This window comes from Pseudochaenichthys georgianus, chromosome 11, assembly GCF_902827115.2.
Source record: "Pseudochaenichthys georgianus chromosome 11, fPseGeo1.2, whole genome shotgun sequence".
Classification (NCBI taxonomy): Eukaryota; Metazoa; Chordata; class Actinopteri; order Perciformes; family Channichthyidae; genus Pseudochaenichthys; species Pseudochaenichthys georgianus.
Window position 1 is genome coordinate 6289203 of NC_047513.1, and position 143823 is coordinate 6433025.

The 143823-nt window shown below is 41.9% G+C and overlaps 6 protein-coding genes, 2 long non-coding RNA genes and 1 pseudogene across 22 annotated transcripts; 4 read left to right on the plus strand and 5 right to left on the minus strand.

Annotated features, from left to right (window-relative positions):
* Positions 1 to 9680: 9680 nt before the first annotated feature.
* tekt2 (tektin 2 (testicular)) lies at positions 9681 to 15619 on the minus strand. 2 transcript variants are annotated; one of them, XM_034094211.2, is made up of 10 exons: positions 15395 to 15619; positions 13137 to 13296; positions 12871 to 12996; positions 11666 to 11871; positions 11438 to 11581; positions 11179 to 11293; positions 10842 to 10949; positions 10574 to 10717; positions 10348 to 10427; positions 9681 to 10010 (listed from the first exon to the last, which is right to left on the minus strand). In XM_034094211.2, exons 2-10 carry the CDS (start codon positions 13290 to 13292, stop codon positions 9809 to 9811), a joined length of 1281 nt encoding a protein of 426 aa, XP_033950102.1. In that variant the 5' UTR covers positions 13293 to 13296; positions 15395 to 15619; the 3' UTR covers positions 9681 to 9808. The 2 variants fall into 2 exon arrangements, with proteins under 2 accessions (XP_033950102.1, XP_033950101.1); XM_034094210.2 differs by having other exon boundaries at positions 13137 to 13299.
* Positions 15620 to 15920: 301 nt separating this feature from the next.
* On the minus strand, positions 15921 to 26117 carry usf2 (upstream transcription factor 2, c-fos interacting). 4 transcript variants are annotated; one of them, XM_034094215.2, is made up of 11 exons: positions 24830 to 26117; positions 24105 to 24148; positions 23851 to 23966; positions 20709 to 20828; positions 20131 to 20287; positions 19466 to 19550; positions 19185 to 19229; positions 18428 to 18486; positions 18210 to 18301; positions 17621 to 17749; positions 15921 to 17337 (listed from the first exon to the last, which is right to left on the minus strand). In XM_034094215.2, the coding sequence occupies exons 1-11, from the start codon at positions 24865 to 24867 to the stop codon at positions 17248 to 17250; spliced, it is 975 nt and encodes a 324-aa protein (XP_033950106.1). In that variant the 5' UTR covers positions 24868 to 26117; the 3' UTR covers positions 15921 to 17247. The 4 variants fall into 4 exon arrangements, with proteins under 4 accessions (XP_033950106.1, XP_033950105.1, XP_033950104.1 ...); XM_034094214.2 differs by having other exon boundaries at positions 18198 to 18301; XM_034094213.2 differs by having other exon boundaries at positions 23851 to 23999.
* Positions 20207 to 23869, plus strand: LOC117454930 (uncharacterized). The gene is made up of 3 exons (XR_004553039.2): positions 20207 to 20297; positions 20696 to 20819; positions 23793 to 23869. It is a non-coding gene; the product is annotated as an uncharacterized lncRNA (long non-coding RNA).
* On the plus strand, positions 23946 to 37039 carry LOC117454925 (lamin-A-like). 3 transcript variants are annotated; one of them, XR_011644124.1, is made up of 15 exons: positions 23946 to 24026; positions 27334 to 27469; positions 27900 to 28250; positions 31103 to 31259; positions 32538 to 32663; positions 32788 to 32958; positions 33155 to 33280; positions 33829 to 34049; positions 34622 to 34895; positions 34998 to 35105; positions 35190 to 35309; positions 35476 to 35532; positions 36145 to 36342; positions 36508 to 36627; positions 36939 to 37008. XR_011644124.1 is itself a non-coding variant. In XM_034094209.1 (15 exons), the coding sequence occupies exons 3-15, from the start codon at positions 27913 to 27915 to the stop codon at positions 37009 to 37011; spliced, it is 2001 nt and encodes a 666-aa protein (XP_033950100.1). In that variant the 5' UTR covers positions 23946 to 24026; positions 27334 to 27469; positions 27900 to 27912; the 3' UTR covers positions 37012 to 37039. The 3 variants fall into 3 exon arrangements, 2 of the variants coding, with proteins under 2 accessions (XP_033950100.1, XP_071060887.1); XM_034094209.1 differs by having other exon boundaries at positions 36508 to 36539; positions 36939 to 37039; XM_071204786.1 differs by having other exon boundaries at positions 36148 to 36342; positions 36508 to 36539; positions 36939 to 37039.
* On the minus strand, positions 33210 to 34616 carry LOC117454929 (uncharacterized). Its single transcript, XR_004553038.1, has 3 exons — positions 34530 to 34616; positions 33717 to 33903; positions 33210 to 33268 (listed from the first exon to the last, which is right to left on the minus strand). It is a non-coding gene; the product is annotated as an uncharacterized lncRNA (long non-coding RNA).
* Positions 37040 to 37445: 406 nt separating the features above from the next.
* On the plus strand, positions 37446 to 48889 carry naxe (NAD(P)HX epimerase). 4 transcript variants are annotated; one of them, XM_034094513.2, is made up of 7 exons: positions 37446 to 37546; positions 40871 to 41051; positions 41121 to 41229; positions 42119 to 42229; positions 42705 to 42815; positions 43146 to 43293; positions 48181 to 48889. In XM_034094513.2, the coding sequence occupies exons 2-7, from the start codon at positions 40885 to 40887 to the stop codon at positions 48378 to 48380; spliced, it is 846 nt and encodes a 281-aa protein (XP_033950404.1). In that variant the 5' UTR covers positions 37446 to 37546; positions 40871 to 40884; the 3' UTR covers positions 48381 to 48889. The 4 variants fall into 4 exon arrangements, with proteins under 4 accessions (XP_033950404.1, XP_033950406.1, XP_033950407.1 ...); XM_034094515.2 differs by having other exon boundaries at positions 37457 to 37546; positions 40874 to 41051; XM_034094516.2 differs by having other exon boundaries at positions 37530 to 37620; positions 40874 to 41051.
* Positions 48890 to 51830: 2941 nt separating this feature from the next.
* On the minus strand, positions 51831 to 75000 carry LOC117455647 (sodium channel regulatory subunit beta-1-like). Of its 2 annotated transcripts, XM_034095231.2 has the most exons (7): positions 74676 to 75000; positions 69915 to 70029; positions 60876 to 61045; positions 58285 to 58522; positions 56271 to 56412; positions 54642 to 54716; positions 51831 to 52351 (listed from the first exon to the last, which is right to left on the minus strand). In XM_034095231.2, exons 2-6 carry the CDS (start codon positions 69994 to 69996, stop codon positions 54647 to 54649), a joined length of 702 nt encoding a protein of 233 aa, XP_033951122.1. In that variant the 5' UTR covers positions 69997 to 70029; positions 74676 to 75000; the 3' UTR covers positions 51831 to 52351; positions 54642 to 54646. The 2 variants fall into 2 exon arrangements, with proteins under 2 accessions (XP_033951122.1, XP_033951123.1); XM_034095232.2 differs by lacking the exons at positions 69915 to 70029; positions 74676 to 75000 and adding an exon at positions 61131 to 62235.
* Positions 75001 to 90150: 15150 nt separating this feature from the next.
* On the plus strand, positions 90151 to 96313 carry LOC117454755 (zinc finger and BTB domain-containing protein 43-like; annotated as a pseudogene).
* A 14062-nt stretch (positions 96314 to 110375) lies between these two features.
* Positions 110376 to 118073, minus strand: mbpa (myelin basic protein a). Of its 5 annotated transcripts, none has more exons than XM_071204788.1 (6): positions 115572 to 115640; positions 115141 to 115167; positions 113663 to 113683; positions 112011 to 112094; positions 111877 to 111897; positions 110376 to 111505 (listed from the first exon to the last, which is right to left on the minus strand). In XM_071204788.1, the coding sequence occupies exons 1-6, from the start codon at positions 115598 to 115600 to the stop codon at positions 111331 to 111333; spliced, it is 357 nt and encodes a 118-aa protein (XP_071060889.1). In that variant the 5' UTR covers positions 115601 to 115640; the 3' UTR covers positions 110376 to 111330. The 5 variants fall into 5 exon arrangements, with proteins under 5 accessions (XP_071060889.1, XP_033949810.1, XP_033949811.1 ...); XM_034093919.2 differs by lacking the exon at positions 111877 to 111897 and adding an exon at positions 117733 to 118073 and having other exon boundaries at positions 111339 to 111505; positions 115572 to 115667; XM_034093920.2 differs by lacking the exon at positions 111877 to 111897 and adding an exon at positions 117772 to 118070 and having other exon boundaries at positions 111339 to 111505; positions 115572 to 115667.
* Between the last annotated feature and the right edge of the window lie 25750 nt (positions 118074 to 143823).

A 143823-nucleotide genomic window follows, 5' to 3' on the forward strand; every position in this document is an offset into this window, starting at 1 on the left:
TCTGATACTTGTAAATTAATGACTATATTTACCTAATTTATAACTTGAAGTGAAAGTAAATTAACACAGCCTTCACTCACTTCAAATACTGTTTTTCAGGCTGCAGTGGGTTAGGGGTATTTCCAACATGAGTCCATTAAGAGGAAAACAAGGGGTAGTTAAATCAAAGTTTTTGGTAAAAATAAAATCGAGACTTTTTGGACATAAATTATAAATTGAATGTTTTCTCATATGATTAAGAAAATAATGATGATCAAAATAATGATTCAATAAATGCATTTATACGGACCACACATCAGTCAGACCCTCATTTTGAAAAGCAGCAGCTTGAATCTGCTGCCGAAATATGAGCACACGATTACAAAATATAAATGTTTTAAAAATGTATATCAAATCTTTGAGACAAAAAAACAAACTTCATCAAAGATCAACTTTTTATAATGAGAGACAAAGAAAATAAAGGAAGCTCAGACTAAGGTTTTGTGAGCTTGCATTCAACATGTTCACAAAGCACACACATTTGCTGTGTCCTAGCAACCTGGAGGGAATTTCTCATTGGCTGAAGAAGAGTGTTTCAGTAGAATGGTAAACATGTCCTCCGCCTGCCTTTCCTCTTCCCTTACCTGGAGCCGCCCGGAGGTAAAGGGGCCTTGCACTGGAGGTGAACGATAATAACCTTGTCTTGTGTTGTTATCTCAGAGGCCGTGTTAAGTGCCTGTTTACCAGATTTTGAATCTAAACCCAGCAAACTGTTGAGTCATTATCGCCATCCTCATCCTCCACACAGCATCAGTTGATCAAACAATATAACGAGGCAAAACAAAGCCATTACAGCTAATGGTCAGTTAAAGCTGTGACCTACAGTAACACGAACACGAACGCTTGTGGGTTTTAGTAAACAATCACAGACGAGGAAACCAGACGCACAGATACAGCGCTGTCAGGCTGCATTTATTCAGCAATACTATATTTAATTAAGAGGGAAAAAGCGTGTCATGCAGTTTTTTCTGGAAAACTCAATTACACAGAGAAAGTACATAATTGAACTCAAAGCAAGTTACACACAATCAGGAAAATATATATTTGTGTTCAAATAAATAAATAGAAACATTAGAGGCTATTCAAAGAGCTGCTGACCGGGTAAGATCATTCATGTAAATGATGATTGTACATATACGCACACCTTGGTGCAATTGTGGTTTATTAGGCGTTAATCGCAATTCAGCTTAAACGGATGAAATGTTATGTGAAAAAAAAGGAATGAATGTATTTTATGTGGATAAATTGTTATGTTATAAATTGTTATGCTATAATATATAGATGAACTCAGACGATTGCTAAAAAACATCAGGTAGGATTTTCTGTGAAATGGCAAGATGGGTGGAAGAGGGGGGACGGGTGGCATGGGAAAGGGATTCCCTATAGGCCTACTGTATATATATCTTTTTTCTATCTTTTTTTTTTTCTTTCTTTTTCTTTTTGTATTGTCTATATCAGTGGTTCTCAACCTTTTTACACCAAGTACCACCTGAGAAAATAGTTGGCTCTCCAAGTACCACCATATGACCAATGTTAAAATACAGTCTATGTACAGTTCATGCAGGACTCGGAGGCAAATGTATTCATAACAACATTATTTATTGTCAGCAACAGCTACATGTACAAAGGGCAGTCCCTCTCCCCCTCCCCCTCCCCCTCACTCACACACACACTCTCACACACACACACACACACACACACACACACACACACACACACACACACACACACACACACACACACACACCACAAGTGAGAACATAAAGAACAAAATAATAACTTATTCTCACACAACAAATGACAACTGTACAGTACTTCAATCATACACACACACACTCAATGAAATGCAATAGCTTTCATAGCATGACCATAGTGACATATATTTCCAAAGCTCTATGTTGCAACATCTATACAGAAATACACACAAATAAACACATAAACAGTTATAAACAAACTGCTTAGAAGTTGGTGTGTCAGCTCAGTGTGATTCCCTCAGGCAGGCAGAGACTAACTGTCCCGCAACAACTCCGCTCTCTTTATATTCCCAGAGTCGTATTTTTAGCTTTTCATTTTGAAATATTTGAGGCCACACAAACACATCTGCCCCCCCCCACACACACACACACACACACACACACACACACACACACACACACACACCCACACACACACACACACACACACACACACACACACACACACACACACACACACACACACACACACACACACACAAACACATTGATGGAGAGTCCCTGTAGTCCCAAATTCAGGTCGTTTAAACGGGAGAAAATGTCTGACAAGTATGCCAACTGGCTGAGCCACACTGTATCATCAAACATATCTGATAAGGGGACGTTTTTGTCCTGTAAGAAGACTTTGACTTCTCTGTGCAATTCAAAACGCCTTGAAAGCAGTGGCGTAGCCAGGAATTATTGTGTGGGTGGGCCTGGAGAAATGTAGGTGGGCCAGGGGGAGACATATTAAGCGTGGGGTCTGAGCTGAAACTTCATTAATGATTTTTTAATGCACTAATAGAACATAAGCATAAATTAGCAGTGAAAACAAAAAACATAGGCACGGCGGCCTCAGAATGTGTAAAACTGACATCCACATAGGGATGGGTATCGTTAAGGCTTTAACGGTACTATTACTTTTATCGGGACAAAACGAACAGGCCTACAGGGAGGAGGTGAAACATCTGACAGACTGGTGTAACACCAACAACCTGATCCTGAATGTCGATAAAACAAAAGAGATCATTGTCGACTTCAGGAACAAAAAGCACCTGTCACCCACCACTCCACATCAACGGCACCGCAGTGAAGACTACAGACAGCACCAAGTTCCTGGGGGTGCATATCACAAGCAGTCTGACCTGGTCCACTCACACTACATCACTATTTAAGATGGCACAGCAGCGCCTACACTTCCTGCACAGCTCCCCCCTCCCATCCTCACCACGTTCTACAGAGGAACCACAGAGAGCGTGCGGACCAGCGGCATCTCCATCTGGTCGAGAGACTGCAACGCCAAAGACTGGAAGTGTCTGCAGAGAGTGGTCAGGACAGCAGAGAAGATCATCGGAGTTTCTCTCCCTCCCATCAGAGACACCGCTCAGAAACGCTGCCTGACAAAAGCCCAGAACATTTTAAAGACCCCACTCGTCCTCACTATGCTCTGTTCTCCCTGCTGCCCTCCGGCAAGAGGTTCCGCAGCATTAAGAGCAGAACAGCCAGATTCTGCAATAGCTTTTTCCCCAAGCCATCAGACTGCTGAACAGCAAGCAGACCAGTAACATAAAGATTACATTACGCTGTGGAAAGGGCACATATTTGTTATATAGTATGTCTATTTTATTTATATGTATAGTAAGTCTTTATATTTTAAACGCACACTTTATCTTTAATTGTATCTGCACCACGTCACTATTATCTATTTATATGTACAATTTTAGCAAGTTGTTATATTGTCCTGTTCCTGTAAGCCAGTACAACGACATTTCGTTTTAATAGTACACTCTGTGTCTCGTTGAAATGACAATAAAGTATGTCTATGTCTATGTCTTATCGATCCGGTCCTTTAACATTACTTTTATCGGTTCTTTTGGAGAAAAAAATAAGGTAAACTAACTTAACAAATTGTGAACAAAACTAACATTGCTTTTTATTTCAATTAAATACATAATATTTCACATCAAAAGAAACAACAATGTTTTAACAAATCGTATTAAATAATGTGATGACAGAACTGTAAACAGAATAGCTGAAACTTTAACAAACTAAATAACTCAGTTACCTCTAATCATAAACCCATGTTTGTATAATGTAGTTAACTCGGTGTGTCGCTGCTAGCATACAGAACACCTGACGTGGAAACGTTACTCGTGGACGGGGCTACAGAGCTGCTAGAAAGACAGTGGAACCCGGTGCATTCCTCTGTCTGGATGTGGAGCACTTTTGCTAAATGTTTAGACACATTGCTCGTGTTACCGCCCTTACATGCTAAACTCTTATTCCACTTTTGGTAACGAGCATTGTCCCCATCGACACGGCTATAGTTGAACCACACCTCGGAGCGCGTTCTCTCCGCCATCTCCTCCGTGTGTGTGTGTGTAAACTTCCCCGCCCCCTCGCACACAGACGGGGGATAGATCTCTTAAACGGAGTTGGCGACACTTAAACTGCAATGTAATGTTTGTGTAGCAATAATACATACAACATATATCGGGGGCACAGGTTGTTTATCCTTGACAGTCGCACAGTGGGCACACACTGAGTGTTTTCATATTCAGCCAATGTGAACACGCTAAACTGCAGACCTCAAGAAGAAATAATACTTTCATTCACTCACGGCAAAAGTTACTTTACTTACTATAACTCACGGTAAAAAAATGCACTCCCTATTCCATTGTCATGAAGGTGGAATCTAACTATATCCAGAATACGTTTTATTGGATCCAGGCTAGAAACATGTTTATTTCTGCTGTAAAGTTAGTTGGGCATTTTAACATGGGGGTCTATGGGAATTGCTCCTTTTTGCATCCATCCCCTGTCGGCCACTAGATGAACTGCAGTTTGTGGCACTTCCTTCTGGGCTTCCCGGCTCTGCGCTATGAAGCGCTGATTGGCTGTGGGTGGGCCAGACGTGCATGTGGGTGGGCCTGGGCCCACCCACATGCAGCTACGCCGCTGCTTGAAAGCACTTTCCCTCTTGATAGCCATCTTACTGCATCGGGCGGGCCTTTATGAAGTTCACACTCTTCACAGCAGAGTCCAGCACAGACTTCAAGCCATCGGGCATCTTCTTCACCGCCAGCGCCTCCCGGTGGATGCTGCAGTGTGTCCATCGCATATCCGGTGCGACCTCTTTGATCCGAGCTGCTACTCCGCTGTGGCGGCCAGTCATAGCCCTCGCGCCGTCTGTGCAGACTCCAACACACTTTTTCCATTCAAGTCCATTCTCTTGCACAAACGCGTCTCGGAGCTGGAATATGTGCTCAGCTGTTGTTCTGGTCTCCAGTGGTTGACAGAACAGAAAGTCTTCCTGAGCTGCACCATCATGTTCATATCTGACATAAACCATCACATTGGCCAAATCTGCAACATCAGTAGTCTCGTCCAGCTGGATGGAATAATAGCTACTACTTTTAATGCGCTCAATCAATGTATTTTTAACATCGTCTGCCATCTCTACTATTCTCCGTGACACAGTGTCATTTGAAAGTGACACCAAATGTAACTGTTTGGCAGCCTTCTCGCCACACATGATTTCTGTCATTTCTTTTGCGAGTGGGAGACAAAGTTTTTCGCCAATTGTGTGTGGTTTACCGGCTTTTGCAATGCGGAGGCTGGCACGATACGAGGCTTCCTGGGCCTTGACTATGGGTGTACAGCTGGATTGGATCGTTGACTTGCACTTATTCAGTAGATCACATTTTCTTGTAAAGAATTCCGCTGGCTTGTCTTGCAGGTGGGCGTGTTTAGTTGTAAGGTGCCGTTGGAGGTGCGATGGTTTCATAGAATTGTTACTTAACACTTCACCACAAATCACGCACTGTGGTCTGGGCTCATTATCTGTCCCACTGCAGCTGAATCCAAATTTAATGTAACCCTGGTTGTATTTCCGAACTGGTTTGTGTCTCTTTTTTATGGACTCACTTGCGCTGCTGCTGATGGAGTCACTCGCAGCTACGTTAGCAGCGTTAGCACTGGGCGGCGTTGTGGCTGCGCATATCACTGTTGCGTTGCTGGTGGAGCCTGCGCTTGCGCTCGCTTGACTGTCCTCCTCCTCATTCACTTGTTCCCTTTCGCCGGTAATGTTCTCCTCTGTACCTCTCTTCCGTATACCTCCCGTTTTGAGCCACGTTTTTAGCATAATTCAGCTTTCTTTCATAGCTTGCTTGCAACGTTCTAATCTTTCGCGGGTAGTATGGTAGTCATAGCCAGGGCCGCCTTAATGCACGGGCTGACCTGGGCTGAAGCCCAGGGGCCTACGGAGATCAGGGGCCTATCATGAGCCAATAAAAAAGTTTTAAAAAAAAATGTAATTTAAAAAAATTTTTTATTTCGGATGTTTTTAAAAAACATTTAAATAAACAAAGTCTTGGCTTTCAGAATATGAAACTTTTATATCCAAAATCACACGATAAATACATTTGTGAAGCTTGTAAAGGGAAGATGACAGCTCTCACTCGCCACACACTCCTCCCTCCGGCTGACATTATGAATGTAAGGCGTTTAGTAATCATAGATAACACGGCAGGGTCCGTTACAGTTTGTTTTCATCTGGTTTCAAATAAACAAAGTCTTGGCTTTCAGAATATTGAAATTGTTTCGGGCAAATTCAGATGATAAATACAACTTTGAAGCTTGTAACGGCATAATTACAAGCGGAGAACGGAGTAACTTGACGTCACAGCAGGCACAACAACAGCCGGTGTTTCTCGTGAGTGTTTTCCCCGGGAAACAAACACAATACACACAAACGCAAAAATACACAAACACACACACTCGCGAGCTTCCCCCAGCTTCCCTCCGTAGTATTTTGATCATTTGCTCTGCTAATCAATCAGATCGATGGATTCCAGAGATTTTTCTCAAACATGATGACTCCGAAACAGTCAGTGGGCACCACTTAACAGCAGTGTTGGGCAAGTTACTTCCAAAATGTAATATATTACATATTACTCTCTTTTGAAAGTAATAAATTACATTACAAAATTACTGTCTCTGAAATGTAATGAGTTACACTACTTTAGTTACTTTTCTAGTTACTTTCACCAAAATAACCGCAAAAGAATGGCTAGGTATTTTAAATGCTAAAATGTAGTTTAGTGCAGCTCATTATACATCCAATGAAGGGCAATGTGGTATAGCATAACAACTGTGTAGGCCCTTAAGGCTACTAACAACTTGTATTACACGGCTTAGTTGAATACTCGATTCTGATTGTAAATTCTTAACATGTGACACGTTGTTAATACAGTAGTACAGACCACTGTCAAGGACTCTAATGAAGGTTGCTAAGGAGGATCAAGAAAGAGAAAGGAAAAGAGGTTAAAAGACGGAGCGCTGGACGTCAGATAAATCACCAGAAGAAGGCAGAGAGGAAGTGAATAATAACAGGACACGGAATGGTCTCTGTATTTTGTTTAGTATATGGCCGTGTACAGGCCCGGCTCCAGAACAAAATGACTCAGGGTGTAGTAGGTTTACATGAGCAATAGTGGCCGGCAACAGCAATGAAAAATAGCATTGATGGTCCCCAATGAACAGATTATGGCATTTGTTATGTTTTGAAACCAAGCCAGTGAGAACATTTCAAGTGAGTTAAAAGTGCAATCCTGAAATATTTCATACAGTCCAAAGTGGACTGTGGCAAAGAAAAGCACGAAAGCTTCAAAGCTGTACTGATAAATCAAATGAGAACATATTGTAAATCAAGGCAAATATTATTTGAACCAGCTCATGGTTTGAAATGGCAAACATTGAAAAGCAAAAGTATTATTAAAACCATGTAGCCTACTAAATCATCACTTTGGTCCCATCATATACTCTGGGAAGAGAATATTTACTGTGCTTGAAAACTGGATCACATCATCATGTGAGGTTGACTTTGTGACCTGGAGATCATTTCAGCTGCAACATTAGCTCGTTGATAAGCTTGGGATATGAGATCTTTTTGTAGCCATTCGTGGTGAAGGCATCTGTGCTATTGTATGCATTATTTTTGACCCAACATTTCTACAGGCATGGCAGAATATGGCACTATTTTCACATATTCTAGCCCTTGTCTATTTGTATACCACGAGCTGCAAAATGACCACCTAACCCCACTGTACAGGCGGGTACTTGTTTAGATATACCTGGGCAGGCTCTGTTTTGCCGTGGTATCCTGGCTGGCACCTGCGGGCCGCAGAGGGGCGGCGGTGTTTCGGGCAACGAAGAGTGCTGCTCCGGGGTTGAGGGCGGCGAGTCAGGCGGGAGTAAGCTAGTGTCCACAGCGGAGGGTCACGTGATGTCCCCATCTGACCTGTTGCTGCAGTCTGCAGTAGATGCAGTGTTGCTGGCGTTTAGTGATGGTTGCTTTAACCAAGCCTGAAGAGTAAACACCAGGTTTACTAATCTCCCCGCACAATTTGTCTGGTGTCGGGAATGTCTCGCTATGTTAGTACATTGTTAAAAAACAAAACACCATTTAATTTCGGGTTAAAATGTGTTGTAACTGCGTTACTGAGCATTGTAACGGGTAATATATTACCCACATTTCATTAGTAATGCGTTACATTACTTCGTTACAGCAAAAAGTAATATATTACTGTAACTCCGTTACTTTTGTAACGTGTTACACCCAACACTGCTTAACAGCCAATCAGAATGAGAATATGTTTCACATGTGACTTATTCAAATTGCGAGTGATTGAGTGACAGATGAAGGTTGTTTAGGAGAAAAAGTTTGAGAAGAGAAAGTTTGAGTGTGGCGCTCGGGAAAGGAAATTGTTGAGGGAAAAGGAGTTTCGAGACAAGCAGCTATTACAAAAAATGCCGAAGCTTACAGGTTATTTTAAACCTGTAGGCCGGGATGAGGAGGAAGGACGGATGAGTTCTGTACCGAGTGGAAGCGGTGCCGGCCTCGGAGCCAAGTAGGCCGCCTGGTTCTGATAGCGATGGAGTAGCGGGAGAGGAAAAACAGACAGGAGGGACATTATCTGTTGGAGGAGATGGAGAGGACGACGAGGACTTGCTACGTGGAGGGGAGCCAATGGCAACCGGACAAATACATGAGGGAGGCCCGCTACGTCACTCATCTGGAGGAGAGGACCAGGCGCGCGTAGAGCAGAGTGGAGAAGTGCCATCACCCCCACCCTGATCCACCTCCACTGGCTCCCAGTCAAGCACCGTATCACCTATAAACTCCTTCTTCTGACTTACAAATCCCTCCATGCCCTCGCCCCCCAATACCTGTCTGACCTTCTCCGCTACCACACTCCATCCCGGAAGCTAAGATCATCTGGACAGGATCTCCTCTCCACCCCCCGCACCAGGTTGCGGACTTTTGGTGACAGAGCCTTCAGTGTGGCATCCCCCACCCTCTGGAACTCTCTCCCCCCGAAATCCGCAGCGCCCCAACCCTGGACATTTTCAAAAAAGCCCTCAAAACGCACCTTTTTACCAAGGCTTTCCCCACTGTATAGTTAGTTTAATAGGTTTATTTTTCCACTACTTCCCCCCCCACCCCCTTAACCTGTCTGCCTTTTTTTTTTTTTTTTTTTCCCTACTATTACGCAAAAACTGCGGCATTTGTACAGATCCTTATGGGTACTACAATTAGTGAAGTGCTTTCCTCCGTGGTGAAACGAATCAGCACCACGGAGGAAAGCGGCAGAAAGTCACCTGGAGTTAAGGGAACGGGGCTGCGTTGCGTGCATGGCTTCCTTCTGCAGGTAACGGGGAGACATTACCTGCAGAAGGAATAATAATAATAAAAATATATATAATTTTTTTTTTTTTTTTTTTTAATATTTCAGATTCCTTCGCGTACCACCTAGCGGGAGCTCGCGTACCACCAGTGGTAAAAAAAATAGCATTAGCATTAGTTCTTTAGCAGCTAATGATAAATGAAGGATAATGAACTAGTGCTTGGATTGTAAGATCATTTTAATTGTCCCTATTTCTGACAGAATACTATCTGCAGGGTTAAAAACATGATGAAAAAGGTAATGTGTTATGTCCCTGTGCTTTCAAATAGGATACATTATGTCATGTGACTAAGCCAACAGCTGCAGGTTGCTCCTGCCGCTGGAGTTGGTGAGAGGAACCAGCAGCACGGGGGTCTTATCAGAGCAGGAGGGGGATGCGAGGCGGGTGCGGGTCGTCATGCTTCGTTGTTCCAGTGACAGGGCTTCCTGTTTCCTGGAGAGATCCTGCAGCATGCGGGAGTGATGGAGCTTCATCTTCTGCAGAGAGTGCCTGGTGAGCATGGTATGGGAGACACAAGTAGTTTAACGTGATTTATTTCCTTTCTGGCATCCAAAACAGTCCCACTATTATTTGTTAGACGTGTATTTTTCTATTTAGCTTCTGTGGTTTATTATCGGTTTGATATGCTGGGTTTAAAACATGTAGAGTACAAACTTAGGAGTCCATTCTCAGAAGGACTGCATCTGTATCATTGTGTGTGCTAAGATGTGTTTGACTCCCCGTTATGTGAAATCTTGCACGGAAAATATGTATTTTTTTTGCTCATGAAATTGGAGATAGCCTATTAGTTCCAATTGTTGATCATACAGACAAAATGCTGACTCACTGGGCTTCTGAGAGCTTCTGCTTCAAAGCCATTATTGTGGCCTCCAGCTGATGGACTTCATTAACAAGGCCATACTGCACCTGGACAAGGTAACAGAAAGGAAAATATGAAAGTAATATTAGTCCCAATAACTAAAACTGACCTGAACAATACTGTTGCTTTCACTGCTTCTGTTAAGCTGTTGCATTCTACATTGGGCACGCAACAGTGTGTGTTTTATAGAAACCTCGTCTCTGCAGAGGTCCATGCCAGGTCTGTTGGTCCTGTTCTCCAGACGGGTGTGAGCCAGTTTCAGGGAGGCAGTCTTCGCCTGCAGATCTGCATCCAGACCATGGATGTCGCTCTCCATTTCTGCAATTTCATCTTCAGTCTGCCGGCAGAACAAACACATATTTGACCTACTAGACACATGGCTGTTAAAGTGTGCGAAATGCCTGGATGCTTCATCTAAAATGCAGAACACAAAAACCTTTTGAAACGATTGGTTCACCCACATTTTTGATTTGCCACTCCAGCTCATCGCGGGCCTGCTCTTCATGGTGGTTACGCTTACGGAGAGCAAACTCTGTGGCACGGCGCTGAGAGTCCAACTCGTTCTGCAGCTGAAGGAAACAAGACAGGAAATAATGGATTGCAAAAGAGCCATATTTCACACTGTTGACCAATATCAACCAATTGTTCATTTAAAAGTTACTAAATGCAAAAATAATTGTTGTAAATGCTTTGTATTAAACGAGATACCACAATTTAAAAGTAACTAATCGGAACATAAGGCACTGTATATTTGCACTACAAATACTAAACTAGCAGGTGTAATTATAGTGCACACACCTGGGCTCTGGTGAGACTCGTGTCCTCCCTCATTTGCTGGGACACTTGCATGGCCTCCTGAGCACAGGCCACATTATACTGGCTGAACTGGAGCCATTCCTGGGGGGTGGAGGAACTAATAACAAAAGACAAACTTATGTCAGCATTTAAGCTTATCAGGCCAGAGAAAGTTAAAAAGAGGCATCATTAGCTTAAATCTAAGAGTTGTTGGCTGTTGACTACAGTTTTAGTAAAATGTAGAAATGGCACTACGCATTACCCTGGTGGTATGCGAATTGGGTTGGGTTTCAAGGAGATCTGAGGAGACTTTATAGTAAGTGACAGGCAGGACATATCAATGTCCAGGGCGTCCGTCTTGTTCTGGATATCACCAGTCAGCTTGTGGCGATTCTCCTGCAAAACACTGGGGGAAAAAACAATTGGTTAGTCGGGCCAAAAGTGAAAAGATCCTCCTGTTAATGTTGCATCCAATCATTCACACTCCTACCACAGGTGCTCGAAGGCCTTTTCTATGCGCTGCTGCAGAACTTGCTGCACTCTTTCAATCAGCTCCACTTCCTTTTTCAGCTGTACGTCCACGGGGTCATGGGCGAGCTCGAACCCTCGCCGGCTGTCCCTCAGCGTCAGGCACTCACTGCTGACCTCCAGGGGGACGGAGGTCGCAGCCAGCGCCTGCTCCGTCTGCTCCTTACACTGTCCCAACACACACCACACTGACACTGTCACCGCACTGCACTGCCAGACTCAAGGAACACCTCAACGCATCATTTAAGGCAGGGATGTCAAACTCAATTTCATCGCGGGCCACATTAGCATTATAGTTGCACTCAAAGGGCCGGTTGTAACTTTCAATCTCAATCTTTATTTATGTATATAGCACATTCAAAACCACCTCAGTTGACCAAAGTGCAGGGAACAAATATAAAATAACACAATAGGAGTAAAATAATAAAACAATAATTAACAACAAGATAAAAAGCACAATAACTATTATTGAACTTCATAATTAACTACGTCTGAAAGCAGAAGTCGAGGGCAATGCTCAGTGTGCATTTCACAAAATGAGATGCATTGTGGGACATGTAGTTTATGTACAACGTGTTACGTGCTTCTGTGAAGCGGCATTCAACCGTGTAATAAACACATTATATTATTTGCAAGCACTTGCGGGCCACATACAATGAAGTTGAGGGCCGGATTTGGCCCCCGGGCCTTGAGTTTGACACCCCTGATTTAAGGGTTTCTCTTTAGAATTTCAAATGTAATGATTCTAAGAATATGTCTAATTACTCCAAGGGAATAACACATATATATATATATATATATATATATACATTAGTCAAACAATTAAAGTGACACCCAAAAGCAAAGATAACTACTGTTCCTCTTTCATTAATACATCTGTGTGTTTTGATGGGAGATACTGAGCGTTTGAGATATCATAGAAATGTCTGTTTTCTCTCCACTTTAATGGAATTAGATGGCATTTCGTAATTGAGGTGCTTAAAGCGCCCCAAAAATACATTTGAAAAACTCAACACCAAACTTTGTTTTACCACGTTGCACTGTTGGAGCATTAGCACTACATAGAAGAGAAGCACAATAGGATTTACTGTGGGCATCAACTGTCCATCTGAAACATAATGACATATTTGTACTATTATGAACATAAAATGAGATACACTTGATTACCAGGGTCAGAGCATCCATCTCTTCATCCACTTTCTGTGCACAGGTTTCCAGCGTTTCCTTCCAGCGGGCAACATTCCACGCCCTGTCACTCAGCCTGCGAGAGGTATCGGTGTCATCACAGGTTGTCTGCAGAGAAAAGGGGAGAACGTGACTGGAGGGGGGTTGATTCAAAGTGGAATGTTTGGAGTTATAGTATATTCTTCATCTGGTGTAGTGACCCTGACTGTCTGGATTTCTGGTAAGCACCATCTCCAACGTGAACCCACCTTACAGTTGGTCTCGTTGCGTAGTGACCTCCCTTCCTGCCGGATCACATTGGAAACATACCGCTCATGCTCCGCTGTGGCAGACAGCTGCTGGTTGTTGCTGTTCCACTCTGACACACTGTGGCGCAGGCTGGGCTTTGCAAGGAGTGCAGACATCCTACTGCTGCAACATACAACACACTTAATAATAATAATATTACAGCAATACTGTAAATATTGCTGTAATGTTACAGTAACTTTTGTTGTTACTGTACAATATTTCGGGGTGAAAATATCAGGAGCAAGAGAAGAGAACCGCTGTGACATTTAACGGATTATTTAGGTTTATAAACGTTATTATTGCCGTTTTGTTTCCCCTAAAAGTTCGTATTTTATTTTGAGATTGAGTTGCAGTATTATATGGCTAATCAGCTTCAACAGTCAGCGGACCAAATGGAGGAGAAAGATTCTGAATGTCCTCAACCACCCAAATCGAGGACCAAGGATGTGTAAACAAGGATGTGTAACCAAGGATGAAATTGAGGCTCAACTGACCCTACCAGGCACACCAAGGCTCATCATGTTAGGTAAGGATTTGCTTTGACACTTTACTTTTGACGTGTAAAGCTGAACATGTATTTTAATTCCACATGTTTTGTGTGTGTGCTTCATACATGTATGATCTCTGTAGCATTTCATTGTTCAGTTTTGAAGTAGAAAACATTTTCAATGATATGCTGCCTTTTCCATTTTGTCCACTTCTCTTGCAGGGGACCCTTTTACTTTCACACAATTACAGAAGATGTACTGTAGTGATTTGATGTTGTGACCTCACTACTTGTGATTTTGTATTTTGATTGGTCTGTTGTATTTGAATCTGTCATGAACTGTTGTATTTATATCAGTTATGAACTGTTGTATTTATATCCGTTATGAACTGTTGTATTTATATCAGATATGAACTGTTGTATTTATATCAGTCATGAACTGTTGTATTTATATCAGATATGAACTGTTGTATTTATATCAGTTATGAACTGTTGTATTTATATCCGTTATGAACGGTTGTATTTATATCAGTCATGAACTGTTTTATTTATATCAGTTATGAACTGTTGTATTTATATCAGTTATGAACTGTCCCATTTTACTATGTTTTTCATTATTGAACTTAATATTGAAATGAAATCAATAAACATATTTTATTTAAATTGTATCCCAGTTTTTGTTTATCGTTTCAGGTAGCACCTATTGGAAATGAGACAAGGATCTAAAATTGGTTAAAGAGAAAACTGCAGTAATATACTGTTTTAATGCATACACTACTGTAAAATTATACTGTATACAGAACAGTAATGTATTGTTATTTCACAATACCAGTATTGTATAATCACAGTAAAATATTGTTTTTGAGATTACAGCAACATACACTATTACAGTAATATACAGGATCGCTACTGTAAAGTAAAAATACAGTAACTTGTTGGCAACTTTGCTGCCAGTAATTTACTGTAAAATCCCATGTATTTTTTTTTTACAGTGTGTAGTTAGTTATAAAGAGAGAGAGAGAGAGAGAGAGAATCCATATATATTTTATATACATTTAACAGAGCCATAATTAACAACTAAGTTACTTAATACATATTTACCTTTTTAGAGGAAAGTAATTAACTTGGAGACTCCATTTTGTAAGATTACATATTTGTACTTCAGTTCTTCAAATGTAAATAGCCTATTCTGCTACATTTGGTGGCTGGTTAATTTCTTAATTAATGATATAAATATGACTAAAAAAATCAATTTCAGCTTCTTAAAACTACCCAACATTGTATTTAGCACATCTTCAGTATCACTTTGAATATTACAATTGTATTGAATACGTTAACTTTTAACTGTGACAATGTTAACTCACTTGGAGATAGGCCTACTTGCTGCTACCATACAGGCACAGTTCATATAACGAAGTCTAGTATGGAATGCAGGACACGTATGGGCCGTTAGACATTCGGTTGTAGGACAATGACAACTTTTGACAGATAGATGAAGATGACGCGGTAGAATCACGTTAAAGTAAAAGGGACGACAAATAAATGAAACCAACAAATAACACTGTTGCCATAAAACTGCTCCTTAAGTGCCATTATTTTTCACAGGGCCATAAAGTGTAGTTACTCCTACAACTACCACCATTAGCTACTACTGCTCTTAGCAAACTTGAAACACCGCGAGAAACTTTCAAATCTCATTCTAATGTACATTTTTAGATCAAATTAACTCACCGATATTCTAGAATGTTCAGATAGTCAGCGCGTGCTGATGCTTCAGGACGAAGTTTCTGTAGCAACGTCTCCAGGCAACGGGCCGATACAACGCTCGAGTAAAAGCTTTAATAATTGAAATGCTGAGGCAACGTTAATAACGCCATTATTTTACACCTTCAGCAAACTAAGTACTCTACGTAAAAGGTAAGTTACAAATATATCTTATTTATCTACTGTTGAATGTTTAAAATGAACAACAATAGTGAAAAAGATATACAGGAAATGTCGTCATAAGTAAAAATGTGCTTCAAATTTGCTAGTTGGTATATTTTTAATATTTAGCTTATTATCCTGACTTTGTGACATAATGTGGTGTCGAAAAAAACGTTATATATAAAATTGTAAACATGTTTATATGTAAAAACCAAAAACATAAGCCAGAAAATATTCCAAGTAAGGTATCTTGATAGCTGTTCAAAGGTAACTAGAAATACATAAAACATAGACATCTGCAATAAACAACACTCATTATATGGCTCTGCACTCAGGTATAAACACTTCTGTTTTATTGTATCAGAATTAGTCATGCCAGTGGTTATATTTCCATGCTGTGGTGACTTTCAGTGTAGACAAAAGCTGGTTAGTTACAACTATCACCACTCACATCCAAACTACTCTCCACATTCCTGACCATGGTGGTTTTCTGGTCTTTCTGTCAGCAGCAAAGGTCCCCAACGTTTAGAGAATTGCAAAAAAAAAAGCCACCTTGGGTGTGTCCACTAAAATGCAGCATGACTAGTGGTCCAAACAGAGACTGAACCTCTATTTCAGTGCATTACACCAGTAGCCTATTAAGCAGATATACAAACCAACTATTATTTTAATGCCGTTAAGAAATGACTCCCACCTCATCTCCTTATGTGTACATTGCACCCAATAGGGACACATAAGAGATCCAAACTCCATATGTAAAGACTTCATGGAGTCTGGGAACCACTTGCAGTGCACTATCCTAATTACCTGAGCTATGTTAACACCATGGTTAACACCCATACTCTCCAGCAGGCTTCAATTAAGGCTTAGCACTAAAAATAAAACCTCCTTGACTCGAAGTTGCTTTGACTTTCAGAAAAGTAATATATATTTTTCTTTTTTAATATTCACCGACATTAGGTTTATAAAGTTTTATGATCTGTGCCCGGTGCTTGGAGTGTCAGTGTAAAGAGGCAGAAATTGTAAAAAGTTACCTCAAATTGCACACAGATCAACTATTTATATACACATGTGATCCACTGACAGTAGAACTATATTTAGTAACAGTTTATGAGCATTATCCAAAAATGTGTTTGTTGTTTTTGAATCACTTCTGGAACCAGCTGACTTTTTTTGTTCCGTGTACACATTCCTTAAACACTAATAAATTAAAAGTAAATGGGAGCTATCATTCCTGTCACATTTAGTAGTTCCATCACAGTAAATGTCAACACAAAAGGGAAGAAGTAGAGGTTGCGGTTCCATTAAAAAAGGTGAAATAATTAAAAGTAAAATTTCCTGTGGCAGTTTTTATAATTTAAAGTAAAAGAAAAAGAAAATATGCTGGAGCTGTGCAAAGGTTCCTTGAAGCAGAGGTGAGAGGTTCAGTGAGCTACACAGTTAACGGATTTCAGAGCGTTCAGCCTTCAACAGCTGGAGGTGGAGGAGGCGTTTGCAGTCCTTCAGTGTTTCTTTTCTCCAAACCCTGTGTGTGTCGCTTTGTGTGGTCCAATTACAGCTGGAAATTGTCTCTAGTTGTACTTCCTTCCATGGTATTGTTCAGGTGGGTGGGAGGATGCAACATTGTGTTTGTGAGGTTACAAGTGTCCAGTTCACAATTACTGAGGTGTCACATCTCCATTCACTTCTACGCCGTGCTGCTGTAGCTGCGCTCGAAGCAGTGCATTATCATTCTTCAGATCCTCAATCTAGGGGAAAATAGGTCATTAGACACAAAGAAAAATGTCACCTTATTTTGTCCTTTAAAAAAGGTTGAATTGAATTGTTACAGGCACATTGTGTTTTCCTATATTTTCCAAGACTCTTTGAGATATACTGTGCATTTCATACGTCAAAATAGGCGGCCTTGTGCTCACAGTCCCTGTATCGCAAATGTTTTTCTTTCCATTGCAACATAATGAAGGGTTAGACATGTACATTAATTTAGGCTGAGTGATCACGATTATGTACAGGGTTAAATGGGGAGCGAACCTGTTGTCTAAGCAGCTCGTTGTCCATCTCCACCCGCTCCACCTCTTTGTAACTCTCCTGCAGTCGCTGGTTACTCTGACGCAGCTCTCTGATGTAGTCGCAGGCTTTGGACAGGATGCCTCCTTTACTCTAGATGATAAAAGACAGAATTGGTAAAACATGACTCATCTTTTTTTCCTCCCATTGTGTCACTAAGAAACATCTGTCCTGAACTTTTCACTAGTGGCTGACTACCAAATAATAGAGCCTAATTTCCTTTGAACTGTGAGCATTGGATGTGGTTACACCTTTGGCGTCAGTAATTCAAGCAAGAATTAGGTGAAAAGACGTGAAAAGTGCAAAAAATATGCTCAGTCTGGATGTAATCCAGCTTCAAAATCCATAGAGATGCTGATTAAACCAAAAGATCACAGACTAAGCTGACACCTTCAGGCCACATTAGTCCATAAAAACCCAGATTTTTAGAACCAGATTTCATTAATAAAAAGATTAATAAACAGGTGAGCCATTTGTTAAAATTGTACACGTTTTAATAATATATGAGCTTTTAGAAAATATTATTTGGAAGGCTGTTTACTTTTAAACTCACCGCTCCAGTCCTGCTGTCTAAGCTACAGTCGGGGATGATTTTTGAAAGCGTGACAATCCAGTTGTTAATCTTGTCTCTTCTTCTTCTCTCCACTGCAAAGGACAACAGTTAAAGAAATGTCATCATAAGGCCGTTATGTACAAACAAAGCTCACGCCCTAAATCTACATCAAGATGCAACTACGAGCTGTGTAGCATTGACAAAACCCAAGTGCATGCCTTCATTGTGTTGTGCTCTTCGCCTCTCATCTCTGGGCGCCCGTGGACCCTCCACCTTCCTGTAACGACACAGCAGAGCAAACAGACAACGTTTTTATACACATTTTATTATTATAAAAAAAGTAGATTTCGACATTAACCAAATCTCTGACTCTTGAACTAGAATCCCGTTAAAGGGGAACAAATATCTATTGAAAGATGCAAATACATAACATGTATTTTAGCTGATGTCTTTATCCAAAGTTTCATATACAGTTGACATGCCCATGGTAACAACTGTGGTTGTTAACAAACATGTGGACTGCAAACCACCGACCCTACGACTGGTAGCATCCGTCACCATCTGAGCTGCAGCCGCACATCTAAACAAATGTTTTGACTTTAGCTTCATATCTTTGGCTGGTTAACGAGCGGTGCCCAAATGCACCATTCGTCTTTAGTAGCTTTTGGGAAGGAAGACGCAGATCTCCTCTTAAGACTCACTTCTTCTCCCTGGCCTTCTGTCAGAGCGGAGCACGACTCCTGACTTTTCATATATCTGTTGTCTTTTATTGTGATTGTAGTAATGTGTTTTTATTACACGTACAGCACTTTGGCTCGACCAAAAATCGCTTTTAAGTGTGCTTTATAAATAAACCCTTGATTTGATTTGATATAATTCACAAAACAAGGATGCTACTGATGGATCATTGAGCCACCAGGTCTCTAACACATGATGGGGGCACTGGGGGGGGGCGTATGTGAAAGTTCTTCTCACCAGTTAGAACTGCCATGCTGCAGCATCTCGCTTTCACCGAGGTCTCTGGGGATGGCAGGTAAGTAGGACACAGTGTGCTTTTCAGACTTTGGACGTTTTAATTTGTTTGGTGGTTCAGTTGTACACAATTACAAAACTAATCATTCAGAAAGGGAAGGAAGGAAGAGGTAGAGATCCCCCGTGAAGAATCAGGGTAAGGGGGGGTGAGAAGTCGGCCAAACACGAGGGGAGAGAGTTATGGTGATTCTGATGAATGCTGGGAAGTGTTTAGTTATACTCACGCAGTGTAGGTGTGTGTGCGGGGTGCGAGGATACGAGGGGCCGCCTGTAGTACCTCAGTGGGGCTCATCATCACGTAAAACTGGCCTGGATTTTAAGAGACAAAAAAGGAAAATTAAGTTCTCCTTAAATAATAATTGATTTTCCTTTTTTTTTTACTGACCATGTAATGCATGCTGGTGTATTAGGGCTATTGTAAGTACAATATTTTAAGTAAATACAATACCTGGGAAATATTCCAAGAAAAACATAATTCTAATTTAAAAGCCAAAATGTGTGCTTCCTTTTAGAAGGTTGGATCCACCTCATCACATCACAAATGTAAAAACAAGGAATTCCTCTTGTTCATGTGAGGAAGTGCAAAAGTTCCTAATTGATGTTGTTTTCTTACAAACAGGCTTAATCTAAGGCAATGTCTCTTTAAAATATTTACGCTTATGACAGTACGCTGATTCTGGGCTAAAACACCTATTATCTCCTTATGCTACATCCCAGAAAGTAAATATGATTAGTTGATCCACTGGACGCATAATGCACGGCCATGCGTGTGATGCGATGAGGAGAAGAAAGATGATCATCATTAGAAGCCTCTTATTTAATATCTATTCGTCTGTCCTTATTTTGTAAAACAAGGTGTCCCATTAGGAGGGCGGCTGCTGTTCCCCACCTCCTGCCTGAGCTATCGTGGGGTCGGAGGTGGTCTGCACGGACACGGCGGTTCCATCGCTGACGGTGGTGGCAGGGAAATAAGCGAAACGCGTCTCTCCTCCCACCGTCTCCCCCCCAGGACTGCCCCCATTACTGAAAGGGTTCTGGATGACAGCCTGGCAAAAGGTAGATTCACACAGTAAACAACCAGTACATCATATGCGCTAATGCTATGTATGTCTTTTTAATAATCATGATCTGTACAGTATAGCACCTTTCAAGAAATGCAGCACACATTTCTTTACAACAAGCAAAACAATGGATATTGAATTAACGTTAAACCAGGGATAATTTCAAATTAATGAAAAAGAAACTTCATAAAAGTAAAATCAAGAAATAATAATAATCAAGATAAAACAATATGGAAAATATACTGACGGATTATCAAAAAAGAAATAGATTTTTTTTTTTTTTAAATCAGTTCCCATACTTGCAGCCTGCTTATATAAATGGTGCGGCATTTACTCTGTACACCATATGCATGAGACGACAACCCCCCCTTTACACCTGCTTCCGCCTCTCAGAGCGTTCACCCACCTGTGCCACTGCCTGGGGGGCTCCAGCAAACGCTGCAGCAGAGACCACACTGACGGCCCCTGACCCATCAGCTGAGGCTTCCAAATGATCGTCTGTCACCTGAACCACACGGTACGTCACCTGCAGGCAGAGCACAGGAAACAAAGTAATCACACTTTAGACATGTCGTAGATTTAACTGCACACATTTAATATGACAAACGCTTGTTAGCAAAAAGCAGCCAACTTCACTCCTAGTTTTTCCAGAAATCCAAAGGTTCAACAATCCTTTAGATTTCCTACGGTTTGTTTTGTTTTTAAGTGTGAATAAGTATCAGGGGTCTCATCTGTTTTCTAACGACACAGTGGGGAGTTGTGGTTATTTCTAGCGTGCAAATTAATCAGTGTGTGTGAACACGTTTTAACCTGGGAGCATTTCTAACATACTAACCAAAGGGCTGTTATCATCCATCAGCACTCTGAACATTAACCGTTAGCTAAACCTCTCAAGGGAACATGGTTATCTAATCTTAGTATCTGTAACTTGGCGTGGCAGACTTGCAAAGCTCTGAATTTCCCAACATGTGGGAGTGGTGTGTGAACGGGCTGAGGAGAGAACTACAATCTGCGTTACAATAAATGAATGGGTTGTGTGTTTTTTTTAGCTTGACCAAACTGCTCCAATGCTAACTGCAATGGTTAGCATGCCTTTGTAACTATAGCAACACAGCCAGAATCTGAATACTCCTGTTCTGTCTTCGTTAAGTGTATTAGTTATGTTAATATGAATATACTTTATTTATAATACACTTTTCAAAACAAACTTACTGCATTACATGACTAAAACAGGAGCAACACACTTCAACTGTAGAGCTAAGCTCAGAGATGCATGACTGCTAAGCATCCATTTTGCAACAATACAAATTAAATGGAAATAAAACCCCCAAAGCATTTATTTTTAAGTTAAAAACACATAAATGTGCCTTGCATTATTAAATAGCTCCTTAGTAAAAAAACATACATTTTAAGAATGTATGTACAAACTATGCTATAGGCTACTTACTGACAGTGTTGGGTGTAACGCGTTACAAAAGTAACGTAGTTACAGTAATATATTACTTTTTGCTGTAACGAAGTAATGTAACGCATTACTAATGAAATGTGGGTAATATATTACCCACAATGCTCAGTAACGCAGTTACAACACATTTTAACCCGAAATTAAATGGTGTTTTGTTTTTTAACAATGTACTAACATAGCGAGACATTCCGACACCAGACACATTGTGCGGGTAGATTAGTAAACCTGGTGTTTACCCTTCAGGCTTCGCGCCGGGATCTTCGGGCAGTTGAATGTTATGCACCCTCTATTCCACAAAGAGAACGGAGCGAAAAATACTAACAACAAATTATGTCAGCTGCGCGTGACCTGCTCCGCTGCGCGTGCATCATCTCCAAAGTGCTTCCACCGCAGTGACACACATCTGTGGATAATCATTTATACGAAAATGGTTAAAGCAACCATCACTAAACGCCAGCAACACTGCATCTACTGCAGACTGCAGCAACAGGTCAGATGGGGACATCACGTGACCCTCCGCTGTGGACACTAGCTTACTCCCGCCTGACTCGCCGCCCTCAACCCCGGAGCAGCACTCTTCGTTGCCCGAAACACCGCCGCCCCTCTGCGGCCCGCAGGTGCCAGGATACCACGGCAAAACAGAGCCTGCCCAGGTATATCTAAACAAGTACCCGCCTGTACAGTGGGGTTAGGTGGTCATTTTGCAGCTCGTGGTATACAAATAGACAAGGGCTAGAATATGTGAAAATAGGGCCATATTCTGCCATGCCTGTAGAAATGTTGGGTCAAAAATAATGCATACAATAGCACAGATGCCTTCACCACGAATGGCTACAAAAAGATCTCATATCCCAAGCTTATCAACGAGCTGATGTTGCAGCTGAAATGATCTCCAGGTCACAAAGTCAACCTCACATGATGATGTGATCCAGTTTTCAAGCACAGTAAATATTCTCTTCCCAGAGTATATGATGGGACCAAGGTGATGTTTAGTAGGCTACATGGTTTTAATAATACTTTTGCTTTTCAATGTTTGCCATTTCAAACCATGAGCTGGTTCAAATAATATTTGCCTTGATTTACAATATGTTCTCATTTGATTTATCAGTACAGTTTTGAAGCTGTTTTGCCACAGTCCACTTTGGACTATATGAAATATTTCAGGATTGCACTTTTAACTCACTTGAAATGTTCTCACTTGCTTGGTTTCAAAACATAACAAAGGCCATAATCTGTTCATTGGGACCATCAATGCTATTTTTCATTGCTGTTGCCGGCCACTATTGCTCATGTAAACCTGCTACTGCTGCGCCCCCTGTGATCTCAGAGGCACCCTGAGTCATGTTGTTCTGGAACCAGGCCTGTACACGGCCACATACTGAACACACTACAGAGCCCGTTCCGTGTCCTGTTAGTGTTTACTTCCTGTCTGCCTTCTTCTGGTGATTTATCTGACGTCCAGCGCTCCGTCTTTTAACCTCTTTTCCTTTCTCTTTCTTGATCCTCCTTAGCAACCTTCATTAGAGTCCTTGACAGTGGTCTGTACTGCTGTATTAACAACGTGTCACATGTTAAGAATTTACAATCAGAATCGAGTATTCAACTAAGCCGTGTAATACAAGTTGTTAGTAGCCTTAAGGGCCCACACAGTTGTTATGCTATACCACATTGCCCTTCATTGGATGTATAATGAGCTGCACTAAACTACATTTTAGCATTTAAAATACCTAGCCATTCTTTTGCGGTTATTTTGGTGAAAGTAACTAGAAAAGTAACTAAAGTAGTGTAACTCATTACATTTCAGAGACAGTAATTTTGTAATGTAACTTATTACTTTCAAAAGAGAGTAATAAGTAATAAGTAATATATTACATTTTGGAAGTAACTTGCCCAACACTGCTTACTGATGTTTTGTTTCTTAAATGACTTATTAACGATTATATCAGAGTGATAACTGCTTTATGTGTGACGTAATTCTCTTGTTGTGTTGTTTATTAATGTGAAGTACCGGTTTCTCTTGTAAAGGAAAATATCTGGATCATAGTGAGACACGTTTATCTCTCCACACATCCTCCATGCTCACCTGTCCGCCGCTGTTCTCTGTGCGGAACTGGTACTGCACATTGTGGTCAGTGAACGCAGCCTGCGGGACGCCGGTGATGGTCACTGCGGTCTGCTCCACCGTGCCCACCGACTCTCCTGCAACACAGAACAGGTTTCCAATCTGTGAGGCTGCACAGGCACAACCACGACAGACAAGTAAGTGGATGAATATGCATTACACATTGTATTTCCAGAAAATGAGCAGGTTACACTTTAGAATGAGAAGAACCCCACCTTCCTGAAGCTGCACCACCTCTTCTGTTTCCCGTTTGTCGTGACTAGAAACAAACAGAGAACAGAGAGTCAATTATTGATCATAAATGAATATGTGATGCAGCTCTCAAAGCAAGGCGAATGGCGACCCCTGGTGGTCCCAGGAGGAGATGATGGAGAAAACATAAATAAAGTCACACATCACTGGCGGGCAAAGCGTGACAGAAGTCATGTTTTATGCAACTTTCAGGAGAAAACTATGTATTATTTAATGATTAAAACTCAACTGTAAGTGATTATATTAAGTGCACAAGCAAGGTAAAAACTTCAGAAATAACTATAACACTATTAACACCGCCCTTCTTAGTTTAATTTAAGCATTTCAATGCTAAAAGAGTTGCATTAGCTATAGTGAAACAACAACGTTAAACTAAGTGTGATGTCTGGAAAATAAACCCAAATCGCTGATGTGCATTTGCTTTTCTTATCCTGTAAATAAAGCAGTAATCGTGATGTTACACATTTGCAAAAGGGCGCACACTTTCTGCTGAAAATGTGAAAATGACGGATGCAAAGAACGCCTCATCCAGGAAGGCTGCACCCAGATTCAGCAGGAGGTCAAACATAAACAATGCACACATTTTACAAGTATCTGTGGCATGCAGGTTATTAACAGCTAGAATAAAAAGCTTTTAGGCCGTGGAGGGAGCCATGTCTGAGCAGGAAGCGGGGCAGCAGCCTCTCACCTCCCCGAGCTGTCCAGACTCTGCTCCAGCATATCCATGAAGCTTTTTGCGGGGTAAAAACGCCGATATTCAACGACACTGATTTACGGAGATGGAAGCGCTGATCACGGGGACAAACACACGGGTCATGTGAGGAAGACAGTCCAGGACACGTGAGGCACCGACCGGGCAAGGAGCTAAAATGGAGGCCGCTGCTGAGCAGGAGGGAGTCGTCTGCGTCTGTGCGGAAAACCGAAAAAAAACACACACTCCGGGGGCTTACGCAGCTGCACGGCGGCGGCGGTGCTCCGGGGAGATCGTTAGAGTCTTTCAGATGAACCTGCTGGGTGTACGGCTGGAGGATTATTTCATGTTAACGGTTCGATGGAAGTGTTTTTGTCCTTGGGTTTCCTTGTTGTTGCTCGCGACGCACAGCTGCTGTTTGTCCGCGCAAAGCTGTGGACTGCGCCATGCGGCCAATAAGATGCGGAGTGGATTGATTTCTGCCTTTTTATATTGTGTTTATATGTGTGTTTTGATCAGTGTAAATGTTCCTTTGCCTTTTAATATTTCACATAGTGTAACCTAGCATTCACGTGACTCCTCTGGGGCAAGTAGTTTTCTAGTTAGTGCATTATCGCGTTTTATTCTCGGTTTATTCCTGCATTTAAAAGTCAGTCACGCTGGGATTATTTGCTTATAATTTCTTAAACTTTGTGTTATATTTGTCAAGGCAATCATATACATGTGTTGTGTACAGTGTTCATCTGACACACACATGCAGACTATCAGCTCCTCAGCTCCTTCAGGTTTTTTGCCCAGGTGACCACGGGGATCCAATACGGGTTTTCACACAGACCACATGACACAAACTGTCCAACGCGCAGAGCACTCCGCTTCTCGTAACCCACTGTTCTTATGTCGTGTTTGACAGCGAGAAGCTATTTTAACTCAAAAACCGGAAAAAACATGTTGTTCCGTTTGATTGGATCATGGTGTTTTGAGTGCAGCCAGTTTCAACCATTAGCCACAGTCTGCTGATTAACACAACTCTCCTGAAGGCACCGTATCATATTAAACAAACCGCATTTATGGAAACCCCTCTTACTTTTATCACTTTTTATATAAAGAATTGTGCCTACAATGTAAGTGCATGAGCTCAACAGCTCCAAATCACTGCTCATTGATTTGAGTTTGCAGAATAAGCTGGAATTGAAATCAAATACCATTTTAGATTTATATATTATGTTATTTATTCACATTAGTTATGCAATTATTTGTATTTATATTGTATTTGTTGATTGCACAGACACGTAAAGCTGTATTGTATTTTGGTTTGTTCAATAAAGGAAAGATACAACGAAAAGATAATTCGAATGCACTATTTTGGTTTCGTAACTTTACATATTGTTTTGTCTATTTTATGCTCTTTTGATGTTTATTTTTGATGTATTTTACTGGTGACTGTATGTGAAAGACACAATGGAACTCATATGTGCATTTAAATTATAATGTAGTTTATATATATAGTGCTTCTCACAAAATAGTCACAGAAGATTCAGATTTATCTTTGAATCTTGAATCGTGATATCAATTTCCTGTGAAGCACTTGGGACTGCAATTATTGTATGAAAGGTGCTGTACAAAGAATGCTTATTATTGTTAGTATTGGGTTTAATGTAAATGTAATAATACATGTAAATACATTTCATTTTTGAATTAACAGTACCATTGTGTTACCATGGCAACCGTTAGAGTGGCACTCTAGCTTTAAAATGATGAATTATTCACTCGTGTGGAAGGGAATGGGTTAAAATAATAAGAGGTTGCAAAATTGTAAAGGAGGTACCATGCCTATCAACACTTAGTTCATTTAAAAATAACAATCTAATGTAGATTTGAGAACAATAGTGGGTTTAACACCATGAAATTAAAACCAGACAGACATGGCATACACATTATAAAATGACTGTTAGTGCAGTATAATGCCTTAAAGAAAGTATTAAACCACATTGACATCTTGTGTTTTGTTGTTTTTACACTAAATCCATATCGATTTGTAAATGCTAAATACAACATTCTGTTTCTTATAAAAGTTCGTCATCTGAAGCATAAGCACTGGTTCGAGTCAAACGCCATGAATGAACAGAAGTGAACTCTCAGGCAACAGATCTTAAAATGATCCCCTAGCATTTATATGAGTAGCGGGTGACTCATTCATTCAGACTGCACACCCATAGTGTGTGTGTGTGTGTGTGTGTGTGTGTGTGTGTGTGTGTGTGTGTGTGTGTGTGTGTGTGTGTGTGTGTGTGTGTGTGTGTGTGTGTGTGTGTGTGTGTGTGTGTGTGTGTGTGTGTGTGTGTGTGTGTGTGTGTGTGTGTGTGTGAGTGTGTGAGAGAGAGAGAGAGAGAGAAAAAAAAGACACAACCAAACAACCACCTATGAAGTGCCAAACTTGAGTCCAACCTCTCTCCTCTCCTCCCATCTCATTCCTTCCTACCCGGCACCCACCGATGGATTTGCAGACATCGCTCTAACAGACTGAAGAGTGCAGGAGGACTTAGAGGAAAGCTCTCATCCCAAGATACCAAAGCAAACCAACAGAGAAGTCTCCGAAAACCCTAAGTTGATCTACTTCTACCCTCTACGCAGCTATAAAAGGTAAATCTTTAGTCTTTACTTTGAGCTGTGGGTGGAGTCGACAACCCTCCATGTCCTTTGATCAACTTTTCTTTTGAATGTTTTATCTCAATGCACTCAAAAGACTTTCTGTGCACCTGATGCGGTAAATTATGTTTTATTCTTAATTCTAACCTTTCTATTCTAACTTTGTTTTACTTGTGTGGGAAGCGACAGATTATTACAGTAGAAGTCCACTTTTATACCTCAATGAGGCGATTGTGTTCTGGATTGGTTTTGATTATAAAGTAGGTGAATGTAGATTTGTAACAGAACTGCATGGTCAGCTGTCTCATCATCCTCTGTAAAGGCCTGTTTTATTGTACTAAGCTCCTGATGCCAGCATGTAGACATGTTGTGCATGGAAACAACTGTACAGAATGATTCATTTGATAATCATGTCTGTTTCCAGAAAGACAAGTGCCATGGCGACACCCAAAAGTACTCCCCGAGGCTCCAGCATACCTCTGTCCCCCAACCGTATCACCCGGCTCCAGGAGAAGGATGACCTGTGCAACCTCAACGACCGGCTGGCCGTCTACATCGACAAGGTGCGCTCACTGGAGTTTGAGAATGCCAGCCTGCGTGTGCGCATCACCGAGTCAGAGACTGAGGTCAGCCGGGAGCTGACGGGCCTGAAGGCCGCCTACGAGACGGAGCTGGCCGATGCCCGGAAGACTCTGGACTCTGTGGCCAAGGAGAGGGCCCGGCTGCAGCTGGAGCTGGCCAAACTGAGGGAGGACTTCAAGGAGCTGAAGGCAAGGTGAGCTGCAGCACAAGACAAACTCAACCTTTTTGTGCGGTTATGTGGTCGTGACAAATAATATCTTCAATCAGTGAAAATACATTGCGGGAGGATAGGGGGGCTTAGGGGTGACCCCGCACGTTTGAGGCCCTGGATTCGTTAAAAGCACCCCTGTGTGTTCATGAGATGTAGTTTATTCACAGTTCAACAGACTGTCAAACTGATTAAAGAGTTCAGCAAGTTCAAATCATTAATAAACCTAGAGAGTGGATTTAATCATCATGACGTCACCTTGGGGTTTGGCATTTTGGACGTTACCATTTTTTTGTTTTTTTGAACCATTTTTTACGAGGGTGGAGCTAGAAAGGGATACTCCTCCTTCTAAGCCTCTGTCCTTATTGAGAGGTCACCATAGCAACTTGCCCATAGAAACGTAGCCACGCCCTGTTACCAGGTTTACCTAGTACTACATTGCTCTATTGTCTACCTTAGTTTAAATGGGACCCTAAATGACATTAGTAACATCATGCTGTATTAAAGGAAACATAAAACTAGCGATTGAGCCCATTCACTTATCAGGAGGTAGGAAATCAAGTGAGGAGTAAGGTATAGTTTTCTTTTAGACTTCCTTACAACTGGACACACTTTCACTCAATGCATTAGACTCTGGGCTTTTCTGTTACAGCCTCTCGTGGTCTGGGTAGGCCCAATAGATAACGGTGGCTAATGTTAGCACACTTTGGATTGGAATTGCTTTGTAACTTCAGAGATAGTTGGCTCTCATTATGACTATTTTCTGCATTACTGTTCACACATTTACTATAATCCCATAATTAGCACATGTGGTAACAGAGGCTGCTGTCACACTTAAGTAACATTAAACTTCACCCTCAAAATACTTAACTTTAAAGATCTTGCAGTATAACAGTAGACGTTATGTAACACGAGCTGAAGAGCACACACCGTGTCACTGGTTGCCTTTTCTTCCAAGAAGATTTAAAAAGTCTTCCTGGTATGCCCGAAAATAAAATGGAAACACACTACTGAACAAGATATGATGTTTATTGGAGGATCATGAGAGGAAGCAGCTGCCTCAAGGCTTATGAAAGCCCCACTTTCAACATCTTTCTATGTTTGTCAAATATGTGATATGCTTCCATGTAAAGAGTAGCAAAGGGATTGAGTAAATGAAGCATTAGCCCATTAGAACATACTAGAGTGTGATTACAGTGATAATATCTGCATGTGAGCCACAGCAGCAGATCAGAGTTACTCATTAGCTTTTAGTAGCTGATGCTTTATATGTGACGGTGTGAGAGCTGCCCTGGTTCAGGGGCCACTCCCTGCCCGGAGCATACCCTCCTCATTGCTCACTGCTGCCTGACGTTTCTCCTCTTCCCATGCTGCCACATCCAGAGCCTGATGACTAACTCTTTCCCCGTCTCTCCTCCTACCAAGGCAATTATTATGCACACAGTACGTGGCAGTGTTTAGAGGGCTGTACTCTTGCCTCCATTATTTTTCCATAAATGTTGAGACGACGGACGTTGTATGTTTGGCAAAGTCGAGCCGTCGCCATGGCAGTGTGTCAGCCAAACATAAACGGCTGTGGTTTGTGGCTACCGCAAACATGGGACTGAACGTTGATCGTTGTGGCCTATGAGTCATATGCACCAAGGTCTTTCCCGTCTCTATCTGGACGACATCCTTGATCTAAAATAGCTCATATTTGTTTCATTAGACTCCGTAAAGGAAACTGTAGTAGTTCAGTTTCCACTTAAAGGGGACCTATCATGCAAAATGCACTTTTTGATGTCTTTTATACATAAATGTGTCCCCGGTGTGTCGGGGAACTCACGCAGCGTCAGAAAATAAAACCCTCTCTCTTTCCCTCCGTACCCAAATCTCTAAAAACGGAGGTACAACGGAGCTGATCCAGATTTGCGGCTGATATGACGTCAAATCGGCGGTGGACCCACGGCCCTATCAGAAACGTTGCTATCAGAAACAATGCCCGACTGTTTTGGACGTAATATGGTCGGTGTTGACATTAGCATCGCTAACACTCAGAGCTAACCTGTACTGGAGAGCATGTGTGTGAAGAAGCAGGAAGTAGAAAGGAACTCACCTTGTGGTGTAACCGGCAAGAGAGAAAGCCTTTGAGCTCCAGACTGTTTCAGAGAGAATCCTTGATCTAATAATCCTTGTGTTTCATCACCGCAGCAGGTCCCGCATGAGCCGGCATAAGCTCCGCCCCCTCAGTTTTTTATTTTGTAGCCTTTTTTTATACAGGTGAAAATCTCATTGAGACACAGGGTCTCATTCTCAAGAGAGACCTGTTTATACCCAGAATCAGCACTTTTGAAACAGGAAGTGAAATAGAGGGATATGAGGCATGGCTAGAATGGGGGATCTGTTTGGTATCTTGACCAAAACACTTCATAGACATGTTTTTTATATATATGAGCCCTTTGCTATTGCCTACAAATAGCCTGATAGGTGACCTTTAAAGTAAACTCCACCTAAAAAACGTATCCATCCTTCTAGTTGTAGTGCAATCTATCGGTGTAGATACCTCTGGAGCGAGTTGGAGCGCTTGGAGCACCACAAGTCAGGTTCCATCTCCTTTCATTATTATGGAAAGAAGGCAGACAACCTCTGCAGGCCGTGTCTCCAGACGTTGGCAACTCAAACTACACTTTGAGTATCAGGAAGAAATAATGTTTGGATTTTTTTGGATAAATATCCCATGAATTTCAACTCAAAATGTATCTTTACTCATAATCCATTCACTGGAATATTCGCTATCAATTTCATAACACATCCACGAAGATTCTATTCGACATCTGAGACTCTGTGCGTCTTTGCAGGAACACCAAAAAGGAGTCAGACCTGGCTGCAGCGCTGCTGAGGCTCAAAGACCTGGAGGCTATGATGAACTTGAAGGATGCGTCCCTGTCTACGGCTCTGGGAGAGAAGCGTAACCTGGAGGCTGAAAACAGGGACCTGAAAGAGCAGGTTGCCAAGGTAACTGACACCCCCGCTCAGTTTGTACCTCAGTGGAAACACATCTGGGGTCAATCTTTCTGCAGTAAGCCTCCACGCTCATAAACCCTCATTTTGTCCCTCATACTTCTCTGCGTCTTCCACTTTAGTAAATGTCAGCTGTCACAGCTACAGCCATGTTTTTGCATTCACCACTGGATACTAGCTTTTTCCAGTGTCTTTAGTGGAGTTTGGAAATATCCTCAAGTTAAAAAAGTATAATATGATGTATAGGTGAGTGCCTATTACATTACATTGCATTTAGCTGACGCTTTTATCCAAAGCGACAATAAGTGCATTCGACCAAGAAGATACAAACTTGAAGAAAACAGAATCATCAGGTTTCATAGAGCAAAAACAGTTCAAGTGCTACTCAACTGGCTTTAGATAAGCCAGCCCTTTATTAGTATATAAGTGCTTTGTTAATAGTTCTATCGCTCGAAGTGGAGTCGAAAGAGATGAGTTTTCAGTCTGCGCCGGAAGGTGTGTAAGCTTTCTGCCGTCCTGATGTCAATGGGGAGCTCATTCCACCATTTAGGAGCCAGGATAGCAAACCCACGTGTTTTTGCTGATGGGAACTTGGGTCCCCCTCGCAGCGAGGGTGCAGCGAGCTGTTTGGCTGATGCAGAGCGTAGAGCACATGCTGGGGTGTACGGTTTAACCATGTCCTGGATGTAGGAAGGGCCAGATCCATTCGCAGCATGGTACGCAAGTACCAGTGTCTTGAAGTGGATTCTAGAAGTTACCGGAAGCCAGTGGAGGGAGCGGAGGAGCGGAGTGGTGTGGGAACATTTAGGAAGGTTGAAGACCAGACGAGCCGCTGCATTCTGGATGAGCTGCAGAGGTCGGATGGCACATGCAGGTAGACCAGCCAGGAGGGAGTTGCAGTAGTCTAGGCGTGAGATGACGAGAGCCTGGACCAGAACCTGCTTCGCTTTCTGGGTCAGCTGGGGACGTATCCTCCTGATGTTGCAAAGCGTGTATCTGCAGCAGCGGGTTGTAGCAGCGATGTTTGCAGTGAAGGACAGGTTGTTATCTAGGATCACACCCAGATTCCTTGCAGTCTGAGTCGGGGAAACAACAGAGGTGCCGATGTTGATTGTCAGGTCAAGAGTGGGACAATCTTTTCCCGGAAGGTATTTTGCTGGTAAAGCTCAGAACTCTTTTGCCCTTTCATTGTATTTAATGCATATTCCTGCATTCTGCTGCCTCGTTATGTGAACAGCAGCTTGGTACTAATGTTCAGTTCCTGTTTCTCAGCTGGACACCAGTTTGGCCGACGCCAAGAAGCAGCTGCAGGATGAGATGCTGAGGAGGGTGGACGGAGAGAACCGCATCCAGACCCTCAAAGAGGAGCTGGAGTTCTGCAGGAACCTCCACTCTGAGGTCAGACCCTGAGAACAAAAGCACTTATATTGAAGGAATTATTTGAAAAATATATGAAACCTTTTTCATATAATCTCCTCAGCCACCACCTGAAAATGATTTTGTGTTTGTAATCGTCCAACAGGAGCTACGGGAGACAAAGCGGCGTCATGAGTCCCGCATGGTTGAGATGGACAATGGCCACGTGCAGGACTTTGAATGCAAATTATCTGAGGCGCTGGCGGACATGCGTGGTCAGCATGAACTGCAGATAAAAATGTACAAGGAGGATGTCGAGAAGACCTACAATTCCAAGGTACACCATACATTTTTTGTTGTAAAAAAGAAAAGAAAGACACAATACAAAACACAAACTGCACACAATAATTATCCAAAACATCATAACACAGGAATGCATTGGACTCATTCGGGCTGGTACTACTGAAGCAACATTAGTTTCAGACTTTAATGTTAGATTTAAATCCTTTTCTCCCTTGTTGTTTCTCCGTCAGCTGGAGAACGCTCGTCAGTCTGCAGACAGGAGCGGCCACCTGGTTGGAGCCGCACACGAGGAGCTGCAGCAGACACGCATCCGCCTGGAGTCCATGTCCTCTCAGATCAGCCAGCTGCAGAAACAGGTACAGTGAGGAGCAGCTGAGGGCATAATACATTGCATCCATATGAAATCAACAACTGAACTCTGCAATTCTCAAAACAGTTAGAGTTAATACTGTATTACACGTAAATTATTCTTATTAATGCACTACTGTGGTTATTGTATTAAATAAAAAATATTATGCATACACTTTTTTTAAATTATTTAAAAATTATATTTCTTCTTATTTTATTTTACCTTTTTTTAAATGTATATTTGTATTTTATATTATTTAATTTAGCTTCATTTTACAAGTTCTGATTCTGGCATCATGTCATGTTTTTCCTCGTTAGTATGTTAGGCCAAATATACTACTTTACTTTATATTTGCTGTTTTTAAAAGCTTAGTTGGGCTGTTTTTTGCACAATGTTACAGTTTAATCTGATTTATCTTGCTTTTACAAAAAATGTCTGAATACCAAAAAACTCCTTTGACCATCTTTGGCTTTGCTTGACAAATCTGAGGCTTTGAAGCTGTGTTTTTTTGGTCTTATTTAATCTAACAACGGTGTCACTCTCTCTCTGATCCAGCTGGCGGCCCGCGAGGCCAAGATAAGGGACCTGGAGGACGCCATGTCTCGGGAGCGGGACACCACCCGCCGCCTGCTGGGGGAGAAGGAGAGAGAAATGGCGGAGATTAGGCAGAAAATGCAGCAGCAGCTGGACGAGTACCAGGAGCTGCTGGACGTCAAGCTGGCTCTGGATATGGAGATCTGTGCCTACAGGAAGCTGCTGGAGGGAGAGGAGCAGAGGTAAACAGTCGCGTCTTGCGCTAATTCAACAGTGATTTCCTTCGTGCTACAGAGTTGCCATTCATAACCAGAGGAAGAAGTAGTATCCAGATTTTTCAATTCAATAAAAGTAGTAATACGACATTGCAGAGACACTTTAGTGCAAGTAAAAATCCTGGAAACCAAATCGTACTTAGTTAAAAGTACAAAGGTATTGGCATCAAAATATACCTTAAATACAAAGGTAAACTTAATGTGCATATTTCTGAAGAATGTCAAATATATCATTGGATCATAAATAACAATGCATTAACATTAAAGATTCAAAATACATTTTTGAATACATCACAATGACAGAAAATGGTCCTACCCATGAGACTTAGATCAAATGAAAAAAACAAATATTCAATAGAAAACTAAGAACAGGGTTTATATCATATCATACTTCGACTTATGCGATGTAGTGAAATGCATAAATGATCATAATATGAAAATACTTACCTAAAGTACAAGCCTCCAAAATGATACTTAGTACTTGAGCAAATGTCCTTCCTACCTCTTCCTCTGTCCCTAACACTTGTTTGTCCCTGCAGGCTGCGTCTCTCCCCCAGCCCCCCTCCCACCAAGATGACAGGAAGTCGTTCCTCTGCGTCCGGAGTTCTGTCTCGCTCAGCTCACTGCAGCACTAACAGCACTCCTGCCAAGAGGCGCCGCCCCAACGACACGGACAGCGAGGCCTCCAGCATGGGAGGAGGATCCGTGGCCCGCACACGCATCACCCAGCAGGCTTCAGCCAGCGGGCGCGTCACCGTGGACGAGGTGGACCTGGACGGGAAGTATGTCAGGCTCAGCAACAAGAGCGATGAGGTGAGGGGTGAAGTCATGTTTGGGTGATTCATTATTATGAATTCAACTTACTTAGGGGACACTTTAAAAAACAACTGCTGACCTTTGTAATCCAACCATCAGGACCAGAATTTGGGGAACTGGCAGCTGAAGCGACAGGTGGGATCTGGTGTTCCAATCATCTTCAAGTTCCCGGTGAAATTCACCTTAAAGGCTGGGCAGAGGGTCACGGTAAGAAATACCTTTACTACACAAATCAGTACAGTGATAAGTAACAGATTACTCACCTTTGTTAACCTGTCCTCCCGGTGACAGATCTGGGCCTCTGGTGCTGGGGTTCCCCACAATCCTCCCTCTGACCTGGTGTGGAAGACTCAGGCCTCCTGGGGCACCGGACACCTCTTCCAGACCACCCTGATAAGCACCAATGGAGAGGTATTCTGAATGTACCGGTCACATGGTTCTTTATCTAAGCCTATAGTACTGTGATGACATTAGCTTTAATAGGGCCTCAGCCCAGGCTTGTGTCAAATGATATGCACAGAGCTTTTTAGTGTCAGAAATGTGCAAAAATAAAAAACGTAAATACTTTTTCCTTCAGGAAATGGCAATGAGGAAGGTCACCCGCACACAGCTTGAAGAAGAAGATGATGACATGGTAAGATAAATTGAATTTGAACACAGAAATCTGCAGGATAAATCTGAGTGCTCAGGGTGGTACAATAGATTGTGTTGTACCTTTAAGTTAACCTAATATTGATATTGGAAATCAGCCATGTCCATAATGCAGAAACACACAATCTGTAAATGTGTATTTGCACTATATATGTGTTCTATTGTTGCTGTACAAAGGGTCTGAAAGTGTGGAACAACCACGACATGCTGTCATCATTTTAAAGTGGTTAGAACAGACCTCATTCATGTATGGATTATTATCTATATTTTCTTTAGAAGACCAACAGTCCAAAACACACATGTTCTGTTTTCTTTTATATAATTCTAAGAAAGTCAGAAAATCCAGGAAATATTTTAAACATTACTCAAATTATGAATCAAATATCAAAACAGTTTATGATTATGATCTCTTTTGAATGTATTGTACGAGGTTTATAGTTTTGTCAAATATCCTGCATCCCCTAAAGATATCCATGTGGTCCTTTCAAAATAAAACACTCTTCTCTAAATATTTTGGCCAAGCTATCACCACATTACAAACAAGTATTTACTTATGAATTGCTGTGATACTAACAATAACTGTGTGTTGCCTCAGCAGGTGGCTCACAGCACCTGTGGAGACAGTGAGTATAACCTGCGCAGCCGCACGGTGGTCTGTGGCTCCTGTGGACTTCCTTCAGACAAATCCAGCCACTGCTCCGTGGCCTCCCCCTCCAGATCCTTCCGCAGCGGAGGGATCTCTGAGGGTCTACTGCCGCAGTCCTTCGTGTTCAGCACCAGCAATCCTCGCAAGGTGAGCAATGAGTTCATCACAAAGGAAGACAAAACATCAGCTCCACTAGGATGCTGACACACCAGTGTTCTTCTGATTTTAGAGATCAGTGCTTTTTATTTTTATTTCTGTCTTCATCTTGAGTATTTTTGTGTTTGATGGTAACTTTGTCATCTTTCCTCGTAGACTGGATCCAGAATGGAGAACTGTCCAATCATGTGAGCCCCGTGGACCCTCGCTGGAACACTTCAACTCTTTTAGTTTTCAGTTATTAGTGCTTTATAGTTACCAGTTTTAGTTATTAAGGTTAGTTAATGTATAACAGAATAATCATTTCAAAATAAGGCATGCAAAAAAACTTGATACTGCTTTTTTATAATGTACATAGGCGTGCTTATGATTTCTTTCTGGAATTTAAATGGCGATTTAGCGGTCACTTTGTTTGCTTTGCTGTCATTAATGGTTGGAAATATATACCAGCCTTTCACATAGCAACACAACATGAATCAGCTACTTGAACAACTTACTGTCGAACAACTGTTTGTGCTAAAAGCCTTGTTTACTTCTAAAAGAGTTGTTGCTGGTCGATAAATCATGCTTTTTTGTGCTACTTATAGAACCGTTTCATCAGATTTTCATTTTCGTACCGACGTGAACTTACTGATGCGGCAGGGCTGCAGTAAAGGTTGACCCCATCCTTTCTACAGATCTGAGGAATATTGTGTATTTTCTTCTTATATCAATAAACATATTTTTCAGAATTTTGCCATATTTGTTCAACAATAATGATAGGATAGCAGTCTAGGTGCAAATAGCAAAATAAAAATAAGTGGGTTTTGTTGTTACTATTATTGGCAGATGCATAACAATTACACAGGTACATCTTTTTAGTAAAGAACATTCTTGCTTTAGAGTCTAGACTATATGGCGCTGACTAATACCTTACCTACAAATCTTGTGAATTATGTATGAAAAAAAAACAATTAAAAAAGAAAACATAAGATAAGGAAAAAACACATTAGTAGAATTCAATATTACCAACACTGTCCATTTTTTAATTAAATCTTTTATAAAATATACTCTCCCTTCCCGTACAGCACTTTCTCACTGTGTGAACTTTTATTTTGAAATTAGCGTTTTTTTAAACCCGGAAGTGGCTGAAACAGTTTGGCTGCAGGTGTTGCACGGCTCTCGGCTCTCCTATACATCCGTTTGTTAATTATCCGTAAGTCGTGTCGCTGCATTGTTCAGGAAAATATGCATGTGAAGTTGTTTTAAAGGAATACTTGCTTGCATTTGGTGAGTGTCATTCATAATTTGTCTCGAAGTCAGTATACTCAAGCTAAAGCTAAAGTTCAGCTAACAACTTCACAGCCTGTAGACTGAATTCAAAAGTATAACTTGACCTTTATGTGGTTTAAGTATTTCGTTTATGAACTGTCACTAAAACAAACATGTGTAATTAACATACTTGACTCGTTCTGTCTCCTTCAAAGGGCTAACTTATATGCTGCTTACTGCTAAAGTCACCTCGTACATTAAGTCAAGCTGATACAGGTGGGGCCGTGTGCAACAGACAAAATAAAGTTGATACAATGAAGTAACATCAGCATGGCTTGCATTGCATTTAAAACATATATTATTTACGTAATTGTATATATTTTTTAGAACGCAGATTCTAATTACATTTTGAATTTGAAAATATTAAATGTAGACGGCAGATCAATTACTTTTAGTTGATTGAAAGTGGTCTTGTAAAAGTACCATCATAATAATAATAATTGCTGCTCAGCTTCTAAAATATGACAAATTCTGCTTTAGTCTGTTGAATATAATTCGAAAGGTAATTAGATTGAATTGTCAACTAGCTATTCTTTTTTGACAACAGCTATTACATTATAGGGTTATTGATTTAAACTGTAAAATGTCCCAAATAATTATTTCTTAAATATATCGTAAGGCTGAACCCATCTTTTTGGAAATGTGCTCATTGGATACATTTATTTTCCCTTATTTCGGATTTGGATATTTGATCTCACCAGAGTGATGCCAAAGCTCCAGAGCCCGACATAGGTTATATTCAGACAGACTTAAAAAAAACACTGATCTTTTCAGCATTAATTCAGATAAAACAATTTGACCTATGGGAATGTATCATTTTCACTTCGTTTTTTTTACAGCCATTTATGAAAAAGATGCTAAAAGCAACCTGGAGCCAGTAGCGTAGGCAAAAATGTACTTTAGGGTGGGCCAGATTTTTCTTCTGCGCATCAGAAGCTAACGACAATCCCCGCCGGTACCGGTGGCAGATTACTTTTAGAATACTTTTGGAATACTTTATTTTTCCATAACAGATGGGTATGTTTTGGGGAACAGGAGACACGTATTTTACTGTTTTATTGGCTTATCAAGAGCACAAACACAACATCTTGGTGTCATTCTGGACAGCTCTCTCATCTGCACCAACATCACCCGGACTGCATTCTTTGTTTGTACTGTCTTAAAACCTTTCCTTGGAATATGTTATGAATTGTAAGGTGCTTTGAAAGGCGCCCCTAAATAGAATGAATTATCATTATTATGTATTATTATTATTATCTGAAACGATGTAATAACTTTTAAAACCTTTTCCAGTCACTTGCCCCATGCTTTCAGCAGCAGCAGGCCATTCACTTTGATTTTATCCCGTTATAAATGTCATCATTTCGACAATAAATAAATGCTACATAAACGTTATCTTGCACATTTTATCTAACCATCTCCGTTTCTAACTTTCAATATATTTTAAAAGCGATCTCTCTCTCTCATCTGCGTCCGGGGGCGGGGCCTCACAGACACGCTGCATCTCTCTCTCGCTCACAGACATGCTGCAGCGCTGTGCAGTGTGCACACAGTTCTGCCGGTAATGAATATTACATTTTGTGAGGAACCAATAATTCCAATAAGTATTCTAAAATGTATTCACTTCAGGTTTACGAAAGTAACTGTAATCAGATTACTCGTTTTTCAAATGTAACGCCAGCTGAATACACACTTGATGTTTGTCTGATTACGTAACGCCGTTACATGTATTCTGTTACAACCCAACCCTGTGTACATCTCTCCGGACTGTCCACCAGCAGATGAAAAACACCCACCTCTCCGCCTCTTCCAAGGGACGAGGGAACCGTGCGGCAGTTTCTGTTAACATTTGTTTTCTTCTGACAGCCCAGCAGCAGCAGCAGGAGAGTGGGGAGAGGGAGGCGTGGGGAGAGGGAGACGTGGGGAGAGGGAGGCGGGGCTATTTCATCGTTATCAGAAAATGATAATGATGACGCTGCTAGATGAGGGCAGTGGGGGCTCTTCTTGGAGTCTGGCTACTTTTTAAAAAAAACAAAGTTCATTAGTGAACTTTGAGCCATCATTTATTTTGCAGGCAGCTCTCTGCCTCTCTCACGTTATTATGGCGCGCGCCGGAACCTATGACCGGAACCTATGACCGGAACCAACAATCAGTTACCGTAAATGAGTTCGGTTCAGAGGACAAAACACATACAACATTAATTAAATTCGATATTTGTTCACTTGAATTTCACTTTGAATTCGTGGATATTCTCAATGGGTGAATACATTTTTTTATAATAATAATAAAATAATTAATAACATTTTTTTTTTTTTTTTTTTAATGACACCGAAGCTTTCTCAGGGTGGGCCAATGAGTAAACTGGGTGGGCCTGGGCCCACCCTGGCCCTATGGTGGCTACGCCATTGCCTGGAGCCCTACTTAATAATCATTTCAGTTCAGGATGATGTAGTTTAATGTTCACTCTGCCCTAAGTACAAGTTCAGCCTTCTGATTTAAAATGCAAATGACTTTGGCTCAGAGACACTTTGTCTCCTCTCTTCCTGTAAACCATATCAAGCATTTGCTGAGAGCCCAGGGATGATCGATGCTCTTCGCTGCAGGACAGTGAGTGCACAGCCAGAGTGCACGTAGGGATAAGAAAATGCAAGCAAGCACTGAAAGCAGCAAAGGGCACCTAGCCATTTTACAATATCTAAACTGTAAGACGGTATCTAGTCTATAATTATCAGTATCACAATATACAATTAATATATTACCAAGCCCTAATATACACACTATTTCTTTAAATTATTTAATTTACCATGCATAAAAATACATTTATATAAAAAAGAATGCAGATGACTTATGCCATATGAGGCTATTGGCTCATTTCCATCTGCACTCCCTGGACATGTACACGCATAACAATCACAACATCACAAAGTCTTGATCACACTAACAGACAACAGATTGTAGCACGGATCCACGTATATACCAGTACATTTATTAGTGTAATGATCATTTTATAATCTTAACTAAAAACTTACAATGTTTACAAGACTGGTTGCTCAATATAAATGTTTCAGATCATGGGAAAATGCCTGCCTGAGCCGTAGCCTGCAGGCTTTGCTTCATGTGAAACGGTCTTGTTCGGGCTCCACAGTTCCACTTGAATCAGTGCAATAGCTATGAGACCCATGTGGGGTGTTCTCTCTTCTGTTGCAGCAGTGTGTATCTGGATGTTGAGTGTGCGGGCTCTGTTTGGGATCGGCTTCCTGGTGACCTCACGGGCCCCGGCAGTCCTCTGTCAGACATGCCCGCTGCCCGCTGCAGCTAACAACCACAAGAAGGGCTGTTTCAGCCGCAGAGAGACCTCCACCATGGCCCAGACCCTCAAATACCTTGGGTAAGGTTGTAGTAAATCGTGTGTGTGTGTGTGTGTGTGTGAGCTAACTGAGCGGTGTCTGGTCCGCAGGCAGGAGGAGGCGCAGCACATCGATGAGGAGCTCTTCAGTGAGTACGGCTTCAGCGTGGATCAGCTGATGGAGCTGGCTGGACTCAGCTGTGCCACAGCCATCGCCAGGGTGAGATATCAGGGCTCTTATTGTGAAATAGAAACAACAGTGTTACATTGAAAGCTGTAGAGATTAGTTCATTTGTTCATAGACAAAAGATAATCGGCAAATATTTCCAAAACCCAACACTTTTAAAGCGGGATGCCAAGCATTTGTCACAAAGACTTGATGTCTTTTTTTGTGTGACTGTACACTCCATACATTGTTTTAAATATCCACATTTTCACTTTTAAACATTTGATGAGCTAGCGATTCGTTCATTAGCATTGGAAGTAATCACTGCAGCCTGCACAATGTAGTGGACATTAATAGATACGGTTTTTATTATTTATTGTGTTTTTCTGATTTAACTACGTTTTCTTGTGATTTGTTCTGTTTGTCACAACCAATGAAGTAAAACTCTTCCTTATTATTGAGTATTTGTTCTTCTATTGTTTCACTATACACTCATGTTAATTGTAATACACCAAATCAGAGGATTCAAAGGAAAGAAATGGTGCATACAAGTTCAAAGTCTTTGCAGGCAATTAGACAAAAGACTTTGGGAGATAACCACTTGGGCATTACAACTGGTGACTGTCCAGATGGTAAAGCATTCCTTCAAAAACCCTCATGCATGATCCTGTTCTATACCTATGTACGGTTTTAATGCAAGTACACACACCTTAAAGACCACTTCATATAACCATGAAAAGGCTCACTGTGTGACCTTGAAACCAGGTCAAAGTACATCATGTTTTCAAATCGTATTGCGGCCTAACGCGAGGAGTACTCTGATTACTTCTGATGTTTCATCACAAGGAGCATTTATCTTCCGTAGCAGCTGTGTAGTAACTCCTCCTCTCCTGTCCATACCTCAGCTTTGGAGCATTGATTTCACTGTGTGTTTTTCCTGCAGGCCTATCCAATCAGCTCCCTGGTGAAGGCCAGACCGTCCCTGCTGGTGATTTGTGGACCTGGGAACAACGGAGGCGACGGCCTGGTCTGCGCCCGACACCTTAAACTCTTTGTGAGTGTCTTTAACATGTGTAAAGTCAAGCACATGATAGAAAGGACTGAAAACAGGTTGAAACGTTACAGCAGAGATTGATTATTAGTATTTTTTATTATTAGTAGTTGTTATTGCTGGGATTACCTTGTGGTAAATCTTCAGACTGTCACTATTTGTGTGTGTGTGTGTGTGTGTGTGTGTGTGTGTGTGTGTGTGTGTGTGTGTGTGTGTGTGTGTGTGTGTGTGTGTGTGTGTGTGTGTGTGTGTGTGTGTGTGTGTGTGTGTGTGTGTGTGTGTGTGTGTGTGTGTGTGTGTGTGTGTGTGTGTGTGTGTGTGTGTGTGTGTGTGTGTGTGTGTGTGTGTGTGTGTGTGTGTGTGTGTGTGTGTGTGTGTGTGTGTGTGTGTGTGTGTGTGTGTGTGTGTGTGTGTGTGTGTGTGTGTGTGTGTGTGTGTGTGTGTGTGTGTGTGTGTGTGTGTGTGTGTGTGTGTGTAGGGTTACGAGCCCACCATCCTGTACCCGAAGAGGCCAAACAAGCCTCTGTTTCAGGGCCTTACCACGCAGTGCCAGAAGATGGAGATCCCCTTCCTGACGGAGATGCCAGAGGTCTGGTTATTATCAATAATGCAGCATCCGCAGTGGTGGACTCATGTGATCTGTTTATCTCAGTTACTGTATCTGTTTATCTCAGTTACTGTATTACACGTGATTAGATCTCTTCCATTTGACTGCAGAGCAGAGGAAGGCGTAATGATCCAAATAGGGGCCATTAGGGTTAGAGTTTTTATTGCAACAGACAACACAATAAATTATTTTCAAGTGATGATGCCGAGTTATGTGTTCAGATCTTCACCATATAGCGACATGTTTCTACTCTGTGATGTGTACAATGTTTGTTGGTCTTTGAAAGAATCTAATAAAGCGTTAATTTCTCAGGCTAAATTGATTGACGAGGCTTACAACCTGGTGATAGACGCCATCTTCGGCTTCAGCTTTAAGGGGGCTGTTCGAGAGCCTTTTGGTTCCATCCTGGACGTGCTGAAGAAGACCACCTCCCCCATCGCCAGCATCGACATCCCCTCAGGTCAGTCCTCTCTCTCAACACCATTCTAGTATATTGATCTCCGTTTATCCACAAAGGGTGCAATTTGAGTTGGTGCAGTGGATCTCCGCAGGCAACAGGTGTAGACAGAACATCTGAGTATCCAGGTTTGTTTTACTTTTGTACACGTTGTTGTTCTCCTCCTTTCCTCCGCTCGTGTCTCTGACTGTGAGTGTGTGCATTCGTATGTGTGTGTGGGGAGCGGAGCCCCGCCCTTCAGGAACAGAGTGGAGGACAGAATGTGAATGCGCAAAGCAAAGCAGCGGACACTGAAACATGCACATCAATTGGATAAATAACATAAGCGCTTAGTTATAAGAGCACATGTTCAAAGTGAAAAGTGACCGTATATAGATGACTTCAGTTGGGATTTATATACATATTAAAAAAACACCTTGAATTTCAGGGGGGGCGCGGGGTTCCGTCGGGGTGGCGCAGCGCCCCCCCAAGACAATGGTAGGGGAAACAGAGTTTATTCTGAGGCCTTGAACTAGTCCCTGTATTTTTCCAATGGATTATTCTGCTGATTCTTTTCTCTGTTAATAATGAATGGTGTTGTCCGTTAAATGTCAGAACATAGTGAACGTTTTCTCCATTTATCAAAGTCCAAGATGATGTCTTCTAATATCAGATGTCAGTCCAAAAAACCCGAAAGTATAAATGTTCTATTATCTATAAAATAGAAATGCAGGAAATCTCTATATTTGAGGGATTAACATGACATTTAATCTAACTATAATAACGATGAATCGATTATCCATATTAGTTAGCATTTTTTCTGTTTAAGTATGATGTCCGATTCATTGCTTCAGCTCGGCTCATTTTGATACACATAGACATTACATTGCATTTAGCTGACGCTTTTATCCAAAGCGACTTACAATAAGTGCATTCGACCAGGAAGACACAACCTTGAAGAAAACAGAATCATAAAGTACATCAGGTTTCATAGAGCCAAACATTTCAAGTGCTACTCAACTGGCTTTAGGTAAGCCAGCCCTTTATTAGTATATAAGTGCTTTGTTAGTAATTCTATCGCTCGAGGTGGAGTCGAAAGAGATGAGTTTTCAGTCTGCGCCGGAAGGTGTGTAAGCTTTCTGCTGTCCTGATGTCAATGGGGAGCTCATTCCACCATTTTGGAGTGCAATCTCACCGGACTCACTGCCCGAAGAAAAACAACGATAGTACAGATGCCATGCCATCTCCAACATACCAGTAATCTTAACCAGTCAATGGCATGGTAAAAACTATGCACCATCTAATAGGCCTGCACGTGCCGTTAACCTCAAAGTCATCGAAGTCCAGCCAAAGCAGATCTCCTCTCATGACATAGAAGTTCAACAAATAAAATTAGCCCTCCTAAATGTCAGATCTCTGAATAATAAAACCTTTTTAGTTAATGACCTGATTAAAGAAAATAACTTAGATTGCATCTTCTTAGTGGAGACATGGCTTAATAACGACACAGCGACATCAATAATGAGAGAGACCTGTCCACCAAACTGCAGCTTTTATCAGCTGCCCAGAAAGAACTGAAGAGGAGGAGGGGTTGCAGCCATTTGTCATGTCGATGGAATATCTAGCCATTGAACTCAAAACTGAATCAACCATAATTGTCACAATATACCGTCCACCTAGACACTCACCATCATGTATACAAGAGTCCTCTGAGCTGATCTCACTGTGTTACCAGTTACGATAAGGTGATCCTAAACGGAGACCTGAATATTCATATCAATAAAAAAGCGGACTCCAAAGCTATAGAGCTTGCAAATCTACTACAGCATATAATAAATGCAACTCACCGACATGGTAACACATTAGACTTGGTGATAACAACTGGACTAAACATCAATAATATCTCAATAACTGAGCTACCTCTCTCTGACCATCACTGTATATTCTGTGATGCTGAAATGACCCGGACTAAAACAAAAAAAGAAGTCATAGTTCAAAAAAAGCTCCTTAACGACATGGCTGAATCAAAGTTCACCGATCTCATCAGACTCTATGAACCACACAGTCATGACAGCTCTCTGAATGAAATGGTAGAACATCTCAATAATGCACTATCATCTGTATTACATTCTGTTGCCCCACTAAAAACTAAAAAGAAATCGACAAGCAAAGCCTCCCCCTGGTTGAACTATAATGTTGTCAAGGAAGAAAAAAGGAAATGTCGTGCAGCAGAGAGAAAATGGAGGAAAACAAAAACCACTATCTGCTGTGAAATCTACAAAGATGCTTTAACTGCATATAACGGAACCATCCGACGAGCAAGGAAAGATTCTGTTTCCAATTATCACAGAAAATGCCGGAAATTCCAGAGTCCTTTTCTCCACTATCGATCAGCTGCTAAACCCTGTCTCTGCCCCCCCCCGCCCTCCTCAACAGCTACATGTGAGGAATTTGCTCTGTTTTTTGAGAACAAAATAACTTCAATCAGAGCTAGTATCAATCCTAGTGGAGGTGGAGATGAACCCGATCTCAGCAGAGTATGTAATGTAACCATGAGTAACTTCACATGCATCACACTAAGCGAACTGTGTAAAACTGTCTCCGAAGCAAACTCCACAACCTCAGACATTGATCCTATCCCCACAACATTCTTTAAGCGAGTGTTTGATAGCATCTCCAGTCCAGTCCTGGACATTATAAACACATCCCTTAAAACTGGCGTCTTCCCTGATGCCTTTAAACAGCTGTTGTAAAGCCTCTATTAAAGAAACCTAAACTGGATAACAACACAGTAGCAAACCACAGAGCAATATCAAATCTACCATTTATCAGTCAAATATTGGAAAGAATTGTCTCAGTCCAAATCAATTCCTATCTTAAAGAAAACAACATGTTAGAAGTGTTTCAGTCAGGTTTCAGAAGATACCACAGTACGGAAACTGCACTCACAAAAGGTAATTAGTGACATCAGACTCAACTCTGATGCAAATAACATCTCCATCCTTATCTTATTAGATCTCAGTGCAGCTTTTGATACTATTGATCACAACATCCTAATAAATGGACTTGAAAAGCTTATTGGTTTCTCTGGTTGCGTGCTGAACTGGATCAACACATATATCAGAGGAAGGATGTTCTGTATTAGTCCAGGAGGCCATACATCAGAGAAACATGAGAGCCGCTACGGGGTTGCACAAGGCAGCTGCTTAGGTCCATTACTCTTTTCTCTCTGTGTTACCGCTCGGCCACATCATCAGAGAGTATGGTATAGATTTCCACAGCTATGCGGATGATACACAATTGTACATATCCGCTGAACCAAATGATGACAGCCATAAACTCCATTAGCAACTGCCTGACAGCCATAAACAAATGGATGAACGATCATTTTCTTAAATTGAATGAGGACAAAACTGAAGTCCTACTTGTCGGCCCCAAATCAAAAAGAGAGATGCTAACAAATAATCTAGGAAGTTTAACCACTTGGATTAAACCGGAGGTGACAAGTCTCGGTGTCATCCTGGACTCAGATTTGAACTTCAACGCCCATTTAAACAAAGTGACCAAAATAGCTTTCTTTCATCTCAGAAACATAGCGAAGATAAGACCATTCATATATCACATGACACAGAGAAGCTAATTCATGCTTTTATATCTAGCCGACTAGACACTGCAATGCACTATTCACTGGTCTCCCCAAGAAAGCTATTGGAAGACTCCAGCTCATTCAAAACTCTGCAGCTAGACTACTGACGAATACCAAAAGGAGGGAACACGTTAGTCCTGTCTTAGCTACTCTACACTGGCTTCCTGTAACTTTCAGAATTGATTTGAAGGTGCTTCTCCTCACATACAAAGCTCTAAATGGACCCAGCTACATTGCTGACTCTCGAATGAACTACACACCTGCCAGAACACTGCGATCATCAGATGCAGGTCTATTAGAGGTCACCAGAAAGAGTCATAAGAAGATCGGTGATGCAGCCTTTGTAAACTACGCCCCAAAACTGTGGAACACGTTACCCAACAATATTAGGGAAGCCAATACATTAGGCATTTTTACCAAAGCATTTTACTGATTTCACACTATTATACTGCACTATTCTCTGTGATTGACATTGCACTATATCTCTATGTTTTATTCCCCATGTTTTTATTTTTAATTATTTGATCCCACTTTATGCTTTGCTCTTGCTGCTTGTTTTACACTGATTTTATGTCTTATTTTTTTACTGATGTAAAGCACTTTGAACTGCAATCCCCTGTATGAAAGGTGCTATACAAATAAAGTTGTTATTATTATTATTATTATTTTGGAGCCAGGATAGCAAACCCACGTGTTCTTGCTGATGGGAACTTGGGTCCCCCTCGCAGCGAGGGTGCAGCGAGCTGTTTGGCTGATGCAGAGCGTAGTGCACGTGCTGGGGTGTACGGTTTAACCATGTCCTGGATGTAGGAAGGGCCAGATCCATTCGCAGCATGGTACGCAAGTACCAGTGTTTTTAAGTGGATTCTAGCAGTTACCGGACAGTTTACAGTACATTTGATTTGAATTGGGAAATAAATGAAGCCTTGGGAACTATTGATTTATTTACAATGTATCAGTTTTTTGGTGAGTAGAATCATTCAATAAGTGTTCTTAGCAGGGATGGAACGGGTTTGATATGGTCCATTCATTTGTGTGTCAGCAATGTAGACTATCTTGAAAATCAATCATTTAATTTGCATTAAATCGACTTTTCGTGCTCTGAGGCAGATGATATCAATATGGGTGACCCTTTGACTTTGATTGTAGTGCTACCATGAGACAGAAATATGTTGAACATCAATGAACTAATTGTCACGAATTGTACTGCATATTCACTAAAAAGTGGAAGCTTGAACTTATGACCTCTTTATTGTTTTCCATAGGCTGGGATGTGGAGCAGGGCAGTGCAGACGGACTGCAGCCCGACATGCTCATCTCCCTCACTGCTCCCAAGAAGTCTGCCTCCATGTTCAGGGGACGGTACCACTTCCTGGGGGGCCGCTTTGTGCCCCCCAGCATAGAGAGGAAGTACCAGCTCAACCTGCCCCCATACCCCGACCAGGACTGTGTGCTGCAGCTGTAGCAGATGTACTCAAGGTTTGATGAGAGGAAGGGTATTTGTATTTAAAGAAATAGTTAATCTAATTAGAAAATAATTCCTTCTATATGTACAAAATAAATGATGTTTGTCAAAGAATAATTCTTCCTTACTCCTAAGATATTGAACCTTTTCTGTGTGTTGACGTTATCTCCCGTAAGGAATGTGATAATGCAGTCGTGATGTTATTCTCAGTTTTACTATCGGTCATAGAGGGTTTTATGACTGTGAGAACACTGGCTTTCTAAGCCCCACATACAGGTGATTGAGTATTTCCAGATATCGGGGATATCTCCAGTGTTCCCAGTGTTTACGCACCATCCCCAATATGTGGATTAACTCTCTGTAAACTAGTTAAAAGGTCTATCGAGAGAGAGGCTGGGCAGAGTTGATGTGGCAACCCACCCGTGGAGTCAGAATCTCTGGCTGCTGTGACTTGTGATATGAATTCTCCGGCCGATACTTGTAAATAAACATCTGTGTTTGACATCAAAGCTCCAACTCTCCTCGTGTCTCTCGGAGTCCTGACTCTCCATTGCTGCAGAAGTTTCCCTTACAATGTTTATTGAGCCAAACACTGTTTCACATTATTGAGTCAATGCTACACTGAACACAAATATAAATGCAACACTTTTGTTTTTGCTCCCATTTATCACGAGATGAACTCAAAGATCTAAAACATTTCTATATACACAAAATAACCATTTCTCTCAAATATTGTTCACAAATCTGAAAAACTCTGTGATAGTGAGCACTTCTCCTTTGCCGAGATAATCCATCCCACCTCACAGGTGTGGCATATCAAGATGCTGATTAGACAGCATGATTATTGCACAGGTGTGCCTTAGGCTGGCCACAATAAAAGGCCACTCTGAAATGTTCAGTTTTATCACACAGCACAATGCCACAGATGTCGCAAGTTTTGAGGGAGCGTGCAATTGGCATGCTGACAGCAGGAATGTCCACCAGAGCTGTTGCCCGTGAATTGAATGTTCATTTCTCGACCATAAGCTGTCTCCAAAGGCGTTTCAGAGAATTTGGCAGTACATCCAACCGGCCTCACAACCGCAGACCACGTGTAACCACACCAGCTCAGGACCTCCACATCCAGCATGTTCACCTCCGAGATCGTCTGAGACCAGCCACTCGGACAGCTGCTGCAACAATGGGTTTGCATAACCAAAGAATTTCTGCACAAACTGTCAGAAACCGTCTCAGGGAAGCTCATCTGCATGCTCGTCGTCCTCATCGGGGTCTCCACCTGACTCCGGTTCGTCGTCGTAACCGACTTGAGTGGGCAAATGCTCACATTCGATGGCGCCTGGCACGTTGGAGAGGTGTTCTCTTCACGGATGAGTCCCGGTTTTCACTGTTCAGGGCAGATGGCAGACAGCGTGTGTGGCGTCGTGTGGGTGAGCGGTTTTCTGATGTCAATGTTGTGAATGGAGTGGCCCATGGTGGTGGTGGGGTTATGGTATGGGCAGGCGTATGTTATGGACGACGAACACAGGTGCATTTTATTGATGGCATTGTGAATGCACAGAGATATCGTGACGAGATCCTGAGGCCCATTGTTGTGCCATTCATCCACGACCATCACCTCATGTTGCAGCATGATAATGCACGGCCCCATGTTGCAAGGATCTGTACACAATTCCTGGAGGCTGAAAACATCCCAGTTCTTGCATGGCCAGCATACTCACCGGACATGTCACCCATTGAGCATGTTTGGGATGCTCTGGATCGGCGTATACGACAGCGTGTTCCAGTTCCTGCCAATATCCAGCAACTTGGCAGCCATTGAAGAGGAGTGGACCAACATTCCACAGGCCACAATCAACAACCTGATCAACTCTATGCGAAGGAGATGTGTTGCACTGCGTGAGGCAAATGGTGGTCACACCAGATACTGACTGGTTTTCGGACCACCCCAGACCCCCCCAATAAAGCAAAACTGAACATTTTAGAGTAGCCTTTTATTGTGGCCAGCCTAAGGCACACCTGTGCAATAATCATGCTGTCTAATCAGCATCTTGATATGCCACACCTGTGATGTGGGATGGATTATCTCGGCAAAGGAGAAGTGCTCACTATCACAGATTTTTTTCAGATTTGTGAACAATATTTGAGAGAAATGGTTATTTTGTGTATTTAGAAAATGTTTTAGATCTTTGAGTTCATCTCATGAAAAATGGGAGCAAAAACAAAAGTGATGCATTTATATTTTTGTTCAGTGTAATTGACATTTACATGAAAAAAACAAGCAACAACAAAAGTAAAGGTAATTTAAAAAAGGAAGGATATTATTTTGAAAAGTATTACAATCAATGAACTACAAGGAGAAAACCAAAATCTTTAAAACAAATAGTTAAAATTCAGAAAGGGAAAAATAAATTAAAGTCTAAAATTAAATAAAAACAACTTTCTTAACCTCTCCTGTTTTTCTGTCCCATTATTAGCTGTAATCCTTTTGGTAAATCTTGTTTGCAAAAGGGTTGAACCGGAGATTTATAGCAATCTCATAATTATGAAGCTGTAGTTCTGAGCTTAGTTTAGCAAACAGACTAGAAATGGCTAGCCCATCTCTGTGGAAAAGTTGAGGAATAAACTACATACAACTACTTTGCTTGTTTTATCCTAACTATGACAGTTTGTACTTGTTTTGGCAATAATGTGCTGTAACAATACATCTATATCCTAACTGTACTTCTGTACAGACAGTGGTTGCAATCTTTACATCTAATTTAGGGAAATAAATCAAATAAGCGTATTCCCTAAATATTGAACTATTCCTTTAAATGTATCGGTGAATCCTACAAAGTGTTATTAAAGAGCTTTATGTGCTCTGTTGAAGATGTATCTCCATGTGAAAGCACAGATCTTTAATGTAGAATCTACATGAAAGAAAAAAAGCATTTTTGTAATTTCTGTACCTACCGCTACGCAAACAATTAGAGGGGCTTTATGTTTCATGGCTGATATCAGTATGTAGTGTCTCCACCGGGACATGTCTCCATGCTTTAATGTTCAGAAAGCTCTTTATTTTTCTCATACTGCATGTGCTGCAGCACCTCTTTTCACCCTCTGTCTGAAACCAGAGCCCAGTCTGTTCTGATTGATTAGCTGGCCGGCTCTGTTGTGATTGGTTGACTGTTAGAGATGCCCCTCCCCTTAGCCTCTCACGTACAATGTGTTTGAGCTCTAGCCAGTAGGAGCTTGAATGTTACATAGTGATGTCATCATGTTATGGAGTTAAACAAAGAAGTCCATTGGAGGTTTCAGACAGGGGGGGAGGGAACACTGGGATGTTAGCCTTTGCAGACCATTTACATGCACAGAAACCTATATAACACACTATAGTAGAGAGAAAACCCCCAAATCACGATAAGGCCCCTTAAACTCTGGAATCAGATCAGAAGACTTCTCCATCGCATGTACTTTTAGAGTTTTTATTATGGCATCTTAAGTTTTAATTGAATGTACAACCAGCAACTGGAAAGACAGTCTATCATAATCCATCACATTCTATTTTTTATAAATTACCATACATGTTGTGTGTCGCGTTTTTTATACATTATGTGGTGATGATTCAGTAAAAAGCGTTCTTATACAATCAGCCTCATGGAGTCCAACAGACGCCCATAGTACATCTTCCATTTTATATAAACGAGCGATTCCAAATACTTAAATAAATACTGTATGTACTGTACAGTATAAGCTTTTGACAATTTCATTAATGCATAATGATTTCTCGAATAAGTGCAGGGCAGGACATGCTTTTGTGGCGCAAGATACTATGTACAGTGCTGACCATGCTCTCGGTGATGTCATATCCGTGTGGGATCTTCGGCGAGGAAAAGGTCAAATAGAGGCTTGAGATGAAGAGGAGTTTCCCCCCCGAGTTGTCTACATGCAGGTCAGTGGGCGGATGGATGTGTTCAGTCCAAGGAAGACGCCTGAGGAAGAAGACAAAACAATAATGGACTTTATGGCAGTCGTTCCAAACCACTGTGCTTACATTATGCTTTTATCCAAAGAGACTTGCATACACTTTAGTACCACAGACATGCCCACGGGAACAATTTGCAGTTAAGTACCTTCCCCAAGGACACTTCGGAATGCTGGCTCAACTAACCCTCTGATTGGAACATGCCCATTATTCCCCTGAGCCATAACCGCTCCATGTTTTCAGAAAATCCAGTTCACTGAAGTTGCAGTTGGTAAGTTATTTTTAAAAGTGGCTAGTAAATTACTTTCAATATTCCTCGTTTAAAGGGGCCCCATTCTGCTGATGTTCAGGTTCATATCAGTATGTAGTGTCTCTACATGTCTCCATGCTTTATGTTCAGAAAGCTCTTTATTGTTCTCATACTGCCTGAGCTGCAGCACCTCTTTTCACCCTCTGTCTGAAACCAGAGCCCAGTCTGCTTTGATTGCCTGGTTAGCTGGCCAGCTCTGTTGTGAGTGGTCAACCGCTTAGAGATGTCCCGCCCCTTTGCCTATCACGCACAATGTGTTGGAGCGCTAGCCAAAATAAGCGAGAGTGTTATATACAGTAGTGATGTCACTATGTTACAGAAGTGAAGAAAAAGGAGTCCAATCGAGATGTTAGCCTTTGCACACCATTTTACGGGCACAATTTTCAAACCTATACAACCCACTGCAGGAAAGGGAACCCCTGAAAAGCATAATAGGGCCTCTTTAAGTCATTTTGGGTTATTTAAACCTGGAAATAATGTCTCAATGTGATTCTGAATATGATTGTGGTTAGATGCCTGAAATAAGCTATGTGGTTAACACAAGCTTAAGATATGTTCATGTTGGACTTCTGGTGACGTCATAATCACTGCTACAATATATTGCTAATATTTCCAGCAGCTCCAAATATAAGCCCGACATATACGGTTTCATAGTCAACAATGTATTAATCATAAGAGTCTAGCACTATCAGAGCACTAAGTGTTCTCAACGCTTTCAGATTGAGCAAAGGGGGCTTTGTAAAAACCGCTGTAGCAGCACTTTGTAGAGTGCACTGCACACACCTAATGTCCAATAGAACAAACAGCTGGTTCAGATGCGCTGCGTGTCTATTGTCAGTCAGTGCCGCAAGCTGAACGTATGCTACTTCTGAAGCCCTGTCACGTGCTGTGTGCCTCGGGCTACAGCTCGCAGGAGGTTTATGTTTGCTGAGTCAAGGTTGGTTGCTCTGCAATACCTTCGTTAGAGGTCACGGCATTTAGTCAATCCACTGATACTCTCCGAGGTGACTGTGATTCAGATTGTGTGTTTTTTTAACCATTTCTTTATGAAACGGTATATTAGCGCGGCAACATTAATAAATCTTGTTTTTCTGTAGCCTAGGCTATTCATATATCAAAATGCATTAGCACATCCAGCCCCTGTAGGTCCTGCGCTGCGTGTTGTTGGTCAGTAAGTGCTTACAATAGCTGTAATCATAATTACATTTCCTGTGGCGTGGAAAACAAGTATGACAGTTGGTCAATTATTACCTTCCTATCCTCTCCAGTTGCCATGGATGAAGAAGTTGAAACTAGACCTGAAGATGCCGCTCACTTAATCCAATCAAAATGATCGCCTGATGCATACGGCAAAACACTTTTCTAGCTGCCTGGTTACCTTCCCAGTGATGCCACTCACTAAATATTGTTACCTGGGTTACATCCCAAGTCTTTTAACTGATTTGTTTATTCTCTTACATGGTTTTCTTGCTTCTCTCAGCGCATCCTAGGTGGGAAGGACTAAGACGCAAGGATCGGCGGAGGTGAGGAGAACATAGATGCAATTTCAGAGAAATGGGATGTACCCCTAAAGTGTTTCTCCGACCATAGACTTTAGGGAGCTCCAATCAGGAGGTTGATGGTTTGATTCCAAGCCCCTGCAGTCAACATGTCCATGGGCAAGAAACTAAGATTGACTGTCTGGATTCTTTAAATCGCTTTCTAGGCTCATTAATAAACACGTCTTATCACATTTGTCTTCATCGGCACTCTGTCTACTACAACAACAACAACAACAACAACAACAACAACACAAGAGTAAAGGTTATAGCTTGATCTCCAAACAACACCACATGAGGAGAGTGTGATGAATCTGAGCCAGTATTAAAGGCGGCCTTTAGCCTTTGACAGGTTTCAGTATTAAAGCTAATATATGGACACAGCTAGATTATTGACGAAACAAGTATTACATTTAAAAACCAAGCAATCCTTAGGATCACACACATACCTGTGCTATTCTCCGACCTGTACACCCCCACAGTTGTCTTTGCCTTCCGTGGCTAGAGCTAAATATTCAGCATTTCTAGAAGGAAAGGAGAAAAATGTTGTGAAATAATATCACATTTTTGACTTTATAGAAATGAAATGGTGAACATTTTAAAAAACGAATCTTCACGTTATGGTTGTAGGACAAGTTTTGGACTTACAGGAGGGAGGTTTTGTTTTTTACTAGGGAGGAGGATGACACGGACAAGACGAAAACATGACAAGTAGACGCAGGGAGCGTGAGACAAAGAGACACACGTGAAAACACACACACAATGGAAACATTGATAATCTTAAATAAAGGTAGGGAAGAGCGAGGACAGGTGAAGTGGGAGAGTAACATGAAGCAAAAACAAGATGTAACAAAGTAAAAGTTTAAAATATAGGTGTGACATCAGCAATAGAGCATGAATTAATGGGGCATTCATGAGGAAGTACACACATTTCAAAGCATTATTTATTATTTGTTTAACATATCGCTGAGCTGGGTAGTAAGCCTTTTAGAGTAAGGCCCAGTAACACCAAATGTAAAAGAAATGTATGTTTGCTTAATTGAGCTGCAAAATATCTGCATTTTAATGCATATGTAACCGGGTCTTTCTTTAGTTTTGTAAATCTTTCCAGATTTAACTTACTTCGAGCCAAGCCGATCAATCCTAATTGGCGTCTATGCTGGCCAATAACCCAATGAAAGAATTGAAGTATGGATTAGGGCTGAACAGTCTTATAAACCAAGCGGCTGAAGGCACAATAACAGTTCAATTCTGAATTTGTGTCAAAATACCATTTATGAAAAAATGTTGGTTCGGTCCAGATCAGTCCGATCATGAAACACGATGAAAGTGATCAATCCCTTGAACAACTTCAATCATATCGCAATTACAATATCAACAATGTTGCTTCCAATGCATGTTTTAGAACAGAACAGTACCATCTTAGCCACATTGTTTCCAGTTCCATATCTTAGGAATACTTATCAAAAATGGTAGCTTATGTTATGCATTTATAATATAAAAAGTGATTATGGCCAACAATCGTTGCTGGATTTTTTTAGGCTCATGAATATCTTTTAATATCTTATAAGGTATTTGCCATAAAAATCCAGCATTTTGTTTGGTCTCTACAAGTTTACATACAAGTTATACAAGTTTGAATGTTATGGATAAAAACCTTGGATAAAAGTATTTGCTTTTTTTCACAATATAATTATAGAACACAAGGAAGACAAATCCCCATGTGTCCTTCCTCTCTATTGAGATTATAAAAAAGTATAAAAATAAAGATTGGATAAATAAATATATACAATCTGCATTTCTCCCAAATGTCCTCAAATGAAAGTTCCTGAAGCCATTCTTTGTAATGGCTTCACTGTTTTTCATTCAGTAATTCTGTATACATGTAATCCATCCATTGTTTAGTATTGTTGGTTTAAGTTGTTTGAATGTTTGTATCAGTCAAATAAATAGTCTCTATCTATAAAATACCAATTGTACTGTAACCATTTAATAAAACTCAAACCGTCACAACTGGACTTACAAGGTTCCCCATGGTGTAAGCAATATGTGAATACTGATGTTTATAATATACTTACGCCGCTTCTCGTAATGCTTCCTCCCCATGAGCTGATATTTTCCTGTAGCAGTAAATCATCTCTATGAGCAGCCACACCTGCAGGCCGATGACGGTGAAGTACATCATGAACTCGGACACGATGGAAGCCGTTCCTCGGGTCGCTGCGCACATGAAAGACAGTGAATCAAGAGATCAGACAGACACCAGACAGAGAGGCCACCTGACCGGCAGAGCCTGAGGGGAATTACAAAGAATGGGATTTTTCGGTACGAGAGATCTGGAATGGAGATGCAGCTGCAGCTGACATCTTAAACATTGTAAGTATGTTGTCTGGTTTAACTACTTAAAGGTCCCGTGTCACGGCCATTTCTACTGATCATAGTTCCATTGTTGAGCTCTACGAGAATAGATTTACATTGTTCAATGTTCCAAACTCACATTGGTTTCTCACAGCATGTCTGTATAGTCTGTGTATTCACTCTCTGTCCTACACGCCTTGTTGGAGCTCCTGCCCCCCCCTCCCCATGAGCCCACTGTGCTCTGATTGGTCAGCTCGCCCACTCTGTTCTGATGAGTCCACCACCGTTACAGCGGAACATCAGTGATTATGTTTTACAATGGCTTTTGTAAGCAACCAGAGAATGACACCAGTAATGACAAACCGATGAGAGTGCTGCGTGGGGTCTGGGTGACGTCTGGGTGCCGTTGTTACGTCACTTGGTTCCCGGAAGAAACAAATGTAAAAAGAAAGAGAAATGTCCAACGAGGCGTTCTGGGGCAGCAGACGGGTCTTCTCTGTGTTAGGGTTTACTCGCTACAGGGTGTACTTTGAGGGTCTGTGACTCTGCAGACCGCTCACAGGCAGAACAACCTTCATCACACAAGGGGACGGGTGGTAACCGGAAAAGCATGACAGAGTCCTCGTCTAGGAATCATACTTAATTCTAAAACATTGGTCTTCAAAAAAGGACGTTACAAAAGAGATGCTGCTGAATTGTTGGTTTAGTTTAAATTAAAACATGTCTGATAAAACACATAACCTCACGTTATCTCATGACCTAGCTGACCTCTGCTAATTTACTCTGAGGCTCCTTTATATAACGGCAAACTATAAGAACGCATTATTATTTAAGAGCTTTGCACTATAAAAAAGTATGTTTACTTTAGTCTGGATAGATGTATTGTAGGCCCAGTTTAATATGGAACCCAATATTATATATATATATATATATATATATACATATACATAGTAAAGGGGGCCTGCCCTGTTTCTATTTCAGATGACCACTGACCTAATCTACTTTACATACCTTACTTGCCTTTAATATGGTGAAATCAGATCATCTGCAGTACATTGAAAGCAATAATCATTTTGCTCATACATACTGAGAAAGTGAGTGAGCGAGGTGTCTATTACTGTTAGCGAGGAAGTGACACACTCAACTTATGTGCTGTTAACCCACTGTAATGAAATATCCGCTTATTAGATATAGATGTGACGATCTGTAATAAGCACTTGTGAGTAGGCATCAGTTTGGAAATGGCTGTCGTCTGATCATTATGGTCTGGAACAAAAATCAGATATTGACAAAAATAAGTAAAGCTTTCATGACGGGCTACGATTCTTGGCTGAAGAGGTCGTTTTCAAAACTATTAAAAATTGTTGTATTTATTTGCAATATTTCTGTGCCATTTGTATTGGAGGTTAATGGACTGCATTTATATAGCGCCAGTCATTGGGACCCCTCAAAGCACTTATACATATTCAAGCATTCACCTATTCACAACTATTGTAAATGGCTGAGGCAGAGGCTGCAAGAGCACTTGTTGACTGCCTGTGCTGGGGATTGAACCAGCGACCTTCCTATTGGTGGAAGACCACTCGCCTCCTGAGCCCCAAATCCGCCAAACTTAGGTTACTTCTCAACATCTTCTGTTTGCAGTGCTTGCTCTTAAACCCTGCTCCTAGTGACTCGACCTGCTCTGCCATCGCAGGCCCAGCAGTTGAAGACCTGCAGTAGAAGTCACCGTACCTTTGGCCACCACGGTGAGCTTCACCACCTTGCTGATGACGGTGGTGTACTCATAGTTGTCGTACTCGAGGATGCGATTGAAGAAGCACTGGTAGGTTCCCGAGTCGTTGAAGGTGACGTTGAGCAGGTATATGGACGCGTCTTGGATGTCGCTGCTCCTCTTACTTCCGTTCCAATCCACACGGTCCACGAAGCTGTCGCTTTCCACGGTGGCGCCGTTCTCATTGTAGCTGTAGATCTGCAGAGACATCAAGGCCAGTCACAAAGCTGCTCTGACAGAACGCCAGTTACTTCTGCACATATATATTTACACACATAATGTACACTGTTCTATCAAGTGGAGGAAATAAGTATTTGATCCCTTTCAGATTTTGTAAGTTTGCCCACTCAAAAAGAAATGAACAGTCTATATTTGTAATGGTAGGTTTATTGTAACAGTGAGAGAAAGAATATCAAAAAGAAAATCCAGAAATTGACATTATATAAAAGATTAAAATGTATTTGCATTGAACTGTGGGAAATATGTTGTGATCCCCTTGTTAGTACTTGGTGGAGAAACCCTTGTTGGACACAGAGGTCACACAGAGGTCAGACGCTTCTTGTAGCTGGTCTCCAGGTGTGTGCACTTCTCAGGAAGCATGTTGGTCCACTCCTCATGATCATCAATACCCCACGAGGCAAGGTCTTGCGTGGAGCCCCAGTGCGAGGGCTATTGATTGTTGATTGATGCTCATTTGATTTTTTTTCCATTTTCAAATAATGGCACCAACAGTTGTCTCCTTCTCACCGAGCTGCTCTCTGATGGTCTTGTAGCCAATCCCAGCCTGGTGCAGGTCTACAGTCTTCTCCCTGAGGTCCTTAGACAGCTCTCTAGTCTGGCCCGTGGTGGAGAGGTTGGAATCTGATTGGTTGATTCTGTGGACAGGTGTCTTTTATACAGGTAATACTTTCTTAAAGGACGAGGACTTATGTAACCGTCTGTGGGAGCCAGCATCCTTGTTGGTTGCAAGGGGATCAAATACTTATTTCCCACAATGCAAATCAATTTGTATCTTTTATATAATGTCAGTTACTGGATTTTCTTTTTGATAGTCTCTCTCTCGTTAGTACAATAAACCTACCATTGACATTTTCATTTCTTTGTAAGTGAGTAAACTACAACATTGGCAAGGGATCAAATACTTATTTCCTCCACTGTATATATATATAATGTATAGCTTTTTAATAATTATACTGTCTTATTTTGTTCTTTATTATTTAGAGTCGTTTTACTTGTTTACCTTGTTTCTTGTACTGCTGTAAAATGTGATTTTCTATATAACAAAGCTTTTCTTCTAACACATTTTGAATAATTGCTGCAGGTAGTTACGCATAAGGAGACTAGGTCATACCCAAAGTCCCAAAGCTCGATATCAAAGTGTCCAATGTTTGTTTACTCTTTATATACAACGCAACAACATTGTGTTTAGTGGTACACAATAAAAACGGATACAATTTTTACGTAAAGGAGACAATAAGGTAAAATGCTGATAAAGTAACAGTTTGAGGAAGATATCCAACAAACAACTACAATGTTAAATATCAAGGAAATGCTTGAGATAAAATAAAGAGATATTAAAGTGTACTCGTATGCCTCTCTGCTGCCTTACTATCTTGCTACTATATAACAAATTGCTTGTTGAATACAAAATAATGATAGATGATTTCTTTTATGAATAAGTAATTTTTTTATGAATAACTTGAACATTTAACTGAACACCAGGCACCAATCTAAAAGGAAAGAACTAATGAAACTCTCTTTCAATTAACTACAATTCACTTAATGCAATATCGCAGTCCATTCTAACATTTGTTTACCCAAAAGTCTGTTGTACGTGATAGGCTAAGGGGCGGGACATCTCTAAGTTGTTGACCAATCACAACAGAGCTAACCAATCAGAGCTACCGGCTCTCGTACTGCCTTTTTCTCACAGGCAGTACGAGAAAAATAGATTAGAGCATAGAGACATGTCCCAGTAGAGGACTGGGACATGTCATGGAGACATGTCATGGAGACATGTCCCAGTAGAGGAACACAATATTCTGTATGTGTGTCCATGGGAGATATTGTTTTCATTCACACATAAAAGGAGCATTAAGTCAAAATGTCAGCTGAAATTAATGTTGCTTTTTTATATAAAGGATTTCGATTTTATTAAAAATGTTATATAAGTCCAACTTACCACTTATAATATTTGCATTAGGACATACTGATCCACGCAGCTACATGATCAGGATCCAACCCGAGGTCGTCACGGCTCTAGAGCTGTAATGATCTCTGTGGTGTCAAATATCACCATGTGAACCTCGGGATGACCTCGGGACTGGACTCGGCTGTGATGTACGTGAGAGGGGAGGGGAGCTCGGGTGCGCACTTTACAGTGTATGCATGCATATACAAATAGCTGTTGTCTGAAGGAGTGTGATTTCAGGGATGCTTGCACGACTAAAACTCCTTTCGAAGCACACACACTTCCTGTGCTCCACAACATGCTGCGTCAGTAACATCGTGTCCTGACATCAGACATTTCCCAGCAATGATTTGCACTCACATGAAAGAAGTCGGGCTCTCCATTGCCCCTGAAGTACCATTCCACGGTGGCAGTAGCAATCACCTCGGTCCTCCTCTTGCAGGAGATGCAGCCCAGTTTGAACCCCACGCCCGCCACTGCCTCTGTGTCGGAGTCCACCTCGGCGCAGGCCCCCCGGCCCTCGTACAGCGCTACACAGGGAGGGTATCACAGCTCTGGGTTAGCACGGTGTGGCCACAACATTAAAAAAGGCTTGAATTAATCATCTCAACTCACCTATCATATGGAATAAAATAAAAAGCACAACAAGGTTTGATACATCCATGTCACCGGATTATGTTTTAGGAGCCTTACAAAATGTGGTTCTTCTTCTCATGGGTTCTTGTATGAAGTTCCAAAGTGTATTGTTGACGTTTTAAAAGATGAATGTGTCAGGCATCGGCCTACAGCCCTTCCGTATGGTTAATGTGCTTTAGGATGTGTCAACAGCGCTCAAGGTGGCAACCATTTCCTAGTGGTTGCAGGATGTATTGCCACAGATCACTACTGCGCCCTTATTTATCTCTATTCACCTGATGTATTCAAATCGTGGTTTTTAAATTGTGCTTCTAATTAGATAACAGCACAATCCTGGTGACTCACAGTGCTCTCCAGATCAACACTGATATGTAATTATGTTGTCCCTTAGGCCTTTACTGTGAGATGCACAGAGCAATCATTGGACCTGCCGGGGGCCGTGTGCACAGCTACACAAAGACCATGATAAATGTGTGTTTATATAAGGTGCAACATGCAAGCTACTGACTGTCTACAGTACACCTTGACGCCAGTGCTTACATGATGTATGTATGTGCTCTAGTTTAAGAAATGGCTACCTTTTTTACAGGCTACAGATTAAATACAGACCGATCTATTGGTGTAATAATATGTATCCTCTGTCCTGGAATAGAGGCCTCCTCTCCTCGAGTCGTGTCCACGCAGAAAAAAATGAATATTCCTCTCCTAATGGCCCCGCACTACTGGAGATGCTCCTCTCGTGCGGGCAGATAAATTGCGTGAGCGCACGGGGGTGCAAAGAAAAAGCAAACCCTCCACAAAAGAACACAACATCCGTCCTCCTGTGCCTGATAACGGTGTTTTCCCTGCGCCACCGCGGCACCTCTGTCGCTCAGATCAGAGGATGCTGCCGATGCACTGTGGTACAAAACCTCCGTGTTTGACTGAGCGGATCCTGCGTGTGACGCCTGCTGTAGTTCCTGCCCCGCTGGTTTTAAACTGATGCTAGTTTAGCTTTGTCTGCAAACACTGCGGGGGGCTCAGCCTACGCCCTCACCTGGCGCACATATCACGTTTATTAAAGGGCTTTAATAGAAGTGGGAGCAAGCGGCAAACTCTGGGGCAGAGCCGGGACGCCAATAGGGAAGTGCCACAAACTGCAGTTCATCTATTGGCCGATAAGCGATGACTGCAGAAAGGATCAATTTCCATAGACCCCATGTTAAAATACCCAACTTTACAGTAGAAATAAACATGTTTATACCCCTGGATGCAATAACAATTATTCGGGATATAGTTAGATTCCACCTCCATGATTAGGAATTGTTGAGTGAATTGTTTTATAACGCAACCCTTTTATTTAAGATAAGATAAGATAAGATAAGATGAACCTTTATTAATCCCCGAGGGGAAATTCAGTTGTACAAAGCAGCAACAGGGTAAGCGTGAAAAAAAAACAGTACAGCAAAGATTCACACAGATCAATACAATCTAAAATAAATCATAAATAACATAAAACCAAGGAAATAATGATAATAATAATAAAAGACTATGAAAATAGGAGATAAATAAAAAAAATATTAGGTCTTAACGGTTTTTGCATAAATTAGGGCGTGGTCACATTGAGTGACAGCTCTGTCAAGTGACTGCTGCTGTTAGCTTCTTGTCTCTCTGCTAGCTGCTCCGTGAAGCTACAGGAGAGGCTTCTCAATACTCTAATTTCCCCTCCTTACTTATTATGAGAGTGCTCTCACTTGTTTGATTCTGAAATGTATATACATATATGTGTGTGTATATGTCCGCATCTGTAGCCTGTTATTGTCTCATTATACTGCACTGTCAATGAATATATCAGTCAGTCAATATATAAGTCGTCATGAACACATCTGTCCATCAGACAGAGGGCTGCTGTGCCTCCTGTCATCATTAATGGACGTCTCTTTAAAATGACTGCTCAGAGGAGAGGAGTTCTCATTTCTCTAACCGCCTGCTGCTTCTCCTCCTCTCTCCTCGGTTCCCCTCCTCGAGTCCTCCGCTCGCATCTCCTGTGGGCAGGACTAAGTCTCAAGGATAGGAGTCGAGGATAGGAGTCGAGGAGGGGAAATTAGAGTATTGAGAAGCCTCTAGGGCAGAGGTCGGCAACAGGCGGACCGCGGTCCGGATCCGGACCCAGACGCCGACCTACACGGACCCGGACCTATAATCAATACATTAATAGGGTATTTCAATTTTGACGGGCGATTCTATTTTAACCGCCGCCGACAGGGGGCGAGAGACGAGTGAGCGATACAGGGAGAGAAACACAGAAGAAGAGACGAGAGAGCGGCAGAGAGAAGCGGAGAGGAAAGTGAGTGAAGAGAATAATTAGCGATACAGGGAGAGAAGCGGAGAGGAGAGTGAACAGGCGTGTTAGCGGCAGACAGGGAGAGACAAATAATGACACATGGCGCTCTCCAAGAAGAGGAAAGTGGACAGTGAGAACAGAGCTTTTAACCCTGAGTGGACTCGTTCATGTTCCTCCTGCCCACTGGGAGCACAGAGCCAGTGTGTCTCATTTGTTCAGAGACCGTGTCGCTCATTAAAAGTGCCAAAACCGTGTTGAGGTCACAAAAAATAAGCAGTCTCAGAGCCCAATATGATCAGTCCACCAGGATCAAAATTAAAACTAAATATGGTTCCAGGGCAGGCTAACCGAGGCTAACCAATGAGCTAACCGAGGCTAACCAATGAGCTAACCGAGGCTAACCAATGAGCTAACCGAGGCTAACCAATGAGCACCTGCATGTGTGTATGAGAATGGCCCTGACACCATTTCAGCCCAGAATACTAGATAAAGCAACACTTTCTCAGAATAAAGCAAAAGAAAAAGAAAAGAAATTTCAAAAATAAAACTATAAGTTGCAAACAAATCATTTGCGTAATCATGTAAACTATAAGTCTTTTTTCTTTGTTTTAACATAGGTCTTTGTTGAATTTTGCTCTCGCTGCAGCTCTTCTCGTTTGTGCTCCCTCATTTTTTGTTTTCGATTTTGAAACAAACGTCCCAGGTGGGCGGGACTTTCAGGGGTGTCCCCCCAGTGGCTACTCAGCTTATGAGTGACAGCCCACTACACCACAGATCATACAGTGGAACTCATGCAGCAAACTCCGGAGTCCACTCGGCCACGTTAGTGTCGGTGTCTCCTGGGGAGTTTCATGAACATATCGGACTTCTCTTATGGATTGCTGTGCATTATACTTGTGATGTGTAGTTTATACTTTGTTCCAACTTTAAATATTTTAATACCTGAACATACTGCTGCTGTTAAATAATTTTCCAATTTGGGATTGATAAAGTGTCTATTTATTTATTTTATAGATTAAAAAAACACATCTATGTATTTTCAAGCTAAAGGTGATGCACAATATAAACTGTATACTATTATTTTTTCAAAGACATGTTACATTTCAAAAGCATATATTGCTATGTTTAGGACAAACAATTAAAGACTGCTTTAATTTAACAAATTCTACAATATAAAAGTGGTAGATTTGCTTTATTAAACAGACCAGACCTAGGCTGCATACCAACACCATTAGGACCATGCTCACATCTCACTATGTTGGTCTGAAGAGCTGAAGCATTCATACACAATGGATACAAACTGTGTTGTCTCATTCTATATCATGTGAGAAAATGATTTAGCATTCAAACTCAACATACTATTCCTAGCCTGAGGAAGATATGAATAATCAACAGATTTGAATGGAATCTCTAACATTTTCATGTAGAATAAAGACAAAAGTGTGATTATACAAATTACATTTATTGAAATTTGAACCAGAAGATGAAGTCTCAAAGAATGTTTTAAATAAAAGGACATAAAACAAAAAGGTGGATAATAATACAATCTATTAAATGTATATGTAAAGATATTTGGTCAAATGAAATGACACTGAGCCAGTGATAAGAGCAACGCCCAGCGTGGTCGAAGATGATATGGTGCAGGTCCTAGGATCTAATGCTGTCCCCTCGGAGGAAGTGGGAAAACGGGATAAGACCTCTGGACGCCATGCTGTCTCAATGATCCACACTGTTAATATGAGAGGAAAATAAATGTTTTAGGAAATGATAAATATGAAGTTAACAAATAAAACAAAGCTCAGGGGCATCATGGACGGTAGGTTTTCCTACTAAGTTAACTCAACCTCCATTGATTTTCATATCAAATTAGCGTGTTAATAAAATAAGCTATCATGGTTTATACTTGTATATCTAAACAGAATCATGAAAGCCTGTTGGTAGAGTCAGGCACACGAGTCCGTTTGAGTGTGTGCGCTGATGTCTGAACGCTTACTCACTGCTCGCTAATTGTGTTGCTATTAGGCTCCTAGCTTGCATTGTTATGGATCTAAAGTTAGCAAAAGCTAACTTTCATAGCACAGCTTTACTTCTCACTTAACACAATAAAGAAACAGACCGTATAGTACAGTACAAATAACACAAATGATCAATACTTACATATATTTTCACTTGTAGTATTATAATAATTGAAATGCTGGTTCTTCTGCGGGTGTTCTATCCACGCTCAGCTACCGCACCGCAGCTGCACTGTGCAATCGCTGGAGGACTGGGCTGTTACTCAAAAACTGAGTAGCCAATGGGGACGCACCCCTGAAAGTCCCACCCAACTGGGAGGTTTGTGTCAAAATCTCAAACAAAAAGTGAAGGAGCGCAAAATAGAAGAGCTGCAGCGAGAGCAAAAGTCTGATCATTGAGAAAGAAGAAACAAGAACTGCAAACAAAAACCTATGTTAAAACAAAGAAAACAGACTTATAGTTTACATGATTACACAAATGATTTGATTGCAACTAATATTATTTTATTTTGCTTGACTGTTTTTTTCCCCTTTAAACTCATAGTTTTGCTTTATTCTGAGAAAGTGTTGCTTTATCTTTATGAAACAAAACTAATCCCATATTAGTGGCCGACTCCGCCTACTAAGGGCTTCTCTGCAACTCTGCAGAATCCTATGGGTGACGGGATCCTACGTCCATTTATATATACAGTCTATGGGTGGGAGCTGATATTATGGTGAACTGGCCCTTTAACTGAGCTCCAGGGGGGCGTGGTCAGCCTAAAAATGGCATCGACAGATGATGCTCATTTAAAGGTCCCATGTCATGGCCATTTCCACTGATCATAATTCAATTGTTGAGGTCCACTAGAATATATTTACATTGTTCAATGTTCAAAAATCACATTGGTTTCTCATACAGCATCTCTGTATAGTACGTGTATTCACTCTCTGTCCTAAACGGCTTGTTGGAGCTCCTACCCCCCCCTCCCTATGAGCCCACGGTGCTCTGATTGGTCAGCTCGCCCAGTCTGTTCTGATGAGTCCACCACCGTTACAGCGGAACATCAGTGATTATGTATTCAGTGGCGGAGCTGGGGGGTGGCTGAATCCTCAACACGTTCTCACTCCCAACCCGTCACATGTTGACGGTCGGTCAAGGCCCCTCCCCGTCACTCTATTACGGACAGGGTACCCCTTGAGAGTCAGTTTTCAACGGGCAGGGCATCCCATAGACGGGCAGGGCGTCCCATAGACCTCCCATAGCATTGATAATACGTCATGAGAACGCTCCCCGACGGTCGGTTGTTATTGTCAATATTAATATAATAATAATTTATCTTTTAATAGTCAAACTCGATTTCGCCGATTTTCTTGTTTCCCCAGCTGGTTGACACCTCTTTTAGCCGAAACAAAGGCTATATTAATGTATTAAATCGATGTTAATCCATGTGTGTGGTTGTGGAATTAATTAACTACAACCCTAATTATATTTTAAAATATTTTAGAAGGCCTCACAAAATACTTTAATGTAAATTAAAATTTAAATGTGAAGGGATGTGTGTAATGTGGTGATTGACATTATTCCCCCACGGATCTATGGGTTGGGGTATTGTTCCGCACCGACATTTTAGTTAACCGGACTTCCTGTTGATGTGAAATCTGAAAACATTAAAAAAAAAAAAATAATACTTTATTCTGAGTTTGCTTGCTTTTCTCTTTGGAGGTCATCACATAACGGCATTGTAATACACGGTTTGGCTGCATTAAATATTACATATCTGCTGTAGTTCTCTATTTATAGAGCCCTGATGAGAAGACTTCTGGACAAACAGGAAGAACTGCCGCCTAAACTGAATATGTGACGTGGATCATAAATATATCAGCAATTAAACAACATCTTCAATTTCTCTTCACAATATAAGTCTCCTTGCAGTATCAATACTAATTCGGCTGACTTTTATATTTGATCCAATCGGTATATTGGTACATTTACACCATAACGGTGCACAGCTGATAGAAAGGGACACCTGGTGGTTAAAGCACGTTATTGAAATGTATTATTTTTATTATTAGATATTAATAGGAGACACAGAAAGACAAACTAATAAAGCTTTATTTAAACATTAAATAATACTTTAGGTTAAGGTCTTATTTTGAATAAGAAAGAAGCTTTGGGGGTATAAATATTAAGCCTGACAAAGTACTAATATATTGCTTTCCTGCAATGTTAACTACTGTATGTTTAAGCACTTATTTTAACTGATATTATACATATGTAATATACTCTTATAAGATGTATGTAGATAGTATAAGAAATGTGCAGAATACGACAGTTTAATGGTGGAGGTATACACACATAGATGTCTTGTAATGCACTGTTGAGGAACCTGCAACCCAAGTTTTTCATCTCCGACCTTGTCAGGTATTGAACAATCAATAAATAAAGAACACAGAATTATTAAATATAAAACACAGAATTTGTGTGATTATACTAAATTATTTACAAATAAACACCACTGCATATTTACAACCGTTACACATGCTGATGTAACACAAATGTTTCCAACTTAGGATCAATAAAGTATATCTTATCTTAAGCTGATCGATGGCTACTGCCATATTTGCCTCTGAACCTTGACAAGTGCATGTTTCAGGCTCATCAATGAACAACAGGCGGGGTCACAGACATAAGACCAGCTGTTAAATAAAGCTCTTCTGACCTTAGCTGTCATGTGGGTATATATTAATGCTGCCCATTTATTAATTATATGTTTTAAATTTGAGTGTTTCCTATCCCCTAAACCTCCAGGGATGTACACAGTTTAATACTGGTAACTTCTTATTATGGGAAATACGAAAACGTCTTTTAAAACTCCCAGTAGAGACGTGCCATAGAGAGCATGTTGCAAAACACACAATAGCCAGCATGTGTAGTTCTGGGGACGGGGTGGAGGAGGGGGGGACGGGGTGGACCCGTTCAAATCCAGTCTTGGACAGTCTGCCGTGGTTCCATCCCATTTCAAAGTGCTGTTCGACGCTCGGCGTAACCCACGGCGCACACTCAAACATCCAATCACAGAGCTTGAGGACTATCACAGGGTTGTCAAGCGAAGCGGAGAGAATACTTACTTCCAGGTGTAAAATTCTCTAAAGCAACTACTATGAGCTGCTCCGACCCTCGGTCCTGACGGACTCCAACTTGTGTTTATTAATCAAACAAATAAATAAACACAAGGGTAATATGTGTTATTGTTGAGTAAATAACAGTGTGTGGTTTAGAAAAGAATACAAAATTAGAAGGAAAAAACGATGAAACCATACAGATTTCAGTATTCTGAGCCCCTACTTTCCCCTAACTGACGGCAACTAAAGTCCTACATTATTCAATTAAAATAAAGAAGTAAAAACAATAAGTGTGGCTTGATATTGAGTAAGACAAAGGATGATAAACGCTGTGAGAATGGATCTGCGGAGAGCATTTCGCCGCGATTCCATCTCGTCTATTACCAACGTTCAGGGAGCTCTATGCAAGTCAATGGGACGCCCTGCCCGTTGAAAACTGACTCTCAAGGGGTACCCTGTGCGTAATAGAGTGACGGGGAGGGGCCCTGACCGACCGTCAACATGTGACGGGTTGGGAGTGAGAACGTGTTGGAATCCTGGTCACCCTATTGGTCACCCCAAACACCCTCACCACGGGGGCCCAAACAATTGTAGAACATTAAGAAAAAAATGTTTAAGTAACCTTTCATCATTCATCAATAATTAACATTAAAGGTGGGGTAGGTAAGTTTGAGAAACCGGCTCGAGATACACTCTTTGTTATATTCCATGGAATGCTCTTAACATCCCGATAGCAATGAATATCTGAAGTGCTTTGACAAAAAATCTATAAAAAAATGTCATCTGTGGAAGCCGTAGTACTGTAAAAAGCACGACCAATCATTTTAGCCGGCCCGGCTAAAATAACTGGATGGCCTACCTGCCTGTCAGCTTTCCATCTGTGCACAAACTTATCTCGTGCCCTCATTGGTCATGTAATTCTGTCTGAAAGCCTGTCCGTAGGCATGTGCAATGCACTCGCAGAGCCAGCCTGCCAGGCGTTTCTTGGACATTCCCGATCACATTCCCGATCACCCCGCCCCCAACAGCTGTTGGGTGCGTCTAAGGGCAGCCGTACGCTCCACATACCATGCTAGCGCACGCACCGGGCAGAGGAGGTACAGTTTAGCTTCCTTGGCCCCACCATGGGGGGTAAGACTAAAACCCCCTAACTGAATAGCCCTCGACCTGAACGCACTACTTAGGCTCTTGGGCACAAAGGAGGGGTTCGGTCTGAGTGTCGTGCCGCTCCAGTCACCCCGAATCAGTAAACAGCTTGGGTGCACCGACAGAGCAGTTAACTCGGACACTCTTTTAAGGAAAGATAGTGGATGTACTTACCTTGACCCCGCACTGGCTGAGGAAACAGAGAGACAAGAGCGAAACCTAGCAGGCAGAGACTCAGTCCGACTGAGAAATGCATCCTGGAAGCAGCAGACTGGAGGGCACGACACACCTGGAGAAGTAAAAATAAGTATGAGAAAGACAGATGAGTGAGGAGAAAGCAGGGAAAAAGACAGGAGGATGAGAGGCAGGTAAAATAATTTGAAGGAAAGAGTGAGTCAAATAAGGAAGTACAAGTGTAGCGACAGCAGGAAACAAACAAAGTCGCTGAGGCCGGGCCTGTTTGATGTTGTATGACATGCTAAAAAAGTACTTGATGAGATCAAAAGCTCTGTTTCGTAGTATTGTAGTTTAATGACAAAAAACTAGGTGATCAGATATACATTGTTATAATAACCAAAGCAATCGTAAATCTTACAACGGTACAACAGCCCTGTGTCACCCTCTCTTCCACACAGGTGAACAGGATTATAATGAGTGCCGCCCATATCCATGTGACCCAAGCCAAACCAATCAATAGTGATCAAACAAATATCTTATATTAAAACATAAAGGATTACTAAACATGTTTCATGGCTCCTACAACAAGGATTTGAGGAGTAGAAATTGAAGAAAAAGAGAATGTGTGAGGGGTATTGTGGGAGAAGAGGGTGTGAGAGAGGAGCACAGAGAAAGCTAAAGGGATTTAAACGCCGTTAAAAAGGTTTAAAATCTCTGTCGCACAAAAATAGCAGGTATGGATTTGTAAAAGTAGAGAAAGAAAATATGAATAGACATCCATCTGTAGGTAAAGCCATCCTTTGATGATATACAGACATGTTCACTTACATCACAGATGTTATGACCCTGTCCCTCCCATCAAATCTCTTGCAAACTGATGACTAATTTTCTACAGTTTTTGTAACTGCAAAAATCTCTGGTTTTCCAAATAACATCTGTTTGGCTACTCTGTAAGTGTTCCCTTTTAGATGCACAAGTCAAGATATATTATGAAAAACAATTCTTTGCCATTTTTGGACGTTAACAAACTACTTGCTCATCAAGATAAGGCACATAAAGTAGTGACTCTAACACATTAGTATACTAAGTGCATAAATATATCTCACTGTCACAGTGTCTCCATCACACATAAAGTACAAAAATCCCTGCAGAAGATTGAAGGAGCAACAAGCAACACAACTGTGACCATATTAGCGATCTAACACCTGGATCTGATCAATGCAGTAAAAACACAATAAATGTCGACGGATTTACCAATATACCCCTGGTTTGAGTAAAATGAAGGTTATATTCAGCCTTTCAATGATTGTTGATTAGGATAATAAATAATACAAACAAACATGTAAGTCCCTGTCGAGTGGATACTACTGTTAGTTTAATTGATTGGTTATTGAATGCAGCTGCTAATGCCACATGCAGTGCTGTGTAGGCTTTGTACTGTATTTATATGTACTTCTAACATTCCTTACTTAACAAAGGTGACACTTAATAATAAAAACTTTTTTTTAACGTACATGTACTTCAAAACGTTTTTCTTGGTTGAGAGAAAACAAAAAGTGACAGTTTGGTAAAAGTGCATTTTCAACAATCATCATATAGTAGGAGTATTTGTATGCATCAAACTCAAATTAAACACAAACTCAAATACATTTTTTACTTTTATCGAAGATGAGCAATATATAAAAAAATAGAAAAAATTAATGTTAAGTCCATCCATCCGTCTTCTCCCGCTTATCCGTGGTCGGGTCTCGGGGGTAGCAGTTCCAGCAGAGAGCCCCAAACTTTCTTTTCCCTGGCGACATCAACCAGCTCTGACTGGGGGATCCCAAGGCGCTCCCAGGCCAGCGAAGAGATATAATCCCTCCACCTGGTCCTAGGTCTACCCCTTGGTCTCTTCCCAGCTGGACGTGCCTGGAACACTTCCCTAGGGAGGCGCCCAGGTGGCATCCTTACTAGGTGCCCGAACCACCTCAACTGGCTCCTTTCGACGCGAAGGAGGAGCGGTTCAACTCCGAGTCCCTCCCTGATGACCGAACTTCTCACCTTATCCCTAAGGGAGACACCAGCCACCCTGCGGAGAAAACCCATCTCGGCCGCTTGTATCCACGATCTCGTTCTTTCGGTCATGACCCATCCTTCATGACCATAGATGAGGGTAGGAACGAAAATGGCCCGGTAGACAGAGAGCTTTGCCTTCTGGCTCAGCTCTCTTTTCGTCACAACGGTGCGGTAAAGCGACTGCAGTACCGCTCCCGCTGCTCCGATTCTCCGGCCCATCTCACGCTCCATTGTTCCCTCACTCGAGAACAAGACCCCGAGATACTTGAACTCCTTCACTTGGGGTAAGGACTCATTCCCTACTTGGAGTGGACAGTCCATCGGTTTTCTGCCGAGAACCATGGCCTCAGATTTGGAGGTGCTGATCCTCATCCCAGCCGCTTCACACTCGGTTGCGAACCGATCCAGTGAGTGCTGAAGGTCGCAGACCGATGAAGCCATCAGAACCACATCATCTGCAAAAAGCAGTGGTGCAATCCTTAGTCCACCGAACTGCAGACCCCCTCCCCCACGACTACGCCTCGAAATCCGATCCATGTATATTACAAACAGGATTGGTGACAAAGCGCAGCCCTGGCGGAGGCCAACCCTCACCGGAAATGGGTTCGACTTACTGCCGAGGACCCGGACACAGCTCTCGCTTTGGGAGTACAGAGATTGGATGGCCCTGAGTAGAGACCCCCTCACCCCATACTCCCGCAGCACCTCCCACAGTAACTCCCTGCTGGGAACTCGGTCATACGCCTTCTCCAAGTCTACAAAACACATGTAGACCGGATAAGCGTACTCCCAGGCCCCCTCCAGGATCCTTGCGAGAGTAAAAAGTTGATCCGTCGTTCCACGACCAGGACGGAATCCGCATTGTTCCTCCTCAATCTGAGGTTCAACAATCGGCCTGACCCTCCTTTTAAGTACCTTGGAGTAAACTTATCTCGGGGAGGCTGAGTAGTGTGATGCCTCTGTAATTGGCACACACCCTCTGATCCCCAGGGAACCACCACCCCGGTCTGCTACTCCTTCGGTACTGTTTCCGACTTCCACGCAACGTTGATGAGACGTGTCAAACATGACAGTCCCTCAACACCCAGAGCCTTCAGAATTTCTGGGCGGATCTCACTCGAGGACAGCAAATGTCTATATCCTGTGTTAGTCTAACTTGCTTATCTGTGTGCAACTTTGGGCTGAATGCCATGCATGAAAGGTGCTATATAAATTATTATCGCTCTTTCACTCTAAAACTCATAAGGCAGTACTAGATTTAGTAATATTACCATGAATCTAGCTATTTACTGTATTTTATTGGAAAACATCTCTGAAACTCTGAAAAAGTTATATAATTCTGTTCAGTAAGTGCTCTGACACTAAAATAGGTCAAACATGATATGGTTACCTTACAAAAGTTGACCAAAAAGAGTGATTTCTTCAGGAGTGATTTTTAGCATGCCAAATTTCTAAGTGGAAGCTAGCTGAAGGGCTTTCTGTTCGAACCACAGCGACATCTAGAGGTTGTTTTGTGCATAACATGTCAACCAAACGGTAGAGCTGGCTGAATCAGATGGAGTTACACTTTTTTATTGTTTTTTCAACAAGATATCAAGACACAAAATGTGCTCTACCAAATGGTGGCGCTGGCTGTTAAAGGTTAAAACAGCATCATCATAAGAGGCCAACAAGAGTGACAGGGTGTGTCACTTTGCTGAAGGCTATCCAGCTATCCAGGATATTCTCTAAAGATTTCCCAAGGGGTAAAACTGCTGCTGGAGTACTGACTGGAAGTAGTGCTGATATCATGTCTGCCATATCCTCTTAAAAATACTCAGTCCAACAATATAAGTCTAATGACACATTTTAATTTAAGATGCATTATTGTACTAAGGAGGAGAATTTGAAAGAGAATAGCTGAAAAAGTACTTGTTGGTGTAGTTAAATTAGTATACTGAGTCAAACAGTATCACTCTCATTAAGAATGTATGGCAGAAAATAATTGTATCTCTCATCAAAGATAGCAGAAAACATGCATTAGTGTTGTCAAGAGGGGAGTTTGACAGAGGATCACTCAAAAAGTACACAGTAAAAGTAGGCTACTCTAAATAGTATTTATCAATCCTCAACCTCCAAGCTGTTTTAATGTAGTTTTGAAGAAAAAACCCTCGATGCTGACTTGACCACGCAAACGGGAAATACGCCCGAATCAATGCAGCAGTGTCAGTAACATCATACAGAGAAATACTCATACTTTATAAGATAGGGATTCATGGCTGACAGTGCAAGACAGACAGCCAGATAGACCGACAGACGCGCACACACATACGCACACAAACACGGACAGACTGTTTGTTTTTATCTGTGATATGGACCTTGAGTCTGAAATAAAGATTGGATAGACTGTCTTCATGTAGCCATATATTCAATGTATATTTGTGCTAACACGCACTGCACTGTCTAGGCAAAGAGTATGAACCTTTATTTTGAAGAGTAGCCTACAGCGCAAGGGCAAACTAGCCAATCAGAAGCAAGGAAGCACTGGAGACCCACCCATCTATAGAAACGAAACATTGCGTGGTCGGCTATAGTTGTTTTAACAGTAAGAACAGAAAAACGAAAAAACGAGCTGAATTTCCGTTTTGGGGCAAAATTGAAAAACAAAACAAAGATTTCATGTTTCAATTAGAACTAAAAAGACAAACGGTTAAAACGTACCTTCGTCCTCCTCTCCTCGAGTCGTGTCCTCGCAGAAAAAAATGAATATTCCTCTCCTGTGAAGGTGGAAGGATTTCACCTAGGCCTATCTAATGGCCCCGCACTACATGAGATGCTCCTCTCATGCGGGCAGATAAATTGCGTGAGCGCACGGGGGTGCAAAGAAAAAGCAAACCCTCCACACAAGAACACACCATCCGTCCTCCTGTGCCTGATAACGGTGTTTTCCCTGCGCCACAGCGCACCCCTGTCGCTCAGATCAGAGGATGCTGCAGATGCACTGCGGTAAAAAACCTCCGTGTGTGACTGAGCGGATCCTGCGTGTGACGCCTGCTGTAGTTCCAGGGGCGGATCTAGACAAATATGCATGGGGTGGCAAGAGGGTGGCAGGAGATTTTGAGGGGTGGCATCCCCTGGCAGAAGTATATGCTGATTTAATCGCAGTCAAATCAATCAATGTTAACTTGGAAAGCCACAATATTGATATTTTAACTCAATTACATTAGGTGACATTATTGTGGCACATATAAATATATAAGGTGGCAGGTTTACATAATTTAATGAATTGTAACTGAACAATAACAAATAAAAGACCAGCAGGGGTACCAAATCTATGCAGACTGCTGCAATAAGTACATTAAAGGAATGGTATGCTCATGACACTCATTTTTAAATAATTATCATCCGATAAAACAGACCAGTCTCTGCCAGTCTTTCTTTTCTTTTATTTAATCCGATGACATTATCAGTGATTTTAAACTGATTATATACCGAAATAACATCAACACTGTGGGCGCCGCCATTTTCCGGACGTGACGTAAACCATGCGTTTGGTTTTCGAGGACACGTTGATCTCCATGTTATTTACTGTAGTTTCTCTCTTCAAATATGCCTCACTGTATCGCGAAATATTGCCACAATTCTGATAGGAACAATCCACGGAATGCTTAGTTCCATCTGTTGCCAAAAGGTAAGCGTAAGAAGTACATTCAGAGGCAGTGGCTAGCGAAATGTGGCCGGCCCGAACCGAAAGATTCACAGGCTCATGTATGCAGCGAACATTTCAAATTTCCGGACGACTACTCTGAGAGTATGATAAAACATAACATGGGATTTATGGAACAACCATTACTTAATGGAGATGCAGTACCATCGGTCTTTCTGGTGTCATCACCGACCAGGACACCAGTTCGGCCAGTTGAGAAATCGCCCTCTGCAAGTGTGAAGCGACGGAGGAGCAGAAGTAGTGCTCGGAGTAAGAATAAGGTATGTTATAGCGCATTTCCATTGCAGCGGCTAGTCCCGTTTTAACGTCCTTTAGCGTCCAGGCCAGGACAGTTTTTGGTGGCCTTTCCATATAGCGTGGTACCGACTAGTGTGTATTTTCCCCCAGTTTTTTCCGGCCCCATAAAATCGTGATTCTATGGCCAGGGACAACGAAGCTGAGTATGCTAAACTAGAGAGGGAATCGCTAGCAAGGGTGGTACTACATGCATACATATAGTATCTTATATCATCTTCCTATTATACACACATGCATTTCCAAACATCTGGACTACCTATGTTGGAAATGTATTATCTCTTCAATTTACACACGGCATCTATTGCACGTCTGTCCGTCCTGGGAGAGGGATCCCTCCTCTGTTGCTCTCCCTGAGGTTTCTCCCATGTTCCCTTTAAACTGGGGGTTTTCTTCGGAAGTTTTTCCTTGTACGATGTGAGGGTCTATGGACAGAGGGTGTCGTATTGTCATACTGATAAAACATCAAAACTTCTTCCTCTGCTGACGAGTCCGAACTCAAATATTCAGCCATGTTTCCGTGTGTTGACAAAGTGAACGCATGGATGACGTCACGACCATCACGTGACTACTGAAAATGGCAAAAATGGCGGCGGCCAGACGGAATATAAAGGTTTTGATAAAAAAGAGCTATAAAATCATTATTTACCGGGGAATATCGCTGATTTCTTCAGGGTATGGTTTAAACATAATGTTTCACTAAATACTGAAGTTTTGATTAATTATCTAATGAGTGGACCATTCCTTTAATTAACTGTCTCATCAATGTTTGTCTGAATTAATATGATAATATTAACAATCATATTATTCTTATCAGCTGTCAATCACTGTTATGATTCATTCATTTATTATTCAATAAACTATATTTTTTTGGAGGAGTTAATGATGAATGTTCCTCAAGATGCTTGCTCACCCTCCTTCAAATTTGTAAAGACAAGTAGCCTAATTACTATCATAAACTGTTCTTTTGAATCTTTTGAATTTTGATATATTATATCAAAATTCAAAAGATTCAAAAGAACAGTTTTAGCGCCCCACGACTTTACTGAAAACAGTTACAACCTTGACTTTACATCAGAAAGAACAAACATTAAAGAAGTGACTAACTGCATCAATTAGGGTTAGAAAAACGTGTATTCAGCTAAAACATATACATCGCTTCAGTTATTATCCAGTGGAAATTCCTTACCGGCCTAGTTAAATCCTTTGTGCCTGTAACCATCAGGCTGCACAACAAGGGGTCAACAATGTTACTGGACATAAATAAACACTGTTTCCATACATCCATGCAAATATATGTAATAGGTATAGATGTTCATTTTCATTTTTCATGAATTTCTTACTTCATAGTTTATAAGACCCATGTGTAGCTATATATGCTCATTTTTATTTTTAATTAATTTCTTATTTCATAGTTTTTCATTATTTTTATTTGTATCTTTGATTTTATTAATCTCTGTGAATCTGTGCTGTCCTGTTTTTCATTCTTACCCTGTTGCTGTTTGAACTATTGAATTTCCCCACAGGGATTAATAAAGGTCCATTTTATCAAAGTGGTTACTTTTTTTGGTTGGGCAGTGAAGTTTTACACAGTCTTATTTGACTTTCTCAGGACTTAAAACTTATTTTTGGGGGAAGACCCCCACAAAGATAAATATATACACACACTGGTCATAATTTTAACAGTTTTTTATGATCATCCATTCCGTGAGCAGAGCATCAAGTTGGCATGCCTATAACAGCTGAATGCGGCGATTACCATATTGTTCAGCAAAACGCCTCACAAACTGATTAAGAAGATCCAAAGCTTTAGTGCGTTTTGATTCAATGTTGAGTACAGCCAAACTTGACGGTCTCTTCTCTGTTATTGTAGACCGCAAATACCTCATTCCTTCCATCTACTTGAGTCCGAATGCTTCTCGTTTTGCGCCGTCCAGTTCAAATTAAATCGTCGTCAATCATATTTTTCCACGCTTGCGCCAGGGCCGGGGCAGGCTCGCGTCTTGTGCTGCATTCACTCGGACATTAGAGATTTTCTCTCATAAATGCCCGATGAGCCACAACTTTTCTTTCAAAACAAAGCTGCCAACTGGGGTGGCAGCTGGGGTGGCAAGGCTATTTTCTAGGGTGGCAGTTGCCACCCCATGCCACCCCGGTAGATCCGCCCCTGTGTAGTTCCTGCCCCGCTGGTTTTAAACTGATGCTAGCTTAGCTTTGTCTGAAAACACTGCGGGGGCCTCAGCCTACGCCCTCACCTAGCGCACATATCACGTTTATTAAAGGGCTTTAATAGAGGTGGGAGCTGATATTAGGGTGAACTGGCCCTTTAACCGAGCTCCAGGGGGGCGTGGTCAGCCTAAAAATCGCATAGACAGATGATGCTCATTTAAAGGTTCCATGGCCATTTCTACTGATCATAATTCCATTGTTGAGGTCTACTAGAATAGATTTACATTGTTCAATGTTCCAAACTCACATTGGTTTCTCATACAGCATCTCTGTATAGTATGTGTATTCACTCTCAGTCCTAAACAGCTTGTTGGAGCTCCTGCCCCCCCCTCCCTATGGGCCTACTGTGCTCTGATTGGTCAGCTCGCCCACTATGTTCTGATAAGTCCACCACCATACAGTGGAACATCAGTGATTATGTGTTCAGTGGCAGAGCTGGGGGGTGACTGAATCTTGGCCACCCTATTGGTTACCCCAAACACCCTCACCACGGGGGCCCAAACAATTGTAGAACATTAATAAAAAATGTTTAAGTAACCTTTCATCATTCATCAAGAATTACCATTAAAGGTGGGGTAGGTAAGTTTGAGAAACCGGCTCGAGATACACTTTTTGTTATATTCCATGGAATGCTCTTAACATCCCGATAACCATGAATATCTTAAGTGCTTTGACAAAAAATCCATGAAAAAATATCATCTGTGGAAGCCGTAGTACTGTAAAAAGCACGACCAATCATCTGAGCCGGTCCGGCTAAAATAACTGGATGGCCTACCTGCCTGTCAGCCTTCCATCTGTGCACAAACTTATCTCGTGCCCTCATTGGTCATGTGCACGTTTGTGTGTTGGAGGAGGGGCTCTGTAAGGAAGTTGAAGATCTTTTCCGGCTGTGTATTTTCAAATTCTTGCGCACTCCAGCCAACACACTCTCACTCCCTAAGCGTCCAATAGCGACGTTTGGTCAGTGTCCGTGGCGTCCAATTGTGACGCTCCTAGGCTCCTTCAGCGTCATAAAGGGACGCAAATAGCTTTCAACAGATTGCAATGTATTCCCATCTGCGTCGGGATTTGACGCTCATGGAAGCACGGCATTCGTTTATGCCGGCTGCCCTTAAAGGCAATGTGAGCATCCATTCCCATTGGATAACGGAGAATTTTACACCCGGAAGTAAGTACTCCTCTTACTGTTGATTGATTTTACAGTGATATCTGCACTACTCATCGACTAAAAAACACCAGATTATCCTTGTTAATTACACAACATTGATTGGTTTAAATTGTGTGCAATGCTTTTGTATTTTTCCCCTTCGATTCGGAGAAACAAATATGTTTTCTGAGTAAAGGATGGCAGAAGACACTACACTACCCAGAATCCCCAGCTATCGTGTGGCCTACACCATGTGCTCTGTTTGACAAACCCCGTTTTTTTCACCATTCATTCCGATGGCTGGCGTCTATGTCACGTGATCTTCAAATTTCTCCCTGCAGAAAAAGAAAACATGGCCGAAATTCGTTTTATTCTCGTAGAAAATGTCTATTTTAAAGTTAGTTTGGCCATTAAAATGCGTTTTGATGTCATTTGATGCGAGAAATATGAGTTGTTATTTCTGATTATGTGTGCAGTGGATGTACATGATCTTTAGTTTGCTAGTTATTACGAAGATTACTTCAGGAAATCGCGACGTTTTCATTGTTACCAAGGTGGTTGCTAGGGACGCTGCTATCGATATTATTTCTGTTATGTTGTGTAACTGTTTAATGGTGTTATCTGTATTGCTACCCCCTTCCCCGTCAATGTATAGTGTTGGTCCACAGCCTAAACATATTAGTTTAACAAAATCCGCATCTAAAGATAGCCTACGTTATTTCCCCCCTGTGCAATTCCAGTCTCACATCTCAGAGCACTTCGTCATTAACAAATACCGGAAACAGACCAAAATAATAATAATACCTTATTCCGAGTGTGCTTGCTTTTCTCTTTGAAAGTCATCACATAACGGCATTGTAATACACGGTTCGGCTGCATTACATATTACATATCTGCCGTAATTCTGTATTTATAGAGCCCTGATGAGAAGACAAACATGAGGAACTGAAAACGTGACGTGGATCATAAATATATCAGCCATTAAACAACATCTTACATTTCTTTTCACACAATACGTCTCCTTGCAGTATCAACACTAATTCGGCTCACTTTTATATTTGATCCAATTGGTAGATAGGCTGTATTTACACCATAAAGGTGCCCAGATGATATAAAGGGACACCTGGTGGTTAAAGCATGTTATTGAATTTCAATATTTTTATTATTAGATACTAATACGATCCCTATAAAGTATATTCATTACTCGTTATTCTCTACTAATTGTTAATTAAAGACTGTATGTAATGACTATTTTGCACATCCCTTTCAAGATTTGAAGATTTTCTAAGGTTTATTGACATATCATATCGGCCTACACAACTGTGGTGTAGTTCTGCACTGAATGAAAAACTTGGGTTGCAGGTTCCTCAATAGTGCATTACAAGACATCTATCAATATTTGTGCATGCCTCCAGCAATGTTAACTATGTTGAAGCACTTATTTTAACTGATATTATACATAATGTATTACACTCCTATAAGATGTATGTAGATATTTCATCTCCGGCCTTGTCAGGTATTGAACAATCAATAAATAAAGAACACAGGATTGTTGAATATAAAACACAGAATTTATGTGATTATACTAAATGATTTTCAAATAAACACAACTGCATTAACTGTTACACATGCTGATGTAACGCAAATGTTCCAACTTGGGATCAATAAAGTATATCTTATCTTAAGCTGATCGATGGCTACTGCCATATTTGCAAAATGTGCCTCTGAACCTTGACAAGTGCATGTTTCAGGCTTATCAATTAATGTAATGTAATGTTATCACAGGGGTCACACACATAAGACCAGCTGTTAAATAAAGCTTTTCTGACCTTAGCTGGCATGTGGGTATATATATTAATACTGCCCATAATGGGCACAAGCAATTTTCACCCATTTATTAATTATATGTTTTAAATGTGAGTGTTTCCTGTCCCCTAAACCTCCAGGGATGTACACAGTTTAATACTGGCAACTTCTTATTATGGGAAATACGAAAACGTCTTTTAAAACTACAACTCCCAGTAGAGACGTGCCATAGAGAACATGTTGCGAAACAGAATAGCCAGCATGTGTAGTTCTGGGGACGGGGTGGGGGAGGGGGGACGCGGTGGACCCGTTCAAATCCAGTGTTGGACAGTCTGCCGTGGTTCCATCCCATTTCAAGTGCTGTTCGAGAATCGGCTTAACCCTCGGAGCACACTCTCCAATCACAGAGCTTGAGGACTATCACGGGGTTTGTCAAGAGCACATGGTGTAGTCCAAACGATAGCTGGGGATTATGGGTAGTGTAGTGTCTTCTGCCATCCTTTACTCCTGGGAATGGACGCTCACATTACCTTTAAGGGCAGCCGACATAAACGAATGCCGTGCTTCCATGAGCGTCAAATCCCGACGCAGATGGGAATACATTGCAATCAGTTGAAAGCTATTTGCGTCCTTTTATGACGCTGAAGGAGCCTAGGAGCGTCACAATTGGACGCTACGGACACTGACCAAACGTCGCTATTGGACGCCTAGGGAGTGAGAGTGTGTTGCTCCAGCTGGTTTCTCCAAAATTACCTACCCCACCTTTAACAACCCTGTGGTTCTATTTCGTCCCTACTGACCGCCAGAGGCGGTGCTTTAGCACTGGATATGTCCATCGCGCGCATGCGCAGCTCGAGTACCAATAACAACAAAGTCACCTGTGACCCACGTGACACTGGCTATATCAGCCGGTATTGTCAGAGGATCTGTTCCTTTCATCTTCTCGCTGCGCGAGGGTACCGGGGCTACATTTTTGTAGCCTACAGCGTTCAGGTTTGAACGTTTGATCGGAGGGATTTCTCTGCAAACAGCTGGCCGCGTGAAGCTTCGCGACTGACAGTCGGAGCTACGGGTCGTTAAACGCGTCCTCCAGGAGCTGTGGCCGGCTGTGCAGAGCCTCGACAGACAGGTTTGTGTCAGCTTGTTGCTGGTGATGGCTGTGTTTCCACACCCTCTCCCAGCCAAGTTGTCCTGATTACCGTCTTATTGTTTGTGGCTTAGACTTTCTGGTGACGACAGTGTTCCCGCTTCCTCTCCCTTATGCTCTTTTGAAAGTTCTGCTTGTGGCGTTGTGCCCGAGCTATCATTAGCATTTGAGTCCCAGCTTTGGCTGCGTCCCTCATTCAATTTAGTATGGAAGCCCAGAGGGTCATACTTTAAACCCGTTTTTCGTTTAGATGCAGAAAGTAAGGTAAGTACTTTCTATTTCTTAGAAGCTATTATCTGGTCTTAACATTTGTGTTCTGACTGGTCGCTTGATTGTTAGCAGCAGCCGCTTGGCTAACACCTTGCTGTTGAGCTTAACTAACTCAGGGCAGTGCTCCCGCTCCCTGTAGCATAGGGTTTGATTGCAGTAGCGCTAGATCGTTGTATTACTGCTCCTAGTACTAGACTCCTAGCACTAGGATGATATGCAGAGAACATCTTCACGGCGGGTGCTGTGCGGCATGTGCGGTTACTACTGTAACCAGGCACGGTTCTATGCGGGCTGTTCTCTTTCTTAGAAGCTAATTATCTGGTCTTAACATTGTGTTCTGACTTGGTTGCTTGATTGTTAGCAGCAGCCGCTTGGCTAACACCTTGCATGTACGGTTAAGCTTCATTATTTAACTCAGCCGGTGAGGGCAGTGCTCTCGCTGCCGCTCCCGGTAAACGCATGGTATGGTTGCAGTAGCGCTATATCGTTGTATTTACTGCTCCTAGTACTAGACTCCTAGCACTAGGACGATATGCAGAGAACAATCTTCACTGTGTGTGCCGTGTGCTCTGCATGTATGGCCATTAAGGAGGATTTCATCCTCCCAATATTATATTGTCTAGTGGACACTTTTAGGCACCGGCCACAGTTACTATTGTAACTAAGGTTCTAAGCCGTAAGTACTGGCCATAATTACTACTGTAACTACGGTTCCAAGCTGTGTAAGTACTGGCCATAGTTAATACTGTAACTACGGGGTTAAGCCGTAAGTACTGGCCATAGTTACTACTGTAACTACGGTTCCAAGCCGTGCACGTACTAGCCATAGGCAATACCGTAACTACGGCTCTATGCTGTGTAAGTACTGGCCATAGTTACTACTGTAACTACGGTTCTAAACCATGTAAGTACTGGCCATAGTTACTACTGTAACTACGGTTCCAAACCGTGCAAGTACTGGCCAGAGTTACTACTGTAACTACGGCTCTATGCTGTGTAAGTACTGGCCAGAGTTACTACTGTAACTACGGTTAGATGCCGTGTGAGCCCTGGCCATGGTTACTGCTGTAACTACGGCTCTGTGCTATTCTCTTCTTTAGAAGCTAGTTATCTGGTCTTAAACATGTGTGTTATTTGACTTGATCTCGCTTGATCGTTAGCAGCAGCCGCTCGGCTAACGTCTTGCGTATACTGTTAAGCTTCTTTATTTTACCCAGCTAGGTGAAGGCAGTGCTCTCGCTCCCGCTCCCTCTACCGGTAATGCGGATGTAGCTACATCCCTTTTTCTGTTCGGCGAGTAGTAGCACCGCTCTACTCTTCCCATTCAGCAGGTAGCTGGTGAAGGCTGTGTTCCCGCACCCGCTCCCGGTTACACTGCATCTGGCATTCGTCTCTAACTCAACCAGTGAAGGCAGTTCTCGCCCCCGCTCCTGGTAGACGCCAAACTGCCTTGTTTTTCTGTTAAGCAGGTAGCTAAGGAAGGCTGTGTTCCCCCACCCGCTCCCGGTTACACTGCATCTGGCATTCGTCTCTAACTCAACCAGTGAAGGCAGTTCTCGCCCCCGCTCCTGGTAGACGCCAAACTGCCTTGTTTTTCTGTTAAGCAGGTAGCTGGTGAAGGCTGTGTTCCCGCACCCGCTCCCGGTTACGCTGCATCTGGCATTCGTCTCTAACTCAACCAGTGAAGGCAGTGTTTTCGCCCCCGCTCCTGGTAGACGCTAAACTGCCTTGTTTATTCCGTTAAGCAGGTAGCTGGTGAAGGCTGTGTTCCCGCACATGCTCCCGGTTACGCTGCATCTGGCATTCGTCTTAATTTAACCAGTGAAGGTAGTGTTCTCGCCCCCGCTCCTGGTAGACGCTAAACTGCCTGGTTTCCGTTAAGCAGGTAGCTGGTGAAGGCTGTGTTCCCGCACCCGCTCCCGGTTACGCTGCATCTGGCACTCGCCTCTAGCTCAGCCAGTGAAGGCAGTGTTCTCGCCCCCGCTCTTGGTAAACTGCCTTATTTACTAATCCAGCTAGGTGAAGGCAGTGATCTCGCTCCCGCTCCCTCTGCCGGTAACGTGGGTGTAATTACATCCCTATTTCTGTTGGGGCGAGTAGCGGCGCGGCTCTACTCTTTCTGTTAAGCAGGTAGCGGGTGAAGGCTGTGTTCCCGCACCCGCTCCCGGTTATGCTGCATCTGGCATTCGTCTCTAACTCAGCCGGCAGTGTTCTCGCCCCCGCTCCTGGTAGACGCTGAACTGCCGTGTTTATTGATCCAGCCAGGTGAAGGCAGTGCTCTCGCTCCCGCTCCCTCTGACGGTAACGTGGGTGTAATTACATCCCTCTTTCTGTTCGGCGAGTAGCAGCAACGCTCTACTCTTTCCATTAAGCAGGTAGCTGGTGAAGGCTGTGTTCCCGCACCCGCTCCCGGCTACGCTGCATCTGGCTACCTACAGAATGGTTCATTCATGTAGCGCCTGTATGGCTTCTCTTGAGCCCGAGGACGGCCACGACCGCTGCCCCTCCTGCCTCGGCCGCTTCTGGCGGTCAGTGGGGACGAAATTCGAGCATCTGAGGGAGGTTCTCACGGTAAACGCCTGCATGAGCTGTAGCTGCATGCCTCGGGTGCTCAGAGTGGCTCGAATCACTGAGGTGGAACGTCTGGCAGCAGCCAACAGACACCTCTCCTTGTCACGTCCTCCTCCAGATCAATTCGGCCGTTCCCGGCGACTTGAGGGAGCGATGGCTATGTGTGCTCCCCCCAATAGAAGGACTAGAAACAGGCTGTCCTCTAAAGTGGATCGGCTAGCTGCCGATAGGGGCATGATGAAGTCGCCTCTTGGCCCTTCAGCCTGGGCCTGGTGTAGGGGCTGCTAGCGGGCCGCCTGTCCCCCCCCCCCCCCCCCTCCTTCGGTTGGCGCCCCTCCTTCGGTTGGCGCCCCTCCTTCGGTTGGCGCCCCTCCTTTGGCTGACGCACCTCCTTCGGTTGACGGAGAGTCCTCCGTAGCGTACCAGTCGAGCCAGGGGAGCTGTTTAGATCAGCTGCCCTGGAGGCACTGGAGTGTGCCGCCCAAGCTAGGCAGACCAGGCAGCAGACCTGTGCCCACTCCCAGCAGGCCCAGGGGCCGCTCTAGCAGCCGCACTCAGCCGCCGCACTCAGCCGCCGGATTACAGGGGTGGTCTGCAGAGGTCTTAGCGGCCCACTCAACCGCCTCCCAATGACTTTCGTGCCCCATGTCGCCTGCCTTCCAGGCGGCCTCGTGCCCCAGAGCCTTACCGGAACCCCCCCAAGAGGCTCCAGGGTCCGGGGGGCTGGGCTCTGAAATCCCGGGGGTGGTCGGCGGCTGCTTTCCCAGCAGCAGTTCAGTTTCTGGGCAGTCTGTACTTCCGTGTCTTGGGTGGTTTTCACCTTAACCCAGGGGTACGGACCGCAGCTCCGGCCCCTAGCCTTCGGCTGGGTCTAATTGACAGTCGTCAGCGATTCGGCAGGGGCCCTACCTCTGGGCCAAGAGTTGTCCGTCCTTTTGTCCAAGGACGCAATCAACCCAGTAAGACCCTCTGCTTAGCCAGGGGGTTCTACTCGGCATACTTTCTCGTGAGCAAGAAAGTCGGCGGATTTCGCCCGATCTTGGACCTCAGAGGAATCAACAGATTCCTGAAGGTGCTGCCATTCTATATGCTGACTACTGCATACGCACAGGTGGAGTGGTTCTCAACCGAGGGATGCCTACTTCCACGTGGGCCGGGCAAGAGGGTGCCTTATATTCAGTTCCTCCGGCCCCTGGGCAGACTGGCAGCTGCCTCGGCCGCTGGGCCCTTAGGCCCGCTGTCGTTGCGCCCCATGCAGATGTGGCTGAACAGCCTTCACTTGGACGCCAAGCGGCACAGGCACAGTGAAGTCAGGGTGTCGCAGCATTGCTCCACTCTCCGTCACGCTGGAGGGGCAGGGCCTATCTCCTGGTAGGCATGCCCATGGGCGCCATCCCATCCCGCCAGGAGACCATCACCATAGGTGCATGTCTCTCAGGGTGGGGTGCAGTGCGGCAGGGCAGGACCGTTCAGGGTCAGTGGTCTGCCCAGCAGAGTGCGCGCCGGGTCAACGTGCTAGAGCTTCGGGCTGTGCAGCTTGCACTCACGCACTTTCTACCCCAACTGGGGGGCAAGAATGTGCGTGTTCCTTGGGGACAGCATGTACATTGTTGCTTAGACAACAGACCCTTCTAGATAGTGGACGTTCTCACTTTATGTGGCTGCGATTCTGCCCGACATGTTCGGGTCGACGGCGCCACGGCGGGGTGCCACAGGGGTGCCACAGGTCGTGTCCCTCTTTATGAGAGGGGCTTTACGGCAACGTCCCCCTTGTACCCCGAGGGCTCTGGCTTGGGACCTGCCCTTGCTGCCGGATGCCCTATCATCTCCTCCCTTCGAGCCCCTGGCCCAGGTGGGGCTTAGGTGGCTGCCCACGAAGGCAGCATTTCTGCTTGCCATAGCCTCAGGGAAGCGAGTCGGGGAGTTGCATGTCCTCTCCATAAATAATACATGCCCGAGGTGAGACTCTCAGGCGTTGCCCTTTGGGCAAATGCGGCATTCCCGCCCGGGGTCCTTCCACAAACTCACTTCAATCAGCCTGCCCAGCTGGCACGCTTTGACATTCAGGAGTACGGCACATCGAAGTTGCTGTGCCCGGGGGTGCCCAAAGGGCGTATATCAAGGCTACTGCCTGTATACGGCAGGAGGAGCAACTCTTGAGTTTGCCCTGGCAGCACTAAAGGAGGTTAGGCCCTCTAACCAGTGGCTGCCCCACTGGGTTGTCGATACCATCTCACAGGCTTACGGGGCCAGTGGCCGCCCCCTGCCATCAGGCTGAGATTCCACTCTACAAGGAGCATCTCAACATATTGGGCTGCCCTGAGAGGGGTGCCCCTGGAGACCATCTGCGCCGCGGCGTCGTGGGCGTCGTGGGCGTCTTCTGGCACATTCTCCAGTTGTCATCAGGTCAATGTCGCCACTCCCCATTCTTTGGGCGTGGTCCTTTTGCCGAGCTCCGCTGCTTCCAGTGGTGAGCAAGGGCTTGGATTCTTCATGACATTGTTGGTATAAGTCATCCAGTGCTTAAAGCACCGCCTCTGGCGGTCAGTAGGGACGAAATAGAACGATAGTTACGGCTGTAACTACGGTTCTATGAGTCCCGGATGTCCGCCGTGGGTTGAACGGTCTGTTTAAAATGAATCGAAGCATCAGACTAAAAAAGCTTTTGAAAATAACGGAATATTTCGATTAAGGTCAAAATATAATATTTGTAAATCTGACTCTGAAAGAGTCAGTGCCTCACCAGCCATGAACGTCACCGCACGTCACTGGTGTGTCGCATTAGACTGTTAATAATCTGTATTATGTTAATTTCAACATACACCTTTTACATATTTTTTACTTTTAAAGATACATTTTCAGATTGCAGGTTCCTCAACAGTGCAAAAACAAGCACACAAACTATAGTTATGTAGGAAACTGAGTCCAGTAAAATGTAATAGAATATGACAAAACGCCGGGTTACGTATTGTAAACCTTGTTATATTAGCACAGGCGGAACCCTCTACTGGACTCTATGGGTACTACCCTCTATGCAAGCATTCACCTACTGAGATTTCTATAGACGTAGCCAGCCTTGGGGCAGGCCTACCTGAATGCGCGAGCATCTCACCGTATAAAAGGAGGCCTCGCCTCCTGGCTATCATCCTACACCTCTCTTCAGCGAGCGGAATAGGACAGACAGTGCCCTGAGTAGAGGGCTCCGCCTGTGTTAATATAACAAGGGTTACAATACGTAACCCGGCGTTATATCTCTCACAGGCTCCACCCTCTACTGGACTCTATGGGTACAGTGTGGGTGGAGTCAGGGGCGCCTCCAGGGATTTTGGGCCCCATGAAAAGATATCACATTGGGCCCCACCACCAGGCACAGGCCACGCCAACCAAGCACAATTGCTTTAACCACACCTCCAGAACCCAATCGACTCATTTATGCTTTAAATAACTCTACCTGTACATGCTTGCATCTATCTTGTAGTCCAATACTAACCGCACAATATTTACTAACAGTGAGCTGTGAAAATATAACACTGTGCAGACGTGCAACATTCTGCTGCAGTAGAATACACTATTTGAGACTAACATTCCTGACAATAAATCTCAATAGTCATCTTTTATGGTGTAAATGCCTTTTTAATAATAACATTTTTGAATGGAACATTCTCAACATGAATGCATAAATCCAAATAAATATAACTTAAATATGTGGGAAAATACTGTGTTTGAAATGTATAATTGAAATTAGATGTTAGCTTTTTGTTTTGATATATATATATATTTTGTATTCCAGTCTGCCTTCAGATATGTTAAGTGCCATTCAACACAATGCTGCTCACCTCCTTCAGTTGGGAGAAAAGCTGGTTAAGGTTCAGCATTATGGGGGGACAGGGCTGCTGAGCCTAAAGATGGATCTGTTGGTCCTGGCACCAGGGGGAGGGACAACTGATTTAGGATGAATAGCTGCTAAAAATGTACCTGCATTTATTAAACGTCAGCTAAAAGAGCAGTGAAATGAAAAACCTCTGAATTTTCTGTGAAGATATTAACAGTAGGCTACTTAATGTCAGCTTAGTAAATTATTATTTACAATGGATACACTTAGCTAACAGACTAATTTCCACCACTCATGGACCACCCCCCCCTTTTCTTTTGAAAAACATGGTGACATACTGTCGCCCTTTAGCCCCACGGCCCCCTTCAGAGGAGCCTACATTTTCACTATTTTCGGTTATGGTAAAGTTCCAAACGTTAACCAAAAAATAATAATGTTGCAGTAACATATTTTTATACAACAATCCGTTTCATAAACTAGACATATTCAAGTAATGGAACACATGGTTGTGCTTTGTTCTACCTTGGGTAGGGGTATCTCGATAACTAAAGCCATTTTTGGGGGTTTGTTCCTCTGTATGTCCTTTACTGTATAATATGTTGCATTGTTGGAGGTGTTTGGAACCTAAGATTTCCATTGCCATAACTACACTGTAGCTACTGTGCATATGACAATAAAACCCTTTAATACTTGATCTTTGTAGGGCATACTATAATATATTACTTAATTAATAAATTAATATATGTTTGTTCTAGTTGAATTTAATTTTAAGACATAACATATACTTGTATAATAAATACTATTTGTATAGACCCCGATTAAGGTATTACATTTTTCATTATGTTAAGATACCTTTTTTGTTTTTATGATTATTGTTTACATTTATATTACACAGGAGTTTTTAATTGTGTAAGAATGTTTATGACCTCACTATATCCTCTAATAACGGCAAATACACTTTTGGGTTCAGCTTTAATCATTATAATAATGATATGGCCTTGAAGGTAAAGCCTCGAGTTAACGTGCATATTGTCATGGTTAATAATAATTAACTAAACCACCAAACTCAAGTGTGTGTGTGTGTGTGTGTGTGTGTGTGTGTGTGTGTGTGTGTGTGTGTGTGTGTGTGTGTGTGTGTGTGTGTGTGTGTGTGTGTGTGTGTGCGCGTGCGTGTGTGTGTGTGTGTCTGTCTCGTGTCTTTACAGTATATATGGAGAGGCTCACTGATGCTGTTCAGTGTTCACTCCACCAGCTAGCATCAGCTACGCCTACGGGCAAGCTGCTGTTAGCATTTACGAGCTTGCCTTTTTACAACAACACATGCATTGGTACTTCGTATATGGAGTTTGCAAACTATAATGCTGGTCTGCAAATATCCAGTGACTTCCCCAATCCAAGCAAAAAGCCCGACATATCGACATATCTAAGGTAAAGTAACTAAGCGAACATGTACTGCTAGCTAGTTAACGTGTTGTTAGCTAACAAGTGACCGTTGGTTAGCTAGTTAACACGGAGTGAACACAGTGTTACCAATGCTGTCCTCCACCAGACTCCATGATAATAATACTGTTTTTAGGACAGCTGTTTATCTGACGGCCCATGTTAACCAAGGTAGTGCTTCTTAGCTAACATTAGCTAGCTAGTAGTAGTAGTTATCAAGTGGAATTAACTTATTATCAAACTAAATACAGTTGGAATTGCACCTTTGATAATATCGAAAGGTAAACTGTTAACGTTAATTGTTACGGTCAGTTTTAGGGGGCATTTTGTATTTGATTTAAGTCACTATAAATGACTATCCTGGCACAAATAGTTAAAAAGTACTTTGTGTTGATCAGGTAGTAAAAAGTCCATGCTTCATCTTTACATTCCTTCTCTTATGCCCCAACTGAAGTGTCACCGTTATTGTATTCCCTTGTTTAGTTTTCTCTTGGGTCTGCATTATCTACATTCATGGCCTCTCTTTTGTGTTGTGATATTGGCTCAACCAAGATGTGTTGTCAACACATACTCTACTTACAACTCTTTGATACAAGTTCTTCAAATAATCTGCCCAAATAAACTTCATGAATGCAACATAAGGACATAGCAATTAGCAAAGCAGCAGAACGAAGTACAAGAACAGATAATTGCTACGTTATCTTAAAAACTAAAAATACACATTTACACTCATGCACATCTACTGGATACAAGACAAAACCAAAAAAGGTACAACGCACAGGTTTTTATAGGCACCATATATTTTAAATAAACCCAAACTTTTGCGATTAGTAATGTTTACATATTCTCTTTCTTAGTGGTGTGTGAGCATGGATCCGACCTGCAGTGCCTCTGCGGCCCCAGCTGGTCTGACGGTGCAGGTGTGTTTCCCTGGGGCCCGAGCTGCTGTTCTAGACAATCTGAACCGGCAGCGGGAGGAGGGCCGGCTGTGTGACCTCTCCATCCAGGTGCAGGGCCACGTGTTCAGAGCCCACCGCTGTGTGCTGGCTGCTTCCTCGCCTTACTTTCATGACCAGGTACACTGCAATATATTGTCTACAGAACTCTTTTAAATCAGCACAGCTCTCCACTAAATACAGTATATAGTATTTGTCATGTGTTAATATTGTTCATTTATTATAATAATAATTATATAATAGTCTTAATCGTTTTTTTAAATAGCTGTCACAACAGTCCTTTTTTGTTGTTTTGCTACGTATTCTTCTGTGAAGCTGACCGTTGAGCGGCCCGACCCAGCAAGGAGGCAGAGAGTTCAAATATAACCCGGTGTGGGCATTCATTTCTCATGTGCACATAGTCACCAGCCTCAATATGACTGTCCTCCCTGAACACAGTCAGCAGCCACAAGGATCTCACACACACTACCAGCCACACAGACAGGGAAACAGAGCCTAAATACCCACACACTAATCAGCAATTAGACACAGGTGGGGGGGGAGGAGACAACACAGGGCACCAAGTGAACATAATCAGGAGTAACAGACATGGGGAAAGGGAAACACTTTTCAAAATAAAACCACATGTGCAATAGTACAAGGCCCGAAGCTGTCAGTGCACACTGACCTTCGTCACATCTTCTTTCTGTATATTTGTATGCACCACATATACCAAAGCAAATTCCTCAGATGTGTAAACCTAATAAATAAAACCGAATTAGATTCTGATTCATCCAGCTATAATAATGTATTGGTTTTTACTCTGTTTATTGAAGATAGAATCCATTACCTTTACTGAAATAAAAATATAAATACCACACTGTTAAAATACCCCACTTCAAGTTAAAGTCTTGCATTGAACTATAAGAAAGTAAGAATTATCAGTATACGGTACTTAAAGGTGGGGTAGGTAAGTTTGAGAAACCGGCTCGAGATACACTTTTTGTTATATTCTATGGAATGCTCTCAACATCCCGATAGCAATGAATACATTAAATGCTTTGACAATAAATACATTAAAAAATGTCATCTGTGGAAGCCGTAGTACTGTCAAAATCACGACCAATCATCTGAGCCGGCCCGGCTAAAGTAACTGGATGGCCTTCCTGCCTGTCAGCCTTCCATCGGGGCACACACTTATCTCGTGCCCTCATTGGTCATGTGGCGTTCGTGTGTGTTGGAGGAGGGGCTCTGTGAGGAAGTGGCAGATTTGTTCCGGTTGTATATTTTCAAATTCTAGCACACTCCAGCTGGTTTCTCCAAACTTACCTACCCCACCTTTAAAGAGTGATAAGTAATTAATATGTTCAGTCAAATTATCCATGTCGTTGTCATATCTTTCTCATATTATGTTTTTGGATTATATTACAAATAACTACTGCTGTAGATGTTTGTTGTGGTGCCCATATTTTAATCAGAATCAGAATTCCTTTATCCGTCCAACAGAGGGGGAATTTAGAGTACACATTCAGGGAACAATAAGTAAGCAGTATTTATCAAATGTAAATAGTGTAATACTGTAGAATCGCTTCCTAGCTGATCCAAGAGGATTTGATGTAGTCTATTTAGCTTCTGAAGTAGAATATCTTCTTAAGCCATAAAGGAACACTTCATCCTTTTACATTCAACACCATGTTGTACAGGAAGGGTGTGAACAATTGCAATCAGTGAACAAAAAAAAGCTCTACTATATTTCCCTTGGAGATTAGTAATAAGTAAAAGTATAAAGTCGCACTCAGTTGAAGTACTCAAGTTTTACAAGGACAGTACTTTAAGTACAGATATGTGGTCACATTCCACTACTGTTTCTCCTCATCCCATTTATCCAGCTTGTATCAGTGCTTTTGTGTCTGTTGCTTGTTTATGGGTTTGTATACAAGTGCTTTTAATAATTCATGTGCTGTAATTGCTCCTCCATGGTGGTTGTGTGTGTAATGGTGTTCTTGTGTTTTGGTCTTGGAACTATGGTGCTGCTTTTTTTATGGGTTATTTCTGTTATTTTATGGCTATATCTCCCTCATGTACATCATAAACTCATGTGCTCATGTTAATGAATGTGCACTGTCCCTTCTTCAATTCATAAAACATGTCTGTCTGGATGCCCTCAGCATGTCTTATCTCTGTCTCTCAGGTGTTGCTGAAGAACGTCACCACGGTCTCCCTCCCCTCAGTGATGGACCCGGTGGCCTTCGAGAGCGTCCTGAGCTCTGCCTACACGGGGCAGCTGAGCATCGTGCACGATGATATAGTTAACTACGTCACCGTGGCCAGTTTCCTACAGATGTGGCACATTGTGGACAAATGCACAGAGATCCTGAAGAGGCCCCGTCCTCCAGTGGAAGCCCCCTCTGGAGAGGCTGCTGTGGCTCACCCCGGCACCGCGTCTCGCCAGCAGTCCCCCAGCAGCACCGACTGCTTATATCTGGAGAGGGAGGGAAGAAAGAAGGAGAGAAAGCCTGATGCCTTGCCTCCTTTAGCCACATGGAGACGCCCGCAGCAGTTTCCTAGATGGGGTCGACCACGGCCCTCCTCAGCCCAGCACTTAGCCGACTCTCAGCTGGACACGCTGCCCGGCTACACAGAGAGTGATTACACCAGCTGTGAGGAGGCGTGGGTAACAAGCCATGCTAGAACCAGCCACTTTGCTCATGATGGAGCGGGCCACAATAGCCGGTGCTATGGGGGCTTCCCCGGTGGTGAGGCTTTAAAGCAGAAAGTCAGGTTTCAGCAGCGGGGACCACTGCCCAGCACTGAGAGACTGCCTGAGAAGATTAGAGAGAGCGCTGACTGTGACGAGACACCAGAGAAGAAGAGGAAGGACCGAAGAGAGATTGAGGCGGATGAGGGAGTTGGAGAAGTGGAGGTGGAGAAGAAGGGAAGCTTTGCACAAATGGGACACTGCGGTAAGATCTAAGAGCCTTATTCTACTTGGCACAAATATATTCCTGTGTTTGACTTAATGGACTAAATCTATTCAAATGTATGTTAATAGATTTGGTTTTACCGTACTATGGGTTTCCGTGGATTCTAAATAAAAGTCTTATAAGGCAATGAACTTATTAAACTGTAAAAAAAGAAATTAATTGGCAGTAAAATGATTAGCCTTATTAGTCTTAAAAGATGTAAATGTTGTAGATAAGGTAATGATGCATCTTGTGCTGCTCTGTTAAGCACGTTGGACTGCATCTTGCATGATAAGTGCTATATAAATAAGGGTGGGCAGGTAGGGCTGCACAATTAATCAAAATGATATGAAATAGCAATATGGAGTAGTCCAATTTTCAAATTGCAGAAGATCCAATATTAAAATATCAGTTTCAATAAAGTATAAGTATAAAAATGTGAAATTGGTTATCTCTTCCCAACTGTGCAGCCCTACAAACAGGCATATTTGGTCCATAACATTAACATATTACTTCTCCTTGTTGTGCATGGATTTAATGTGATGTTCCATTTCCCCAACAGACTTCCACTCAGTTTCAAATGAGAATTTAGGCTGTGGTCCGGCCTCGGGAAAAGTGATTTTGGAGGAGACCAGGGGGAAAGTTCAGAGGAATGTTCCCAGTGTTCATGACTGCCAAACGGGTGAGGCAGCTCCGGGCACTTCCTGTCCAGCTTCAGCCCGGCTGCAGTGGCAGACAGAGCCTTGGTCCCAGCCAGAGCAGAGGCCGCAGGAGGGGGGGGGGCTGCAGTAAAGGTCAAGAGGAGGAGGATGTGGACTTTGGATGCTTCACAGAAGGGACATTCAGCAGGGACACATACGATGAGATTGAAGACGGCACGGGACAGGTTTCCCAGAGGCCTCTAGTGCCGGTGTCTCCTGACTTCACCACGGCAGGAACAGAAGTGAACTGGCCCTCCACCAGCGTGGGACAGGGCAGCTCATTGACCCCCACTTCAAGTCGCCAAGTGTCTCTCCCCTCTGCCACATTGCCGCCACCCTCCTCACCCCCGACCCCCTCTTCATCCTCCTCAGTGTCGCTCGCTGGTGCCCCCTACATCGGCAAAGTCCACTTCTGCCACTGTGGCAAAGCCTACACCCTGAAGAGCATGCGCGACCGCCACGTGAAGATGCAGCACCTCAACCTGCGGCCCTTCGGATGTCCTGTTTGCACTAAGTCCTTCAAGATGAAGCACCATCTCACCAAGCACCTTAAGACTCACGGGGGGCTGCGGCCCTATGAGTGCGGCCTGTGTGGGAAGAAGGTCATCTGGAGGGACAGCTTCCTCCGGCATCAGGCCCGGTGCGAGAGACTGGCCTCCAGCTCCTCGGCTAACAGCAACAACGCTAGCACAGCCGCAGCAGGGATGGCTGACAGCTACAGTTACGGGTTTGAAGACGGGGGGGCTTTTCTTGCAGCAGGAGGACAGGTGAAAGTGGAGCAGGCAGATTTCCACGGGGAGATGGAGGGCGGGATGCAGGGCCTGCTGGGCAGCGTGTCGGGGATTGTGGATGAGTTAAGAACTCAGTCTCAACATTTGGACACAGGTCGTCATGTTTTTAAAGAGGAGGCGAGTGAGAGCTTTGGCGCGAATTAGTAACCTAAATGTGAAACTGTTTATAAATCAATTCAAGAAAGTTATATGATGACTTTAAATGTCACAAAGGCTACGGATGCCTTAAACAGCTATTGTTTAAATATTAAATTGTGTGTTTCCCCATAATAACAAAACGTTTTTTTTCTTTTTTCACTCCTGCTGTTAGTATACATCTGTGTTGTGAATGTACTTCGAGAGCCCAATTTAAAATAGTTTGCGTTTTGCACATACATTATTTATATTTTGTAAATTGTAATTGATCTTCATAAAAAAATAGAAGCAAGGGTCTAAAAAAGTGTTTTAGGCCATATTGATGTCTCTTCTCATTATGTAAAGACAAATACATCTTGATTTATATGATAATTAAAACTTTGGATTTTTCTGGTTGATAATGGAATGTTGCGATTTATATTACACTCATTCTAAAACAATTTGGTTCATTTCAGCTCCTCTGCAGCACATCAGTGGAGCACCAGAGGTCGCTCTTGCGCAACGCTACAGAATCCCTTCTGTTATCATATTGTGGAAAAGGAAGAGCTCGGTTTAAAGAAGCCTCCTCCATTAGGGTTAAAAAAGACTCCGATACATGACGAGAAAATGAGTGAGGCTATTATTTAATGTATGCAGGGGGACAGCTACAGATCTCCATTTCAATAGCAAACAGGAGGTTTTGATGATCAAAGAGCAACTGCACAACCAGGAACAAAGGTTTTGCTGTATGGCACTATAAGCAGCCATATATTTGTTGCTATCAAAATAAGGTAATATGGGTTTAACGAACGTTAATGTGAATCCTGAAATGCGTCAAACACAGGAAAATTGCCCGATGTGGATTTGGCAAATGATGGCAGGAACAATACATGCAGGAGAGATGGAGCTCTGCAGACTGGCCGTTGTCCTTGAACACTTCTATCTCAGCATTATTTATAATGATGTGAAACATTTTTTTTTCCCTCTCCATATAATCCGTTTTCAGTGATCAATTAACTGTAGAACAAAATGTAGCGCTTGCGGAATTAGATCTTGTTTTCTGGACTTATATATTGCGATTACTGTCTGAGAGATGATTGCCCCCGAGAGGATACCTCCAGAGGGTAAGAGTTCAGTTTTTATAGACCCTGGGTTGAGTTTGGAGCGAATAGACTACTTTATCCACTTCCCCTCATTGCTTTTCAGCCAGAAGCTGGTTAAGACGTGATTGCATTTGCAGCCTTTGCTATCGTCATGGTTACAAACAACAGGGTATTATAAATAGGGTTGATATAGTTGTAATACCTGCAACAAATATTTTAACCCAAGAAAACATTTTTCTTGTTATACTTAGAATTTCTTGCGTTTTGATCAAACAAAAATATGTGCGCTACAATAGAGTGGCGAAGTCACGCCCATCTACTTCCGGTCCATGGGACCCCGGAAGCGAAAAATTATACATTGAATTCAATGGAGAGAGAGAAAACGTATCTTTTGATCCCGTTTGAATTGTGCCACGAATGACACATATGATGTTTGTCAATCTTAAACAATCATTTCCATGTAAAAAAAGTCACAGTTTGTCGTAAAACTGTTGAGATATAAGACTATGAAAAATACGCAACTAGAAAGACTACAAATCCCAAATCCCATTCTGGGTCGTGTAAGTGATGTCATAGGCGATAATGCTCCAAGACTGGTTGCGACTCGCAAAGAAGAAGAAGATCTCATAACTAATTTATTCCCTCCAATAAATAAGAGATTGCTCCAATAAATTCACTTTTACAAGATGCCTGTGTGCTTTGTACCAGGTTGGAATCACAAAAGTGATCATACCACTTGCTCGTTCTATCGCTTCCCGTCTGATGAAAGGACCAGGAGTCGTTGGACCAAACATATCAGGTAATACACATGTTTTGCATGGAACACAGTCAAGTTAGCTACATAGCTAGTAGCGAGCACGTTAGTTAGCATCACATTACTTAGCCTTGTCATTTGTATTGGCCTTAACATGAAGTGAACCCAAATGTTAAACAGTAAGAGTAGTCATGATGGTAAGTATTTTGTGAAACATTTGAAGAGTATCCTATCGCCCCCTCCACCCAATAGAGTCTGGCTGCAGACCGCAGCAAGGAGGCGGATCGTATAGGGGCGGATCCTATCAATAGAGTCTGGCTGCAGACCGCAGCAAGGAGTCGGATCGTATAGGGGCGGATCGTATAGTGAACGACGGGAGCCGGCTCTCGCCCGCGAACGAGCCGTTTTTTGTTTTGTTTTTGCGGAGGGATCTAGATCGGCATGAAGGCACATTATGCAATGTGCAATGTGGACATTATCCCGCTTATTACACATGGCCACATTCTCAACAAAGTAACGACATGACTCCCAATAATAATTGAAATGCTTTTATGGATTTAGAAAAAGATTTTATTGATTTAAAAAACAGTTTTATGTATTAATTTAAATTGACATGCATCCGCTAAGAAAAGTAGTCCGTTGTTACTCTTTGAACTAACGTAACAACGGCAGGAACAGCTTCTATAGTGTTTTTGAGGAGCTTTTTGATTACAGATTTGAAAACATCGTTGCTTGCTTTAAAAGTAGCACAATTCATTATGTGAAACCTTGGAAAGTATCTAGATATCTCTGCCCTAATGCCAAAGGTAACTGGCAACTGAATATGTGTCGCCGTTTGATGTCTATTTCTGGACTGCTGCGTAAAAAGGAGGGTTTCTGACCCATTACTTCTCTTCTTACTTCTATACGAATAAAACACGGAGGACGGAGATCTCTTTTTGTCCCCCTCTTCTCCCCGCTGCAGCCTAGCAGCTGATCTCAAAGCACGCTCCCCTCTCCTGCAGGGAGAACAACTATATGTATACTTTATATAGGTTGATACAGTAGCCCCTTTTTTAAAATAGTTTTTATAGGTGTTGCCATCTGTTTTGTGTAGCGTGGTTCTACAAGCAAGTCAATGCATTCATTGGGTGGTATCAGAGAGTTACACGGGTCTGTAAATGCAATGAAAACAATTGGCCACAGCAAATAATTTATATTAAACATGTAATTTTTACTTTTGAATACTTCAGTACAAAGGATGTATTGAATAATTTAAGTGATATATGTGTACACATATACATCATTCATTAGTCAAAACAGCGCTACATTTGATTTAATTAAAAGGTATAATATGTGGTAAACTGAAGAGCCCTTTGGGAGCCGAAAGAGCCGGCTCTTCTTGGTGAGCCGAGCCAAATGATCCGGCTCACCAAGAAGAGCCGGAATTCCCATCACTAGAACAATGACTTCTTCTGCGAGCATTTATAAAAGCAGCTGGAATCCCTTAAATTGCTATTGGATAAAAAAAGTTAGGAAACGCCCCTATAGGAAACGCCCCTATACGATCCGCCTCCTTGCTGCGTCTGCAGCCAGACCCATCTCCCTCCACCAGGTGCTAAGGAGGCGGGAGGTAGGCTAACGGCACATTAGCATCGGCGATCTTTTCTACTTAATGCTATCTGCACAAATGGTTAACATTGAACATTAAAAGATCAGGCAGTTCTGGGAGAGTCGAAGGAAGGAAGGAAGGCAGCTTTGCATGACATTCTTCTGGACGTGTTTCATTGTGATGATAGTGAGTCAATCTGTTTGTTGGAAAGACAGTAGTTGAGTGATTACTGATAGAAAATTATTAAAAGAGATAATTATTCAAAGTGTTGTTACTTTAAAGTGTTGTTACTGACCTTTTTCTCTTTTATTTCCTTTCCCTCACCTGTAACTGCTGAGACCCTGAGGAACATGCACACTGGACTGACCTGCTCTGGCAACCTGATTTCCACTGTACGTAATAGTATTTGGTTATGGTATATTATTTATATACATCAAAGGCACAATGCACCCCCCAGAGACACACATGTATTGAGTGTGATATTGTGCATAGGTCAAGTGAAATCATCTTTACACACTAGAAAACTGTAGGAGCGGCAACTTGTTTTGAAATTGAATTTTTAATATCCGATAATAAAGTTGATCTGTTTTCTTTATTCTTCTCTCTTCCCAGCTCCATCCATCACCGTGCTCTGTTCCTGCAGGTCCTGTTTGCTAATCAATGCTCATATGTTTTTACACAATTACAAATAAAGTCAATGTATTGTATGACATGAAGTTGTGCTTCATTCGGAGTCAATAATACATTCATTCTGCCTTCAACTGCACAATGACTGTGGGCTGCACCGACATCCATGTAGCTGCCCCCCCAGTAAGATGAACCAAGCAAAGAGGGCTTAAACTGACCTGAGACCAGCACACCCAAACACAACGGCTCTTTTAAGAGCCACCTACAGTTTCAAAGAGTTGCAATCCTACGTTATTATAATGATTAAACTGGTTCATGTGTCACTTAGTTTACTGAACCGTGATGAATGAAAGAAATTAGTGAGGTAGTGGTTTACTGAAGTTACAAAGACATTAATATATGAGTAACAGGTCAGTGTAAACACAAGCTTCTGTCAATTATGGATCATTCAAACTATTTATATAAAAATATGTAATAAAGTTCTAAAACAAGTATTCGGTATATTCCTTGATAGCTTTTGGAGAAGGTTGTTTTTAAGTTTATTAAAATCTATCGTTTCAACTGTTTCACTTTATAAAAAAGAACAGGAGTAGAGCATCATTGAGTTTCTTATTCTGTCAGTAAATTATCCAAATGAAATGTTTATCATTATTTTAGTCAACCCTAAACAAATTGATTGTACCTTTTTATTAATGACCTTACATGGTCGGCCAAGTTAAATTAACTTCAGAAAATCAAATCTGTTCTGAGAAAAAACTAATAAATGTTTAAAGATAGGAACTTGCCATCCCACTGAAAAACAGTCCGTAGAGATTTAAAGGTGTAGTTGTAGTTCAGTCCAACGTTTAATTTGGATTCATTTCGCCAACAGTCAACTATTTTCATAAAGAATATATATATTTTTCAGTCAACTTTATTGTCAATCTTACTCAGTTTGTGTTTATAGACAGAGAGATCAAAAAGACGTTTAAATAAAATTATACAATTTACAGATATGTAATGTATACAAATATATATATCCTATACACACCATCATGTATAATGATGGTGTGTGATGTAGAAGGGAGTGTGGTAGATAACAAGTGAATATAGAGTTACATACAGATCCATGTTACAGCAAAAGATGGAATAACTAAGAAGCACGCAGTATAATAATAATTACATGCAACAATGAAATAACTGCTCAGCGTCTCCACCACGATCCCAATCTGCTGTGTCCTGTTTTCCTCCCCTCTGCATAACACCCCATCACACAGACGGAACACAACGCAGAGTCTGAGGGTGTTAAGAGTATGTTTATTTAAATGTCCTCCTCTCTACTGGCCAACACAGGGAGCATATGCTGGGTGTAGAATTGTTCCAGGAGGAGGAGATTTCCATGCCATGCAGGGTCTTTGGGGATGAGGATGATGATCGCCTCCTTCGTGGTCCACACAACAAAGTAGCAGAGACTCCGGTCTGTGATGTGCAGCTGCCCTTGGACCTGGTGCCAGTATGGGTGATAGACCCACCCTCCTCACGGAGACAGAAGGATGGTAACTGGACTGCCTCCGCGATGGTCATGTTCATGTCACCAAAATCATTGAATCTACACACAGCAAATAAACTCAAATGACACAACGAGATGTAAAAGGAGGTCACACATACAGTATAGAGACTATACTGTATAGTCGATATAAAACTGGCCGCTTCAATCTGAGGAGCAACTAAAACAAAACACGGGAGTGTACCTTGTTCTTGTGAACGTGAACACTAATGTTATCCACAGCATACACAGAGACCACGAAGTTCTTAAGGAGAAAACTAGTTACTAAAACAAAACACGTTAGTGTACCTTGTTAGCTAATGTTAGCTAGCTGACATTAACGTTACACATTGCACTCATATTACTCCGGTCCTGCATGCTGGCTCTTACAGAACCGACTAACTCCCCTTTCGTGTATGTACAGCTCTCAACATGCCCAGACTTGTAGTGATTTTCACCTCATTTTATACTTTTCGCCTCATTCTGAAAGAAACAGGTGACATTTGCTAACGTGACGGCCGTCTTTGTGATGGTGACGCGTATTGTGCGAGAGCAGAGACCTGTAGTTCACTGAGCGGTTTCACACAAACAAATGTGTAACTTCACAGTTTTACGACACATTTTTATTTTTTTTACTTGCAAAATATTCTTTTAAATTGACAAACATCATATGTGTCATTCGTGGCACAATTCAAACGGGATCAAAAGATAACTTTTCTCTCTCCATTGACTTCAATGTATAATTTTCCGCTTCCGGGGTCCCATGGAGGCTCCCGCAAAGGGAGGGGCCTCTCTATTCTTTCACACACAGTGACGTGTGTGAAAGACGAGCTACCCACAATGCAACGCGCACCATATATATATATAAATACGCCATTTTCCTGGAAGTGCTAATATCCTGGAAGTGCTAATGTAAACAGCTAGCTAAAGTAGCAAGGCAGAGCGCACTGGTTTTTTTTCTGAATTAACGACCGAAGAAATCGCTGCATGTCTTCGGATTACATCTCTGGACTGGAGGGGTGTGCTCTAGGTCGTTACCAGCGTAAACTAGAGCTGTGTGGGTTGTCGGATTGCCCTTACAGACTGCCTGCAGATGTATGGAAAAACGACAGTGGCCTTCGTCGATTTTGGCTGCATCTACGTCTAATTTCTGGAAACACCAGGTGAATACCCCACTTGTCACAATAATATTATCATGCCATTGCATTTATGTGGTATTTTAGAGTTGACTAGATATTGATTAAGGCAATAGACTATGATATTCTGCTTGCACCTCGCGTGAAATGGTGGATACCGGAAGTACGGTGTCGCACTCGGCCCAATACCTGTATGTGTGTGTGAAAGAATGGCGAGAGAAATATTATCTTTCGATCCCGTTTGAATTGTGCCACGAATTACACGTATGATCAATTTAAAAGATAATTTTCCAAAAAATGTGTCGTAAAACTGAAGTAACACTTTTTTTGTGTGAAACCGTTCAATGAACTACATCTCCCGTCTCGCACCACACACCGTCACGTTGGCACAATTCACTTCTTTCTTTCAGAATTAGGTGAATATTAAAAGAGGTGAAAATCACTACAAGTGAAAGCTGTATACACAAAAGGGGAGTTAGTCGGTTCCGTGAGAGCCAGCAAGCGGGACCGGGATTCTGGGATTTGTAGTCTTTCTAATTGCGTATTTTTCAGAGTCTTATATTTCAATAGTTTTATGACAAACTGTGACTTTTTGTTACATGGAAATCATTTTTTAAGATTGACAAACATCATATGTGTAATTCGTGGCACAATTAAAACGGGATCGAAAGATAATCTTTCTCTCCCCATCAGAGGTCGCGTTAACCGAATATTTGACAGATTAGAACAAACTCGGAACAGCGCCAAAGTTTCCCCGCAGCGAGGCTCCGGTGTTATGCCGTGTTATGCATGCCCGCCAAAAAGGAAATGATACCGTTTCCAAACCTAACTTTGCCGTACAAATCATCGAAATGTCTGAGTTTTGCTTTACGCTGTACGCGATCCCGCGAGGTGCAGTGGGCATGCATAACACGGTGCCGCTAACTCAACCTGATCTCACCAGAATGCGTGACTCCACCACGACTCCTTAACACCACAATGCGTGGTGGAGTCACGAACTTTGTTACATTTACGTGTCGGCACCACGCAAACAACCCCAATGTAAAGTGAATGAGGCTCCTTTGTCGTGGTGCACACACGCATTTCTACAACGTGCATTGTGTGTAATGCAACTGTTAATTTTATTAAATTAGTTTGTTTTTAAGGAAGGCCAGAGCTTCAGCTGTGTCAAATAGATTGTTCCCTTTAGTTAACGTTATTTAAAAGATAATGATCATGTCCCCTGTATTGTATTACGAGCGTCCATTCCCATTGGATAACGGAGAATTTTACACCCGGAAGTAAGTAGCCTATTCTCCTTACTGTCGATTGATTTTACAGTGATATCTGCACTACTCATCGACTAAAAAACACCAAATTGTCCTTGTTAATTACACAACATTGATTGGTTTGAATTGTGTGCAATGCTTTTGTATTTTCCCCCTTCGATTCGGAGAAACAAATATTTTTTCGGAGTTTTTGGACGGCAGAAGACACTACACTACCCAGAATCCTCAGCTATCGTTTGGGACTACACCATGAACCCCGTGATCAGTCCTCAAGCTCTGTGTTTGGTTGACCTCCAACTGCATTCCATATGAAAAAAAAGGTTTCGTAAAAGATAAAATCATACTTTATTCAGCAGTGCTTGCTTTACTCTTTGATAGTCATCACATGAATGCATTGTAATAAATGGTTTGGCTGCATTAAATATTACACATCTGTCTTAGTTCTTTCTTTATCTACAGAGATCGGGCATCAGAATACACCGGAAACTATTATTTTACCGTTCTGTTTTAATTTCACAATAAAGTTAGTAGTAATATTTTGTTTTGATATTATTGTTTTTTATTAACTACTAGACCGCTGGGTCATGTTAAGACCATCTTTTTTTGGTTGCTATGGGTTTTTTCCATCGCTTTTGTGTTACAAATATCAAAACAATAACAAAATAATATTCGTCGTAAACTAAACCGGAAACAGCAGTATATTTTATTTTGTTAACACTGTAAACTTGACAGCCTTTTAACCCAAACCACCTACTGGTTAAAGCACGTTATTACACGTTTAGAGTAATTGCAATGCAGGAAGATTGTGTTGCTTTTTAATGACTGTTTAAAATGTCTTTTTCTTAATGTCTTTCATTTTTGTAACGCACTTTTGAATGTGTTATATTTTATGAAAACATTCAAATATTAAGAGTACGTACAAAATAGTGGGAAAGTAGAAGGTCAATTATATAAATATAGAATAGAAAATATCAAGAAGATACTCAAATGATATCTAGAGTAAAACAGTTGAGTGCCTGATAGGAGGATGTGCTAACTAATAAGGCTTTATTTAAAGAAATGTGCAGAATACAACAGTGTAATGGTGGAAGTATACACACATTGATAGATGTCTTGTAATGCACTGTTGATGAACCTGTGACCCAAGTTGTTCATTCATTGCATAACTACACTGTTGTGTATATGATATGTCAATAAACCTTAGAAAATCTTGAAATCTTGAAAGGGATGTGCAAAATAGCAATTATATACAGTCTTTAATGAACTATTAGAGAATAACGAGTAATGAATATGCTTTAAACGGATCTGCAGATAAATATTTAGTCTTCTCAAGCACCAACTATCAAATATCTCGCCTGATTGTTGGCACTTGACAATCACCTTCACTGAATTTCACTCAGGTGTAACTAAAGTCTGATTTAAGGGTTGTTTATATTTCACATCATTAATCCAAATCTGTAAAGTAACTAAAATAAATGTAGTGGATTAAAAATACCAGGTTAACCTTAAAGAAAGCCCTCAGGATTATAAAAGACCACCATCACCCCAGCCACAAACGGTTCTGTCTGCTGCAGTCTGGCAGGCGGTACCACAGCATTCGGACTAAAACCACCAGACACAGACACAGCTTCATCCCACAGGCCAGAAGACTATTAAACACCTGAACTTAGAAATAACATTCATCTGGCTGCTACTTAGAAATTATTTATCTAATATATCATATTCCAATCACTTGTATATAGACTCTTATTGCACTATTTCACTATTTTTTTCTGTGTATCTGTTTTATTGCGTAGCACTGTTGGAGGAGCCTGTGACCTAAGGGGGGGAGGGGGGTAGGACACGTTCGATTCCTGTTTTGAATAGTGTGCCGTCGATGGGTTTCATTCCATTTCAAAGTCCTTTTGGACGCTCTGTGTAAACGTCGCGCATCCAATCACAGAGGTTGAGGACTGATCACGGGGTTTGTCAAGCTAAGCACATGGTGTAGTCCCAAACGATAGCTGAGGATTCTGGGTAGTGTAGTGTCTTCTGCCGTCCAAAAACTCCGAAAAAATATTTGTTTCTCCGAATCGAAGGGGGAAAATACAAAAGCATTGCACACAATTCAAACCAACCAATGTTGTGTAATTAACAAGGACAATTTGGTGTTTTTTAGTCGATGAGTAGTGCAGATATCACTGTAAAATCAATCGACAGTAAGGAGAATAGGCTACTTACTTCCGGGTGTAAAATTCTCCGTTATCCAATGGGAATGGACGCTCGTAATACAATACAGGGGACATGATCATTATCTTTTAAATAACGTTAACTGAAGGGAACAATCTATTTGACACAGCTGAAGCTCTGGCCTTCCTTAAAAACTAACTAATCTAATAAAATTAACAGTTGCATTACACACAATGCACGTTGTAGAAATGCGTGTGTGCACCACGACAAAGGAGCCTCATTCACTTTACATTGGGGTTGTTTGCGTGGTGCCGACACGCAAATGTAACAAAGTTCGTGACTCCACCACGCATTGTGGTGTTAAGGAGTCGTGGTGGAGTCACGCATTCTGGTGAGATCAGGTTGCGCTAACTATATATATCTATGCCAATAACAGTACACGAGCGTGCGCTCTCTCACCCCCTCGTTGGAGTTGTCTAAAGGCCGACTGGTAATACTGGATTTTTACAGAGATTTTACGATCCTGTCCGGCAGCGAAAAAGTCTAGCGCAACCTCTGCTCCCCATTGACTTCTTCAATACATAATTTTTCCGAAATAAGGTCCCATGGGTCGGAAGTAGATGAGCGGAACTTCACCTCTCTATGAAGCCAGTAGTCAGTTAGCCTAAGCCGTAATACTAACTAAGCTAACAGCTACATTTTTGTCTCCGGTTACTTATGTTGAGGCAGGTATTTATAAGCTTGCTTCCCGCAAATGTTATAGATGGGCAGTGGTATTCTATTAATTTACATGTTCACACGGTCTGCGATTTATTGCCAGCCATATACGGCAGTTTAGACTGTTTCATTGAGCCTCGACCATACTCTATTGCAGGGGTCGGCAATTATATTTGGCCTCGGGCCAATTTTTTCCCTCCCTGCTCACAAACGTATTAAGATCCAAAGCTTTAGTGCGTTTTGAATCAATGCTGAGTACAGCCAAACTTGACAGTCTCTTCTCTGTCAATGTAGACCAAATGCTTCTCGTTTTGCGCCGTCCCGTTCAAATGACAATCACATTTCCACGCTCGGGCCAGGGCCGGGGGAGGGGTTACATGGCTCGCGTCTTGTGCTGCATTCACTTGCACTCGGACATTAGGAATTTTCTCATAAATGTCCGATGAGCCAAAACTTTTCTTTCAAAACAAAGCTGCCAACTGGGGTGGCTGCATATGCACCGCCACCCCTCGCCCTCCATGATTAAGCGGCTTCTCCGATTTTGTTGTCAATGTTTTGACTGAACTTTGTTACTGTTCACATATAAGTAAACATTACGTTTGAATGATTTAATGAGCTGGTGTTATTTTTTTCAAACCGCATGCTGGCCATTTCAGCACCACGCGCTGTCCACCTACTCGTCAGTGCACCCCGCTGCCAGATTGTGCCTGTGCTGTGTTTCATTCACTCTCAACATGGATACAAGTACAATAAGCATTCTTCAGGTGTAGTTAGATTCTCTATTTGGACATTATAGCCTATATGTGTGACTGTCGGTCCGATAAAATAATTTGTTTTTAAATTTGTATTCTCAAAATAATTTTCCGGGCCAAATATTATTGCTGGCGGGCCACCAATTGCCCGCGGGCTGCCTATTGCCGACCCATGCTCTATTGCTTTAAACTCCTTGCATTAAGCTCTGATTGGTCAGCAGGAAGTGAGCTGTGATTGGTCAGCAGGCGGTGCTTTCACAGAGTTTATCTCTTATCTCGAACCTATCCTGCTTTGGAGCAGGTTATGTTTTCAGCATAAGTTACCATGCCGATTTATCCCGGTAAGAAGTGATGGGAATTACGGCTCTTTGAAGGGAGCCTGTCAGCAGAATAGACTTTGGTCTATCTGCAGCGGAAAGGTGACTATTCTCACAGTTCAATTTAGCAATTCAACTCGGCGTTGTTTATTTGGTGCACACAGGTCAAAAGACAAAGAAGGGGCGTGACTCTAACTGTTTTATACCCCTGGTAGTGACAATCATGCAGACAGCGCCACCCAATGAACACAGTAGTAGTCACAGCTACTTACATAAACAATATGATGCACAGTAATACATGGAATCATACAATATACATATCTCTATGTTATACCTCAACAGAGCCGGATCTTATGGCTCCGTTCCTTTCCGAGAGCCGTTCAAAAGAGCCGTTTTTTTAAGGGGGCGGGGTTAATAAGTTTATCTGCGAAATAATCACCAGGATAATGATTGATAGTATTGCCAGAAATCTACTTTTACTCACAGAAAATGTATAACTTGCATCTCAGCCAGCCAAACTCAAAAGCTCAAACTCAAGCAGCATGCGTTATGCCATCATCTATGGCAAATTTGCATTCAGGAAAGCAAGCTCCCGTCAAGGCGAGTGGATTTATGACAGGCAGAGAACCAACGATAAAAAGAACGGCTCTCACCAAGTACGACTCGGTTCCCTTTGAACAAGGCCGGATTAGTACCTCCAGGGGCCCCTGGGCACTGAGCGCTCATGCCCCCCCAACCAGTGTTGGACTGGGGGGAAAAAGTGGCCCGGGGTTTAATTGACAGACAGGCCCACTTAATGCGCGGCATATTGTATTTTTTTCTTCAAATCCGAGCGGCCCTCCTTCCCACGCACAGCACCGGCCCACCGGGAAAACTCCCGGTATTCCCGATGGCCAGTCCACAAAATGTGACATGAGTGAGGGTGGGGCTGTGATTCTGCTATACACCGCCGCCGCATAGTAATAAAGTTGAGCGCATACATAGTGAGATCTACAGTACAGAGATGTTTTAGAAAATATATTAATTTGAGCCTATAGAAAAGCTGTGTTATTTATGGTGAAGAGTGAGTGTCATTTAAAACCTCTTAAGCCCCACGGACTCGCCGACGGGCCACAACATCTGCAAGCAACAGTGTCTGAGGGCTTCTTAAGATGTAATAAACTATGAATGTTTCAAATCCATGTAATGGGAAGAAACTTTTTTTTTTTTAAACCACAAAGCTAACGCTGAGCCTCTAAATTGGCCTGGAGCGAAAAAATGCTAACGGCGGTTGCACAGAAAACACGGTATAACACCCTTATTACTTATCGTAACTGCACATCCAATAACATCCAATCGATTAGCATCGTGAGAAGACACAGAATCGATAGGTATATTTATCATCACTCAATGATAAGAACTCGCTAACTTATTAACAAGCAATTAATTTAAAAAAACATGAAAATACAATGACAAGCAAGTCCTAATGTCAAACTGGCTGCTTAGGTACTAGTACAGTACAGTTCAGATACAGATTATTTCAGTTCATCGAAAAGCTGCACCTTAATGTTTATTTTATTATATTTTATATTTATTTGAGTGAATATTCATAGTTTAATAATAATTAAAAACCCAAAACTAATATTTTATGTTTTGTGAGTACTAGTACAGTAAAGTTCAAATACAGATTATTTCAGTTAATCGAAATGCTGCACCTTAATGTTTATTTTATTATATTTTGTATTTATTTGAGTGAATACATTATTCACAGTTTAATAATAATTAAAAAAAAAATATGTTATGTTTTGTGATAATTTTTTCTGCTGTACCGAAAACGTACCGAACCGAACCGTGACCTAAAAACCAAGGTACGTACCGAACCGAAATGTTTGTGAACCGTTACACCCCTAGTGCTAGCATAGTAGCTTTGATTGCCGCCAATGCTGTCTGCGTGTCCCCTTTCATAATGGAGAATTCCTTTTTTAGGTTCTCAGTGACAGTCTCAATCCGGGAATCAATCGTGGCGCACATTTCTTTTTTGTTTTGAGCCACCTCTCTGCGGAGTGTCTCAAGGGCGGCTAGCACCATGTCGGCCGGGACACTGCTCTCCTCGTGTTGTTGCTTGTCAGGCGATCTCGGTGATTCTCCCGGGCCTCCCTCCGCCGCGCAGAGCTTTGTCGATTTCGTCTTCACCAGGGTTGAAAAAAATCAAATGAATAGTTCCCGAAAGATTATATGATCATTAAATAAATAAATGTGTGATATAGCATTGAGGTGGTCGGATTTAAGCGTGTTTTTTATAGTAAAGCTGCAGAGCTCGTTCAGAGTGCTACCACTAGTCCCTCGTCGCGCGCCGGAACATGTCTTGTCTTCAATTTTCAATTGCAACTGAGCGTTTTCTTCTAATGAAAGTGTTTTGAGCCGCTGTGATGCGTTTGCATGTGTCGGACGCCGTAACTACGGCTACAAAATCCTTAAAAAGTAAAAGAACAATCAAAGACGACAAGATTATTAGCTACAGAGAAGACAATGTGTTTATTTTTTGTTTAGCTGCACATTCAAAACAGAGCTTTACATTCAGAGGAAACATAACAACAACAACCAATGACATTTATTTTGGCTTTGATGTTAAAGTGAACATACAGACAGAGCATGCACAATGATAGTGGGGATGCAATTTATTATGAACAGGATGAAATGGAGAAATAATACTTCAGAACATTTTAAATCACTATTCTGTCCATCAGTGCTTCTCATGCCGGGGCTTCTGCCTTAGATCTTTCAACCACTTACAATCCAACCATCAATCCAACCACCAACTTTTGCTTGCCATCTTCTTAAGGAAACACAAATAATATTAAATGAAACTAAATGTAAGACTGAAACAGATAATACATTAGATCCATGCCAAAGCTACACATAAGAGAGCAGACCAGTTTTTTAGGACATTCTTTAGTTATGTAACAGTGCATCTGAAAAGGGCATTTTATTTAATTTATATAGGCTTAAAGGAAATCATACTGTATGTACATGTTTTTAATTACAGGAAGCGAAACAACATTAAAATTAAATAACTCATATTCTGTAGGTTTCCAGTTGTGTTTTCAAATGCTTTGCGACATACAATTTCACTCGAGCACAACAGCCACAGTGGACAAATCCCCGTCTAGATTTCACATTGAAACAAAGGTATATTTGGTGTATGAGTAGAGTTTCTGGAAAGCAGCGAGACACACAAAGCGCCACTCACGTACAAAATGCTAATGACGGGGGAGACAATTAAAAAAAATCTGCCATGAACAAAGCTGACACAGCTGACACTAGCACCATGGGTGGTTTTTACAGTAAGACATTTGACTGAAAGCATGACCTAGACAAGATATCTGTTGGATTAAAACAAAAACAAGCCCCTATATCTCCGGAGAGTGGATTTCATACGCTGTCAATGTCTAAACATACAGGAGGCTGGTGTTAGTGTGTTAACAGTTCTTGAGGTTGTGAGTCCGCTGGCTGCAAATCAGTTTCCCCTTCTTCTTCTTCCTCTTCCTCTTCTCCCATCGGAGGTGGATCGGTGGTTTGCTCCTCGGCAGAGAGCTTAGAAGATGGTGCTCCAGCGTTTAGGGGGTGGACGGGACTTGGTTTCTCCCTGGAGAGAAGAAAGGATTATAATGAGGTGGCTTTGAAATAATCTTCCATTTCTATCCCCAGAGATGGCATTTAAGAGCAATCTGTGGTGAAGGTTTTCTGGTGATTTGATTGTCTTATACCTCACATATAAAGGGATTTGAGAAGATCATCCTCACTGTAAAACAATGCTTAGAATACTTGAGGAAGATGGCATTTGTAGAAAAATAATCAAAGGATATGTGTGAGAAACGTATGATATAATCTATAGATGAAGATGTTCATGCTCCTAAGCTTGTTAGTATATTATGATGACACGCTGCTGTTGACTGGAGCTGATGAAAGGAGATGAATGGAAGTGAAATCATTATATTGTATCAATGTATTACTCACTGATCTCTGGTGAGAGCATCACTGTTGCATTTTGGGTAAACACAGACAGGAGATGGTGTTTATAAAGCCCAGTGTTATAGGTAGAAAGAGGACACGTTCAGTAAAAGAAGATTGTGAATGTGCTGTCGGCTCACCAGGTTGAAGATTCTGGACAGTGTGTTTTGGTCTCTGCGTCTCCTGACCGGCGACTTTGTGCTCTCGGCACTCGGCGACGAGGCCTAGAAAAAAACGCTCTTTAAGCAAAGTTGGATACCTGAAACCGGGGCCTGGTGTTCTGTTGTTGTTGGACCATTAACCAGACTTTAATACATTTTACATTGATGGACTTTCCCTCTGTACGACACTTACGAGCATTTTACCCAAGTGCATCAGAAACGGCTCGAACAAAAAGTCATAAAAAACTATTTTAAATACGTTTATCGTGGCACTTCTATTGCTGTTGGCTAAAATCACATATCCACAAATAATAAATCTGTCAAAAATGAAGAATAGGCTTCCTAATTCCTTATGAGTGCCCCACCTTTTGCACATTATGTAATTATATTTCTTTGTGTATCATCCATCCAATTTAATTGTATTTGGATCGACCTCTTGGTGTTTGGATCTATGTGGTCATTGAGTTCTCAATGTGCTTTGCTAGTTGCTACAAGCTGCATTTCCCTTATGGACAATAAAGGTGGACTGATCTGACATTTTTAATTATTTAGAATTTGGAAAAACACAAATTCACAAAGATCTAAAATTCGGCAAACTTGTTCAATAACTTATAATCTGAGGGGAAAACAACCAAACTGCAGGATCGGTTTCTCAACAGTAAGTTGTGGGAAACAGTTTTCTTGGATCTGTACTTTTGAATAAATATACCATGGACAGAGACATGGGGAAAAACATGAAAATGTCACAGGACCAGACAGAACATAACAGCACCTTTTAGGGGGGAAAGAAAGTGGATGACAAGGTAAGGTCCACTCTGAACTGACACAGAGAACAGGACTCAGCAATCACCTTAAAAGGACACACTCATACAACATGGCTGTCCAGGGTCGCCAGACAGAGGAGAAGGCATAAAGATGGCAGGAAGCCAAAACAGAAAGATCGGTGAGTCACCTCTAACAGAGAGGGGGTGGAGGTGTTACAGATAGAAGTGTAAAAGAGGAGGAGGAGGGCGATGCAGGTCAAGAGATCCTAAGAGAAAGTGTTTACCGGCTGCGGTTCATAAATAGTTGAGCGATTTCAAAGTCATCCAGAAGCAGCGAGTCGCTCTGGATTAAAGCAGAGAAGAACTCATTGAAATTAAATAAATTCGCCAACAAGCCAATACTTGGGAGTTTCAGAAATGAATAAATAGTTGTTTTCTACTTTTGATCTCTGTGGCACTCCCAGCTAATGTGTGAACAGTATAGGTGCAGGTGAGTCAGCTTTGCTTTTGTATACATCTTGAGTCCTAATGCTCAGGTATAAAAGAGAGGAGAGAAGGCAGTGAATCATACGATACAGGACGAGGGTGGATGTGAGGTCACAGGTGCGCTGCAATCGAAGGAAATCTTGTGCAGGAACACACACACACACACACACACACACACACACACACACACACACACACACACACACACACACACACACACACACACACACACACACACACACACACACACACACACACACACACACACACACACACACACACACACACACACACACACACACACACACACACACACATAGAGTGGTGCAGTCAGCAGTGTGTCTTTTATGGGATTTGAGAGGGGAAGTTTGTGTGACATACCAAGCCCAAGGCGTCTCTCCACTGCACATGAAATAGAAACAGACAGTGACATGATGAGACTACGAGATACAGTGAGATAGTTATCCTGTGTCCCCCTCCACACATCCGGTTAAAGGTATAACATGGCAACTTTAGCTGTGATGTGGTGGAGAATTAGAGTAATAGCTTTATATAGCCAACTCACTCTGTAGAGTTGAGTGATGGTCCCAACAGCCCTAACCCTGACACTTGTTTGTGACCTAAGCTGGAGAATGAATGTTTGCACAACATATTGAATTTTTACATGTTCCTCTTTTGGTTGAAAGAAAGGGTCAAAATATTAAGATTATGCTTAAAAAGCTCAATTAAAATATTTGGAAAATGTCAGAAAAAACTCTCAGGCTTAATCACACTAACATTTGGGACAGTCATGGTCCTCAGATGTTAAGGCTTACTGACTTTGATGAACTCCTGACTTTTCATCTAATGTTGCATCTAAGTGTTTTGTATGACTGTATGCAGTGAAATATCACCACATATGCTAAATGGATTTAACATTCATGTTCTCTTCAGGATGAACTTTAATAGCTATGATAATTCCTGGAATATTCTTCTGGTCGAAATTTAAATTAGTCCAATAGGCCTACTTTGGTTTACTAAAGAAATTCTCATCACTCAAGGTACTTTCTGTTTAGTGCTAAATAGCGTAACATTAGCTGAAACTAGTAGTTAGTGCTTAATAGATTAACATTATTAGCTTAAAGTAGTGTTTAGTGCTAAATAGCTAAATATAAGCTAAAGTCTAGTGTTTAGTGCTATCTTAACATAAGCTAAAATAGTATTTAATGCTAGCTAAACATTAGCTAAAAATAACTATGTATGCTAAAACAGATTGACATTAGCCTAACACTAGTGTTGTGCTAGATAGCTCAACATTTGCTTGTTGTGCACATAAGCAATTAGCATGCTAGCACACACAACTAATATGGCTAAACACCAGAAATCTAACAAACAATGATGTTTAGCTCGCTACACAAGTTTTGTTACTTGACTTTAGCATATTTTAAATGATTTTGATGATATTCACATGTGTTTGATAAAAATGCCACAGTGCCAGTGCAGTTCACAAGATTGCGAGGGCAGCATGCGTTGCTCTCAGCATATTACAATAGGAAACGTCCACTGGGGGGCGCCAACGTTATATTTGCCCATATAAAAACGCATGTAGGTATCAATTGACCATCCAACATTTGGATAGTCAATTGATACCTACATGCGTTTTTACGAGGGATTTGGACCAAATGGATATCAAATAATAAACGTCTTGAAAAATAGCTGATGAATTTGACATTGAGGAATATGAAAGACAAATGTAGTATAGACGAGGAATCTAAAATTAATCGGAGATAAATGATCAGTGCCTCTCTCCATCTTCACCCAGTGGCTATACCTTTGGAATGAACAGCAGCACAAGAATGGTGAATAGAAATGAGACTCACCCTGGATTTAGGTTGAGGAGAGGAAACCTGAGAGTAAACAATTAACAACAGAATGACTGATTGTACCGTGCATGACAATAGAACAAAAACTGAACTGGTGGTTGAAACTTCCCCACATTTCAATCAGTATGTACATAAAAACGGGTTAGCTTTGAAATACTGTCGCTCTATTGATGCCAAGGCTTAGCTCCAAAGTAAATCGGAGGAAGTAACTGAGAGTTCAACAGCTGTAAATTGGAGGAAATTGGTTTGTTTTTGTGTTCTTGCTTATACAACTAATAGCAGTCTCAGAGTATTACAGGCAGCAACCTTACTATTTGATAACAGTGAGGATGTTATAAACAAAAAATGATTTTAAGTACATGGTTAAAAGAACGTAATGTATGTCATGAAGTTTAAAATATGTCCTTTTCCTAATTCAAGAGTCTTACCAAGCTCCTGAAGAAATGCACCACAGCATTTTCCTTGGTCCGACGTCGAGCGGAGGACTGCTGGGGTGAGGCGGGTCCATGACCCCGGAAAGACCCCTGTGAGGACCAACAGACATCAAGTAACCGTGTGTGTTTACATGGTAATGTTACTACAAGATCAAGTCTTGCTAGTGAAACCGCATGGAATTAAATCAGTTGGATTCACGGTTTTTAGACATTTAATTAACACATCATTTATTAAGATCTTTTAGGCAGTATATTTATCATAGAGTAGCTTGGCATCAGCGTGAAAAGACATCAGTTATTTCATGAAAATCGGCCTCAGCTGCACCATACCTCCTACAAGAAATAATTGTAGTTTCAAGGCCCCGATGGCTGTCGAATCTGACAATGTAAAAGAACAGATGATAATCATGTTCTATGATAGGAAAACTGATATTATATTAAATTGAGGCAATTCAAATACTTGAATTAGTCTCCCTTCATTCGAATCAATGAGTATGTTTCATAGAGACTGAACACAGAACTTTCAATAAAAACTTTTTTTATACAGATGCCTGTAATTATTGCTTTTTTGCCACTGTATTGTATTGTATTAACCCTTGTATGGTGTTCATATTTTTGTTACTCAGCCAGTGTTCGTGGGTCTGGTGGACCCACTGCCTTTTTGGGCTTCAATTCAACACAATCAAACTATTTTATGTTAAAATACTCAACAGATGTTTACTTCATCTCAATTACAATAAATATAAACAGCATATATGGTTCATATTTGCCCTTTTACATTTGTTAGATCACATTAATGAATGAAAGTGCTACTTGTTGTTTTGCCCGCTGACCGGCTGGTCCTGTGGCTCGTCTTTTTTTTGTAACTAGCTGATGCTCAATCTCTTCCTCTTCTTCAAAGTCACTGAAAAATGTGTTCTGATATGTTCTTCACACAAAATGAGCCACGGCCATTGAGTGTGGGTTTGAACAAATAATTGATCATATCATTTTTCTTTAGCGTAATAGTGAAAACGGGTCCCACCGACCCGAACACCATACAAGGGTTAAGTGCAAGACAGAAATCCTGTAACATATGAAGGAAATGATCTGAGTTAAGTCAGAGCAAGAGTCCATAACATCTTAGACACTCTGATGCTCTAACGTATCAGACCCCCCCCCCCCCTGCAGAGTGTTGAATCAATAGCTTGAAAGACGTTTTGTCTGAGGTTTTTCCTATCTCAGCTTAGGGCAAGGCTAAACTAAATTCATGTGCACTGTAGGGATACATCTACTAAAGATTTAGCTTAGTGGCTACGTGCGCATGTAGCATTTTGTACCGTTAACCACCAAGTTGAAAGAGTAAAAATAAGAAAAGGCAAAAAGGGAACCAGGAAGGGGGCTGACCTACTGAAATACTAAAATAGACAAATTAACCCTTTTCATTTTTGTGAAAATTGAGGAATTCAAATGTTTATGCTTTGAGAAAACATTTTCTAATATTAGTTATATGATGTTATTTTATAGTTGAATGTGGTAACAGCAACACATCTAAAAGCTTTCCCTTAGATTCCATTTATTTTACAGTTAGTGACTTTTTGGTCCAAGTCTACATTTCTATAATTATAAGAAATTGTTTTGGCGGTAAAATCCTGTCGCATCTTGCAAAATATGGTTAATAACAGGTGGATTTTTGCCTTAATAATAAAAAAAAGAATGGAAACGCCAATCCCAATCTCTATGGAGGAGTGTCTGGGCGGGCAAATTATCCATCAGTGCTTTTCTCTCCTTTAAGGAGATATGGTGTCAAGAAATCCAAACCTGGAAAATGTCTCATCCTAAAACTAGTACTTGTTCTTGCAATGTGTCACTACATCTAAGAATGTTCAGTCTAATTAGTTTTGATCATTTTCTAAAGTATTTTGAACGTTTTAGTGTATATTGCTTAATGGTTTAAGATATGTTCCTGCATTTTTACAGCAGCCAAAACAATTCTCATAATGAATACATCTGATGATCAGGTTGTTATCCACTTAAATTCCCCAATAGCCAACACATGTTAAAAACACTATAAAACAAGTTCTTTCTATTGTAGTGCAATGAGGACAAATAATATAATTTTAGCGTTTTGAAAAAACAAGGTTTTACAATCGTTAGGGCTCGGGAAGTTCCTGACCTGAACCGCTCCTTTAGATGCAGATGCATGGAATCTCACCTTGCTCCTTTTCTTCTTGTCTCCTCCAAAGAACATGGTAATCTGATCCATGAGACCAGGCTGTTTCTTTTTCCTCCCGAGCCCGAAACTGCTCTGCACTGAGGTGCTCGCTGTAGACATGCTAGTATTTGCTGGAGATGAGTGGGGTTGACCTCTCCGTCCACGCAGTTGTCCTCTTCCAAGTCAGTGCCAGCCCTCGACTCCGCTGCTCTTTCAGGATGGTTGGCCCTCTGACGCTCAGGGGCCGTCTTTAAAGGTGACGTTCCCTCGGCCGCCGGGCACCATGGGATGTGAGATGTGAGGAGGGTCAGGTTCGGTGGGTGTGGTGTGGCTGTGGTGGCAGTAAAGCTTTGGCTGGGCTCCAGACATTCTTCTGAGCTTCAGTGGCTGTCACTGCCGCCCTCCGAATGGGTCGGCCATTGTTCCTCTCCCCATCTGCCTCACCCGGCCGCGGGAACAACAAGGGTTATCTCTGAGTCTGCTCTCACACCCTGATGCAAAGCAGTGCTAGGCCATTGTTGAATGGGGCTCATGTATCCTCTCAATGGATTGTGTTTAAATTGGATGTATAGTCACCCAGATTAACATAAAGAGAGGAGACAAGAACGGCTTGTTGTGTGAAAACCTATGAACATGAGCCAAGTATCTGTCCGCACAGTGATGCGATATACTGGTGACTTTGCACGTTTGGACTGTCTCCATTTTTGTGTTTTCATATTGATATCAATTACATCCACACAGCTATAGTCCTAACTGCACGACAAATAGAGTTTCAAAGGTTGTATTTCACACTTGAAAGATTAAGGATTTAACCAAATGTATGTGTTATGGCCATTAAAGGTCGAATTATAGGACTATTCCAATGCATACAATGACAGAAACTTGGATTGCTGAGAAAACAAATTTGGTTAACCAATATTTCCAGAGTTTCTGTAAATGTTTCTTTTGGATGCGTGATTTTGAATGTCTGAATGTTTGGCTGTCTAACTTTTGATTTATTTTTGTCATTGTATCACATTTCGACACTACCAGGAGTCCTGGATGATTTCACCAGCGGTGGTTTGCAGCAGCCAGCGAACAAAGCAGGATCTGTTGCAGGGCAAGTTGTGTCAGAAAACAACCCTGCAGCATCAGAATATTAATATTTTAGAACAGATGAGTGGTTGTTATGGCTGCTTCTTATTTAAAGTTTGAAAGTAACTTTAGAGACCAAAAAAACAAAACTGTGTGGCCCAAATGTATCTGTTTTGAAATCACAGATCTTATGAAAAACGTAAGCAGTTCATCATGAATATTTTAGAAATTATAGGTACAGCTGCAGAATTTTTGAAATATCTTTGTGTATGCTGCTGCTTTCCGGATGGAGCATTAATCCAGATGAACATAACAAGAGAATGCATTGTAAGGAAGGGAAAAACATTTGACTGAAATTTTGACAGTCAGGGGTATAGTGATCTAAAATAACACGAGGAAATATTTCTCAAAGATACCTATACATATACATCATTATATTGGCTAGGTGTTGCACTAAGGATATTATGTGTTGCTTGCGTCTGTGTGTGTCTGTCCACGGCTAATGACCCAATGTAATTATATCTATATTTTTGCTATTTTTTGACTGTATACACAGGAAAAATATGTGGTTGATGTGATTAACGTGTTTTGAAAAATACGTTTTATACCGTCATTGACTGTCTTCAAAATCTTTATTTTTTCGTACCAAAGCAAGATAATTATATGTTTATATGCACAATGTTGTTCCACCAAAAGCCACCAGAACCTAACGCTGACTACAATGTTGCCTATAATGTGGGTAATGCCCCCTGATAGAGTGGAGAGTTTGAATGCAGCTCCAGGCCTGAATCCTCCCCCAAACACCCCCTCATGAGGGCCTGTTAACCACCTGTTGGACTTGGTTCCTTCCTTTGGCGCTGTCCTTGTTCTCTGTTGTAGTTGGTGGTACAGGTAGGCAGTTTTTTCAATTGAATGCATACACATGTTGGCCTTCTTATACTCTAATTACTTTCACCTTGTTTAGCTCTTGTCCTGCTTACCTGTTTATTGTCCTGCTTACCTGTAATTAGCTTCACTGATAGCTGTGGTGCAAAGCACTGGGGCGCACAGCTGTTTGCTGTGTGTGCAGTTTGCCGTGACTGCACTTTGTGAGTGTTTAGTAGTACCCTAAACGAAGCCTGCCACCCCATGTAATGCCTCTGCCCACTTAAGCTCTTTCATTTTTTCGCTGGCTTTTGACATTAGATTCTAAATAAAGATATGAAACCACTTTTTGCAATAAAGGTTAAATCATCGATCAATCGGTAAATCATTGATCTGTTATTCCTGTTTCAAGTCCCGAGGAGATTTCTGTCCTCTAGTATAACACTCTTCCTGCCACATCTGTCTTCTAATGTTTCAACCCAGTCTCACGGCATTTCGTGTTCACCAACACGATTTTTAATCTATTGATTCGTGTTCACCAACACGATTTGCCCCTTTTTTTCGTGTTGCACAGCACGATTTTAAAAGCAATGTATTTCTACTGCCTGCAGCACGTCTTTTTCTCCGGTCGGGTCGTGGGAGACCGGAAGCTGTGTGGTTCAAAAACATGTTCTTACTCAATATCAAGCCACAATTATTGCTTTTATTTTAAATCGTATAATTTCGGACTTTTGTTGCCGTCTGTGAGGAAAATAAATGGGGCTCAGAAAATAAATAGCCTCAGAATACGGAAATCTGTATTTTAAAAAAAAATGTCCTAATTCGTTATTCTTTTCAAAATAACACACTGTTATTTACTCACCAATAACACACTATTATCCTTGCTTTTATTTATTGGTTTAATTCCATAATCTCGGGCTTTTTTGGTGTCCGTCAGGAACTGAATTTCAAAATAAAAATAACCGGAAACAGACGTAGGCCTATAAGGGACATTTCGAGCATCATTGCGATCGTCAACATTTCTGAGTTTAGGATGGCCGAAGACACTACACTACCCACAATCCCCAGCTATCGTTTAGGACTACAGTCCCTGTAAGGTTATGCAGAGCGTCAAACAGCTGTGTGAAATGGAGCGAAACCACGCCAGACTATCCAAAACTGGAATCGAACACCCCTCCAGAACTACACATGCTGGCTATTGTGTTTCGCAAAATGTTCTATGGGACGTCTCTACTGAACGTTTTCGTTTTTCCCACAATTAGAAGTTGCCATTATTAAACACATTGGTGTTATCAAATGTAAAACATATAATTAATAAATGGGTGAAAATCGCTTGTGTCCATAATGCGCAGCATTAATATATACCCACATGACAGCTCATTGCTACTTTGTAATTCTACTCCATAACAATTCAGAGGTTAACCTGGTATTTTTACTCCACTGCATTTATTTGAGTTACTTTGCAGATTCTGATTAATTATGTGAAATATAAACAACCCTTAAATCAGACTTTAGTTACACGTGACCTGAGTAAAATGCAGGTACGGTGATTGTCAAGTGCCAACAATCAGGAGATATTTGATAGTTGGTGCTTGAGAAGACTAAACATGTATCTGCAATTGACATGAATGGAAACGAGTAATAAAGTATATTCATTACTCGTTATTCTCTACTAATAGTTAATTAAAGACTGTATATTATGGCTATTTTGCACATCCCTTTCAAGATTTTCAAAGGTTTATTGACATATCATACACAACTACGGTGTAGTTATGCAATGAATGAAAAACTTGGGTCACAGGTTCCTCAACAGTGCATTACAAGACATCTATCAATATGTGTGTACCTCCACCATTAAACTGTCATATTCTGCACATTTCTTATTCTATCTACATACATAAGAGTATAATTCATATGTATAATATCAGTTAAAATAAGTGCTTCAACATAGTTAACATTGCAGGAAAGCAATATATTAGACGTCAAGTACTTTGTCAGGCTTAATATTTATCTGTAGATAGATAGCCCCAAAGTTGTTTTCTTATTTAAAAGAAGACCTTAATCTGTTATTTCATGTTTAAATAAAGGTTAATTCGTTTTTCTGTTTTGCACCTCCTCCTATTAATATCTGTATACATCCTGCACTAAACTGTTTTATTGTAGAGATCACTTATAGTATCTTCTTGATTTTTTATATTCTATATTTCTATCACAGACCTTCTACTTTCCCCCTATGAAAGTATGTACTCTTCATATTTTTATTCAAATAATATTTGATGAAAAAAATATTAAGAGTACATTATTGTTTTTATGTGTTATATTATAACACATAAAAACAATAATTCAATAACGTGCTTTAACCACTAGGTACACAAGGTACACACAGCCATAATAACTTTGTATTATTAGTGTAGGACACGTTTTATTCATGCTTTCACATAATTTTACAGCATATTGCTATACTATTTCAGACTCAGTATTTACATTCTTACATTCAAAGAAAATCAGTAATATCTTTAAAAACTACAGTCCTTTTCTATCAGCTGTGCACCGTTATGGTGTAAATATAACCTATCTGTGAATTAGATCAAATGTAAAAGTCAGCCGAATTAGTGTTGATATTGCAAGGAGACGTATTGTGTGAAGAGAAATTGAAGATGTTGTTTAATTGTTGAATATATTTATGATCCACGTCCGGTATTCAGTTTCGGCGGCATTTTCTCAGTTTTTCCAAAGGTCTTCTCATCAGGGCTCTCTAAATAAAGAATTACGGCAGATCTGTAATATACAATGCAGCCGAACCGTGTATTACAATGCCGTTATGTGATGACTTTCAAAGAGAAAAGCAAGAACACTCGGAATTAAGTATTTTATTCTTTTAAAATGTGTTCCGGATTTCACATCATATAAACACCAAATCCCAGCATGCATTGCGGCTAAAACATCCAATAAGCGAGCTTAAAACCATAGCTGAGGATCTTGGGTAATCGCTCGAAATGCCTATGTCTGTTTCCGGTTATTTTTATTTTGTAATTCAGTTCCTGATGGACGCCAAAAAAGCCCGAGATTATGGAATTAAACCAATAAATAAAAGCAAGGATAATTGAGTGTTATTGGTGAGTAAATAACAGTGTGTTATTTTGAAAAGAATAACAAATTAGAAGGAAAAAAAGAGTAATACAGATTTCAGTATCCTGAGGCTCTGAGCCCCATTTATTTTCCTCACAGACGGCAACAAAAGTCCGAGATTATACGATTTAAAATAAAAGCAATAACTGTGGCTTGTTATTGAGTAAGAACATGTTTTTATGAACCACACAGCTTCCGGTCTTCCTCGACCCGACCGGAGAAAAAGACGTGCTGCAGGCAGTAGAAATACATTGCTTTTAAAATCGTGCTGTGCAACACGAAAAAAAGGGGCAAATCGTGTTGGTGAACACGAATCAATAGATTAAAAATCATGTTGGTGAACACGAAATGCCGTGAGACTGGGTTGAATGTTTGGCAAAAGAAGAGCTAGTTAGCTGTTAGCTCGGAGTCTTCAGCTGCAAGCTATTAGCATCTGTTTGCCAGAAGTGAACTGCAGTCTGGCTAAACTGGTGCAGACAGCTTCATAGAAAACATTGACAGCGTACCTTTTGCTCAAGACTAGCGAGTGGAAAATGCGTCTGATTTTCTTAAATTGTAGAAGACGTGTAATTGGTGTTTTTTCAATCAAACATCCCAGCAGTGGTCGCTGCAGACACACCTGGCATAGATCTGCACTCTACTAAGGGCCCATGTCCACTTTTGAGAGTCAGTTGATGTTTTTCATTTGATTCCAAAGAGAAAAGAGCTCATGCCATCTTAAGCGACCGACTCGAGGTAATGGCACTGCACCCAGCCTTTTTTTGTGCGGCAGCCACTCCAAGTGGTTAGAGATGAAAATATTTGACATACTTCGATGTCTCTGTACACATTTGAGGAGAACCTGACGCTTTTGAACGTGTCTTTCACACAGAAACCCACATAACAAAGGCCAAAAAGCCTGTTAGCTGTAGCAGATTAGCTGGGTGGACACTATGTTGCTGCCGGTTAGTGTCTCCCTCCTGATCTACAGCTGTCAGACTGAGCTTGTTTAGACAAAGAATTTTCCATTGTGTTCATGGTGAAAAAAATGAACAAATGCATAGTAGCCTAAACCAACACACTCTCACTCCATAATCGTACAGGAGCGACGTTTGGTCAGTGTCCGTGGCGTGCAGTGGGACGCTCCTAGGCTCCTTCAGCTTCATAAAGGGACGCAAATAGCTTTCAACTGATTGCAATGTATTCCCATCTGCGGCGGGATTTGACGCTCAGGGAAGCACGGCATTCGTTTGTGTCAGCTGCCCTTAAAAGCAATGTGAGTGTTCATTCCCATTGGATAACGGAGAATTGTACACCCGGAAGTAAGTATTCCTCTTACTGTCGATTGATTTTACAGTGATATCTGCACTACTCATCGACTAAAAAACACCAGATTATCCTTGTTAATTACACAACATTGATTGGTTGAAATTGTGTGCAATGCTTTTGTATTTTTCTTCTTCGATTCGGAGAAACAAATATTTTTTCGGAGTAAAGGATGGCAGAAGAGACTACACTACCCAGAATCCCCAGCTATCGTTTAGGACTACACCATGTGCTCTGTTTGACAAACCCTGTGATTAGTTCTCAAACTCTGTGATTGGTTGACCTCCAACTGCATTCCATATGAAAAAATACATTTCGTAAAATCATACTTTATTCAGCAGTGCTTGCTTTATTCTTTGAAAGTCATCACACGAATGCATTGTAATAAATGGTTCGGCTGCATCAAATATATTACACATCTGTCGTAGTTCTTTATTTTTATTTATCTACAGAGATCGGGCTCAGAATAGACCGGAAACTATTCTTTTACCGTTCAGTTTGAATTTCACAATAAAGTTAGTAGTAATATTTTGTTTTGATATTATTGTTTTTTATTAACTACTAGACCGCTGGGTCATGTTAAGACCATCTTTTCTGTGTTGCTGTGGGTTTTTTCCATCACTTTTGTGTTACAAATATCAAAACAATAACTAAATATATACGTCGTAAACTAAACCAGAAACAGCAGTATATTTGATTTTGTTAACACTGTAAACTTGACAGCTTTTTAACCCAAACCACCTACTGGTTAAAGCACGTTATTACACGTTTAGAATAATGCAATGCAGGTAGATTGTGTTGCTTTTTAATGACTGTTTAAAATGCCTTTTTCTTAATGTCTTTTATTATTATTAACTACTTGTTACTTGTTGCTATCGATATTATTTCTGTTATGTTGTGTAACTGTTTAATGGTGTTATCTTTATTTCTACCCCCTTCCCCGTCAACGTATAGTGTTGGTCCACAGCGCAAACGTATTAGTTTAACAAAATCCGCATCTACAATTGTGGCATAGATAGCCTACGTTATTTTCCCCTGTGCAATTCTCCATTTACTCAACAATAACACATAATTATCCTTGTGTTTATTTATTTGTTTGATTAATAAACACAAGTTGGAGTCCGTCAGGACCAAGGGTTGGAGCAGCTAATTTGCTTTAGAGAATATTACACCGGGAAGTAAGTATTCTCTCCGCTTCGCTTGACAAACCACGTGATAGTCCTCAAGCTCTGTGATTGGATGTTTTAGTGTGCTCTGAGGGTTACGCCGAGCGTCGAACAGCACTTGAAATGGGATGGAACCACGGCAGACTGTCCAAAACTGGATTTGAACGGGTCCACCGCGTCCCCCCCTATATAACATATAATTAATAAATGGGTGAAAATTGCTTGTGCCCATAATGGGCAGCATTAATATACCCACATGCCAGCTAAGGTCAGAAGAGATTTATTTAACAGCTGGTCTTATGTTTGTGACCCCTCCTGTTGTTAATTGATAAGCCTGAAACATGCACTTGTCAAGGTTCAGAGGCAAATTTTGCAAATATGGCAGTAGCCATCGATCATCTTAAGATAAGATATACTTTATTGATCCCAAGTTGGAAACATTGGCGTTACATCAGCATGTGTTACAGTTGTAAATATGCAGTGGTGTTTATTTGTAAATCATTTAGTATAATCACACAAATTATGTGTTTTATATTTAATAATTCTGTGTTCTTTATTTATTGATTGTTCAATACCTGACAAGGCCGGAGATGAAATATCTACATACATCTTATAAGAGTATAATACATTATGTATAATATCAGTTAAAATAAGTGCTTCAACATAGTTAACATTGCTGGAGGTATGCACAAATATTGATAGTTGTCTTGTAATGCACTATTGAGGAACCTCCCAAGTTTTTCATTCAATGCATAACTACACCATTTGTGTATATGATATGTCAATAAACCTTAGAAAATCTTGAAAGGGATGTGCAAAATAGTCATTATATACAGTCTTTAATGAACTATTAGTAGAGAATAACAAGTAATGAATATACTTTAGGGATCCTATTAATATCTAATAATAAAAATAATGAAATTCAATAACATGCTTTAACCACTAGGTGTCCCTTTATATCAGCTGTGCACCTTTGTGGTGTAAATACAGCCTATTTACCAATTGGATCACGTACCAATGAAAACGTTCTATGGACGCAATTTCCTGAAGTAATCTTCGTAATAACTAGCAAACTAAAGATCATGTACATCCACACATAATCTGAAATAACAACTCATATTTCTCGCATCAAATGACATCAAAACGCATTTTAATGGCCAAACTAACTTTAAAATAGGCATTTTCCACCGAGAATAAAAGGAAGTTCGGCCATGTTTTTTTTTTCTGCAGGGAGAAATTTGAAGATCACGTGACATAGACGCCAGCCATTGGAATGAATGAAAAAAAACGTAGGGATCTTACAATTTCAGAGGCGTTTTTGTAGAAATGGTGGAAAAAAACGGGGTTTGTCAAACAGAGCACATGGTGTAGTTCTAAACTGGGGATTATGGGTAGTGTAGTGTCTTCTGCCATCCTTTACTCCGAAAAAATATTTGTTTCTCCGAATCGAAGAAGAAAAATACAAAAGCATTGTACACAATTTAAACCAATCAATGTTGTGTAATTAACAAGGATAATCTGGTGTTTTTTAGTCGATGAGTAGAGCAGATATCACTGTAAAATCAATCGACAGTAAGGGGAATTCTTACTTCCGGGTGTACAATTCTCCGTTATCCAATGGGAATGGACGCTCACATTGCCTTTAAGGGCAGCCGACACAAACGAATGCCGTGCTTCCATGAGCGTCAAATCCTGACGCAGATGGGAATACATTGCAATCAGTTGAAAGCTATTTGCATCCCTTTATGACGCTGAAGGAGCCTAGGAGCGTCACAACTGCACGCCACGGGACCCTGACCAAATGTCGCTACTGGGCGATTATGGAGTGAGAGTGTGTTGCCCAAACCAATAATGAAATCCAAGGCTGTGCAACTCAACTGGCTTTAGGTAAGCCGGTCCTTTATTAGTATATAAGTGCTTTGTTAATAATTCTATCGCTCGAGGTGGAGTCGAAAGAGATGAGTTTTCAGTCTCCCCCGGAAGGTGTGTAAGCTTTCTGCTGTCCTGATTTCAATGGGGAGCTCATTCCACCATTTTGGAGCCAGGATAGCAAACCCACGTGTTCTTGCTGATGGGAACTTGGGTCCCCCTCGCAGTGCGGGTGCAGCGAGTCGTTTGGCTGATGCAGAGCGGAGTGCACGTGCTGGGGTGTACAGTGTAACCATGTCCTGGATGTAGGAAGGGCCAGATCCATTCGCAGCATGGTAAGCAAGTACCAGTGTCTTGAAGTGGATTCTAGCAGTTACCGGAAGCCAGTGGAGGGAGCGGAGGAGCGGCGTGGGAACATTTTTGGAAGGTTGAAGACCAGACGAGCCGCTGCATTCTGGATGAGCTGCAGAGGTCGGATAGCACATGCAGGTAGACCAGCCAGGAGGGAGTTGCAGTAGTCTAGGCGTGAGGTGACGAGAGCCTGGACCAGAACCTGAAGTGTTGATGAAATGGGTGAGAAACGGTAGAATATCAGGAGCGATAGTCTGAAGGAGGTTTGAAGGGATAGGGTCCAGAGGACTGGTGGTAGGACGGGCAGAGGTAATGAGGGTAAGAACCTCACTTGGAGAGAGAAGGGAAAAGGAGGTCAGTGTGTGGGTGAAAGGAGGGTCTGGTGACCCAGCGGTGAGTAAAGGTGAGTCAGAAAAAGAAGAGCGAATATCATCAACCTTTTTTTCAAAGTGGTTAACAAAGTCGCTTGACAGAAGGGAGGAGGTGGAAGGGGCTTTGGGAGGGTCCAGGAGGGAGGAGAAGATGGAAAATAGTTTTTTGGGATTGGAATAGGAAGATTGGATCTTATCTTGAAAGAAAGTGCTTTTTGCCTGAGAGATCGAAGCAGAGAAAGAGGAGAGGAGAGCCTGATAGGTTAGGAGGTCGTCATGGTGTTTGGATTTCCACCGTTTCCGCTCTGCTGCCCGAAGGACGGTTCTATTAGCACTCAGTGCGTCATTTAGCCAGGGAGCAGGAGGGGACTGACGAGCCTGCAGAGATGTGAGAGGACAGAGAGAGTCCAGAGAGGATGAGAGAGTAGAGAGGAGAGTTTCTGCAGCAGAGTTTGGAGGCAGAAGTCGGAACAAGTCAGAGGAAGGGAGGGCTGAGAGCACCGATGAGGCAAAGGTAGAGGGGGAGAGGGAACGAAGGTTACGGCGGACAGGTGATAGTCATAGTCGTGGGCAGTGGCGTTTTTATATGTACAAAAGTGGCGGGGCACAAACAACTTAGATGTCTATATATAAGCTTCTGCAGTGAGGTTCATGGCTGGTGAGGCACTGGCACTGACTCTTCAGTTTTACATATTATATTTTGACCTAAATTAAAATATAATATTATTTTCAAAAGCTTTTTTGTCTGATGCTTCGATTAATTTTAAACAGACAGTTCAACAAAATGATACCCATCCATCCATCTTCTCCCGCTTATCCGTGGTCAGGTCGCGGGGGTAGCAGTTCCAGCAGAGAGCCCCAAACTTTATTTTCCCTGGCGACATCAACCAGCTCTGACTGGCCAGGCCAGCGAAGAGATATAATCCCTCCACCTGGTCCTAGGTCTACCCCTTGGTCTCTTCCCAGCTGGACGTGCCTGGAACACCTCCCTAGGGAGGCGCCCAGGTGGCATCCTAACTAGGTGCCCGAACCACCTCAACTGGCAAAAGGATACCCAAAAAATGTAATTTTATCATTTAAATATTGAATTGTTCTCTCTTAGTAAGATCCCATTTTCAATAAAATTGCGGTCTTACCTTGACTTGAAGATGAAGTCCATTTGCCTATCCTTCTGGACAAAAATCTCTATTACTTTTTTGTAAAAGTCCTCCTTATCTTCTTGTAGTTTCAAAAGTAAATCTAATCGATAGATTTATGATTCGAAAATTATAAAAGTAGGGTAGACATGTGGATATTATCCAGCTGAACAAAACGTGCATTTATCTAACAGGTTTGTTTCCCACAGATCTTATTTTGAGCTATTTTCTAAAATCCTATGGAGAAATCTCATTGCTTTTTTGTGGAGGGAACCCATGCGCAGCCTACTTCCGGGTTTTAGGACGCGTCTCTCGTCTCCTCTTCACACACCACATTTTCGCGGCACACGTACTTACAGCCAATCAGCTCTGAATTATGTGAGATGACGTATGGTGGGGATGGCAGCTCTATGCCCCTATGGTCATTATTTTTTTGCCACACACATTAAATAGGAAAATACTCTGAGCATGCGCAGTGTAGTTTTTACAGTCACCGTTCACTTAGACAGTGAGAGGGAGGGGCAGGATCTGGTTTTGTCCCACATGGCTCTAAACAGCTCAATAGGCACACACTGTAGACACTAATTTGAAGAACAAAGACTAAAACAGCAATGAGATGACTCAGATGATTAAACATGATCTTAAAATATATGTTATATATATATATTTTGTTGTTGTTGTTGTTGTAATCATTATTTTTAATACTTTCTGCTGACACTAGGTGGGGCTGTGCCTCTAATGACCGGTCGCCACTGGTCGTGGGATGATATGATTGGGTTGTGGTGTAGGGTGGAGCCAGGCCCGTCCCTCCCTACACGGCAATCACGCAGACTGCATGGGGCCTCATCTCACGGAGGGGGCCTCATCTTATTTCCGAAAATGCGACGCAATTAATCTTACGCGCAAATGCGGCGCAATTATGCGCTCCGCAGTTCCTCCGCAGCGAGGCTCTGGGCGCTAACGGTTCATGAGCGTGCTCCACTAGCACACCCCCCTCCACCCCCACCCCTTGTACTTGTATACAGACCCGGGGGGCCTCATGAAACACCTTTGCGTGGGGCCACAAGTTGGCCAGGGACAGCCCTGGGTGGAGCGTCTGGAACCTGGGACTCACAGTGGGGGTACTTGATGAGCGTTGTGTTTCATCAACCCCCAGGTATGGCCCAGAACCTCACTCCGCAATAGTGCCACCGCTGAGCCAGCATGCTCCCCTACAGAGAGAGGAGGATAACAGGATGTATGCGGGGAGTATGGTTAGAATACTAACTAAGGGCACAGGTATTTGGAATCAGTGAGCCACAGGTGGTAGAATAAATGAGACAGGTGATTGGCATAGTGGGAGAGAAGGTTCTTGTTCCTGAACTTTATTAAATACAATGTCATTATAAGAAGACTGTAAGGAGGGCAGCAGACCCAATAGGAATAGGAAAGCAGTTGAGATGAGACAGTGAACATGACACAGGAGAGATGATTTGATTCCTGGCCAACAGGCTCCACTTGCAGATTGCAGTATGATATGAGACACAAAATGAAAAATACTTGACCCACTTTCCATTCATGGACGTTCACCGAGGTATAGTCAGTGCTAAACCTTGAAATGAGATGGAAAACATTCTGCTGTGGCTGATTTCTCCTCTGGGATGCTGAGCTATAACTAAGCTTCATTACAGGATAAGTCTGGAAGGATCTAATCGTGCTTCTCTCTCTTCCAGTCCTCCTGCTGATGTCTGCACAGCTGGACATTGAAAACCTATTCTCTTCCGAAGTTCTTGTTATTTTTTAAGTTAAGTAAGTAAATCGAATTCACAGCTTTGCAAGATAGCCAGGAGGATTGACTACACTGATATTCTATAACTACCTCCACCAAGGACGTTAGGTTGTCTGTTTGGTTTCCTTGTTTGGCTGTTTCTCAGTGGAAATAAGCAAATAATACTGGTTTACATAGAACACATATTTCAGACTGTTGTTTAACACTTTGAAATTGTGCATTAGGCCTTGGAGGTTGGCTCACTCTGAGTTCCTTTTGATTATTCTAGCTGCATAGCTCTAATGATGGCAAATGCGTGGAGGCGTGTGGTGCAGTGGGTTGGTTCAAACCCCACTGCAGTCAGCATGTCGTCGTGTCCTTGAGACACTCCAAAGTGCTCCTGTGGGGATTGCCCACAGTATTGAGTATGTAAGTTGCTTTGGATAAAAGCGTCTAACAAGTGACATGTGATGTAATGTACTGTAAAAATGCAGCCACTTTGAGTTATCTCCACAAATCGAGATGAACTGCAATGGAATTTGGATCAGACATTCAGAGTCACTCGAAGATCCCGATACTGGCATTGTTGATTTGCTGTGTTTTACATCCCTGGAGTGCCACCAGTAAGAGTACTGCTAAATGCATTGGCCCACACTTTCGTACAGTCATTCGTGGTAATCAGATAATGAATCGTATTGACAATTCAAGTGTTTTGGTCTTATTAAAATATCCCAAACTATTGGAGAGATAGTCATTAAAGAGGCCCTATTATCCTTTCTGTGGCTTCCCTTTCCTGTAGTGTGTTATATAGGTTTTTGTGCATCCCAAAGTAAATAAACGCTTGCATTGGACTCCTTTCTTTACTTTTGTGACCTAGTGACATCACTACGTAACAGTCACGCTTCTATTGGCTAGTGCTCCAACACATTTGACATGATAGGCTAAGGGGCTGGACTTCTCTAAGCGGTTGACCAATCAGAGCAGACTGGGCTCTGGTTTCAGACAGAGGGGGAAAAGTGGTGCTGCAGCAGTATGAGAAAAATAAAGAGCTTTTTGAACATTAAAGCAAGGAGACACGTCCCAGGAGAGACACGACAAACAAATGTGATCCTAAAACATTGAAATCATTTTGATGATCCTATGACTTCATCTAGCATAATATAATTGAGTCCAGTATTTTCTTTTATTACAAAATAACACAAACACTGTAATTTCCAGTTGTTATGGTGTAGGTGTTTTGCTTTCTCCTCCTCCCCTCTGTCTTCTCTCTCTCTCTCTCTCTCTCTCTCTCTCTCTCTCTCTCTCTCTCTCTCTCTCCTGTGCAGTGTGGTGCTCGTTAGAAGGCCCAGCTGGTTCACAACGAGGAGCACCTGTACTCATCTAATCACCTCCTCCATAAAACCCTGGTCAGGTTCACACTCCAGTGCCAGATCATTCCGTCTCACTCGGTAGAGCTGAACGTCGTAGTATCCTAGCTTAGTGTGATTTTCTCTTTCTGCTTTTGTTGAAGAGTAACCTTGTTTTTTCCTCTGTTTTTCCAGTGTCTGCTCGAGCCAGCCCGAGTCCTGCCGCCGCCACCGGCGTGAACTAGATCCACCTTCATTTTGTGGATTGTTTTTTAGTTGCTCCTTTTTTCCTTTATGAAACTTTGTTCAAAGACTGAATCCATCTGGTCTCTGCCATTGCAGGTCCTGAACTTTTGACCCAGCCCTAACTCAGTCCCATCAGCATCAGTTTCACTTCATCTTTAGTGCTTATTAGTACATTGGGCATACTCGCACGCTAAAATCATATGGTGAACATGGCTAACACATAATGTTAACTAACTTAGCAAGAGCATGCTAGCATTGTCACTGTGAGAATATTGCTAGCATTACATTTAAAGTACCAGTTGTGCTTTCTGACAGTTCACATTGTATTATTTAACATTAATTGAAATGCAAAAAGAAAAATGACAGTTTCTTATTGTTGTCAGAAGAAGTCTAAGTTACACATTCAGGGTGGGGTAGGTAAGTTTGAGAAACCGGCTCGAGATCGCTAGAATTTGAAAATACACAACCGGAGAAAATCTGCCACTTCCTTACAGAGCCCCTCCTCCAACACACACGAACGCGCACATGACCAATGAGGGCACGAGATAAGTTTGTGCCCTGATGGAAGGCTGACAGGCAGGTAGGCCATAAAAAGTACAAAAGTACTTTTTACAGTATTACGGCTTCTACAGATGACATTTTTTTTATGGATTTTTTGTCAAAGCACTTCAGATATTCATTGCTATCGGGATGTTAAGAGCATTCCATGGAATATAACAAAAAGTGTATCTCGAGCAGGTTTCTGAAACTTACCTACCCCACCTTTAACTGTGTCCTTTTGGTGTACCATTTGCAGAAATACACTAAGCACGAGGTCAACCAACATTTACTCTTTTTACTGTAATACACACACTAAAACTACTTATTTCCCTATTTTGGCAGCCACATATGCCTCACATCACACAATGATTCAGAGGAAATCCAAATTCTCGTAAAAGTGGAGAAACTCGTCATCGTTATTGGAACTGGAATTGAGGAATCCTATAAATGAAAGTGGGCGAAACTTTAATCTAAACATGAGCGCCCATATCACTGCAATCTATGAAGCCAACAGAGCGGCATAGTTCCCTGTATAAACACAGTAAAACTGGGATGGACTCAGAGGGAGACATGTTTGTCCACTGGCACACAGAGCTCCGTCTGTCCGAGCTGCAGGGCCGAGCTCGGGCAGCACCCACGGGCTCACAGAGGTGGGGTGCAGGAATGTAGGGAGTGGGCTCACCACACTGATGTGCTCTCGTGTCCAGAAGAGTCTTGGATTTGTTCCTGGGGCAAGAAGGTCGAGGCGGAGAGCAGGGGAAACAATAGTGGCCATTGGGAGAGAGCTGTGGGACACAACCACAGGAGATATCCTCGAACTGGACAGGAATGTCCACACAGATCAAAGACACCCACTCAGGCAAGCAGCTGAATATATCTGCTGCTCCAGATAGGGAGAAAGAAAGCCTTCATCTGTTCCATCACATGTGCAAAACCCGCAGATAACAGACTATTTCGTTTTTTATAAAAATTAAGCCAACATTTTGAATGACCTCTGAAACTTTAACGGATCAGCTGGGGGGAGTTTACAGAGTGAGTTTGACGTTGTCACAGTGTTTGCCTTTATATAAATGGTTATTTTATAAGAAAATACACAATCTAGTGTTAAGAAAGCATCAACCCACGACCAACTCTTTAAACACAAGATCGGAAGTTTCATTGACCATATCCATCTAAAATCTTTTATCAAGTTTGAAAGGTAGGTGTTTTTAAAACTAGCCTCTATAGCACCATTTTTGAAATCATATAATCATCTGATAAACACACAAAATGTAGTGTTTAATTTCAAGCCATAAAAAACAACTTGTGGTTTTAATGGAAATGTGGCTTGGTTCATGGGCGGTTGTAGGGTGGGCCAACAGGGGCCAATGCCTCTATAACACTAAGCTTTGACCCCCTGGGGCCCCCCTCTGAAAGAAGAGTCTGACCATTTGTGATAGTGTTGCAGCAGACACTGTGCTGTGCCTAGAGATATTAAGGCTTATCAGGTCTCGATTTTAATATGTCTTTAACTCAAAATGTGTTTCATTATCACAAAATGATCCTGTTAATGTCGAAAACCAACATCTATGTTTGAGCCATGGCCGTTATACTGTTATTTTGGGAAAACCCCACATTTTTTATTTCAAAATATCGACAGAAAAAACAATATAATCAACTTGTTATCCAGGGAAGGCAGTTCAGGGTTTGTATGTATGCCCCTTCAGGGTGAATTTTAAAACCTTTCCATCAATCTATCCATCTGGACCTTCATGCAGCAGAGGTCCTGGTCCAGGTCCTTGTCGGCGCGCCTGGACTACTGTAACTCCCTCCAGGCTGGTCTGCTTGCAAGTGCCATCAAACCTCCCCAGCTCACCCAGAATGCAGCAGATCGATTGGCTCTCCACCTGTAAAAGCTCCTGGCTGACGGTGGCTTTCCTGATCTGCTTCAAGACACTCATAGTGGCCCGCTGTTCTGAGAATAGTTCCCATTCTTCCTACATCCAGGCCTTGGTTAGACCATACACTCCAGCACGTGCACTTCGTTCTGCATCAGCCAGTTGGACCCAGAATCACTTCAAATAAAACACGCCCGTTTGTAATCCTGGCTCCAAAATGGTGGTATAAGCTCCCCATTAATAAAAGGACAGCAGAAAGTCTACACATCTTCCATCGCAAACAGAAAAAACTGCTTTTTAGCACTTAAAGAGTTAAGCCCATTCTAATGCACAGGCACTTAAAATGGTTTTGCTTATTTCAAACCAATATATCTGCACTTTTCTTGTTGTTCTGAGTTTGTATCTCATGTTTTTTGCACTTACTGTAGTCACCTCGGATAAAAGTGTCATCTAAATGTAATGTAATGTATTCCTTCCTTCTATCCACCCATTCATGCATCCATCCATGGTGGCAGGAGATGAATGCCAAAGCTATTGTTGAAATGTGGACAGACGTGTTCTTACGTCAGAACTAATCAGTGTGTCCTTGAGAGCTGCCTAACACAGAGGGTTTTCTTTCATTCACGGACATATCTTCTGTCACTGAAGAAGCGCATTTCTTGAAAGCTTTAAAGCCTTGACGTCTGTAGATGATATTTACACAAGTTGATGTTGAAGTTTTGAATTGCTTTTGCTCTTCTTATTTTTCAGAAAATAGAGCAGTGACTAGAGGTAAAAGGAGAATTACTTGTTTATGTCCAGCTAATTGTCTTTGTGAGCGTAAAGCTTTGTATCACTGTGTGTCACCCTGGGTGACCTCTGCGTGTCACATTCAGACCCTGCAGCCGATAGATGACAACATAACTCTGATGCTCAGCAGCTGATGTCACCATTAAGGGGACTCTGGACAAAACTCGGCACTTCCTCCTTCTGAAGAAACAACATCTAATTGTTTCCCATTTTTCCTTCTATAAATAACGAACCAGTGCCTTTAAAGCTGACAATACTTGTAATGTTGATTTTCTGACGCGTTTTTTGTCTCCATTGTCTCTGTAAATTCCCATTGTCTGAGCTAATAGGATGAGCCCTAAGATATAAATGGTTTATTTTCCCACAGTGTGTCCTCACAGCAATCCTTTTGGCCGGTAAACAACCCAATGCAAATGTCTTAGTGGTCCAAAGCCAACAATTCCATCAACATTTGGCAGCAGCCACGCACAGGGCATAATGCTATCATTTGTGTAGCATCGCAATAATATCATGCTCTCTTGTTTCAGATGGAGGCCCAGAGGATATTTTTGAGCGCCTGCTGCTATAAAAGGATTGCTGCAAACAGAAGGCTTTTCTGATTTTAAATGTCAGAAAACAAAAGAAGTTACACATTGATGATATTGATTTATTGCATGCAGTTTTTTAGTTTTTTTTCATTCACATTTGGAGCTCCACTATACCATCAGACATACGGTGGCCGACAGGTGCACACACGTTACAACTGCCAAAACATTTCCAATAAGAGAAACATGCAGCAGTATAAAAAAACAATTCAAATTAATAAAAACAATATGCCAAAGCACATGCAAATTAAGAAATATGTTCACCAACTTGAGAAACATACACAGCATTTACTAAAAGCGCTGCATAAACAAAGCACTGCAAAGAAAACAAATGCTCCAAGAAGATCAAAACACAAGGGGAAGAGACACTAAAAAGCATTGCACTCAGCTGGGACCAGAGCGCTCATTGACGTTCGGGATTCAAAAGTTGGCCAACTGTCACTGTTGACAGAGTTAGTCTGTTCATAATTGTAAGTGTTTTTTAGTATATTTGAAATTGCTAGGTTAGCTATGTTAGCTAGCTAGCTTACAGCAGATCTGCAATAATGTCAGAAGGAATCATTCAATCAAGTTGGTAAAAGAAGTCAATAAAACTGACATTTTAGGTACGTTTCCAACAACAGTGACAGTTGGCCAACTTTATAACCCCCAAAAGTCAAAAAGCGTTCAGGTCCCAGCTGTGTGCATCACTTTTTAGTGTCCCCATTACCGTTGTGTTTGGCAACACATTCTCACTCCCAACTCGGCCTATGTTGACGTTATGTCAGGGTCCCTGTCGTTACTTTCCAACGCAAGGGGAGCCCTTTAGCGTCGAGTTTCAACTATCAGGGAGTCCCATTGACTTGCATAGAGCTCCCTGAACGTTGGTAATAGACGAGTTGGGATCGTAGCGAAATGCTCACCGCAGATCCATTCTCACAGCGTTTATCAAACTTTTTCTAACTCAATATCAAGCCACACTTATTGTGTTTACTTCTTTATTTTAATTGAATAATTTTTAATAATAATTTTTGACAACATGACGGTATCTGATATATTCTACATATAAAGACGGAGAAAGTAAAGAATAAATGTTTATGTTTAAATGTTAGCACATGAGAGGCACAAGCTCTTACGTTGAGTCTGGAGTTTCAATACATTCTAAATCATCAGTAAAGTCTACGACCATATTTTGGACGGATATGATACATATTAACTTTCAATTGTATGCATTTCAGTTATTCAATAACGTTACTTAATTAACACTTCACTTTCCTGACACAGTTCCACTAACATACATACACTGTCGATTGTTATTTTTTAATATTCTTTGCGGAATTTGGCCGTGTAAAATGTCCTCTTGGGTTGCCGTACAGGCAATGTGTGACGTCATTAGTAAACGTAACGGACCACGTGCTGATCTGGTAGGCCGTGCAGATATGGTACATACACCGGCTCGCAGTTTTTGTTGATTTGGGCATATTTCCTGGAAAGGCTACTTTGTACAGACAAAGTTAATAATAATAATAATAATAATAATATTTCAGTTATAAACGACATGAATCAAAGATGTGTCGCTCTAATTTAGTGGTAAAAAAATGCATTCATCATCATAATTATTCTATATATAATTTACACAGTGCCTGTAAACCGGAGGAGAACGCTGGCATTTCTCCTCCTACTTGAAAGACTACGGAGAGATAGGGTTTGCAAAATTAGTTTGTGTGTGTGTATTATATATATATATCAGTGGCGAACCGTGTATATCACAACTGGCCCTTCTGTAGACGCCGTCTACAGAAGTCGCCCCCCCCTCCGGGGCATTATAATGCCCGTCTTTTCACTGAATTGTCGTCTTGAAAAGGGTACTCACAACAATTCCGCAACAACTTCATCTTCACCTGTTGCACTTGTCATTTCAACGTTAAAAACAATAAAACGGCATGAATTGCTTCGTCGCATTCATTCTAGATCCTCTGTCTCGAGCCAGTAAACTAGCGGGCCACCCTGGAACCGAGGGAAACTCTGAAAGCAGAGGTGGACTGGGACTACAAATCAGCCCGGGACTCTCGACCGGCCCACTTCAGTACTGCCGGCCCACCGCTGTACCGCAAGTAAATACCGCTAGTAAATACCGCTAGTAAATACCGCTAGTAAATACCGCTAGTAAATACCACTAGTAAATAAAACCATATTTGGTTTATTATAATAACGATATTGTGGTCATTGTTAAAAAAATTCTGCTATTATTATGAGTATTATTATTTGTATAATGCACTTTCTGCCTTCCTGTCATTAGGAGTTAGAAATGTAATGGCTATGTAATAGATTAGATTAGAAACTTCATTATCCTAAACTTGAAGAGAATTAAATTAACATATTATAGCAGGAAATTTAATACAGTGTGATTTTTGGTATATTCATTTTAATGTCTCCTGATATATAAGAAGTGTGTTTTTATATAGTCATGTGTGTACTTAATTACTTTGTATTTAATAGTAGCAGTTTATATGAACAAGAAGCTGGAGAAATGAGAAGTGAAAACTTCCCTGTCAGGAGAAAGGGACAGAGAGGAAATACCCTTATATAGACATATGCTATAGGCAGCAGAGAGAACGGTGTGTGTGTTGCAGTAAGCCATGGTCTGTGTAATAACTGCTCAATTATACTGGTGCTTGTGTTTTTATTGATTTTTTCTGTTTCATTCTTTCATGTTGTGAGTACTAAATTGCCACAACTTTGTGCAGTAGTTGGCTTAAATGTGTTTAAATTACTTATGTGAAATAAGGAGCAGGTTGGCATGACAGGAGACTGGGGATGTAGGGAGAGGACACATTCTTATCTAAAAACAGAATGCCATGTAGCTAGAACATACATGTCTACAATATATGTGTGTGTTTAATTAATTTGTATCAATAATAATAGAGAGTTGGAAATATGAGGAGTAAAACCATTATTTAGAGTAAAATGTGAGCAGGAGAATGCCCTTATTTGAAGATAGCTCAGAACTCTGAAATGAATGTGCGTTCTCTGTATATGTTATGTAGTGTCCGGGCAGGACACGGACACCCAATGTGTCTGTGTTACCTTACATGGTAAAATAAGGAAAATGAGTGTGCGTGACACAACCTAAGGGAAAATGATGGTGCGTGAAACAACCTAAGGGAAAATGAGTGTGCGTTCTCTATAGAGGCTGATATTCTACTATTTTACTGCTTGAGAGCAGAGGTAATGTTTTCCTCGTTATTATTGATATTAAAGTAGTACATATATTAACTATAACAAAAGTATGTGAAACTGTGTGTACATTGAACTAAGGGGGAGGGGGGGCCGCAGAGAGGGAATTCTCTGCAAAATGTGTGGGTGTGTGAAAGTACACCCAATGCGTCTGTTTTACCTTAAATGGTAAAAGACTCTTGTTTCTGTGGGTCCTCTGCTGGCTCGTCGCTTTTATATCAACCAATGAATGGACTCTATGGGAGGAGAATCCGGCACACCTCCTCCCCGTTCTCTTTGCATATAAGCCTGTTGTTTCTTTAGATCGCTCTCTCTTCTCCTGCTGTCAAGACCGGAATCTGGAGTACTCCTTATTGTATTGTATTGCATTGTATTTTTACCTTTTATAATTAAAACAGATTATTGTTTAACTGGTATCCTGGTGTCTTCTGATTTCCTTCCTATTTATGATTTTAAGCAGCTCGCCAAAACGACACGCGGAGCCGAGGTGGGTTGTAAAAACCTCTCAGCTACAACAAACTGCAGGGACATTTCTATAGCCTATACCTTTATATTTTCTACTCTTCACTTACTTGTCAGCATAGGTTGGCATTGATGTACAGAGCCACAGAAGACCTTGTTTATATTGGCATCATATTGAGACAGGGGCGGCGCCAGGGGGTATCTAGGAGTTGCTATAGCAACTCCAACAATTGGCCTAGCAACGGCTTAGCAACCCCATTGTTTTGATATGAAAATGTATCATATTTATACACATTCTCGCAGCCCGCGAGAATGTGTATAAATATGATACATTTTCGCGGGATCTATCAGGGGCGGGTCGTTGTAATTTACTGCGTGAACTGTTACTTGGCTAATTCTCAGTAGATCGAAAATGGAAACATTTCTCACAGTCACAAGTCAGCGTAAACGACCGCGTTCTCCAACGGAGCCGGTCCAGGCGGACAACCCTGCTATCCACAAGGATCCCGATGTTCACTATGAAAACCGGGAGGATTGGGACCACGAAGAAGCTAGCTGCTACCACGAGCTGCAGTGGAACTAGCGCTGCTCCTCTCCACACCGTGATGATCCACTGCCCTCATTTCCTCCACCCTGCTCTCTGCAGAGCTCCACTCCAGAATATACAAATTCTGCTAGTCAGTGATTCTCAGACACAGCGTCTCACCCTTTGAGCATCTCGGCAGAAATGAGCAGTCACTCCTCTCAGTTACAAATGGTCATTTTAAATGAATCAAGAATGTGTTGTATTTTCCGATATGGCGCATTGTTCGAGGCGTGCTGACAGTGAGATCTAACACGGGGAATTGTGAATGAGGAGAAGAGAACTGAGAATGAGGAGGAGGAGGAGGAGGAGGAGGAGGAGGAGGAGGAGGAGGAGGAGGAGGAGGAGAGTCACAGAATGAGGCCAGAGAGGAGGAAAAGTGCGTTATTTAGTCAATGTTGTTGGTGGGAGTTAGGGAGAGACCGGCCCTTCCAGGTGTGTATGTGTGTGCGTTTTCCGGTGTGTGTTACGTGAAAGTCATGAGTGTTACACTATTGATTGGTTCTGTAAATAAAGAGAACGTTTTCGACATTGAAGGCTTGAGTGATCTTGAATAGCGGTGAACGCTACAATATGAACAGGCTCATGCTTGGCCCACTGGTATTGTTTGTTTATTTTGAAAATTAACTAGCAACGCCGTGCTGTCATATAGCAACTGCTAAGCTACTGCAGCAAAAAAATTCTGGCGCCGCTCATGTATTGAGAGGTGCAGCCAGTGACGCGTCCTAAAACCAGGAAGTAAGCCGCTGGTTCCCTCGACAAAAAGCAATGGGATTTCGGAAAATAGCTGGAAATAAGGTCTGTGGAAAACAAACCTGTTTGATAAATGCACATTTTGTTCAGCCGGATAATATCCACATGTCTACCCTACTTTTATAATTTTCGAATCATAAATCTAATCGATAGATTATAAAAGGGTTTTAGGACGCGTCACTGCACCACTAGAAGCCAACTCCATCGATCAAGCTGGCTGGAACTTTCTCTCCCGCTTCTTCTCATACTCCCTGTCACTCTCCTTTAACTCCTCCGGTGACTTTCTTTTATTTGAAGATTGTTTTTGCCCCAAAAACATTTTGGCGAATGGTTAGGTGCCGCGATAGTGAAGGAGCGCGCTCCCGCTCACAGGAGCCTGCTCTCGCTGCGCTCCGCAGGAAACAGCTGTTTGCTTTTCACCCAACAACGACAACCGATTCACGGAACGCTTGTAACGTTGATAAACGAAACAATTTAACTAACTTGCGAGTCAAAATACCAATACCACAGGACAATTTTTTTAAAGCAATATTTTTAGTGGCCCGAGCGGGCAAGTGGAAAGTACGTTATGCTGGCCCGGGGTGTCTTGATAGTGCTTCCGGGCTAGAGGGTCATTTAATGTCGAGCCCTGCCGGTTACCGGCCCACTTCAATACCGGCCCATCGGGATTCGTCCCGAACGTCCCGATGGCCAGTCCGCCCCTGTCTGAAAGAATACGCCCATTGGCTACAAATCAATATATGATTGGTTGATCAAACTGTCAGTCCAAACGTACGCTCTCATTCAGTGCAACGGCCAGGGCATTCTATCAAGGATGTAGAATACCTTGGTTGAAGGATATTCTACCCAGAGACCCAGAACAAGATCTGATTGCTTTCTTTTCTAACACAAAACCACTCAAATGCGTAGTGCATGGTCCGACAACTACAAACAAATCAACATAACACTGTAATATTACAGATCAACAACACAGATACGATTCTCATTTATTCATTTTATATACATTTTATTACATTTTATTACATTTTATTTATATAATTAAATCGATTTTTTGTTTATTTTTTGTATCTGAGTGTTCCAGGGTATTCTCTGAATACCTTGAAGGCCCTGACGGTTCGCCACTGATATATATATATGCTATATATGCTCTGAACGTTCCACTTCCTGCCTGCCCGACATTACCTTACGGCTGCATCGCTTAAAAAATAGGATTCATCCTAATTTTAGAGAAGCCCTGCGCCGAGACGCTTCTGGGACGCTTCTGGGACGCTTCTGGGACGCTTCTGGGAAGCTTCTGAGCCGTAACGCGCCGCGTGTGGTGGAATAGCACCCATTGACTAGAGTGGCCGCGATCTTTGCGAACGGCGCGGCCGTAACGCGGCCGTAACGCGGCCGTAACGCGGCCGTAACGCGGCCGTAACGCGACGCAGACGGACCCGGTGGAAATTAGGGGTCACCCCTCCTCGACTCCTTCGTGTGCATTTCAGCTATTGGGACGTCCTTCAAAATGGCGTGTCTTGATCGATTTCCGGGTCAAGTCCCGGAGGAGGGGAAGAGAGGAGTCAAGGAGGGGTATTGGGATGAGGCTTGTGTGTGTAAAAAGACGATCCACAAGCAGAGATTTGAGATCCACGAGCAGAGATTTGAGATCCACAAGCAGAAATGTGAGATCCACAAGCGCATTTTTGGTCGACAAAAACAAAATGGATTCGCAAATGGCTGATCAAAAGTTGTAAATGTCAAAGAGATATTCAACGATCTTTTTTTCATTTGTAAAAATATTTTGCGTATTTGCAGATCCGTTTTACATTTGCAAATTTATTTGTCAGTTTGCAAATCTTTTAAATGCATTTGTGGATGGTGTTTTACATTTACACATCACATAATACACACAAATTATTTTTATGTTCACACTTTTGCTCAGATTCTCACTGCCCAACATGGTACTCAGGTGTCCCGGGTTCCCGCGGATCTCTGCTCGGCAGAGCACGTTTTCATAAGGCACGATGCGCACAGGGGTCCTCTACGGCCTCCTTACGACGGACCTTTCCGTGTTTTGGAGCACGGGGACAAACACCTTGTGGTCGACCTGGGTGGTAAGGCCGAGCACGTTTCACTGGACCGGGTGAAGGCGACCCATTTGGATTTGGGTCAGCCGGTGGTGCTGGCACGACCTCCGCGACGGGGGCGCCCCCCGGCCTTGATCCCTGTCCCTGTTGAGACCCGCTGTTCCGGTCTCGCCTCTTCCGGAGGCCGCACATGCAGAGGTTGTTTTCCCGACTCCCATGCTCAGGAGTCGTGGGGGTCGACCTGTCGTTCCGCCCCGCCACGCTGATTTTGTTTATGGGTGAGGGGCTTGTGTGGTGACACGTTATGATACATAATTCACCATTGAGATTATTGTGTTGCAACCCGGACCCGTTAGTGAGGGTACCGGGGTTTGAGGTCATTCATGCTAGCTTGTCATGCAGAGCAGCACATGTACTTACCTGTTGTTGATTAATGGATAATAAAGTGTGGAAGTCCATTCTGAATACACCGCCTCTGACTCCCGTTCATCGGCTCTACAACACAAATATACATATCTAAGCCCATAGATCCACCACACGCACTCTATTGTTATTTGTTGTCCACAGGGAACCCG

Bases quoted from the DNA above. Each gene is read 5' to 3' on its own strand.
- tekt2 (XM_034094211.2), bottom strand. From the start codon at position 13,292: ATGTCTGCACTCCTTGCAAAGCCCAGCCTGCGCCACAGTGTGTCAGAG. The intron at 11,872-12,870 runs GTAATCAAGTGT...GTGTTGGGACAG, and splicing joins AGATGGATGCTCTGACCCTG to TGTAAGGAGCAGACGGAGCA. The intron at 10,950-11,178 runs GTGTGTGCACTA...TGTTTCCTTCAG, and splicing joins CGAGTCTCACCAGAGCCCAG to CTGCAGAACGAGTTGGACTC.
- usf2 (XM_034094212.2), bottom strand. From the start codon at position 24,867: ATGGATATGCTGGAGCAGAGTCTGGACAGCTCGGGGAG. The intron at 19,551-20,130 runs GTGGGGAACAGC...CTTAAAATCCAG, and splicing joins CACGATAGCTCAGGCAGGAG to GCCAGTTTTACGTGATGATG. The intron at 18,487-19,184 runs GTGAGAAGAACT...GTGTCGTTACAG, and splicing joins CAGCATGGCAGTTCTAACTG to GAAGGTGGAGGGTCCACGGG.
- LOC117454925 (XM_034094209.1), top strand. From the start codon at position 27,913: ATGGCGACACCCAAAAGTACTCCCCGAGGCTCCAGCATACCTCTGTCC. The intron at 32,664-32,787 runs GTCAGACCCTGA...ATCGTCCAACAG, and splicing joins GCAGGAACCTCCACTCTGAG to GAGCTACGGGAGACAAAGCG. The intron at 35,310-35,475 runs GTATTCTGAATG...TTTTTCCTTCAG, and splicing joins TGATAAGCACCAATGGAGAG to GAAATGGCAATGAGGAAGGT.
- naxe (XM_034094513.2), top strand. From the start codon at position 40,885: ATGTTGAGTGTGCGGGCTCTGTTTGGGATCGGCTTCCTGGTGACCTCA. The intron at 41,052-41,120 runs GTAAGGTTGTAG...TCTGGTCCGCAG, and splicing joins CAGACCCTCAAATACCTTGG to GCAGGAGGAGGCGCAGCACA. The intron at 43,294-48,180 runs GTCAGTCCTCTC...TGTTTTCCATAG, and splicing joins CAGCATCGACATCCCCTCAG to GCTGGGATGTGGAGCAGGGC.
- LOC117455647 (XM_034095231.2), bottom strand. From the start codon at position 69,996: ATGCATTTCTCAGTCGGACTGAGTCTCTGCCTGCTAGGTTTCGCTCTT. The intron at 61,046-69,914 runs GTAAGTACATCC...CTCCCTGTGTAG, and splicing joins TCAGCCAGTGCGGGGTCAAG to CGCTGTACGAGGGCCGGGGG. The intron at 56,413-58,284 runs GTACGGTGACTT...TCATGTGCGCAG, and splicing joins GCTCACCGTGGTGGCCAAAG to CGACCCGAGGAACGGCTTCC.
- mbpa (XM_034093919.2), bottom strand. From the start codon at position 117,891: ATGTCTACAGCGAGCACCTCAGTGCAGAGCAGTTTCGGGCTCGGGAGG. The intron at 115,668-117,732 runs GTCAGGAACTTC...TGGTCCTCACAG, and splicing joins CATCTAAAGGAGCGGTTCAG to GGGTCTTTCCGGGGTCATGG. The intron at 111,506-112,010 runs GTGAGCCGACAG...TCTTCTCTCCAG, and splicing joins TGTCCAGAATCTTCAACCTG to GGAGAAACCAAGTCCCGTCC.